Source organism: Sminthopsis crassicaudata, chromosome X, assembly GCF_048593235.1.
Source record: "Sminthopsis crassicaudata isolate SCR6 chromosome X, ASM4859323v1, whole genome shotgun sequence".
NCBI lineage: Eukaryota > Metazoa > Chordata > Mammalia > Dasyuromorphia > Dasyuridae > Sminthopsis > Sminthopsis crassicaudata.
Window position 1 is genome coordinate 12578874 of NC_133623.1, and position 144179 is coordinate 12723052.

The window sequence follows — 144179 nt, forward strand, 5'->3', positions numbered from 1 at the left end:
CCACAAGTCCTCCAACTTCTGGAACCCAAGCCATTCCCCTATATTCCACCTTTGTCATGCATAGAACAAACTCTGATATTATGCTAACCATAACAGCCTATCATTCCAACTCAAATGTTTATTTTTTTTATTCTGAACTTACACACCAAATAAAAGAGTCTTCCTATATAAAAAGCAGAGAACAAGAGGACGATAGATGAAAACAGAAATCTCCATTTATCACTACATTCATTTATGAAATTAATAATAAATTCCATGTTGTTTTCAGAACTGTCCTCTTTGTGCCTCCTTCTGCACTTCCTTTTGTTGTCTTCTGGGCATTTAAAAATGTTTAAAATTCCCACTTTTAATTTTCTCTAATGATAATTCTCCTCCTCCCAAACCTTTTCCTTGAATTAAAAAAATAGACGAGGTAGGAAATGTTCATAGTCAAGCAAAAGAGATCCATACAGTGGCCATGGCCAAAAAAATTGACTCTTCCATATCACTTCTTTTTCTGGAGGATGATAACACGCTTCATCATCAGTTCTCTGAAGATATTATTGCTCATTACACTGATCAGAGTTTGAGTCTTACAAAAATTATTTTAATATCCTTATAAATGTTGTTTCCCTAGTTGTGTGCACTTTACTCTGCATTAATTCATATTGCACAGGACTCTCTGAAATGGTCTCTTTTGTCATTTCTTGTAATGCAACAATATTCTATTAATTTGTGTACTACAAACTTTTTGGCCACAAGTTAACAAGTGCTCCTTTAGATTCTAGTTCTTTTTTTCCCCCCTTTTAATTCCTCCTTATAGGACTAGGAAGTTTGTGTTGCTTGTGACTATTCTGTCTCCAGAATTATCCTTCTTCCTATTTTTTTAAAGAGTAGCCTCACTAACTCATTATGCAGGGGTTCCTCTCAGGGGAGGTCTCACTCTAATCAGAGAAGCTTTGATCTTCTCAGACCTGGGCTGGTTCACTGCTCCTTCCTGGAAACTCCCCTCTGCCTCATCAAATATCACATTACTTTCAGGATGAGCTCAAGTGTTAACTTTGTATATATTTCCTCATTCAACACTTTTGTTTTTAGCTACCTTGTAATTATTTTACATGTGTTCTCCATTTCCTTCTTTCTCTGCCCCCACCTCTTGTCTCTGTCTCTGTAGAGAGAAGAAAGTGTAAGAAACCTAAAAGGGGGGGAGGGTACAGGTTTTGAGGACTTTAAAAGCCAAACAGAACATTTGACATTATATATTTGATCTTGGAGGTGATAGGGAGCCACTGAAGGTTACTGAGTGGGGGGGGGGTAGCATAATCAGATTTACACTTTAGAGATATATTGCAGCCAGTGATGAATTAGAAGGTGATAGCAGTAGCCTCGCCGTGTGAGTTGAAATAAGGACACAAAGCAAAGATGTTTTGAAAGTAGAAATGGGCATACTTGGCAAATGATTTGATATGTGAGACAAGTAGCAGTGTACTCGAGGACTGCCAGTGGGGCTGATTTGGAGAGTGGTAGTGCCCTCTTAGGGACAGGAATGCTCTGAAGAGGAGACAGTTTGGATAATGATGTCTGCTTCCCATATGTTTAGTTTGAGAGGTCTTTGAGGGACATCAAGGGTTTTTTTTATTTTTCTTAGTATTTGATTTTTCCAAATACATGTAAAGAGTTTTCAACACTCATATTTCTAAGACTTCGCATTTCTCTTCAAAGACTTTGTATTTATTCTCTTTCTCCATTACTTCCCTTCTCCCCGAGACAACACATAATCTGATACAGGTTATGTATGTATAGTCATTTTAAGCATATTTCCATATTTGACATGTGCAAGAAAAAATAAAACCAAAAGGGAAAAAAATGAGAAACAAAACAAACAAAAATACTCTGCTTTGATCCACATTTGGTCTCCATAGTTCTCTCTCTGGATGTGGATGGCACTTTCCATCTGAAAAGGCAACAAGTTTAAGATACTTAAGAGGCAATGTGGTGGAAGACTCAAGCTCAGAGGAGAGTTAATGGTTGGATATCTAGATCTAGGGATTATCTTCATAGAGAAAGATAATTGAATCTATAGGAGTTGATGAGATCATCAAGCAAGAGAATATAAAAGGGAGAAAGAAGAACAGAGGGCCTAGAGCAGAGTTACAAGGAAGCCATGAGTTACTGGGTATATCCTGGATGAAAATCCAACAAAAGAGATGGAGAAGGAATGGTTAGAGAGGTAACAGAAGAACCAGGATGGTTATGCATCAGGAAACCCTACAAAGAGGATGTGATCAATAGCATCAAAAGCTGCAGAGAGGCTATGAGGGATGAGGATTGGGCAACTAAGATAAAATTGTTAACTTTAGAGAGACAATTTTTATTTGAATGATGAGGTCAGAAGCCAGAATACAGAAGGTTTAGACTAGTTTAGAATAAAATAAGAGAAATGTAGACACTTGTGTAAATAGCTACCTCAAGGGGGTTAGTGTTAAAGGGATGAAAGATATAGGATGAATTAACAGGGATGATCAGAAGTGAATTTTTTGTTTACTTGTTTTTTGTTTTTACTTTTTATCTTATTTATTTATTTTTATTATAGCTTTTTTATTTACAATAGTAAATAAAGTAGGGTAATTTTTCAACACTGACCTTTCTGTTTCAACTTTTCCCATCCTTTCTCCTATCCCCTCCCCTAGATGGCAGGCAGCCCAATACATTTTATTTGTTCTATTTAAAGTTGAGGGAGCAATTTAAAGCTCCATCAATTGTTTTTTTTTCCCCCAATGTGCCTGTCTTCCACAGCCCCTGCAATATTGCCAGTTTCCTTTTTTTCCCCCATTTCTTCTATTTTCTGTGTCTGGTCTTACTTCATAGTTGTTTTAATTTGCAGTTCTTTTCTTTTTGGTGATTTTGAGTATTAGATGTGATTATTAATTGCTTTGAATTCTTTTTAAAACCATACACACACACACACACACACACACACACACATCTTTTGAAATACTTTCTCTTCTGAGTGAAATATAAGCTCCTTTACGATAGGGACTGATGATCTTTTAATCTCTGTATGGTCTATACCTAGCACAATTCCTTGATACATAGTATTGAACGATGAATGTTTATGCAATAGAATTATGTTTGTCCATTTCTCTATTGAGTGAATGGCTCTTAGTTTTATATATTTGTGTCAATTCCCTATTTCAAATGTCAAATTCTTATCTGAGGTGTTTGCATTGTGTCATTTCCTAATTCTGGCAGTATTAATTTTGTTCATGTAAAAAACTTCTGAAATTTTAAATAATCAACTATAAATATTTTATCTTTTATTTTTTTTCTGTCTTCTGTTTAGTTCTAAAGTTTTACTTCGACCACAGAGGTGAATCTTATCTTATTTTATTTTTTAATACTATGACCTTTTATATCCGTTTGAAGCTATTTGTGGTGATTGTAAAAGATGCTAGTCTAAATCTATATTCTGCCTAACTGTATGCAGGGCTTCCTTAAAGAGATAAAATTAAGTCTGTTGAATTTGAGGTTATACTAACTTTTAATCTTCATTAGTTCGCTGATTATTTTTTTCTTTAAATTTTCCTTCATAGTGACATCAAATATATATTTTATTTATTGACAAATTTTTAACTGAAGAAAAAGATATGTTTGAAAGAAAATGTCTTTTTCTAATATTTCAACAATTAAAAAGTCTAACAAATTCTGCATATATTTCTCTTGATTCTCTCCTCTCAGCCCTGCAGAGCATTGCTCTGTACCATCCATACCTATATCATCCCAAATGGGAAGAACAGCTGCCAGTGGGGAGATAGTTTTCCTTTTCCCATGGTAGGAGGCCTTCTCCCCTGTGATTGATCCAGCCCAAGGCAGAGAAAAGGATCCTTAATGCTAAGCATAAACTAATTATAAAACTTAGGCAATTTTAAAATAAAATTAATAAAATGTAGAGATTTTTCAGGAGTCTTGAGTCCCAATGTTTCTCCTCCTCCTGAACACCTCTGAAATGCTCCTTTTCCCATGAATAAAGGATAAGGGCATATTCTTTGAGCCAGCATCATCTCCTGTTTCCTTTCTGGATTGTCAGATTCAATAACAGTGATTCTTCCTCACCTTCCTTTGTCTCTGCAGCTCTTCTCCCCCTTCCTCAGAGTTCTGAAACTATAGAAATTTATTTAATACCATTACTAGTCTGTGTTGGGTCTAAGAGCCCAACCAGCCTAAGAACTTAGAAGATGGCCATTTGAGACAATCTTCTGCCTAACTTTTCCAAATGATTCCTCTCCACTTTAGTCCCGCCTCACACAGTGGAAGCAGGCTAAGCGTATGAGGTTCTAGAGAAAATGGCTTCCAAGTTGATTGTATCTTACCCTTCTCCAAATACTAGGAACATTTTGATTCTTTTTTTGGCAATTTCAAAGTGAAGAACTTCCTGTTCTGTGATCACCAAGCAAGCTTTACATGAAAAGACTGACAGGCTGACGTTTTCCAACAGGGCAAAGCACTTTGTCTCTGTGCCTCTTGGAAGCTTCAGTCTTTACCTAATATGGTTGCTAGAGGGCCAGTGACTGAAAAAAACCAATCAGGGAGTCAAGAGCTGGAGAAATGTCTGGCTGTGATGATGCTCGGGTAACTGCCTGAACTTCATGCTCCAGCCTACACACCCAGATGCCAGAGGCTTTTCTGTCATAAACAACTTTCAAACAAGAGCTTAATAATTAAACCACTAAATATTAAATAAATAGATGAATATGTATGGAAAGGATAAATATGTAAACATGACTCAATAATTTATTGCCAACATTTTGGCTTCATATCTCCCAAGGACAACTTTGGTGAAGTGGAGATATTTAGCTGAGCCGAAAAATATGTATAAAGACCTGAGATCCCAGATTTGAATTTTGACTCATTCTTTCAGTTACATCAAGCATGACATCTCCTCCCCGAGGGCTGAAGGATATCCTTAATATTCAGAGTCCCATCTTCCCATTCCATCTTTATCATATGCTACTTATATTCTATGTAAATTGCTCTCAGATCAACACAGACTGCTCTCTCTCTGTCTAAATGCCCCTGTAAGTAATTGTTTCCAAGCCTTTGCTTATACTGTTCCTATAATGCACTTCTCTACTTATCTCTTGAGTTTCTACCCATCCCTGAAATGCCACCTTCTCTTGGAAGTATTCCTTGGTTTCTTCTCAGTAGGCTATAACTTTGATCCACTTTTCTCAGAACTCACTTTGTGCTTTGTTTATACCTCCTTTGAGTGCTTCTCATGTGTTATTATTATCCATGGGTGTTTCATATCTCCTACTCAGCTGTGAGCTCCTGGAGGGAAGCTATGCTATCTTATCAGAACTTCCTATCTTCCCCAGGTGATTCCTTACTGAGAGTGGCATTAAATAAGTGGTTGCTAAATTCATTAATAGACTCTCAACTTCCAAATAACTCTTGTATTTTCCACATTTGCCTTGACTTACTTTCATTTTTGTACATGCTAAATCTGAGATAATGATGTAGATACACCAGTCTCTTTTGACGTTACCTCTTTCTTCATCATTTTAACAATATGTGTCTACATACCTAAGAAATGCATGTGACCGACTGACTGAATTTTGTTCTTGAAAGCCTTCCATCCTTTTTGAACAACAACAAAAAAAACCTTTCCTTTTAGTGTCTTAGGAGATGGTATCCTGTACTTTCTTTGACCTCAGACTCTGCCCTCTTAAAATATAGGACACTTATTGTATCACTTGCTTATGTAAAATATAGGGTACTTATTGGATCACTACGGGAGATGGTGGAATGGAGGGAGGGAGAAATATTTGGAACAAAAAGTTTTGCAAAGGTGAATCCTGAAAACTATCTTTGTATGTATTTGGGAAAATAAAAAGCTATAAAATAGAAGATACTCAATTCTGATGGACATGGCTCTTTTCAAAAGCGAGGTAATGCAGGCTAGTTCCAATGCACTTGCAAGAGAGAGCCATCTGCACCCAGAGATTGGATTGTGGGGATTGAGTGTGAATCGCAACATAGTATGTTCACTTTTTGTTGTTGTTTGCTTGCATTTTGTTTTCTTTCTCATTTTTCCGCTTTTGGATCTGATTTTTCTTGTGCAGCATGATAAGTATGAAAATATGTATAGAAGAATTGCACATGTTTAACATATTGGATTGCTTGCTGTCGGGGGGAGGCGTTGGAGGGAAGGGAGGGGGGAAATTTGAAACACAAGGTTTTGTAGGGGTAAATGCTGAAAATTATGCATGTGTTCTGAAAATAAAAAGCTTTAAAACTAAAAATATAGAGTACTTTGAATGATAGAATCATGGATTTATAGCAAGGAGGGAACTTAGAAACTATTCTCATTCTCCCACTTTGCATTAGAGCAATTTGATACCCAGAAAGATTTACTGGGTTGCCCAAAATTACACAAAACGAATATGATTGTTAACAATGAAACTACTTAGCACAGTGCCTGGCACATGGTAAACACTATGTAAATAGTGTCTATTATTATTGTGGTTGGTATTATTCTTGTTATTAAAATGATAGGGCCACCAACCAGCCAGAAGCTTAGAAAAAGTCATTACAGATTAATCGCATTTCTTTTTTGGACAGGCACTATATTGGTAGATCAGAGAAATTCAGTGGATGCATTTTCAGATAATTAATACAGTTTCTCACTTATCTCTGTGGATGGATTGGCACAATATGTTCTGGTTGAAAGTAGTTAGGTGAATTCAGAAGTGATTAAGAGATGACACCCAAAGAAGATGTTGAGGGCCAGCCAGAGGGAACTGTCCAGCAGGGTTCTTCAGTGCTCTTTTCTTGTTTGTTCCTCTTTTTTCTTTGTCCTTCCCACCACCATATGCATGGCATCCATCAGCTCTCTTCCTACACTGTGACCTATTAGCCTCTCAGGATAAAAGGACGTTTGGTAGGCTGCCAACTGGATCCTATGAAAGCCCTGATCCGAATCAAAAGTGGGCTACATATGCAGAATTTATAGTGGGGCATTTCTTATCAAATGCCTCTGCCATTAAGTGAACAAAACCCTAGGCTTTGTCCCAGCATTGATTAACGGGAGCAGTTAGAAATGGAATGGATTTTTGTGTATTTGAACAGCTCTACAATGTAACTATAGCAGCAAAAAGTTTTTGAGTGTTTTTGTGGCTGAGTGCCATGCCTGAAAACTCGGGTGTCCTGAAGGCCTTATTAACTGATAATTGATTTTTCAAAGTTATGAACCACTCTGAAAGTCCTTCAATCCACCATTTCCCAGCAACTGGTAGGAGTCAAAGACCCAGTAGACCCAACAACTTCCTGTCCTGAATATTCGAACGTTGTTGTGGAGGCAGAGCATCTCTGCCTATGCGAATAGCCTTGACCTTCACAGTGATAATAGGACTTCAAGGAAAACTAGATTTCCGTTTTGATCTCTGTCTTAAGACTTTATCATTTATTCTCATTTTGCTATAGCTCTTGGGGCAGTGAGAGATTTTTTAAAGCAAAGAAAACCCATTTATTCAAATCATAGCAAAACAGAAATCAGACAATACAGAAGGAAGGAGCTCCCATTTTGAAATCAAATTCAACGCAACTAAGAGAGATTATTCTTGATTTTACCCAAGGAGCAACTCCTCAAAACAAGTTGTATAACATACTAATGATAGGGACATGATAGAGACTTTCAACCCCTCTCCTGTCCTGTCAGAGTGTTTTCCTTCAGCAGCCTGAAATGGGATTTGCATCCTACATCTTCTCTCTGAAAGGTGGAAACCAGTATTCCCTGAAGCTACTGGATATCTGAAGAGTCCTAAAGAGAGCTTGAAACTTGAAAAGTCTCAAAAGGGACTGACAGAAAACTGAAGCTTTCTTGCCTTATATCAGTTCTGCCGGTCCCTTCATGTAGGACAAAACATTCATCTCCACCAAAAATGAGAGTCAGAGAGTCCCATAGCAATGGGCTTTGGGACAGAGGTTACATGTATATGATGGCAACTTTTTCTTTAATGGGGGAAGGAGTGCTTGCTAATATTTTGGAGAAAAAAAAAGGAAACTGAAATATTTAAAATGCATTTAAGAGAACAAAACGGTAATAATAACAGCATTTATAAAATGTTTTTTTCATCATAACATTGTCTCTTATTTTTTCTCAATTACATGTGAAAAAAACTTTAATGTTGATTTTTTAGAAATTTTGAGTTGTATTACCCAAAGAGCTATCAAAGTCTATATACCCTTTGATCCAGCAGTGTCTCTATTGGGTCTATATCCCAAAGAGATCATAAAAGAAGGAAAAGGACCCAGATGTGTAAAAATGTTTGTGGCAGCCTTTTTGGCAGTAGCAAGGAACTGAAAACTGACTGGATGCCCATCAGTTGGGGAACGGCTAAATAAGCTATGGTATATGAATGTTATGGAATAGTTGTCCTATAAGAAATGACCAGCAGGCTGATTTCTGAAAAGCCCAGAAAGAGTTACATGAACTGATGTTAAGGGAAGTGAATAGAAACAAGAGAACATTGTACACAGTAACAAAAAGATTCTGTGACGATCAACTGTGAAGGACTTTGCTCTTTTCAACAATTCAGTGATTCAAGGCACTTCCAATAGACTTGGGATGGAATGAGCCATCTGCATCCAGAGAGAGTACTGTGGAGACTCAATGTCAGAGCATAGTATTTTCACTTTTTGTTGTTTCTTTGCTTGTTTTTTTATTTTTCTCATGCTTTTTTTTCCCTTTCATCTTTTGATCTGATTTTTCTTGTGCGTATGGAAATATCTTTAGAAAAACTGCACTTGTTTGACCTATGTTGGATTGGTTGCTGTCTATGGGAGGATGTGGAGGAAGGGAAAGAAAAATTTGGAACACAAGGTTTTGCAAAGGTGAATATTGACACCTATCTTTGCATATATTTAGAAAAAATAAAAGGCTACTTAAAAATAAAATAAAAATGCAACAAGAGTGAAAAAAGTCATCAAACTTTTTTTTTGAATTCCAAATTATCTCCTTTTCTTCTTCTTACCTTTTTCCTTGAGAAGAAAAACAATTTGATATAGATTATACATGTGTAGTCATTGAAAAAATATTTCCATGTTAACCATCCCACAAAACAAAATACAGGACAAAAAGGAAAAAAAATATAAGGAAAATTAAAAATTATGCTTCAATCTGAATCAAGACTCCTTCAATTCTTCCTCTGGAAGTGGGTAGTATTTTTCACAATGAGTCCTTCAGAATTATTTTAGAGCAGTATATTGCTAAGAATATCTAAGCCACTTGCAGTTGATTATCTTTACAATTCTTTGCATTATGACAATCCTAGAGAATTCCAATAGGCTTGGGGTGGAAAATGCCATCGGCATGCAGAGGGAAAACTATAGAGACTGAATGTGAATTGAAGAATATTATTGTCACCTTAAAAAATTTTTTTTGCCTTTTTTCTTGTGTTTTTTTATTCCTTTTGTTCTGATTTTTCTTTCACAACATGATCAATATGAAAATGTATTTAAAATGATTGGGAAAAATTGGGAACTCAGAAACTTATAAAAATGAATGTTTGAAAAACATCTTCACTTGTAATTGGAAAAATAAAGTACTATTTAAAAAAAAAAAAAAAGGAAAATGAGGCCTTTATCAGAGATCCTTGCTGTGAATTTTTTTTCCAGTTTCTCACTCTCCTTATAATCTTGGCTGGGGCATACTGCCTGTAGTACTTTTAACAATATCATCTTTTAAATGAGATAATAAATAGATTAGAGGAACAGAGAATAGTCTACCTCTCAGACCTGTGGAGGAGGAAGGAATTTGTGACCAAAGGAGAACTAGAGATCATTATTGATCACAAAATAGAAGATTTTGATTACATCAAACTAAAAAGTTTCTGTACAAACAATACTAATGCAAACAAGATTAGAAGGGAAGTAACAAATTGGGAAAATATTTTTAAAGTTAAAGGTTCTGACAAAGGTCTCATTTCCAAAATATATAGAGAACTGACCCTAATTTATAAGAAATCAAACCATTCTCCAACTGATAAATGGTCAAAGGATATGAACAGACAATTCTCAGATGATGAAATTGAAACTATATCCACTCATATGAAAGAGTGTTCCAAATCACTACTGATTAGAGAAATGCAAATTAAGACAACTCTGAGATAACACTACACACCTGTCAGATTGGCTAAGATGACAGGAACAAATAATGATGAATGTTGGAGGGAATGTGGGAAAACTGGGACACTGATACATTGTTGGTGGAGTTGCGAAAGAATCCAGCCATTCTGGAGAGCAATCTGGAACTATGCCCAAAAAGTTATCAAAATGTGCATACCCTTTGACCCAGCATTGCTGCTATTGAGATTATATCCTAAGGAAATACTAAAGAGCGGAAAGGGACCTGTATGTGCCAGAATGTTTGTGGCAGCTCTTTTTGTTGTAGCTAGAAACTGGAAGTTGAATGGATGTCCATCAATTGGAGAATGGTTGGGTAAATTGTGGTATATGAAGGTTATGGAATATTATTGTTCTGTAAGAAATGACCAGCAGGAGGAATACAGAGAGGCTTGGAGAGACTTACATCAACTGATGCTGAGTGAAATGAACCAGAAGATCGCTGTACACTTCAATGTTGTATGAAGATATATTCTGATGGAAGTGGAAATCTTCAACATAAAGAAGATCCAACTCACTTCCAGCTGATCAATGATGGACAGAAATAACTACACCCAGAGAGGGAACACTGGGAAGTGAATGTAAACTGTTAGCACTACTGTCTATCTACCCAGGTTACTTATACCTTCGGAAGCTAATAATTAATGTGCAACAAGAAAATGGGATTTACACACATATATTGTATCTAGGTTTTACTGTAACACATGTAAAATGTATGGGATTGCCTGTCATCGGGGGGAGGGAGTGGAAGAAGGGGGGGATAATTTGGAAAAATAAATACAAGGGATAATATTATAAAAAAAATTCTAAAAAAAACAAAAAAAAACCAATATCATCTTTTAGATTTTTAAATAACTCATCTACAATTCTGTCACCTCTACTAGTCTTATAGTTATCAATGCTTCCTAAAGCCCACTTGATTTCATTCTCTAGGATGTCACACCATCATGGTTATCATAGTTAAAGTAAATTGTAAATTTGTATCTTGTAAATCTTGTAAATTCTTTTGTGTATTCTAGCCACCTCTTCTTAATCTCTTCCACTTCTGTTAAGTTTCTACTTTTTTGTTTTTTATTATGCCCATTTTTGCATGAAATATTCCCTTGATAGCCTTAATTTTACTTAAAAAAAAAGATCTCTTTACTTTCCCATTCTATTGCATTTTTTTCTATTTCTTCGCATTGCTTATTTAAAAACATTCTTACCTTTCCTTGCTATTCTGAGGGGAATGTGGGTATTCATGAAGCTTTAGCACCACTTGTTGTGAGAGTTTGTTATAATCCCTTTATGGTGTTGCTCATCTACTTTGGTGTCCACTTGTCACTCAGGTCTCACATGTGGTTCCAAAATGCTATAACATGCACAGTGGCCACAACCTGGTAAAGCCATCTTGTCAGATGGGCTAAACCAGATTGAGGTTAACCAAAAGGCCTTCAACCTATCAGTGAGTTAGAAGACTATATACCCCAAGCATTCCAATATCCTAGGATGAATGTGACATCTTTTTATGGTGGTATTTCTAAATATTGTGGGCCTAACATAATGCTGATCGACTCTGCCTTTGTTGGCTTCAGTGGTTGAAGCTTAGACTTGTCTGAGTGTGATGTTGAACAATTTGCCTTGAATTTTAACAAGTATCATTCTGCCATTTTTGGTATTTTACCCTCGTCTTGTTTTTCTCACCCTTTTATAAACTATGAAGGTTCCTTCATTTCTTCTAAGGGATTCTTGCTCACAGTAGTACATGTAATGATCATCTTTAATTAAATTCACCAATTCCCATCCATTTGAGTTCACTGACACTAGACGTGATGATGGTATAATCTTTTCATCTCCTGTTTGACCACATCTAGCATACCTTGATTCATAGGTCTTACATTCTCAACTCCCTACATATGATAGTTACTTAATAAAGATGTGTTCAGCTAAGTTGTTTGTTGAAGAATTGCTTGTTTTTAGTGTATGTGTTTTGGCTTAGCACCTGATCTCTTTCAGGGACAAGGCAACACAATGATTATTTTTTGTGACAATTTAGTTTTGGCAAGGTAGACATTGCCTTATCAAGCTAAGTATCTCTCTTTTGAAAATGGTCAAACTGAGGCATGTAGAAGTACAATTTGCATTGCCGCCATTGGTACAGAATGAGAGGAAGAGCCCTCAGCCTCAGATTCATTATTCAGTGCAATCTGCCCAGGGTGAGGGTAAGCAGAGCATTGATTCAAATTGCATTGCACTCCTAGTTTGCCTGTGTTTAGTCCCCAGTGGATTATTCTGAGTATCACCAATTAGGGGTAAATAGAACTAGCTCCTGAGAGAGTTAGACAGACAACAAACATGAAATTACTTCATTGTGCTTTTACGGATGTTTCACTTAATGATTCAAAATCTGTAAGGTACAAAATTACTCATAGTCAGCCTTTCAAGGATGACTCCCATTTTTTAAGAAACAAGATTTCTCTTTCATATTGGGAAAAACACTTGTTATCTATCTCCCGATTTGTTATTGACATGAAATGTCTGTCTTTGGAAAACATGTAAATCATCACATTATAAACCTTGAGAGAACCGAAATCATGGGAAGGATGACCCAGGTTTTGCAGTAGTGCTGCCCCTACATTCCTAGGATCCATTGTGTTTCTCAGCCCTGATAAGGATAAGATCAGTGGAGTGTGTTTTCTCAAGTTTCAGAAAGCTTCAGACTCCCCAAATAGAGATCCTTTCCTCCCATTATATGGAGAATATGTGAGTGTCTAGTTGTCCATATGTGTATGCGTATTTATGAAAGGAGTAGGGGAAATAAGAAAGAAAAAATAGCATGAATGTGTCCTTGAGTCGATGTCTTGAATTACAATTAAATGAAAGTCTAACAATATAATTCAATTTTGATTTATTTCAATTAGGCAAAAAAGGACCAGTGAGGGCAGTTGAGGAGAGGGAAAAACAGTGGTAGTAGTAAGGTTTCTTTTTAAAAGATGGCAATTCTCAATTCATTGATTTTTAATTTGCCCTGTCAGAAAAGCCGTTGTGTTTATAGAATTGAAGATCTTGTTAAGGAAAACTTCCTCTGACAACCTTAGCTCTGAGGGTGGGATGCCAGGGCAATGTATTGTTGTCATTGTTCAAGTTGTGCTGTTACAAAAGAGAAAATTCTTCTTTCAGACGCTGTCAGCAATGCCCGTGAAAAGATTTGTATGAATGTTTCTATAAAGAAGGGGTCTCTTCCATCAGCTCTCTGCTTGTGTTCCAAAGACATCGATATTCTGCTCCATGCTTTGGTGTATGTCCCCACCCTCCCCACTCCCCCCCACTCTGCCAACAGTCTGGCTCTTACAGTCCTCCGATTGTGCTGATGCCATCCAGCTAATCAATCATAGAGCTATTCATTAGGATCACTGCAGTGTCAAAGTGAACAGCATTCATCTAGGCACTGTGAGAGCTAAATATCAAATTATGGCAAATTAAATTCTTATTGTAATGATGTTATTAAAGTAAATGTGGTGCAATTATTTTTTTCTCACCATTAGGCTATTTTTTTAGTATGTAAGATAGTTAATATTAGCCTTGGCTGGCTTTTAGCTGGAACTGAGAGGAAAGAAAGAAATCCGAAGCTTTGTAGTTCTACTCAGTAGGCTGGTTACATTGAATAGATTCATATCTCCCCAACTATGGCTTTTATTCTGGTAAAATAAAAATGAGCTGCCCCCTCCCATATTGCATGATTTCTGACCACTTGTCACTGGTAAAAATATATGAATATAGATATATCAGGCATGTATACTAAGAAAAAATATATGAATATAGCTATATCAGGCATGTATAATAAGAAAAATATATGTATATAGCTATATCAGGCATGTATATTAAGAATCTAATAAGCGAATTCATGCTGGAAAATAGCTGATTACAAACAAAGAATATCAGTCAATGTACTAACACAATTTCCTCCCGTGTAAATATCACCCAAAAGACAAAGAAGAAGTGCATGGTGAGCATCGGGAAGGAATAATACCTCATAGACAGGAAATTATAAAAGCTAATTATATGGCATAGAGGATGTCTTCATAAAAATTTGATCAAAAAAGAATACAGGCCGGTTATGTGGCCAGATCCAAGGAGAACAAATTGAGAGTTCTGGGGCTTACTCAGTTATCATGACCCCAGACGTTAGTGTGTGCACAAGGCACACACTATATCACATGGACTTCTTGTAGGGCCGGGAAGCATGGGCTGTAAATTACAACATTGGGGGGATCAACCATCCAGTGGTGGATTTATATAATCTACCTATCCCTTTTACAAAATAGAATTAGTGTCATATTTTTATCACCAAAAGACAAAAATTCAGCAGCTCTCTATAGATTTACCTTTTGTAAAAGATCATTCATGGAGAGTAGGAAATTGAATTGTTTTACTATGAATAATTACTGATTTCTCCTGTTTTTCTATAGTCAGATGTTAGTTAAGATGACTAAATCAATATGATGACAATTTCAAAGAAAATTAAATTTACCCTTTGCAGATGTCCTAGTACTGACTTGCTTGAAGATGAAGTGGAATCTCTCCAATCAAAATCATTAAGGACTGTTTAAAACAGATTTTCACAGTAGGAGGTAAATAGCATTTTGGTAAAACTTTTGTGGGGAGTTTTCACATGAGACAGAACTGAAGAGAAAGAATAGTTAAAGATAAAACTATTAATTAACAAGCAATTTCCTATATTCATTTTTTTCTATTATTGAGTTTCTGAGTTTCTTTCTCACTGCTACTCCCTTTCTTCTGTGCCCTGTGGTAAGGTCAAAATATCCCTCCACTTATGTCATCAGATCCTGTTTCTTACCATGTTCCAGTTTCTGAAGATTATTTCAGGATAGAATTGAGTATAAAGGGATAGGTTAGACTATGGAGAAAATTTTGTTTATCAAAAATGTAGTTGGGGATGAGCCAAATTTGCAAGCACTATTTATGAAAAACTTGGCAGGAACAATTAAATTCCATTATGAAACAGTTGTCAGTACTTCCCACTGCAACAATCTCCCTTTAGTCCAGTGCTAAAGTGAATGTAAGAAATCAGTAAGTTTTATGAAAGCAGACAAAGACAGTTGATTATTTTGTTAATCATAGCTGGCACAAAATTTAGCCTCAGTTTTCCCCCACAGCATACTGACTAAATTTTGACATTTTCTTGATTCATTTCTTGAGTACTGTGATATCGGTTTAAAAATGTCTCTTCCAACTAGAATGGTCCTACTATGTGTAAAATATCCTCAGATGCCCCTTTAGAGCACAAAGGTAACCCTAGGTTCTCACGTTTTGTGCCAGAAGAATACAAGTCCTAGAGAATTCTACTATGAAAGAAAGAATTTGAGTATGGTCCTAGCAATATGCTGTGTCTGCCTTCTAGCTAATTTTACTAAGCTGGGGAGTTTTTGGCTGACTTGGTGACCTTTGACACACATATGTGACATGTATCTCAGTTCTATGTGACTCCTTTCCATTTATGTTTTGACATGATAGGGCAGCGGAAAAGATCCCAGAGGGTACTAAGAATCTCAGTATTTTTAGAACATCTGTATTCATTTAAGCTGGTGGTAGTCTCTGAGAGTGCTAAATGTAAGATCTTTGCCCAGTGGTCATATACCACCAAAGGAGTTGAACCTCATCTAATTTGCCTTTTCTCAGTATCAAATGAACCAGAAGGCACAACAACAGCACAACTAAATGCAAAGATGGATTGTACAGCCTACTTGGAGAAAAAAAAAAGTGGAGTTCTCTTACTTGGTTTCATTAGACAATCAAACACACCACTTGGTGGCTATGTGGTTATTTCACCTTTTGGTGTGCATGAGAATGCAGGCAAGGGAACTTCCAAGCACTGGAAAGATAGGCGATACCTATGGGCCAGTGTCTGTTGCTCAGGATGAAAGAGAGGAGTTCTGTAAGAAAAATGTTTAAGATCTTCCAAATCAAATATAGATATGGCGGCTTATATAGAACATGGAGCTTATATAGACTGTGAAGATGGTATCAATAAGCTTCTCTATGGGGAAGACAGTGAGAAATACATTGACAAAATGTGGTTCAGTTTTAAAAAATGATAACATTACAGAATCCTGGAGTCTGAGAATTTAAGAGCTGGAAAGGATCTCAGTGAACATACACAGAACCAGTGAATGGAATCCTCTCTGTGAGATGATTGGAATGAAGTCATATGACCTGAACTTGAGCAAGAAGCTTCCATCTTTTTAGGGAGCTTCTTCCCCTCTGGGACAGGCCAAGTTGTTAGCAAGTTTTTCTTTTGTCTAGCCTCAACTCTCCTCGTTGCAACTCCCTCCCCTCCCCAGCCCTCCCTAGTTCTGCCCTCTTGAGCCAAAGATTGCGAAGCTAATCTTTCATATATGTAAAACCGGCGTTCCTATCTGAGCACTGTTCTCTACATTTTCTCTTCTCTGGGCTAAACATGCCCCCTACTCCTCTTCTCTTCTCCTCAACCAGTACCCAATCACAAGTTTTTACCCTTTCTTCCCTTCCTTTTTTTGTCTTATGCCACTCTAAATATAAGGTGTTTGTTTTGCTTTTAACTATTTGCTCCCTTAAATTACTCTCCATCTTACTCTGCTCTCCACCTAGCCTCACCTTATTTCTTTGGAATTTAATGTATTTCCACCCCAAACTAGGTATGTGTGTGCCACCATGAAAAGAGTCCTTTAGTGTGCTTCGTTATCAGTCCTCTAGAGTCAGGATTGATCATTTCATCAGTCTGAATTCTGATCTTCTTTATTGCTGTTTTCCTTTACATAATTTTAGTCAGTATGGATACTCTTCACTTGTTTCTGCTTACTTACTTTTTTCTGAATCAACTGCTCTGAATTTTTCATATCTGCTAAATATATATATATATATATATATATATATATAATAGTGCAGTAATCTTTCATTAGTCCATGTACTACAGTTCCATGGGCATCCCCTTTGTTTCTGATTTCTTGCTGCTTGTAAAAAGGACTACTTTGAAAGATTATGTTTTGCACGACTGTTTCCTCTATTTTTGACTGACTTGGGTCAAATACTCTATAGTAGTAACATTGGGTCAAGGGCTATGGACAGATGGTCACATTTCTTCCATAGTTGCACATTATTTTCCAGAATGATTTGATCTGTTCACAAGTTCACCAGCACTGAATTATTGTGCCTGTTTTCTCATAGTCCATCCAAAATTGATTTTTAGTGTGATAAGATCATTATCTTTATCAATTTTCAGCATGTGAGATGAAACATAAGAATTATATTAAATTGTGTCTTTCTGATTAGCGTTTCAGAGTGCTTTTTCATAAAATGATTTGTGTTTTCTTCTTCTGAAAAATGTTTGTCATTGAACTACTTATATGTTAGAAAATGTCTTCTATTTTTTCTCAGTTTCATTCCCAATAATAATAATCACATTTATATGCTGCCTTACAATTATGTCATTTGATCCTCACAACACCTCTGTTTGGTAGGTGCTGTTATCATTCCCCTTCTATAGATGAGGAAACTCATGTGCAGTCTGTTAAATGATTTGCTGAGAGTCGCACAACTAAATAAATGTCTGAGACAGGACTTGAATTCATGTCTTCGTTACTCTAATCCACCACTTTCTCCACTGTGCCACCCAGCTGCCTGGGATATTGATCCCCCTCTGTCCATCATCCTACTATTTTGGACATGGAAGCAAAAAATATCAGAGCTAGAATGGACCTTAAAGAACATTTGTCCAACTTCTCTCCCCATTTTGCAGATGACAAAACTAAGACTCCTAGGACATGGGTTTCTCTCCTCCTTTACTCCAGTCTCTAATGGAATGGTAGCTCTTCTCCTTGCCAGCTATCCAGTTTTCCACATATACCTTTCATCCTGTATGCTTAATCTCCATGGAGTCAGTTATTATCTCTATGCAGATGACTTTTGAGTCTACATATCAATCCCTAATCTCTCTACTGAGCTTTTCTCTTCCATCATGAAGAGCCTCATGGACATTTTTAACAGAATTCATTGTCTTTCCCCAACACCTACCCTTGTTTCACATATCCCCACTCTCGTTAGAGGTACTACCGTCCATTATACTACCAATCCAAGTTTTCAATCCGGGGGTCCTTCTCTGCTCTTGACTGCCAGTCACCCCACCCGTCCAGTCAGTTACCAAAACTTCTTGTCACTTCTCTCCACTCACACACAGCCACCGTTCTAATGAAGACCATTATCATCTCTCACCTGGATCACTGTTATTAGCCTTCCAATTGATCATCCTACCACTAGCCTCTTCCTCCACAATCCATTTCTCCTACTGCTGCCCAAGTGTATTTCTTAAATCACTTTTTGGTGACATTTTCTTCCTCCATACTTAATAAACTCCTGTGGCTCCCCGTTGTTACCTATAGAAGCAAACAGAAACTTTGCATTTGCATCCCTATTTCTAACTGGGCCACATCCTACCTTTCTAGCTCAGTACCTAGCATATGGTAGGTACTTTCTAGACTTAGGACATTTTATTCCCCTGCCTACACTCTCTGGTCTGGCCATCCTGGCCTACTTGTTTCTAACAAAAACACTACTGTCCATCCCTTTGTACCGGTGTCTCAGATCTGGAATGTTGCACCCCTTTGCTCTGCCTCTTGGAATCCCTGGATTGCTTCCTCAGCAGATCAGGCACTACCTCCTGCATGCGGCCTTCTCTGGACTCCCAGCCCTAACTGTCTTCCCAGGCAAGGTTTAGTTGGATCTTTTTGCTAGGTATTGAGTCCACCATTCGAATGGAAGCTTCTTGAATGCAAAGTCTGTTTCTTTTTTGTCTTCCTAGCCCTAGAATCTGGCTCAGTACCTAGCATATGGTAGGTACTTAATCAGTTCTTCCTTGCTTGACTTATCTAAAGTTGAACAGCTAGTGCTTATTTTAAGGAGCTGAGCCAGCTCCTTAAAATGTTCCCAGAAGTTAAAGTTGGAACAATTTGAGAAAGTAACTTTTAGTGTTGTCATTGGGCTCAATGGCTTCATTTTGCCTCTTGCCGGACAGCATGTTCCAATTTTCTCTCTCAGGGCTTCAGACCTGCCATGTTTTACCAATCAGGAAAAGGTCACCACTGTGCAGCTTCGACTTCTGAGCTCATTAGAGCTAATGTGCACTCCACCATGTGTGCCACAATGCTCAGCTCTCTCCATTTGCTTTGGTTTACTTGACATTGTTTCAGTCCTTCCTCCTTTCAGAAAATGAAGGCATCAGGTTCTCCTTTCCCTTCAGCTCCTATTCAGTGACATTGCTTTCATTTGACCATTGAATGAATGGCTGAGGCTATGAAGTACTGAACCAAGTTTTTGTCTTGTGAAAGACTTTTTCAAAGTTTATAGCGGCCAATATGTCTTCACAGTGAAAACAGATTATGCAGATGTGATTACCTCTCCTCAAAGCCCAAATGAAAGCCACTACTTATCAGCACATGATTTCATTGGTATATGTAGCTCTCAAGCAGGGAAACCCTCTTCCCAAGTTCTCAGTAATTTCAGATTTTGAAGTCCTTTGGGACACTGAGAGGTGAAGTGATTAGCCAAGATCACACAGTTAATGTATGTCCAAGGCCGTGCATTATGATTTTTTGCCTTCAGAGTTGACTCTGTATCCGCTATTCCAGACTGCCTCTCCTTTTCTTATTGCACAGCATAAAAAAGCAAAAAAAGGAATAAATAAGCATTTCAGAAGAAAACAACTAAATAACACATGAAACCAGTCCAACAATATTTGTGGTGTTCTTCGCCCACAATCTTTCACTTTCAGGAAGAGGGGAAGCAGAGGTCTTCTTCAAGTCCAGAAATAGGCAATAAAGTTATATTGTCCGATTTCTGTTTGGTGGTTGTTTCCATTTACACTGGAATAGTAATTGTGGATATTGTTTTCCTCATTCTGTTTAGTCAAGAGCGTTTCTAAAATGCTTCTCTTGAGCCTGGCACTGGGAAGTCAAAGCCAATTTTAAAAAATCCTCTTTGCTCTTAAGGAGCTCACATTCTAACAGAGGACACAATATGCAAAAAAGTTATATTCAAGGCAACTGGAAAGTAACCAGTTGGTTACTGGGGGGAAATGGGAAAGCTGACTTGACTTTCTGTCGGTTTCTGGGTCTTCCTATGCCCCCTTGTAAACTTCATTTTCATGTCTTCTGCATAATAATGTTCTTTCCCATTCATCTTATACAGTCTGTTTTTCGATTACCAAATAGATGGGCATCTTTACTTTGTTTTTATTCAATTCTATATGAATTCATCATTTCATGTAGCTTTTGAGTGAATACATTCTCTGTGTTTCCTTGATTCTTCTAACAAAGACTATTTCGATTTTTTTTTTTCTTTTCTTTTCCAGCTTTTTGAGTTTTAGGTCAAATCATAGAATTGTTTAGAGTTGCCTTTCTCTTATTAGTGGCGATTTTGATAAGCCTTTCTTGTAGTCATTAATAGCTTGCAATTCTCTTGAGACATTTCTCTTCATATCCTTTGATCCCTTATTCATCAGGGACCAGCCTCTGGTAGTACATATTTGTGTTGAGAAGCAAAGTATCTTAGTGCTCTGGACAACTCTCCCAGACTCTAAGAGCATCGAATTTCCTGACTTCCATTGGGAGAGATTTCTTCTTACCAGCAATATCAAAGCCCAGCCTTTATTTAGCCTTAGGTAATATTTGTCTTGTTTCCTTCTATTTCTTGTATATCAGTAAAAAAAGTGACATAATAATTAAAGGGAAAGGAACTGCTTTTTGAAAGAAACTCATCCTGTTGAGGGAGAATTGTAAAACACATTTGCAATTATTTGTTGCAGATATTTATATGATTTTGTTGCCAAGCATGATGTCAGTGTGTCACCTATAAAAACTCATGTCTTTACCCATAAAAATTTGTAAACAGAGTTCTGTACCCTGTTTAACAATCTTCCAAAGAAGACATTTCATGGGCTTTTGAACCATTTGTTGAATATATAAAAATGCAGTTCACTTGGATTAGTTTGTGGGAATGACTGGCTGACATTAGGGAAGGTAGGAAAGTAGTAGCTAAATTTCAGCAAAAATTGTTGGAAGGGATTACAAAACTGAGTTATGATGTAGTACGAGCTTCTAATAGCATACTGTCCCCATTTAGCGAACCATAACTATCCTTTTCCAGCTATGGCAACCAGTACAGGCAAGTATTGAAATAAACTGAACTCTAAATTATGTACATATTTATAACTTATATATTCAGTGTAATGTGTATATATACAGATGTGTAACACACGCATATATATGTGTGGGTGGGTGTGTGCATAAAGAAGCACAGAAGTATGAATATTGGTGCACCTATATATGTTGCAAAAGTTCCAAAAGTACAGTTGAGAACTATCTAAAAATTTTAAAACTCTATAAAGCTATTGTAACTGGATAAAGCTATTAAAACTTAATTCTATACCAGCATTTTCAGCGGGGATATATGTGTGTCATATATATATATATATATATATATATATATATATATATATATATATATATACACACACATATATATGTATATATATATATATATGTATGTATATACATATATACATATATATGTGTATATACATATATGTGTGTGTATATACATATATATGTATGTATATACATATACATACATATATATGTATGTAACATTTATGCTTATATGGGTATATAGGTGTGCAGATAATATACACACATGTATGTATTAGTATATGCATTTGCATATACTTGTATATACCTATATTTCTATATGTTTCTATATATGCAGGTACATTCTGGGTACATAGTCAAAAACAGTTTGAGGACCCCAGATCTAGCCCAACATACTTGATTTGCAGATGAGAAAATTGAAATCCAAAGGTTGGATTTGCCCTATGTCGTGGCAGTGGTAAAGTAACAGTTCTAAGACTTGAGTTCTTCTACTTAATTCTAAATCAAGCACTCTACCCAATATGCTATACTGTCCATGGGCCACAGTCTACACCAATGTGACCCAAACCAGATTAAAATCTAATTGGAAAATATTTACTGAAAAATAAAACTGCTATAAAACATCAATAGTGCCGATAGATTTTTTTCATAGTTGATCTGTGGCCCAAGGGATCCTTGTGTTGAGTTTCATAGCCTCCTAGTTCTATTTTGACCCCACTGTACCATGCTATCTTGATTTGGAGTTTTATTTCACAGCCAAACTCCTGGAAAAGCTCTCTTTCACTTGTTCTAGTCTCTTCCTTCCTGCTCACATTTGACTTCTTGCAATTTGGTGACTAATATCATCACTCAACAGAAATTGTTCTCTCCAAGGTTACCAGGAACACTCTTAATTGTCAGATAGAGTGACCTTTTCTCAGTCCGCATCCTTCCCAATTTGTCTGCATCTTTTGATGTTGTGGCCTGCCTTTTGCACCTCTCTAGGTTTTTCTGGCATTTTGCTCTCCTAGTTCTCTTTTCTAGTTCTCAGGTCATTTAGCTGGAGGTTTAGGTTTGATATTGAAATAAAAAAAAAAGCAGCACGTTGTTCTATGGTTAGCAAAAGATTTACTGTGCCCTACCAGGATAAGGACATTCAATAGGGATATTCATTCAAGACACCTCAAGTTGATTCATGGGGGTGAAACTCCCATACTTAGAATGCCTATCATTTCTCACCAACCAAAAGTAAAATTCAGACAGTGCTTGGAACTCCTCTTGTATATAGGTTATTGGGAACCAATGTCAACAACGAGGACTTTTAGACCCCTAAGCTAATCAGCTCTCAAGGATGCTTTCAGCACCTTAAAAGAAAAAAAAAACCTAGCCTGTCTGCATTATGGGAAGGAATCAGGATATCATTCCCATTACATACACAGAACAGATAATTGGTCTTTTCCACTAAAAATAATTCTAGACTATATTATGGTACAAAAGTTGCTTTTACTTCTGAGGAAATGTTAAAATTGAATCATAATTTTTCTTCTATTTGGAAAGTATTTTAGTGATTATCTAGTCTAAGACCTTCATTTTACAAATTCATTTATTCAACTAGCATTTATTACATACGTGCTGGTGGATTGTGATCTTGTTGGATCACTTGTCGATTCTGTCAGAGATATTTGTTTTGCATTTTTTTGGTTCAGATGATTTCTGTTAGCCTTAGAAAGACACACTATGAAGAGCTATGTTAGAAAACAAGTTCTTAATCTTCCAAATGATCTTTGTGGTCTCAGCCTCGTGCAAATACTTCCTTTTTTCAGACCAGAAATCTTGGTTTGGGCCAAGTTCTTTAGTCCGGTGACCTTTCATATCTGGAAGAGCTGGTCCTGACTGGGGCACAGTGCTTCATCATTTTACCCCCAACATAGCTCATCAGGAAAAGAAATGCCAACAGAATACTTGAAAATCTTCCTGCAGTGGATAGGCATGTATTCTCTTGGTCACTAAAGAGATGATGATTAACAAAAAGTCATTCATCTTTCTGCTGTTTAATTTTATCCACCCCAAACAACTCATCTCTTCCCTTTTCCTCAACTCCCAATGTTTTAAATATTTGCCCACTGGAGCTTTAACCTCTACTATCATTTCCCTGTGTCGCTCTTACCCTTTCACCATCCTAGAATCATGCAGATAGTAAAAGGCATGGTGTCTATCGTGAAATAGACATTTAACATTTATTGAATTGAAAATGTCAGCTATCAAAATCTATTCCATATCAACAGTTGTTGTCAGGCCGTATAGAGCCATTTCAATCATTACTTTTAAAGGGGAGAAGAGGAGGCTGGATCCCCTGCTGTTCAATTGATGTACGGGAGCTTTCAGTATGGAAAATTGCTTTACCCATGCATACTGGCAACTGATTTTGAGGCCAGCTTTCTATGCAGTCGGTGACATTGCTGCTCTTAATTCCTTAGCTTTTGCTTTATTTCATTGTAAGTTAGTGGAAAAAGTCTCCCATTTCACAGTTTCAAGATACTTAGTAATTTTTATTAAGATTAAAGATCATTAGATGAAGTATAATTATTTAGAAATGCATTAGAAAATATTTTCTATGGTATTTACACACATGTATTGTATCTAGGTTATATTGTAACACATGTAAAATGTATGGGATTGCCTGTCATCGGGGGGAGGGAGTAGAGGCAGGGGGGGATAATTTGGAAAAATGAATACAAGGGATAATATTATAAAAAATATATAATAAAAAATTATTAAAAAAAAAAGAAAGAAAGAAAATATTTTCTCCGGGATCAACTCTTCCACTATTTGTTACCCATTGAAATATTCTATTTGGGGGTATGAGCCCCCCTACTTTGTTTCTGTTTTTAGCAGTGCCTTCTTGAAGTCAACTCAGAAATAAAAATATATTTAGATAATTTGTAGTAACTAGAAAAAAAAAAGTTGAGTTTCTCAAATGCCACAAGGCAATGTTTATTTAGGAGCAATACATTAAAACTGATTGTTGTATGTTTTATAGCAGAAAGAAGCCAACAAATTGTTCACACTTCGACAATTTTTTCTGGGTGGGATGGTTGTTGTTGGTTTCCTTTCTTTATTTACTTTTATGAGACATAGTCAATTTTTTTTCTCTCATTCCAAAGAATATATGCAGCATTGTGACTATTTGTAATGTAATGGAGCAGTTACATGGGAAAAGTGTTCAGACTTCTTAGGGAGCATGCACTTGATCTGTGACTGTGTTCAAGGTTGCTCATATGGCTCCGATCTCTGTGGCAGCTTCTGTGGCCATCCAGGCTGATCTCTCTGTTGACTAAGAGAACCCTCATTTAGGATGTTTGGTAAATATTTTCAACTTTACCATTAGATCCAAACCACCTGTAAAGATAACTAAAATGACACTTTGGCGAAGAGATAGAGCATTTGAAAGTAAGATGAATGGATTGCATTATCAAGTAACATGTGGCAATTATGTGTTTTATATAATATTGCAATCTGATGTCATGTATAGGCATGAGGAAATGTGACCTTTGAACTTGTATGGCCAGGGTCAGATGTGAATAAGATGCAGAGTGTGTTTTATTTAACATGAATGTCTCTATGCAAAACCTCTAGTAAATAAAAATGTGAGAGGACTGCTCTTGGCCTTGGCCTTGGCGACATCCATCAGGGTAGCTTACAGAGAGCCCTTCGATGTCTTGCAACTTAAGAGAGATGGGTCATCTAGGCGTGTGCACTGAAGTAGCACTGCAGACAAATAAAGAGCTCTTTGAGGATACATAATTGCTGCTTGTATGGGGCTTTCCCCCTTTTTTAGTGGTGAGAAGCTTCTAAGCATTTTCGCAATGGATATTTAGCTCAAATCTATTCTGTTTCTCCAAAGGTATTAACAGCCAAATAATGTCTACCTGGCAGGACCCAGGTTGTCTTTACACTTGTAAAGTAAATGGGATCTGCAAAAATGGGAAAATGCATAAATGTGTTTCTTTCAACTCAAACATCATGGATCATTGAAAACATTTCTTGTAGTCCCCAGAGGTTCTAAAAGTTATCTGCAGTTATCTGGCTTTGTGGAACAGCTGTGCTCCTGAAAATTGTGTGCAAATTAATTTTTTTTTTGTCAATTGAATCCAGTTTAAATGCATTATGGAAGCCTGGTATTTAAAGTAACCTTTTACTGTGATCCTTTGATCTATTATCCAATTAATTATTTTGTAAAGTAGATAATAACTCCCTAATTTATGTGTTTTATAAATGAAAATGTTTATGGCTCAGATTTTCTGTAAGCAATATCTCTGTACCATGCCTGCAAAGAAAGGAGATCAGTGGTCTGTAGTTTTGCTAACCTATGTAAGTTACTTTGCCAATGCAGTGTATGAAATTGAGGAATTTATTCCATAGACAAATGTGTATTTTGAAACAGTCTCGCCATGGATTCCTACAGTTGAAGAAGCATCAAAATGTGCTGAGTGCAAGGAGTTTGTTCTGGAATCTAAAGGAGACTTGCCTAGGCCTGTGCCTTCGTGAGGAAGACCAGAAGAGTGGGTCCTTGGGTGATGTCGGCCATTTGGGGCTTTCGCTTGGGATGCTGAGATCTAGGGACTGGGCAGAAGGGAGCTGCACTGACTAAGGAACTGTTATCTAAGGAGACGCATGTCGCAGCAGGCAGGATGAAGCCGGAGGAGGAGGTGGTCGTGGAGAAGCACATCCCTTGACTGAGGTAAACTACATGCTGCTTGGTCTCAGCGCTGGCAAAAATGGTGGCATGTGCCTTCCTCGGGGCATTCCAGGGTCTCCATACAATCTCTCTCCTTACCTGGAACTTTCTCCAGAGGCTAGAATTCTTAGTTTATGACTTTGGTGTAGACTAACAGTGCACAAAGGAATGGTAAACAGAGAATTGATGTGTTCTTGTCATTTCCCCACTCAGTTATCACCCTATTGCCAGGAAAAGGGATTTGTGCTTAAAAGAGAAAAAGAGAAAAGCCAAAGACATGGAGAACCAATTGATGTGGCCTATTTTAGTTAAACAAGTAAAACGAACTATCCCTTTGTAGGCCTGTCTGAGAGACACATTTAAAGATGTATCCCATTTACCAAATGATTTTGCTGTGTGGTACAGCTACGTTTCGAGTCTGAGGGCCTGCTGATGATGACCTGGCTGATCTGGAACAAGATCCTATTCCTAGGCTACAATTTGCTCATCTAGAAAATGAGAGTGGCCTCCAAGATTCCTTCTGGCTCCCCTTCTGTGAGCCAAGCTTCCCATGATTATTAATTATCAAGACTCCATGGAAACAGAGAAGGAATCTATAATTAGAGGACGTGGCATTCCCTTCCACCACTACCTTCCTTATCCAGAAGCAATGCCTCCTTCCTCTGAAGTCCTCCAACTTGATTGTAGCCCAGTGGGCAAGTTAAACAGTGCTCAGGTTTAAATTGTGAACAGCTACAGGAAGTGACTTCATGAGCTATTTATAGTAAGCTTCTAAGAAAGGGACACAAGAATAGGTCTCGTCTGGCACTGCCTTATGCTTGTGTCTGAAACAACAGGCCCTGAATTGACAGCTTCATCATCTTCTTGTCACTCAAATGGCTAAGGATATGATGAGCTCCGGGTGTAAGTAAATGGGAAGGTCTAGGTAGCTTTTGGGACCGGTATCAAAAGCAGTGAGCGGCTTGGACAAGTGGGCCGAAAGCACTTTGTACGTCAAAAGAGGGATGAATGGAAAAACCTGGTGGTGTCCTCCTGACAAAATCCCCAGAGACTATGTTGTGCAAAGCATCCAGAAACAAGGAAGAATATAATGAGGAGCCTGTAGATGGAGGCTCACGACTTATGTCATGTTAGAGCAAAGAGAGATGAATGCCCAATGGAAGGAAGTTAAAGGCAAACCTCAGGCTTGAACACTTACCTGTCATCCAGGTAGTAAATAAAATGACCACTCTGCAGTCCCTCACACCACAGCTATCTGGGAATAGGTCTTATCTGTCCTATTGCCGTTGGATTGGAAGGTGGCTTCATCCTCCAGCCTGGACGCTCGCAATGACCCTCATTGGCTTCTTCTTCCTCTAACTCAGCCTCTACACAGTTGCCCAAGTGATTTTTCTGAAATGCAGATCAGCTTTGTTTTCTTTCATTACATGAATTTTATGGAAGTATTTTATATAACTTCACCTGGAGTTTATTAATGGAGTTTGGGGTTAGAGATAAGGGATAAAATCTGGAACTCAAAAGTTTTCTAAACAAATATGAAAAATTGTTTTAAATGTGACTGGGGAAAATATAAAAGAAAAGAAAAAAGAAATGAAATGAAATAAAATTCAGATCAGTCCTTGAAGCCACTGGCTAACTCAGTTCTCTCCAGGAGCTCTCCATTGCCTCTAAGAAACTTCTCTTTTAGAGATACTAAGAAACTTTAAACTTTTCAAGCTCTTTGTTCCCTAGCCCTGATCCCCCTTTTTAACCTTTTTGCATATTACTCCCCAGTTGAGCCACATTTGCTTTCTTGCTTTTCTTCAACGCCCACCATCTCCCCCCTCTGGGTCATGGTGCTAGCCTGAAACACACATACTCCACTTCATACTATTAGGATGCCTCATTCCTTCCACATTCTTTTTCCAGCACCCCCTTCTGCAGTCTTTCCTGATCCTCACCTCCAGCTGCTAAGTCCCCCGCTTGACTTCATATTGGCTTTGTTTATACTTTCCGATTCTAAGATGATCTCATCTGATAGAATGTAAGCCCTCAGAGGGCAGGAATTGTTCAGTTTTGCCATTGCCCAGGTACGTCATAGCCTCACGGTAGGCACTTCAGATTTAACTGTTTGTTGATTGGTGGATAATAAGAACATATAGGAAATGCACTATACATTATTACTTCAGGTGCTTTTAGAGCCTTAGACAGACCTAGTGGTTTGCTAGCTTTCCTTACAGATATACAAACTCGGTTCACAAGCAAGTTGCTGGAAACTACTCCTAAAAAAGTGTCAGTGTAATTCAAAGGCTCTTCAGAATTTAGAGCTAGAAAGGCTATGAAAGATCATTTAGTTCAACGGCCTCCTTTTTATATAAAAAGAAAGCCCCGGCCATCACATGTGCAGTGACTTGTCCAGGATCACACAGTACAAATGTTGAGGCCATCCTGGCGCAGCCCAAGGACTTCTGAGCTGCATTGATCTTGGGCACATGGTGAGCCTAGCATGTCCCTAGTCAGTCCCCTACCTTAAAGCCCAGAAGAAATCTCCAAGCCTTCACGTGTACATTTCCCAAGTGGGTCTGAATTCCTAGCTTTATATCATGCTTTATTACACTGTGAAAAGAACACACTGGATTTGTTAGAGGAAGAGCTGGGTTCAAATCTCAGCTCTACTAGTTACTCCCTATTTAATATTGGCAATTACTTTATCTCTCTAGGGCTCAGTTTCCCCCACATGAAAATTAGAACATTCCATCTAACTCTTAATTGTCCCCTCCTCTCTGCCTAGTAGCCCAGCAGCCCAGGAACCTCGTTAGAATGTTGGACTGACATTTGCAAAGTAGAAAAGCATCAAAATCCCTAGAAGTGAAAAAATGGAGAAGACAAGGTGCTTTATTTCCACTATATAAATAGGTAGGAGCTGAAGCTTGCTTTTTCTCAATCCAGTCAGCTGAGGAACTTTCCAGTGGGTGGGGCAAGGGTCTAAATGTCACCTTCCTGGTTCAAATGTTTCCTAGACATTTCAGGATTTCTGACAAGGCTCGGCGCCTTCATTCTGTGTTGAAGAGACTTGTTAGTCAGACCCCCAGCTAGAAGCTGGTCTCCCACTTGCGTGTTCCTGCCATGTTGCCTTAGTAAGGTCAGCAGTTCTGACAGGATATGTATTTTTCACTCTGCTGTATATAGATTCACAAAGTACTGTGTCTGATCGTGGACAGAAGTCTCCTATGTTGTTCAGATTTTGACAGGTGAACCTTTTGGAACAGGCAGTTGCTGTAGGCCCAGATTGGCTCATGGTCCATACTGTCAACAGGACTGATGCTTCTGACTGAAGCCAGCCTAAGAGCAGAGCAAAATTATGGGTGCTACCTTCTTTTAAAAAAAAACACATAAATCATCCATATATGGCATGCATTTCCCAATCTGTCATCCCCAAACAACATTTACTGAAAAACCTGCAAAAGAAAAAATTGTGTTAAAATATAAAAGACTACTTTTGCTCTTTCAATTTTTCATCTCTCACTTCAAGATGTTACTTGAATTTTAAAAAAATTGATTGTTTATGTTCTCATGATGCTACCTTGGTGCCATTATTTTGTTGACCATCCTCCCCTCCTCATGGTCCTCTGGGACACTATTAAGTGATATCCCCTTCCAGGATCTCCCCTACCTCTTGGGGACCACCTTTTCCTACAACAGCCCCACCCTCACTTGCCACCTCTGCCATCCAGAGTGGAGCTGTTCTCTTACTGTGTACATTTATACCCAACTGGGGAAGAACATTTCTTTTGTGCCATCCTTCCCCCTGCAATGGGATTTTCCCTTGTGTGAAAATTCCTTGTCCTGGTTCTCTATATTCCTCTGTCTTCTATTATCACTCATTCATTGCTTAGATTTGTCTCAGTTTTTTTTGTTTGTTTGTTTTGCTTCCCTTCTGACACTTCACAAGGATATTTCCTAGCTTACTCCTACGACTATCATCTAGTGTTGAAGAAGACATTAACTGTAATCTGGAGTTGTAAGAGTAGCTAAAACTGCCTTTGACTCACTCTTAAGTCATCATATGTTTGAGCAGTGGCCAAAGGAACCTTTTTGATCTGAGTGTGTTTACCTTCTCTTCCCCATTTGGTCTAGTACCTATCTAGCACATCGTTAGCATTGAAATGCTTGCTGATTAATTGGGTGCCATCACTCCAGAGGTACATTCACAGGCCAGTAATCTAAGGAAATGAAGGTCACATCTATCACGTCCACTCTCGAATCTTGTACCCAATTGTCATCTCTTGGGAGTCTGGTGCTGGATTGAAAATCAGAGTCACCTTGAACTATCTAGAACTCAACTTCCTCATTCGTAAAATTGGAAGGTTGATGAGGTAGCTGTTCAGTCTCTCCTCCTCTCCTGTAAGTACTGTGTTTCTGGGACTCGGTTACTATTCAGGCTGAAAAGACAGACTCTTGTCTGAATATGTTCTGTGGCATGTTCTTATTTCATTAGGAGTAGCAAGCACTTTCTTGGAGGTACTGTGTGGAGGCTAATCCCCCCCACAATTTTATCTGGCAGAGTTGAATATATTTTTTTGAAAATTAGTATAATGAGAATGGGCTGTCTCAGGACTCTCCATGACAGGCCGGAGTGGGAATAGATCAGATGAGACTCTGTGTGATACTTTAAAGATATCTTTGAGACCAATATAGACAAATGAAATTGTCTTTCAAGAGATTTGTTCAAAACTTTTTCAGACTGGTAGTGAGAAACATCAGGGAAAGAACAACAAATCCACATTAGCCAGAGAAACAATCAAATTATTATTATTGGTCAGATTCAAATAGAGTGGGGCTTATTTGAACTTCTGAACACTAGTCTTGTGATCTGTCCTCTGGATAATTAAGTGATCTGTCTAGATCCAGATTCCCTACATGACCACTGTAGCACAGGGCCAAGATTACCCACTTAACTTGAGTAACCACTAAGAGGAGTGGATGGCAGGCTAGGAGCTCTTCAGTTGCAAGCAATGGCAGCAAGTCAGCTGCAGCCTGGCAAGCACCAGTCCATTACCACCACCACCCCATCCCCGCTCGGTCTTTTTGCTAGGTAGCCTCATGCAGCAAAGCTGCCAGCCTGGAGCTACCCTTAGGCTAAAACCAGCTGCTTTCTCCTCACAGAGTGGAGGCCTTTCTCAACTGAAGCTACTCTTTCCGATTTGAATAATCTTGAATATATCCCTAAGAAGTTGCCTGGTTTATCACTCCCTATTTGATTCTAGACCTGATTCCTTTTTTCCTTCTTTTTGTTATCTGACAGACTTATAAAGAATAATAGCATTTGTCATTATATATAGTAAGACAAGGACATTCGGAGCCCATACTTCAAGGCATAAATGGATTGTCATGGGGGTCAGAATTACCCCATTTTCTTTTTTTATTAAAGCTTTTTATTTTTCAAAACATATGTGTGAACATTAGCCCTTGCAAGACCCTGTGTTCCAATTCCCCCCTTCCCCCACACTCTCCCCTAGATAGCAAGTAATCCAATATCTGTTAAACCTGGTAGAAATATATGTTAAATCCAATATATGCATACAGATTTATAAAATTATCTTTCTGCATAAGAGAAATCCAATCAAACCAGTTTTTAAAAAGGAGAAGCAAAACAAAAAGCAAGCAAACAACCACAGAAAGAGTGAAAATGCTCTGTTGTGAACCACACTCAGTTCCCACAGGCCTCTCTCTGGGTGTGGATGGCTCTCTTCATCACTGAACAATTGGAACTTGGCCCCCATTTTCTATACAATCATAGTTTTTTTTAAATTTATTTGATTTTGGATTGCACAAGTTTTTCACCTTCTTATAGTATTCTACAAGTTAGAAACACAAAGGCTGATCATTAATGCACTTGCTATCCACAGTAGCTGCAATAGCAGGAAAGATCAACGCAACCTTGCAATTGAGAAAAACCAGTCTTCTGACTTCAGACTCTTACAGATCCAGCCCATTAAAATAGGCATTTAAGTAGTCCAAAGACTCCTGGAAGTGGAAACCGGTACTTGTCTCATCTCTTCTGGCATGTCACAGAGAATTTTCCATGACATATTGTTAGTTCTTTGGGGACATCCTCTCAGTTTGTCACCTGTAGGACTTTACCAGCTTTGGATTATGAAATTGTTAGGCTTTTTTTTTGCTTATTAGGACATCTATAAGGGCAGTTTTAACTGCCTTATTTTGTCATGTTTTGTATTCAAACACTGGTTGATACAAGACTATATTTTTTGCATTTTCTTCATTCAGTGAGCTTTACATCATCTTCAAGTTTCCCACCAGTTCTTTTCAAAAGCTTTAGACTATTAAAAGATTGGCAGAGTGGTCATTTGAATATTGAATCCTGGGAGTCAAGAGAATAGATTCATATTCCCATTCGGAGTGGCAATATGGCTGATTTCAGTTGCAATAGGGAGAGGAACAATTTCTTAAGTCATATAGCTCAGATGATTTGGAGGATCTCAGAAGAAAGGCAATGCCTTCACTTAGGACAAAGCATCAGTAGATGCTAAATAGTTACTTCTGTTACTGCATAATTAAAACACTTGTTCCACATCAGTTATCAAACGTTTCACTGATGGTGATGAAGATAAGTATAACTCACAATTATCCTGAACTTTAAGGACTGCAAAGCACTTTACATATTTTATCAAATTTGATCCTCATCATAACTTTGTGAGGTGGGGAATATTGTTATCCACATTTTCCAGATCAGAAAACTGAGACCAAGAAGGTTAATGGGATCAGCACATAGTGAGTATCTTTGGCGGGTTTCCAACACAGCTTTTCCTGCCACCAAAGTCAGTGTGGTGTTGACTATGCCATGCCATCACTTCCAGCATATCTTTTACAAAGAAGGAAGAGAAACCATTGATATACTCGGATTATTATGTATGGATATTAGCTAAGAGACACCCATTGGTCTTATTTCATAGCTGAAGTTTTGCTGTTCTCAGCAGTCAAATGATGACTATTTTTAGAGTGCTTAAAAAGCCAGGTATTACCTTCTTCTCCAGAACAGACTGGGATTCACAAAGCCTCTCTCAAAAAATTAATCCCCAAAAGTTTAATAGAAAAGGAGGTCACTGGCTCATCGGGTAGGATTTTGTATGTCCACATGACTTGAATTCATTTGAATATATATTTAGACAAACATCTATTAAACACCTAATCTGGGGAGCGCTGCATCAAGTAGTACAAGAGGGATCCATTACTTGGCATTCACAGCCCTTCAAGGATATCACTGTTTCCAGCCTCATGTCAGTTTTTGTTCAATCTAAACCAGATATTTTAGTCAAACTAAACTCTTCTTCATACACTAAACATACCATGTTCTTTTCTATTTTATTTTTATTCTGAGGATAAATAACCAAAAAAAGAGTGCTTCCATGTACATAGCAGAATAGAAAAAGAAGAATGTATATGAAACCTCTGAGCTCATATCATTTGGTTGTTTTTTTTAAGTGTATAATACATTGTTCTTATGGTTCTGCTCACTTTACTCTGAATCAGTCTTATTTCTCATTGTCTGAAATTCCCTCTTCTCTCATTTCTTATTATATAATAATAGTATGCCATGATATTTATATGGTACAGTTTGTGCAGCTATTCCCTTTAGTCCCTAGTTCTTCCTGTGCTATTTTTCTACTTTTAAGAATCTTTTCAGGATCAGGAATTTCATTTTGCTTGTTGATGAAGCTCCCTTTTGAACTTCCCACTCAGTTTTCACTTGGTTCCCTGTTGAGTCTAATATATGTCTTTACCATCTTATCCATATGTGTATAGTTAACCCTCATTTGTCTGTTTCAGACAAGAATGAGGTCTTTCTGGTGACCATTCCCTGCAGTTTTACCTCCATCTTTGTATACTCTTCATGTCATGTACCCTAATTATGAGAAACAGCAAGTTTCATTCCCTTCTTCTTCCTTTCTAACATATACACGTGCACGTGCACGTCCACATCCACGTGTACACATACACACACATACACACGTACACATACACACACATACACACGTACACATACACACACATACACATGTACGCGTAAACACATACATACACTTTCACTTGCACCTAGACTTGACGATCGGGGGGTGGGGTGGGATATAAACACATAGTCTGTTGAGGTTTTGTAATAAAAAATATTTATGTCTATTGATCATTGATAATATGTCTATTGATAATTGATTTTAATTATCTCATTTAATATCTAAACAATATATATATATAATAAATTAATATATATAGCATATTCCTTATATCCTTCCATTTCTTTCATCTCTTAAAATCCTCAGAACAGAACCCATCTACCCTGTACCACAATCCCCAGAAAGTCTCCCTGCTGTTTCTTATGTGACTGCCTAAGTACAATTCAAAGATATTAAGGTTCTAAAGGTACACTTGTTTCTTTTCTATTAGAATTTTAGCATTTCATCATCATGCAGCCACTTCAGGTGGCACAAATAAATAGATGTCTGTAGGTTTCTCTTGATTCTTTTGTTTGTATTTCAGAATTTCTACTGAACTTTGGTCTTGTCATCAAAAATTCTAGAAAGTCCTTGATTCTATTAAAATGTGTATATACATATATACTTATTATATATATATATGTAGTAGGTTTTATATATATATATATATATATATATATATATATATATATGTAGTAGGGCTGTAGTTTTGTGGGGCAGGTTGTTCTTGGTTATAAGGCCTTATCTTTTGACTTTTGGAAAACTGTATTCCAAGATCTTCTCTCATTTAAAGTAGAAGCTGCCAACTATTGTGTAATTCTGTTTTCTTGATAATGGAACTCCTTTATTACAGGATTTTTTTCTTTCAAGTGGAAGTTCCAGATGTTGTCTATAATATTTCTGGGATTTTTTTCTTTGGGGATTCATTTCAGGAGGTTATGAAAGGATTTTTTCTTTCTTTCTTTTTTTAAAAACAGTATTAATATAGCTGGACAATTTTGTTTTATCGTTTCTTAAAATATGGTGTATAGTCTTTGTGTTGTCTTAGTCAGGCATTTCAATGATTTTTTCCTTAGTATTGAATTTTTTCAATTAATAAAAATTCATTTCTCTCCTTTCTACCACCTCCCACACCACTGGAAAAAAATGAAAAAAGGAAGGAAAAAAACTCCTTTTAACAAATATGCAGTCAAGAAAAACAAATTCCTGCATTGGCCGTATCCAAAAATGTATGTACTGTTCTGCATCTTGAGTTGTTTACTTCTATTAAGAGGTGGATGATATTTTCATCAATTGTTTTCTGAGATTGTAGTTGGATATTATATTGATCAGAGTTCTGTCTTTTGGGGTTTTTCTTTACAATGCTGAAGACATTGTTCTCCTGCTTCTTTTGACTTCCTTTTGTATCACTTCATCCAAGTCTTTTACATTTTTCTCTAAAACTGTCCCTTTAGTCCAAGGAATTTTAACTTGGAAACTGGATTTGTTTTAACTCGTTGATAACTATAATTCAGTATAATTGTTTTCCTTTCTAATCCTGTATATTACATTTTGTGCATTTAGAACATTTTATGCAAGATTCCATGGACTTCACCAGACTGCCCTAGATTTGGTCATTCCCTACGGCACAGTAGCACTCCATTATGTTTATGTGTCATCATTTGTTTAACAATTCCCCATTGATTAGCAGCCCTTCCTTTCTGGGACTTTGCCACTACTGCCATAAATATTTTTGCACAGATGATAATTTTCTTCTGTATTAATAATATCTCTGGGCATACAAAACTTAGTGACTTATAGAGAATACTTCCAAATCACATTAGCTCTACCAAAAGTGAATTAACATTGCTTATTTTCCCATTCTAGCCTACATTTGTCATATTCCTTATTCTGGTCAATTATGCCATTCTTACAGATATGAAATGGCCTGTCAGATTTGCTTTAAATTACATTATTTAATCATTAGTGATTTAAAGAATTTTTCTTATGACTGTTGATAAGCTTGGATTTCTTCATTTGAAAATTGCCTATTCATTTCCTTTGACCACTTGTCAGTTGGGGAATGGCCCTTATGAATTTGAATCAGATTCATATATGTGTGTGTATCTCTCTTTGTACATATATACATATGTATATATATATATATATCTGATAAAAGTCTCATTTCCAAGATATAGATATAGATATAGATATAGATCTATATCTATATCTATATCTATATCTATATCTATATCTATATCTATATCTATATCTTGGAAATGAGACTATATATATATATATATATCTTGGAAATGAGACTTTTATCAGATAAACCTACTGGAGGAGATATTTTTTCAAGTTAACTGCTTTCCTTTTATTCTTACCTTTTTTGCTTTTGTTTTTGAAAACACATTAATCTTATATAATCTAAATCATCATTTTATCCTCTGTGATCTTCTCTTTCCTTTGTTTAATCCAACACTCTTCCCCAATCTATACCAGTGAACGCTATCTCCTTCTTTGCTTTTCTAATTAGTATATGATGTGATATTTTTGTATCTAAGTATCCACTTACAGCTTATATTAATATATATTGTAAAATGTTGGTTTAAAACTAATTGCTATAAGAATGCATTTGTATTTCTCTGTTAGTTTTTTGGGGGGGCTGGGTTTCGAATACTAAGTGTTTGCCTCAATATCGAGGTTCTTTAGATTTGCAAAATGTTAAGATACTAGCTTCGTTTGCTTCTTTCTGTTGTAAACCTAATCTGTTCTACTGATCAACCTCTCTGTTTTTTAACCAGTTCCAAATTCTTTTCCTGGTTAATGTTTTATACTATAGTTTGTGATCTGGTATAGCTAACTAGGCTCGCTCTTACTTTTTTCATTATATCCCTTGACATTCTTGATCATTTGTTCTACAAGATGATTTTTATTATTTTTGTGGCTCTAAAAAGTAATCTTTTTGTAGTTTGATTTGGTACAGAATAACTAACTTAATTTATGTAGTATCATTTTTTTAAATGGCCACCCATGAGCAATTCATATTCACTTTATTATTTAGGTCTCTCTTTATTTTTGTAAAGAGTATTTTATAGTTGTAATTACATAGTTCCTATGTCTGTCTTGGTAGATAGATATCGAAGTATTTTATACATCCTTTAGTTATTTTAAATGAAATTTCTATTTTGAAATCTTCCTGCTGAGTTTTTGTGGTAATATAAAGAAATGCTAATGATTTTCTGGATTCATTTTATATCCTGAAACTTTGCTGAAGTTATTATTTCAATTTTTAAAAACTGACTCTAGGGTTTATTAAGTGAAATCAAATATGACACTGACATCACTTGCCACCTTTACTCTAGAAGTTCAAGGAACATTTGGACAGAGGCTGGAGGTATTGGGCGTACATCCTGACTCCCTATGAAGGGTTGGTTGATAGTGTGTTTTCCCCAACAGTCAAGTAGACCTGTAGCACCATTCTGTCCTTCCCTTCCTCTCCTGCCTTATCTGATTCCTCACCACTATAGCCCTTTCTCTTTAAAGCAGGGGTCCTTATCCTAGAGCCTATATAGTTTTTTAAAATATATTTTGATGACTGTTGTTCAACATAATTAAATTCACTTGTAATTGTGCATATCATTTTTACATGTATTTATTTAATTGTGAATATCTTATTTTATGCATATAAAAACCCAGTGCTGAGAAGGGATTCTGAGAAGGGATGTGTAATGGCCAAAGGGATCCAGGACACAAAATGTTTGGACACTTTAAATGCTGAAATGCTGTTAATGCTTTGCGTGATGTCGTATGGGCCTCTGCTCCACCATTTTCTCTTTTTTAGAGTTACTGCTTGAAGTTCCTTCATTATTTTATACCATAATTTCAACTCCCACACATTCCCCTCATTTGCATTTCCCCAGATCTCAAATGTCAAATAAACTACTTTTCAATTCATAACCAGTGAGATTATGCTTTGCTACTCTTAGTACCATTTGGATTTTTAGAAGTGGTAAAGCTTTCATTGTGCATCTGGCTACTGGCACCCCCATGTTTTGGCCCCCTTGGGCTCCATCACCCTTTAGAAAATGCATCAGGCTCTTTTTTTTCTGAACTATACTTCAGGCCTTTCAATATTCAGCTCTAAAAACATATCAAGGTACAGATGTGCTCATTTCATTTGGAGATATATGATTGTGTGTTACTTGACACATTTAGGTAGAGTGACTCCTCTCATCTTCTGATTCATTGTGCATTTGTGTTCCAGAGGTAAACATTTTCTAGTCTAGACTCTTGGACCAAATGCAGCCAAGCTAAGTCAGGCGAATTTTAAGTTCCTCTCACTTTTTTACAAGCCTTTTTTGTGTGCTGAAGTCATTGTCCATTTCTGACTGATGGCCTGCTATACACAAGGTTTACTGAAACCTGTCCCCAAATGTATCTCAGTCCAAGTCCTAATGGCTCCACACTTTCAGCAGGCTCTTCTGAATTTGTGATTATTATAATACAATGTCCCTCTTCCCAGATAAACTCCCTTGGTTTATGTCCTATCACTTAGAAATATGGTTTCCCAGTTATGAGGGGCTGAGGAAGGAGGTGGCGTCCATATTCATGTCCCCCACATTTCTAGGCAGGCTCATTGCTCCGTGCTTTGCTTTGTGGCAGCCAGTGGAAGTCAGATTAGAGGGTGAGCAAGAGAAGGGCAATGGCCTACGCATGTATATAACCCTGCCATTGTTAGGCACTGTGATCAGTGCTTTACAAATATAGCTCATTTGAGACTCACAGCAACACTGCCATGAAGTGTAGTAGTGTAGTGTAGTGTTATCCTCACTTTATAGTTGAGGAAATGGAGGAAGACAGAAGCGTAGAGTCACACAGCTAGTACATGTTTAAAGTGAAATCTGAATTCAGGTCTTCCTGCTTCCCAACCCAACACCCTATCCACTGTGATACATGGCAGTGTGGTAGGTAAGTAAAGAAGTGTGTGTGTGTGTGTGGGGGGAGGTGTATGGGTGTACTGCAGCTGATTAATACAATTCTGTATGAACAGGGGATCTTGATTTAAAGAGTTAAAATAATTTGTGCTTTGTCCTCCCCAGACAAGACCTGATGACACACAAGAATGTTGACTTTTAAATCAGAGAAACTGGTGCCTTTTTCTCAGTTGAGAGTTGTTGATCTCCAAGGTGCCTTCCCCTTCTAAATCGGTGATTTGGCATCCTCCTGCTAGAAGTAGAGTACTTTATGCAAGATAGTGACAACCTTTTTGGGGCCACAGTTTCCTCACTTTTGAAATTAAGGGGTTTGACTTGGCAAACTCTATGGGCCCTTCTTCCTGTTATAAATCTATAATCCTCCAAATTCCTACCATCAACAGCATTTACTAAATAATTACTTTGTGTCAGTTACTATGCTAGCTATATAAAGAACAACATGGAATGAACCCTATCATCCAGGAGCCTACATTGGATTAGGAAAGACAGTAGGGACATATGTGAAGGTGAGCATTGACTCTGTATTTTAATCGGTAGAAGGAAATGAGCATATATTGTCTTAGGAAGCCACAAATTAACATTATCTCTGTTCAACTGTACTTTTACTTATTTTGTTAAACATTTCCCAGTGACATTTTCATCTGGTTGAGCAATGTTGTGGGCCCCTTTGGCCTTGAGCCCTTAGAAGACAAAGGACTTTTCGGGGTCACATACCTGGTACATATATCAAAGACACACCTACAACCTAGGTGGTCTTGTTTTGGGGGCAGGCTCTCCACCAGCTGCTCCAAACTGCCTCAGTTTAAGTAAATCCAGGATAAATATAAGCTGGTTTCGGTAGGGAGGGGATGGGAAGCAAAATGTGTAGCTTGAAGGAACACTTTGTGAAGAGGAAGTCCATTCCAGCTGTGGGATGTGGCCTGTGCCAAGACATGAAAATGGAACATAGAACCATAGGATTGGTGAGGAGCCAGCTGAGAGGCAGGTTCAGGTGGACTCTGGAAGGTGCCAGGGAGAGAACTGTGCCATCAGCCTAGAAAGGGAGGATGAAGGCTTTAAAAGGCAAACTGCAGAATTTGTATTTTATTGTTTACCTACACTTCAACAGCTGGAGAGGGGAGAGATCAGAGGCAGGGAGGCCTTTTCAGCAGGGGTCATAATAATTCATGTCAAGATGGGTGGCCAGAACTAAGGGAGTGGCTCTCTGAGTAGTGTCAAGGGAATGGATGCGAGAGGGAGAGGGAGAGGAAGAGGGGAGAGGGAGAGGAAGAGGGAGAGGGAGAGGGAGAGGGAGAGGGAGAAGGGAGAGGAAGAGAGAGAGAGAGGGGGAGAGGGAGAGGGAGAGGGAGAGGGGAGAGGGAGAGGGAGAGGGGGAGAGAGAGAGAGAGAGAGCGCTATCATACACATACATGTGTGGGCATATATGTGTAACATAGAGTATTCTGCCTGGATTCCAAACTCATCTCAGTGCCACACTCTAGGAAGGATGTTGATAAACTGAACAGCATCCGGAGGGCAACTAGCAAGGTAAAAGCCCTTTTGTTAATGCCATCGGAGCCTCAAATGAAGAAACTGGTGATGTTTACCCTGAAAAATAGATGACATAGAGGGAACCTGATAGCTGTCTTCATGTATTTGAAGGGCTGTCACATGGAAGAGGTATTAACCTTTTTCTATTTGTCTTCAGCAGCAGAAAGAACAATGGGTAGCAGCTGCCAATAGGCAAATTTCAGCTTGATATAAAGGGGAACAAAACCTTAATACTTAGAAATATCTGCCGGTGAGATCAGTTGCTTCAGGAAATAGTGGGCTTCCCCCTAATAAAAGGTCTTCATTCAAAATGTGGTCAATTTGGAAAGTGCTTAGAGGTCTCATTGAGGAGACTCCAGATCATTCTGGAGCTCAATGCAATCAATACCATCAGCATTGTCCCCAAATGGAAGCATCTGGGGTATACTTTTGTGGCTAGCCTATTTCTCTTTGATTGAAATTCTGGACAGGTCAAGCTCAGTGAAAGGATAAGCATAGGACCTAATTGGTTATATCTCATTTGATGTTGATAATAACAGGATGATGATGGAGCATTGATTTCTGTGGTTGCATTTTATCAAGATTTCTTGGATATTCTCCAGATTTTGTATCTATGAGAAAAATTACAGAGGGAGAGTCTTTAAGGGTAGGGTATTTTGTTTTACTGAGTTAAATGTGTTTTTAAAATAATTAGCAGCAGCAGGATCTCTTGTTCCCTATAATTTCTAGTTAGTTGTCTGACTATAAATATATGGTCTGCTGGGGGAGGGGGAAATGACAAAAGCCTGCCTTTTTCCCTTTTCACATATTTTCAAGGACATTCTCAATTTGTGAATAGATAATTATTGTCATGATTTTACAGAAATGAGAAAATAGTCAGTATGGGTCAATTGTTACTAAATAGTTAACTAAATTTTTGCTAAAAATTTGGAGGGAATATCATTTGGAATTTCCCCCCATTTTTTTACCCTTCCCTTTAAGATTTCTTGAAAATTGATGCCTGACTCTCCTTAAAATTGTGTTTCTTTCTGTGACCAATTTGTCTGGGTCAGATGTACTTTCCATCTTTATTTTCTTTAGCCCCATTACCACTATTTGATACAGTACTTCGGGGATTGAGATATTAGAGTCCAAATGATGAAAATAGATTGCTATAGAATTATTGGAAGATCTATTCCATTTTTCATTTGTTCATTGTCCTATTTCCAGTTCCTTTTATAAATGCTCCTGGGATGATCTGACTTTGTCTCATACCAAGGTTTCTGTCTAGTCATTTTCTCTTTTATTCTTAGTAAGACAATGTCACTTATAATCTCCTACCATCATCACCTCTGACATTTTACAAACGGATTTGGAGCAATGTAGACATTGGCTGTCATATCTTTCCATTTGGTAAGATCAGGTCTTTGCTGGTTGAAGAGGCTCCTTGATTCTCCTGGGGTTCTTAAGGTAGTCCATGTTATTATACATTAATTAAACTTCCTTAGGAAATGGGGGCAATAAGAATTTCTCCCTCTTGCTCTTTCTCCCAGTTTCAGTCAATAATCAATTTGAATGGGTCAAATGGTTGCCGTGATTGCATATAGAGTCCTTAGTGTGATTTTCCCTCTGATTAACTCAAGTTCTCAACTGCAGTCAGCAGCCAACAATTTTCATTCCATTAAGATAAGGGCATTTAATAGATTGTAAGCTCCCTGAAGAAGGGAATAGTTGTTCTCTTTTTACTTGTATCCCCAGGGTGCTATGTGCATGATGCCCAACATATAATAGGTACTTAACAAATAGTTATTGAACTCATTGAATATGGTCAGTTTTACTTTTTGTGATACTGCCTGGTCCTTAGCATGGTTGAGTACCTTTGGACTCACTACTACTACTACTACTACTACTACTACTACTACTACTACTACTACTACTACTACTACTTTTCCTCCTCCTCCTCCTCCTCCTCCTCCTCCTCCTCCTCCTCCTCCTCCTCCTCCTCCTCTGGCAATTGGGGTTAAGCGTAGACTCACTTTCTGATGAAAATATTCACGATAAAGAATTTTGGAACTCCTGAGGATTCTACTAAGTTTCAGAGCTTTACATTTTTTGTAACTTAATATTTTCGAACATAATGTCACCAGCTTCAACTAGGCCCACTTTACATTGAAGTTATTGAAGTGTGTGTGTGTGTGTGTGTGTGTGTGTGTGTGTGTATGTATGTGTGTACGCATAAACTTGTTTTTCAGAATCTGACTGGCATCCATAGGGGAAAAAAAAATTATCTTTGGCCGAATGATGTCTTTGTAAACCTCAGAAAGCTGAAGATAGAGGAGGTTTCTACACATTGCAGAATACCTAGACAAATTACGACATGTGATATGGTAAAATAGTATTGCACCAAAACAAATGACGAAATGGACAGTTTCAGGGAAAACTGGGGAGATCTGTGTGAACTGATATAGAATGAAGTGAAGAGACCTAACACACAATGAAAGCAAGCATGTAATGAGAAACAAGTTTGAAAGATCAGTACAAATACTTCGTTCCATATATTTGTAACAATCCTTGGCAGGTAGGGGCATGGGACGCCATGTGCAGATGTCTCTGTGGAACAAGTCGGTTTCTGAATACCAACTATTTCCTGTAAGTTCTTAGGGTATACATTAAAGCGCATGGTCACAGTGGTCATAGGGACAGTTAGTTTTTCAAGCACCAGCTTTGGGTCTAGTTTGTTTTGTTACAGGGGAGAGGGTCCAAAGACTTTTTAATCTTTCTATCTTCCACTGACTTCAGGGGTCTAAGAAAGGTTGAGCTTTGTATTCTGATTGACCTTGCTCACAGAATTGGAGTGAAGGATGGCAAAACATAAGGCTTAGATATGACTGCTTGCTGAACACTGAAGTGGAGGCTTAGTCTACAATGGCATAACTCATATCAAGAAAGGCAACCATAGTGCCCATTTTCCTCTGCCACCACACTTCCCTGTTTTGGAGTAGTTTTAACTTAATTCAATCCTAATGGTTCCATGTATGCAAAATGAGCATTTGGAATCCTCGGGGAGGAACCAGAAGTTATTGCCAGCCTTAGGGTGACAGAGGGCTCTGGTTATACAGTCAGGAACCTTTGTGACAGGGAAAACAAAAGAGCAAAGGACATGGACTCTAGGATGGGGGAAAAGAAGGGACTCCCAGGATGAAATTCCTAGGCAAGGGATCCAAGGAACAAGGTTTGACTCAAGCTGTTAGTTTCTAGACTGCACAGGGGTAAAGAATACACATGGTTTGGGGGAAGACTGATGTATATGTCATTCTGGAACTCATTTTCCTTAGATCTAGTGAGGTTTAGTAATTCAGAAGGGAAGGCAGAAGTAGCTGGTTCCTAGAGGAGATGTGAATACGTTACGCAAGATCGCAAGTATCCCATTGAAAAAGGTTGCTCCAGGCTGCTGTTTTGGTTCCTTGGTTGGTACTCTCCTGGTGGATGGCACTGTCATTGAGTAACAGGACAGGGTAGGCATTCCTCCAAAGGAATTAAAGGGCGCTTTGCTCATTAATGGATCAGTCTTCTGGTTGGACGTTGTAATGAAGACTTCTGGGTGGTCAGGACAGATCTTCTTATTCCTTTTGATGAATACATTTAATACATTTTATTAGTATTTGTCCTTGATAAGTTTGGTCTTGTATTTTCTTTAGATACCTAGAGTCTCATATGTTTGCATCTATCCAAAATGACTGTTTAAATGGAGGCAAGCAGATCATATTCTAGTAGAAGCCTAAATATCACATAAGGCTAAATAATGATCAAGAAATCCAATAAATAAACAAAGTAAATGATTTCACAACAAAAAATGCATTAAAAAGTCAACTACAAGGTCATGGGCAACAGGAAATGGGAGGCACCAACAAATCTTGTCCTTGAGATAGGAAACATTACTTCCCAACACTGTCAGAGACAGACCAGAGACAGCCTACCAAGTTTTATAGCTGGCTATAGCAAGAGGAATCCCAGGGCAGTAAGAAATTAATTACATGGGCCTTAAAAACCACCAGATATGATGGGGACCAATATAAGCATGAGAGCACTCAGACTGAGATTCCTCAGGGCTCTGAAAATTTCTAGCAATCTGTATTGAGATACTTAAGAGGACTCTACTATCCTGAACCTCAAAACCTGAGAGTTGGGATGGAGAGTTAACCCAGGAGGAAGGGATTCGCTTCAGAATTCAAGTGACCTAGACTGAAATCAACAGCCCATCTCAAAGCACAACAGGAAACAGAGGCTGGTCCTGGCACAAAGCTGCAATTCAGGAACAAAGGCTGAAAGGTTAAACAGAAGAGGACAACAAACCCTCTTTCAATGGGGTTGAAGAAAATTTTTCTCAGGAATGAGCTTGGTCTTCTGCTTAGAAGTTATGACAGGAGGTGCCAGGTACTCAAAGGAAAGAATGGATTTTCTACAATGACAACATGACTACTGAAAAAATAAAGAAAAAGATTTAAAAATAAAGAAATTGAAACTCTGGAGGAAAGAACTGGGAGGAAAAGAACAAAAAATGATTAGCCTTTCCCAAGTAATGGACTCCCTGAAAAACACTGATTCTGTGAGACAAGAATATTCTAAAACAATTAAAATATTCAAAAATTAAAAACAGAAAAAAAAATCTAAGATAGATGAAAATTTTTGTTAAAAATCAGATCTGGATAACCAGTTCAAGGAGAGATATTTTAAGAATCATTTTAATCCTGAAAATTGTAGTGGAACAAAATGGCACTATTTCAAAAAATCACAAGAGAGGAAATACTGAGGTGTGTTAGAACCAATAGACTAGGTGAAGAAAGAATCCTCCAGTCAACTCTGGGAAAACAATCCCAACAACAACAGGAAAATTCCAAGGGATGTCATAGCCACAATTCAGAGCTCCCATATTAAGGTCAAAATCCAGCAATTAGCAAGAAGAAAATTCAAGTACCAAACAAACACTACTCTAAAAATGGAAATTCAAAAGGGGAGAGGAAGAAGCAAAGCAAATGATTGGTAAATGTCTGAACAAATATTGTTACATGAATATAATGAAATATTATTTTTATTCATGTCAACAGTGGAATTTGTTTTGCTTGACTGTGTTGATTATTTTTACAAGAATTTTATTCCCCTCCATTTTTAATGGGGAAGTATGTTAATGAGAGTTAGCAATAATGATGAAAAAAGGTGATTGAATCATTTTAAAAATGTATATAAGAAAACATAAGGAAATTCAAAAGGAAGCACAGAAGATAGTAACATCTTGAATTTATTATATTTGAAACAAGTGGCACGAAATGTAGACTTCCTATTTAATTTGCAATGTTTTTATGAGATGCTGTACAGTATGCAAGTAATTGCATCTAGGATAAGAAGGAAAGAAGTTGTCTGGGAATAAATATTCTCTGTATCAAATTTCTTCAATAAGTTTTTTGATATGAATAAACAATTCTCAGATGAATTGCAAATTAACTATGATATGAAAGAAAGCTTTACAAATAATAATAATGAAAAAAATGCAAACTAAAACAACCCTGAAGTTTTAACTCACACCCTACAAATTGGATAAGATGCCCAAAGATGGAAATGAGCAATGTTGGAAGGGTTATAGAAAGATAGATTTTTGCGTTCACATTCTGATAATCCAGGTGTATGCTAATCAACAGGTTGTTCACATTTTGTTTCAGTGTAACTCTAGTGTGTAATTGGTGAAGATGAGAATCAGTACAACTGTTTTGGAAAACAATTTGGACTTAAGCAAATAAAGTCACTAGCTGTCTACTTTGACCCAGAGTTTCTACTGCTTAGCAAATACAGCAAAGAGATCTTTGACAAAGAAGTATCATCCCTTATTTACCAAACATTCTATAGCGACATTATTTTGTAATAACAAGGAAATGAGGAAAAGGGGTTGATGTCTATAGAGTGGGGGATAACTAACAAAATACACTACATAAATGTAATGGGATATATTAGTGTCTTATGGGAAAAAAATATGGTGACTATAGAGAAGCTTGGAAAGACTTATGAACTGATAAGGTTCAAGGTGAAGTCAAGGTGAAGAAAACAGTATATATAACTATAAAAATGTAAGTGAAAATAATAGCAATCACAAACAATTGCAGATGAATATCACAAAATTAATAGAGTAGTAAGCTTCACTCCAGAAAACAGAAACTAGAAGTCAACTGCCCAGACTCCTTTGCTGAGTTGGGACATCCTTGGATGTGGAGCATTTCATATAATGACTTTTTTTTTGGATGTGTTGTTTGATTTTTTTTATGTGATTGACTTGCTACTTTTTATCTCCTTTCTCTTTTTCTTTTACAAAATTCTTTGGTTTCTTAGATGACTGAAAGGAGTCAAGTGAATGCTTGCAGGGCAGATTAAATGCTGTAAAAAAGATATCTATAAATATATATTTTAGAAGCAATTGATATAAAATGATTTGATATACAATCTGCTTATTTATGTTATTGTGAAATGTAAATGCTCTTATTTTATGTGATGTTTAAATTCTCAATGAAAACAAACTTTTAAAAATACAAACATCTCATAGTTAGACCACAGTTTTCAGATGCATCTGGCCCCTTCGTTTCAGTCTTGCTCCAAATCTTAACTACATGAATTTTTTTTCCCAGAATGACTATTGGTTTTTCTACTGTGTTTGTGGACTCAGGGGACCATGGACAGTGAAAATCAAGCAGTCATTTTGTCCATCACCACACATTTCTTAAGTACTTATTATATGCAGTCAATGTTCAATGGTGTGCTTTTTAGGTTCTAGTAATACAAAGATCTTAAATGAAACAGCCCTTTCTTGCAAGAAATTCTATGGAATCTGTTATCTTTTATACTTTCACATTTTGGTCTATAAACTGTGGAGCTCTATTACTACTGGTAGATAGTAGAGGATAGTGGAACTAGATTCCTTCAAAATCTTGTCGTAATTATAATAATGTCTGCTTTTTTCACAAGGAATATTGCCATCCGTATTCAAAAGAACAGAAGACATTAGATAAATCATTTTGTATATTTTTAAAAGGTCCATATGTTGGGGGAATATAGAGCTTCCTGTTTCTCCTTTGCATTGAATTTTTCTTGGCAAGAAGAAAAATTCAATCAGGACCATTGAGGTTAAAAAAGGAAGTTTAAAACAACTGTCTCCTAATTGTTTCAGTGATAATAATCCACATTCTCCTTCCTCCATATCTCTTTGCGTTTGAAAAGGCATACTCTCTGACTCTATTTCTTAATGGACTCCAAACCCTATATCAAGCTTTGAGCATAAATGATAACTTAAACATTGGTACCTATAACAAATGAGGAAATGGGTGATTCTTCAAGGAAAGGTATTTCCCCTTTGTTTCCATCACAGAGTATAAGGACACATAGTGACACTGGCCATGCTGTAATATAATGTATGCACATGAATTTATTTTAAGAGAAGTCAGATATGACCATGATAAGATTAAACTTCTTTCAGGTCTCGATCTGGCGATTACAAACTGATCTCTTGCAGGGCAAATTAAGACAGACATTTTCCTATATCTTTTTGATACTGGGCAAAGGTCAGAAAATAATTTTGGAATGGTCAACTCATAATTCATAGGTCCACGTAATTACCCAAGGGGTATAAGATGCCTCTGGCAAAACAGTGGGAAGCTTTCCCTTTCAAAAGGAAATAACACCATGGGAGTAGTGACTTGAGAGGCCGCTGTCATTACTTTCATAAAACCATCTTCTCAATTTCCCCTGCAAACTACAGATACCTGTAACTCACTGAGACAGCTGGAGGCACCAGTCATCATTCCTTTTGGGCAGCTGTTGACATTTTCCTGAGCTTGGTGTATTATTGACTCCATAGCATAAACACTGTTACCTGAATTATAACTGAGATCAAATCAAAACTGTAGAGGCTGCCACATCCTACAGTTAGTTTTGCTGCTTACATTTTAGAGCACGGTGTCCTTGTTACTTTGTTAATATTAATTATCTAAAACTTTACGATTGCTTCACAGCTTTAACTCGGTACGTAACGTCATTTGTTCTCCCTGGGTTCATATTAGATGTTTCAATTTAACTTCCTTTTCTTTGGTGCCACTAGTACATGCCTACATCAGTATGATCTTATTTTGATAGCAAACATTAATTATATAAATTGATATTCACAAAAAATAAGACACTGATATGAGATTTTACGTAGTAAATTCATTCATGGGAATTTCTAGAGAAGCAGTATGGGCGTATTGAGGACACCAGTGGCACTTATTAAGGTCAGCTAATAAGAAATGTATTGTCTATCTATTGTTCTTTATCCCAGGGAGAAGAGACTTTGCCAGCATATTCACTCTGTCTCTCTGTTTCATTGTCAACCTCTTGCGTCTTCTAAATCAAAATCCTGGATTCCGGATTGAAAGGTTTAGTCAGTACTGGTGTTAGTGATAGAGCACATGTAAGTGTCGTTACAATAATTTTTCACGTGATCTCCTTGAGATGACTTGGACTAGAGATTTTTAGTTGCTGGGGATAAACATTAGTAGTGATTTGAGAACTTACTCTGCCTAAAAGTATCAGAGTGATCTCTACTTTTTCAGCTTTTAAGTGTATTGCCCTATTGACAAGCAGTAGGGTAGACCAATAGGCTTTGAAGTTCACCAGTAAGTGGATGATTTGTGCTGAAGCATGAAGAAATAATTTTATAAGTCAAAACAAATATCCAGTGATTATCCAGCAATTGATTTAATAATAATCCAAGTCAGTAATCACAAAACTCAAGTAAATAATATGCAAAACAAATAACCTATCATTAATCATTAATAATCAGTACTCTATTATTGATGACCAACAATGATCAATCAAAAGCCAATAATTAAGTGAATAACCAAAAATTAGTATGCTAATCATAACAATAGATAATCCCAAATCAGTAAACAAGAACAGATACTTAATGTATAGTCAGTTATCAATAACTAACCATCAGTAACAATAATAACCATATAAATGGTCAGTAATCTTCCCATTAGTTGAGTATAATTCTAGCTCACATATTGTAGATAGGTGAGTGACCAGATAATTACCTCATTTCTTTAGAGGGATATCTGATATTATAATCATAATAAGGACTAAGAAGGAGAAAGTGACATTATTTTAAACCTCAACATGTATCACGCTTCTTATTTCCATTCCTTCAGTCTTTAACTTTAATAATTATGGTATAGGTATTAATCAGATTCCAAGAGGTCAAGACAGACTGTTAAGCCCATAACATTTCAAAAACAATTGGGATTTACTTTTGTAGGTGTCAGTAGCTTCCCTATATCCATGGGAAGTTCTTTGCTTTTGCTTCATGGAATGTGGTTAATCCAACAGTACAATTTATTCTGCAGTTATTACCATGTTAAGATATGAGATTTTTGAGTTCAGATTTTGATAATCTGGTAGTATGCTAATCCACAATAATTTAATGCTAATCAATATATTTTTCACAATATATTTCAGTCTAACTAAAAAGAAAAATAAATAAAATCCAGGGGGTTATGGGATCTTAAATCAGAGGTTCTTATCCTGGAGTCCATGAACTTATTTTTAAAAATATTGTTGACAATTGTATTTGACCATAATTTGTGTATTTTGTAATCCTATGTGTTTTATTCTATGCATTTTAAAATATTATTTTGAGAAAAGGTCTATAGGCTTCCCCATACTGCCAAAGGTGTCCATGGTACACAAAAGTTTAAGAGCCCGTATTAAGTCCTGAAATGTGGGTCTGCTGTGGCTATGGTTTGTGAAAATTGGAACATAGTCAGAGGCAATGGAAGTAAGAGGGAAGTAAGCCAACTCAGATGCACAAAATAGCAACAACAATGTTTTAACAATCGACTATTTAAATAGGCCTTAGCAGTAGGAGTCAGATTTATAGGGAAAAAAAAAATCACCAAATTAATTAATTATGTATACTTATATATTCCAAGCAATCTCTTCACAAATATATGTTAATAATAATAGTAATATTATTTATATGTAGTTCTTTAGGATTTCAAAATGTATATGTTATTTTATTTGAGCCTCACAATAACTCTAAGAAGTGTAATTTTATAAATAAGAAAACTGAGGCTAAGAGAGCTTGTTTGTCCATAGTCTGTGTCTGTGGTAGGATTCAAACTCGAGTCGCCATGAAAGGTAGAAGAAAATGCTTCAAACAAAATCCATGGAAGTATTTTTATTCTGAGATTTTTAAATCTAAAAACAATTTTCTAATTGTCATAGTTTATGAGAATCAGGAATTTCTCCTCAGCATAAAGAATTTTTATCCTCACTTGAATTTTCAGCTGACAGCATTTTTCTTTTTCCACATAAATTGTTTTGGAAATATTCTCACAGAAAAAGTTCATTTTAGCTCAAGGTCTGTAGACAAGAGAGGTAAAAGCCTGTGGTTTAGTGTACAAAGTCCCTGGTGAGTCTCTGCTGACTATGTCTTAAAGATATAGATTCTAATTAATGAAATAGCCTCTTAGATAATAGAAACAAAAAAAAATACTAATAACATATTTTCACAGTGCCATAAAAGTTTGCAGGCCCCTGGCATAGGCATTTTTGGAGAAGGCTAAATTCTCAAAGCTGAAGCCTGTATCTATCTTTTCAAAGGCAGAAGCATTTTTTTCTTCTGTGATTTTGATTCTAAATTTAAAGAACTTTCTTCTCCCACAATGCAAAGCTTCTAAATAATCTTATTCCATTGTTTCATATAAGAATTTCATTTTCAAATATCAATATAGACTCAGAGATCCAATGAGATAAGGTGTAAAACAATACGCAAATCTTAAAGCTGTATATCAATGCTAGCTTTTATTATTTTGATTAACATTTGACCCTGCACTTTCAAATTTCACATTATGATGAGTTTTTATTCATAGCACTCAAACTCTTTCTAAGCAATCTCTGCAATTTTTATGTTCTTACAGGAAAAACATATTTTCCCAAACATTACTTTTGTGTGTGTGTGTGTGTATGTGTGTGTGTGTGTGTGTGTTTATATATATATATATATATATACACATACATACATACACACATACATATACATACACATATATATGTATTATATATATTACATATGTACTATATATACACACACACACTCACGCACGCACACACACACACACACACACACACACACTGTTTAGGACAAAAAAAAGTAAGGCTTTTTTTTCTCAAATAATAAAACTATACCTGGGTACCATTAAGGAAAGGTTAGCTAAAAGGAAAAACATTCCAGATCATTGCTTTAGCAACATGAGGGAAAAAGTAATCCAGATTGACTTGCTTCTAATAATCACTTGAACAAAGGAAAAAATAATCAAAGGTTATTGGTTTTCTATTTTTAAAGAACTCTTTTCAACATAATTAAAGGACACCCTGTTCTACTCTGAATAAAAATACTTTTCTCCATTTCTAGAGGAAACATAATAAAAAAACATAGGAGGCAATTAGAAAACCTTTTTTTCTAGATTCAGCCCTGTGATGCTGAACTGTGAGAAAAATAATGTAAGGGGGAAAAAATCCTCATAAAGGAAAAAGTTCTTTTCTGGTGGCACACAATTGGAAGATGAAAAGGGATCTCCATCAATTGGGGGAATTGTTGAATAAATCGTGATACATAGTCATGATGGAATTCTACTGTGTTGTAAGAAATGATGAACAGGATGCTTTGAGGAAAAACATGGAAAGACTTCCACGAACTGAGACAAAGTAAAATATACATTGTACACAGTAACAGCAACATTGTAAGATGATCAGCTGTGAATGACTTTGCTGTTCTCAGCAACACAGTGATCCAAGACAACTCTGAAGAACTTAAGATGAAAAATGCTGTCCATCGCCAAAGAAAGTAACTGATGATTTCTGAATACAGATTGAAGCTTACTTTTTAAACTTTATTTTTCTGGAGGGGTTTTTTTTTGATTTGTGGGTTTTTTAATCACGTGACTTATATGGAAATATTTTGCACGACTACACATTTATAATCTATAAAATTGCTTGACTTCTCATTGGAGAGAGTTGGGAGGGAGAAGGGCAAGTTTAGAATTCAAATTTTTAAAAAAGAATGATAAAATTGTTTTTAAATGTACCTGAGGAAAAATAAAATATTAAATAAATTGAAAAATGCAAATTAAATTGGTAAAAGGTCAGGTGGACTGAATATCACAGAAGATTTCCAGACCATAAGTTTAGGCTATTGACTACTACACTCAGGGAAAGGGTAGAAGTTGTCTGGTTTGAGTCATTCCTAATTGAAGTAGACAACCTATTTCAGCATATTACTATTGGGAATAATCCTTCTATGGAGGAATAGATGATGTGACCTGGAGGGTCTTTCCCGTCTTGAATTTCTCTTGCAGTATTGACAGAATGTTTCCCAGTGGCAGAGATATTAGGGGCATGGGTGATTTTTACCTCCTCAATCTGATGATGTTATCAGATTTGCCACTATAACTGATCTCTCAGATAATGTTTCTATCTTATAGTAATTACAACTAGTTACTGCTCTCTGAATATATTTCTCCTAAAAAATAAAAACAAAACAAAACAGCTTCATTCACCTTCAATGTGCATTATTTCAAAACTTCAATGGGTTCATGATCTCATCAGAATAGATACTGTTGCCATCGGTACAGTTTTGGTGCAGATCACAATCCATCTTCTCTGTCTTGTAATTCTTATGTTTTCGTTGCAATTCTTATTAACAAATCTTTGTTGGATTTTGAATATTTTAAAAGTATTGAATCATTGAAGGCATAAATCTTCCTGAGAAGAGCTAGCTAATGTTTTGAAGGCATCCTTTGAATATTTATTTTGTTTTGTGGATAACCAGTGTATCATTCATGGAGTCCATCTTTTAGTCCTCATTTTCTTTCCATGAGAGTAGTCCACTTCCTTTGATTATAGATTTTTGTAATGTTCTGTTTCTCTAAAATGCAATTGTTTTCTTGGGGGCAGATTTCTTGGGGAGTTTCTGGAGGCAGCCTTAGTTTCAGTTCAGTTCAATAATCCCAAAATGCAGCCAGGAGTTAAAGTCCAGATCCTTTATTGTTTCCTTCAAAATCCTGAATCTTTTCCTGGGCCCGGCTAGCTTTTTTAGAGGCCTGTCTTTCTCTTTGGTTCCCGAGAGCTCTTGTCCGAATGTCTCCAGCCAGCTTCAGCCTCTCATCCTCCCAATGTCTCCAGCCAGCACAAAAGTCGAAGTGAGAATGACTCTGCCTCTGCCTACAAGAGTGTAGGATTGTGGGTTTCAGAGGGCTTATGGGAGCTCCCAGAAGTCAATCCTAGTTGTGAATCTCCCAAAGTCCTCTCCTCCGAAGTCCCCTGAAGTTCTCCCAGGAAGTTCTCTCCTTGACTGAATCCTGACTCTGAATCCCCTCCCAGAGAGTGGACTTTTATATGCTCTCTAAAGGTGTGAGTCTAATGTGTGGATGAATGAGCGAACTCCTTTAAAGGTGTAAACTTCTTTAAAGGTTTGAACTCCTTTAAAGGTGTGAACTAAGTACATAAGTACCTTGTAAGAATCCTAACAGATTTTGACATGTCATATACAACTTATCTTTTTCACAAATGGGCATGTACATACACCCAAGTTAACTCAATGGGTTACTCTTGTAGCAAAATAAGAAATATGAATCCATTTACGTTAGTGCTCTGGTGTTCAGTGCAATCAGTGTAATGTGTCATCTGTAACTACATCTACAAGCAGCATCTCTACAACCTTCCTTTCATTTGGACTTTCTGTGGGATATCATCCATGTCACTAATTACTACATTGGGTAATCATCTCTCTCCCTGTTTTATGCCTTACTTGATGTTAACTATCGGATTCGTTATTTTCTCTCTGATCATATTTGTCATGGACATGACATGGGATGTATCATGTCATATGATGATATTAACATAAATGTGGGAAATCTTATTTAAGTATTTGAGGCAGAATTTTTCTTCCACTTTGTTAAATGTTTTCTTGTAATCATTGATGAAGATATACAATGGAAACTTAGATTCTTTGTACCTCTCAGTCCAGTATGTAATTTATAAAGCCGTGATAAAAACTCTGCTGCCAAGAATCATCTGCAAAACTCTTTTCAAAGTCATTCTTGATATATGACTAAACCAGTCTTACAAAGATTTTTTTAGAAATGAGAAAGTAGGAACATGAGATGCTATTCACTTATGTTTTCTTGGGGACCATTTTGTGGAAATAATGCCAGCCGTGATTTCTGTCATTCTTTTGGAATAAGCCTTTTCTCAGGGATATCTTGAAAATTGTTTCCTGACTGCTTTAAAAAACTATCACTTTAAGCACAGACTTCTTCTGTACCTATTTCACACAATTTTACTTGCCCTGGACTTTAGCAGCTACCTAGTGTAACCATTTTCTGAAAAAGAAATCCCCATAACCACATACCTGACAAGTGGTCATCTAGCCATTGCCCGAAGGTTTCCAAGGGGGGGTTCATCTCCTTCCCATGATGGCCCAGTCCATTTTTTAAAAATCTCTAATTATTAAAAATTATTTCCTTAGATCAAGAACAAATTTTCCTTTTTGTGAGTCCCTTCCATTACACATGGTTCTGCCCTCAAGGATAAACAGAACAAACTTCTTACATACACCAGCTTGTCAAACTGAAGGCAGCTATCAGGTAGCCACTGAACTTGGCTGTTCGTTTCTCTCAAATTTCAAATTCCTCTGCCCATCCTCAAGTTGTGTGTGTCCTGGATAGACTTTTTTTTCCCCCATGGTCTAGTTCCTAGTTTTAACTGCTGCAGCTTCTTCCATGGATTGCCGTGCTACTGATATACAAATTTCTACCTACACAAGTGAGCCTGAGTGATGGATCAAGTTTTTATCATTGTATTCCTTTTCTTGTTGTGGCCATCAGTGCCATTACTTTTTATCTGTCGCAACTACGAATTCTGCCTCCATTTGGAGTGCCTCATTTCCTAAGTAGAAGAAACTTGTGTTGTGTGTGGCTTATTGTAATCCTTTTTGCTTGCATATTAAGAATCAGTTGTTTTCACTGAAGTGTAGCCACTTTTAGCCTCATAAATTTGCTTGTCGAAAGTGCGACAGGTTTTGTTTTTCTCCTGACTTCTGCCAAAGGCTTTGTCTTTCCACCCACCTACCTCCCACCACAAAAAAAGATAAGACTAGCTCCTGTCAAGCTCATTGTTAGGATATTTATTACTATACAAGCTGAAGAGACTGGCCATCCTGAGATAACCACCACCTCCCAATGTCACAGAACATATATCATCCTTAGGTTAATTATACGAACCAGTCCATCATAGGTTTCCCCTGGTATGTCTGAGGCCACGCAGTGTCAGAGACTAATCGCAAATACAGAAAGGAAGCTAGAATTGTCTGCACTGGCCAATTAGTTCTCCAAAAAGACTGCCCATTAGTTTAAGCATATACCACATGGTCAATTAGTGCATGTAAATCTTCAAGGACACTTGGTTAAGGACTTTATATGTTAAAAACGTATCAGAAACTCAGCTTCTTCCACATATAGGCAGGAGGTAAATCTCATTAATTCCAAAGACGTCCCATGACACCCACGTGGATAGAGGTACTTATACTGACATGAATAAAGTTGCATAAATCAAAAGAAAACTTAAAAGCCCAGAGGACTATGCCCTTCATGTGGTAATGTCCAGTAAATACTCTTAGCAGCATTCACACACCAAGATCCAGTCACCTCTGATTCATCTAGTAAATAACTCATATTCTTCTCTAAATCTCATCAGCATTTACATGAGTTGTATGTCGGGTTTTGCTTTCGCCTTTCAGCGGTGCGAGGTTACAATTATCACATATCAGTTTATTTAGAGAACATTAGTTGTTAAATGCTGGGTTATTTTGTGACAGAACTTGGTTACCTAGACTAACACTTGAAATTAGCTTTATGACGCTTGGACATCTTGGGTATGATGCTCTTTGCCATCTCAGTTGCCCTCCTTTCAACATGCTCTTGTTTATCTATGTCTTCCCCAAGTTGTGGTGTTCAAAATTGAACGTGATACTCCCGATGTGGTCTGAGCAGGCCAGCAAGCAACAATACAGTTGCCTTCTAACTCTTAGAAGCTCTCTTTAATTCTTCCCAAACTCATATTGGTGGCCAGCACATCATACTGTTGACTCATAATAGGCTTGCAGTTTCTATACACTGCAGTTCTGGTCTCACCCATCTTATCCCAGTGAGGTCTGAGGGTGAGATTTCTCATTTATTTGCATTATGATTTCATCTTCTTGATTTGCTTCATTATTTTAGTCTTCTGCCATGTTGAGATCTAACCATTTAACCAATCTTTAAACTACCTAAGTATACTGTCATGTAGGCCACAACTCTCCATCTTTTCTGCAGAGATAACACAAGAAACTTCATCAGTGCTTAGCTAAAATATGGACAAGACATAAATAGAATGTCTTTGGATCCACCAGATTAGTGAAAAGGGAAGTGTCAAAAAGAGGAAGAAGTTTAGTCTGACGTGACCAGTTTTGTTGTTAGTTTTGATTTGTGAATCAAATAAATGCCAAAAAAAGTGAGTATTTCCACATATATAATCAAATGGAAAAATAATTCATGAAGCTATCTCTTTTTCTTCTTAAGTATATAACATGTATTTTATATAATGTTTTCTAACATGTACTAGCATACTATATATTAAACATATAAGTATGTAATAAGTTCAACATGTAACTTAAAAAGCTATTCTCTGTGAGACCTTCTGGCCTTTCTTCTGTTCTTTTAAAGAAATGTTCCAGTAACTGTCTTTTCTTTTATTTTTCTTTCTATTTTTTATTTAGTTAATTATATCTCTAGACTCCCTTCCCTCTTCACTTCCAAACTTAAAAGAAAAGAAAACCCTTATAATATGTAAGGGTTTTATATATATATTGATATAAGGATATATATATGTATTTGTGTGTGTGTGTGTGTGTGTGTGTGTGTGTGAATGGAGAAAGATAGAGAGACAGACAGAGAGAGAGAGTATAAAAGAAAATAAATTCTGAACCATGCTGTTTCTGAAAATTTTGACTCCATCACCCCTCTGTCCGGAGATGAAGTAGCATGATTCACTATTATTCCTCTGTAAATATGGTTGATCATTGCATTGATCAGAATACTTGCTTACCATGGCTCAATCATGATGAAGCCATGGTAGTTTTTTTGATAACTTATTTCCTTTTTAAAAATTCACTTAACAAAAAGCTTATTTTAGAATTTTCTCAGAAATTGGCGTCAAGTTCACTGGCTTATAGCTTTCGAACTGTTCTCTTCCCTTTTCTGAAACCCAGGACATTTCCCTCTCTCAAATCCTGTGATAGCTCTTTGGTTCTCTACTATCTTGCAGCTATCACTTATAGTGCTTTAGCAGTCATCTCTTCCAGTTCTGCCAATACCTGAATATATCATTTATCTGGGGCAAGTAACCTGAATTCATTTGGTGCAACTAGTGTTCTCTCCCTATTTTATTACCTATTTTAGTCCTAATTTGCTGTGTCTTGGCTATTGTCTGTGGCTAAGAAAACAGAAGTAAATGTTGTCATTTCCATGAACATTACTATAGTCATTGTTTATATATTTTCTTAGTCCCACATAAATTATTTTGCATTGACTTATATAAGTATTCTTACAGTTTCTTTGTATTCATTATGTTTATAATATATATATATGTATATATATATATATATAATGTAAATAATAATATAAGTATATCCAGTTGTACTGATGTACTACAATTTGTTTACATGACCTAATTAATGGGTATTTAATTTCCCAGTTCTGTGCTTCTTGAATGTTGGTGTTTATGGAGGTTTCTTTTTGTTATTGGTTTCTCTAGGTATATCCTATAGCAGTAGGCTATCTGGGCCAAAGGGTGTGGACAGTTAGCTACCTTCTTAGCATAATTTCAAATTACAGTATATGTGGAACAGTTTATAGCTCTACCAAAATTGCATTAATGTGACTTTTTCCACAGCCCCTTCTTTATTGATTATTTCCATCTTTTGTACTTTTTTCTCTTTGCTAAGTAAAAAGTAAAACCTTGAGGTTTCCTAAATTTGCATTTCTGCTGTTATTCATGATTTGGAGCAGCATTTAATGTGGTTGCTAAGGATTCACAATTCTTTTTTGAGACAGCTTTTTTTATGCTGGCTACTGGGCAGTTCAACTTGGTTTTTAGAATTCCTTGGGAGCATATTTAGGCCTCACTTCCTATGTATTTCCTTAAGACCTCTTATCACCTTTTAACTTATTAGTCACATCCAACATCCTTTCCCTTTATGTCATTCATTTCTTATTTGTTTTGTCTTGTCTTGTTTGTAACCAGTTTGTCTTAATAATGCAATGTATCCATTTGTCTTCATTACCTTTTTAAGAGCTTTCTATTTCTTCTTTTTAAGTGTTGACTTCTTTCTCTTCACTTTCTTCTTACTCATCAAGTCCTTTCTCCTCATTTCTTTTCTCCCTTGGGATTATATTCTACTTTACTTTGAGTTTATATCTTTCTCCAGCTCATGTTGGTCTCTTTCAGCTTTTCTTCATATTCTCATAAATTTTGCTTCCGTGAATGTGGTCTCTAGTCTTTAAAAAGATAAATCTCCCCCCAAAATCACCTTCTCAATTTCCTTTTTTCCCCTCATTCATTTTGAGTCTTTGTTTCTTCTCCCTTTCCTCCCATAAAATCTGGAAGTCACAATCTCAAATCTCAGTTGTGGAGGAAGGTATTGGAAGCCAATGAAGAAAAAGATGGCAGGGTGGGACTGTGAATGCAATGAATATGGGAAAACTGTCACCAAGAGAAAAAATGATTGTACTTTGTAAGACACACAGTGCTTTTGTGGAAGGATGTCCGGATTTTCTAGAGTTTTTCAGGATGAGCCTGTCTCCAAGGGAATAATAGACAAAGAGAAAAGGATTCTTCTTCCCTGAGAAGAACCTTCTCAACAAGACCTTGTTCACAATTTTATCAGTTTCTGAAGTAACTATTAAATTCCTACAATGTGAGAAACTATTCAAACATCTCACACCTGGATTTTTTAGTGTCTGCAAGTTGTCCCATTTTCTCTGTTTCTCATGTTTGTCATTCTTTATAGTACAAGGACATGAACTATTTCAAATGGACTATATCTGTGGCATTTTCATAACTTAATAATGTAGTAACTATATCAAATAAAGACATTGGAATCAGTTCGTGGGAGTTGTTAATAAACCCAGATTGGTTTCTAGTGATCACCTCTTCATTCTCTATGCTTTTATAAGCTTTTTGCTTAATAAAATAATTACTAATGCTTTTCCCCTTATGCTTAAAAGTCCTGACATTTAGAAATAATTAGCTCAGTGATCTTAGAAAAACATGAAAAAACTTGACAAAATAAGAAGTACAAAGTGAGCAGAACCAAGAAAACATTGTATACAATAATAGCAATATTGTTTTAAGAATTACTTTGACTAGATTATTTTGTCCGTTATAAATACTAAAATTAACTATAAAGGACATATGAATAAAGATGTTATGTGCAGAGATCAATAGAAATATGTAGAGAATAAATTTATATATTTATATGTATATATATATATATATGTGTGTATATAAACATACATACACATGCACATAAACACACACATCAATTTGTGTTTAATAATATTCATTTCTATGGGGGAAGGAAGAATAAAGGGGAAAAAGGAATTTAAATAATGATTTGGTTGTATATTTGAAAGGAATGGTGAATTTTGCATAGGAGATTCAAAGTTTCATGTTCAATCATCTTTTTTATTGTCCTATTATGGAAGTACTTGTTTTATTCTATAAATTAAAAATAAAAGACTCTGAGATAAAAAAAAAAAACTCCTGACATTTGCCTGCCCTAGTTTCCAGCTGTTTTTCCTTTTCCCCATGATTTCTCAGAGATTATTAATAGTGATTCTGTGATATGATACTATTCATAGGGGTTGATGCATTTTTTAAAATGAGCTTTGGTTATGTTTCTCTCCTATCTTTTCAGCCACATTGATTTTGTTCAGTTACCCCTTTTTCTGCTTCACTGGAATTACTCAGGACTTTGTAGTGAGAATTACATTTTTTGAGCTCCACTTCACTTCTTTCTTTTTGAGAGTTTCTATCTGTGGAATCATATTGATATTTCCTCCTGCTTTTTGAAATCTGAGTTCCCTAAAGTCTCTAGTCCTTGTCTGTCTTTGTGTTCCCTTCTATTACTATTATGCGTTTAAGAAGATGTGATGACTTTCCTATAAGGCTCCATTCCCTTCTCTCAAGTTTATCTCTAACAATCCTGCTTAATGAGTTATTTTGGTATTAGATTTAATCACCTCAAATGATGGGTCTCCTAAGTCTCACCAGTTAGTGCCCTGATCAAACTCATAGACTTTCCAGATTGCTGTAGGCCATGCCAGGGTTTTTACTAAGTTCTTCAAACACCCTACAATTACCCCAGAATTCCTAGTGTAGGATATCAGCAGATTAGTTCTTCATTATTGATCAAAATTAAGTCTGGAATAGCATTTCTCTTTATTGCTTCCTCTACCTTGTGAGTGATGAAATTGTCAGCAAGGCAAATGGAGAATTTCTCAGGCCCTGATGATGCTGGATAAATGAGGCCTTACTGAATTTTATTCCAGCAGGGCAAAAGTTCCTCAGTTGATGAATTTATTAACATAATTTATCATCCCCAATTCAGGGAAAATTTCCAGTTATGTCACTTTTAACCTATTTGTATTCAAGGGCTACCAATATATAGCTAAAAGAATGGAGATAACCAAATCTTTCAGTCATGTCCAATTCCACTGTGTCAGACAGACATGACCTAAGGGCAAACATACAATACAACAACAGACTTGTTGGCTATAGAACCTTTCTCACCAGAACTTTCAGATATAAAAGTTTGTAAGGGCCAATCACAGGAGCTATGATTGACAGAGACCTGGAATTATTATTGGTTGTTACTATACCATCATAGAACTAGACTATCCTGATCTCAAAGACTTATAGGTGTGGAAATCTGAGTCTCCCTCCTCACTCTAGACCAAATTAGCTTATTCACTTGCTCTTTCTATCTCAGCATCCTCATTCTCTAAAGGAGCAGACTTCTACTATCTACTTGGAGGTCAGAGGAAAGTACTCTATAAATCTTAAAGAACTCCAAAAATGTAGACTATTATGATCAGAACTATGTTGAAACTATGTACTTCAGACCTCTCACTTTACAAGTGGGGAAACTAAGGTAGTAAAAGAAGTGATTTGCCTAAAGCCACAGAGTAAAGTAGTGAATGAACTAGGACTATAGTTAAAACCTATTGCCTCCTAATCCATTCTTCTTTCCTTTCTACCCTGCTGCTCTTTGATCATGAGACTTCAAGCTAGATGTGAACTAAACTGAAACCTAGAAAGGTTAAATGACTTTGCCAAGATCACTCAGATAGCGAACAGCAAATCAAGAATTCAAACTAATGTCCACTCACCCTGAAGAAGGGACCACGAAAATCTCCTTCAACTCTGCCTCAGTGAGGGACCCTGCCTGAGGGAGACAAGATAAACAGCTTCATTCTGTTCTCTAGGTGGGGTTGATTCAGTCCAGAGCTAAAAGAATTCCAACCCTATTCGATTAAAGAAAGTCATTCAATAATAAGATTGTCTCAAATTCCAGCTCAAGCTGAAACCCAGCTTGTAGATAGAGCCAACTTGAACTCCCCCCACTAGTCCCCTTCAGCTTGTAGCCAAAGCTCCTATTATAAAAGAGCCAATCTAAAATCTTTTCTTTCCAGAGGTTCTAAAGATGCCATGCTATGCCAAGCTTGCTATGCCAAGGAGGCCTCTGCCTACTGGATAATATTCTTTTCCAGTGCTACCCTCTCTTTACCCTCACCTATTTCCCTAATGAGACTTTATGCCTCTTTGTCAGGATTTCTAACCTTACTTCCCAATCCCTATAATAAAACTCTTTTATCAATCTAGGTTTTCGGTTTGTAAATTCCTTTACAGAAAATCTCCACCAGAAGGGGGTTCCCCCAAACTCCCTACCCTTGTGCCAAATCCCAAGGGGGTGCAGGGGAGCCAAACCTCTCTATTTGGTTCCCTGAACCTTATCATTTAACTCCCTGACCACCAGAAACCCTAATCTCATTTTGGTTCCCTGAATCTAGAACTCATCGTTTGGTTCCCTGAAAGGGAACCCCAAAACCTAAACCTCATCAACCCCAAATACAATATTCTGAGTCTGAAGTCATTCTCTGACCCATCTTTTTGCCTCATCTGTACAGAATTGACATATTTGGAGCAATGTAGTGTAATGGAAGGAATGTTGGACTTAAAATCAGACAGATCTAGGTTCAGATTTCATCTTCGATGTTTGTTAGCTGTGTGACCTCTGGCAAGTCACTTACTCTGGTCCTCAGTTTCTTCAGCTCTAAAACGGGTATAATAATATTTATATCACTGTGTGTGTGTGTGTGTGTGTGTGTGTGTGTGTGTGTGTGTGTGAGGAGAGAGAGAAAGAGAGAGAGAGAGAGAGAGAGAGAGAGAGAGAGAGAGAGAGAGAGAGAGAGAGAGATGCAAGTGCCAACACTTTTCTTTTCAGAGGGTCAATTAAAATATAATCTCTGTGTTTAACAACCTGGGCAGAAGTGAGCTTGAATCTTTAAGTCATTGGCAAAAGGTGATTCACCTTCATTATAGTTCTTAAACACTTTTTAAGAGAAGGGAAAAAACAATGGCAAAGAAAGCCTTGGGATCATATGCCAAAGAGCAGACAGAAGACTCCTTGAAGTATCTCAATGTTGTGATAATTTCCATTTATCTGATTACTAATATCATTGTGAATGAAAAACCTGGATTTGGATTCAGGAAGAACTGTATTCTAACTCTTTATCAGATACTGGCTCTGTGATCATGGACAAGTTATTTAAACTCTCTAAACTTCAGTTTTCTCATCTGTAAAATGAAACAGATTATCTGTATCTCAGGTTTGTTGAAAACTCAAATGGCATATGGTGTATGCAAAGCATTTTATGCAGCTTATAATGATATATAATGCCACTAATTATTAATAGAAATCATTTTTGAATAGTTGTTAGTTTGAATTTTTTTTCTTTGAAAATGTTTTTGTCACCCTTTGATACAAAAGTACCTGGCAAATAGCACAGACCTAATAAATAAATAAACTCATATACACATATTTATATACTTACATGTATGCCACCCACACCCACAATCTAATCTTTCAATAAATTGTCTGTTGGATAATATCTTTTCATCTTAGGGATTTATATCCACTTCCCCATAGATTTTTGGATGGCTAGATGCTTTAGCATTCAATCTCATTTCAAAAATTGTTTGCTTTTCTTTCCATCTAAATATATTAATTCCTTTAAAATGAAGTACCATCATTAGGTACTTATAATTTGTCATGCTCAGAGCAATCATTTTCTAATCTCATTCACCTTTATGATACTACCCTAGCCCACTTCAGTTCTCTCTACAGAATATGTTTAAAACAGCTCCAAGGACTTTCTCTGCTTGTTTTACTTGAAAAATCTTCCTTTCTCTAAGACCTCTCCTCCATATATCTACCCCAGGAATGTATTTTCCTCCTACCAATTAAGCATAATCACTTTAAAATGTTTCTATATCTGACAGGACTATCACTTCCCACTCTTGTGGTTTGCTGATGATTAAAAGAAGGAAATATTCCTTTCCAAAGTTTAGCCCCAGTTCCTTGCTTTTACTTTTACACACACACACACACACACACACACACACACACACACACACACACACATACACACACACATGTCCATAGCTATATTTATATGTATCTATCTATCTATCTATATATGCATATATATATATTCATATCTACCAATCTCTATCTTTATATATCTCCAGATATATATAGTCATACTTTCCTTGCACAGTCCAGATAAAAATGTGATTCAGGAGACTGCTCCACTTCCATTTCCTGACCACTTTGTGAGAATGACCTTTAACTATAGCACCTTAATTTCAAAAGGTTCAATGATTTCAATAAATATTAAATCACTTCATCCCCATTTCCTTTCTTTCCGTACTACAATATTTTTCCCCTGATAAACCTTTCTGAAATTAGATCATAGCTCTTTTCTCTCTATTTCCTCAGTGATCCTTATGCAAAATAGCATGTCTAAAGGACTTGTTCCTTCCTTGTCTCAAGTAAACAGTGAGTTATCACCTAGCTTATTCTTGTTATATCAACTTTTTAAACTTGATTAAATTAGTTTCATGCCCTGGGTTTGCATTTTCAAGGGCTTGCTCAACTTTGGCAGTCCAAACAGAAATGGATATATATAAAATTTCACTTTATTGTTATATAAGAAAATCCATCATACAAAATTTTATCTTAGGTTGTATATTATTTCTCTCCATTTTTCAATACATTACATTTCAATATTTTCTCTTATTTCTCATTTTAGATCAGAATTTCTCAGTGTCCTATTCCTTGATATGTGGATTGCCACCTCCTAACAGTTTGCAAAGACTGTCTTCTTGACTCTTATGAACTAACACTTGGCAAATGCATTTCTTGGTAAGTTAAACTTGGTTTTACTTTCTTGTGGAAATCCCTTGATTCTATTGATAATATGATGATCAGACTTTCGTTTAATTATATGTGTTTTGTTTTGTTTTGTTTTTTTCTGAGGTGCCAGTGATTCTTATACTTTGTCACTAAAATCCATTTTCAGAGTTAGTGGTTTGGTTTTAGATAGCTTAGGTAACATACCATTTTATGTGTTTTGACTTGGATACAGTATTTTTATTGCATTTAAACACAATTCAGCAAATATTTAGTGTGCACTGTGTGTAAAGCATTGTGACAAGCATGGGGTTTACAAAACTTTAAAAAAGAACAACATGCTCTTTTCTCAGGGACCTTGGAGAATGCCACAGATACCCAGATAATTAAATAAGTCTGCACAGAGTAATGAGAGAGAGAGGGGGGGGAGAGGGAGAGGGAAGAGAGAGAGAGAGAGAGAGAGAGAGAGAGAGAGAGAGAGAGAGAGAGAGAGAGAGAGAGAGAGAGAGAGAGAGAGAGAAAGAGAGAGAAAACACCCTAATATTTTGGGAGAATCCGGCAAAGCCTTGTGTAAGAAGTAGACCTTAAGATGTATTTTAAAGGAAATTAGTAATTTAACAAGGCAAAATAAGGAAAAAGTGTATTCTAGGTATGATTCATGAAAAACATCAAGGTGGGAGATGAGATGTTGTATATCTGTAATAGCTAGTAAGCTAGGTTGATTATATTGGAGAATGAATAAGGGGGAGTAGTATAAAATACCCATGGTCACAAATGGAGGCTAGAGAGGGTGAGAGGAGGTAAGGTCCAGGAAAAGAATTTTTCATTTTATTATAGAAATGAGGGGTTGCTGAAAAATGTTAGTAGGGAAATGACATTAATCAGATCTGTGTATTTGTATTCTGCCTCTGCCAATTTTCTTTTTAGAGCATGCACTAATTTGTTAACATTTTCTGCCTTCTGTTCTATATCATCATTGCTCTTACTGTCTTTAAAGAGTTCTTCTCTAACAGATTTGGTTTCCCAAATTATAACTCCTTTTAATTCTTTTATTAAGATTCTCAACAACTCTGTTCAACATTTGTTCCATTGTATTTCTGGGGATGACATTTTGGTGTTTCTTTATATTTGTGATTTCTCTTTACTTTTTTATACAATACTATTTCTATGGAAGGAGAAGAAAAATAGGCATAATTTGACATGGACTTTAGAGTTTGGTAGATAAGATTTCAAAAGGTTCAGAGAAGGTTGCATAGGATCCCATAAGTAATGTGGGAGCTGTGGATAGACATGAGAACAAGAGAATGGAAATTCTCAAGAATGAAAATCTGAAGACACAACTAAAGAAGCAAATTTAGCGTCATCTGAAGAAACTAATGTAGATGCACAAGGAAATCCCTAACCAATTTAAATTTTACAAAGAAATTCAAATATCATATCAAAGGAAGGTAACTGAAAATGAGTAAAAGATCATGGCACAGTCATGTAAAAACAGTATCAAGATTGCTTAAAGTGAAAATGAGTTAAAACTGGTAAATAAAGCTAGAAACAAGGGGGAAAAGTTTATTTTTTAAGTACACTGAATGAAAAAAGTCACGTCAAAGGAAGTATAGCACCATTTAGCAAGATGAACAATAATAGTGATGAATGACAAGAGAAGAAAGATTGAGCTGCTAAGTTCCTATTTTGCTTCTTTTTTTCTCAACCGAGGAGAATAACCCATATGCTGGAAACAATAAAGCAACCATCACTAATTATGGTACCAAACAAGTAAAGATAGAATAAGAGGGCATTGTAAATTTAATTCAGATGCTCGTTACAAATACTACTATAGGTAAAAAATCCTTTAGAAGAAATGGAGTAGCCCTCCTAGTCAATCAACAAGTAAGAAAAGCAGGAGTGGGGTATAATCTCAAAAATGACAGAATGATATCTGTTTGAATATAAAGCATACTGTTCAACATCACAGTAATACAAGTCTGTGCTCTGACCACTAAAGACCAAAAATTTGCTCAATTCTGTAAGTACCTATAATATCATCTGGAAATAACATCAAAGAAAGATATTATATTTATCATAGGGGATTGGAATGATAAAGTAGGAAATTAAAAGAATTATATAATTATTATATATGCATAATAATATATAATACAATAATTTTATATATAATATATGTAATATATTATATAATAATATATTATATAATATTATATAATATAATATATATAATATAATATAATATATATAATATATATAATATATAATATATAATATATTATAATATATAATATATAATATATAATATATAATATATAATATAATATAATATATATATATAATATATTATATATTATATAATATTATATAATAATATATTATATATAATATAAACTGCAGGTTTGGTCTTGGAGTACAAAATGAGGACAGAGGCTAATAGGGTTTTGTCAAGTTAACTCACTAGTCATAAGAAACCCTTATTCTTTTTTTTTTTTTGATTAAAGCTTTTTTATTTTCAAAACATATGCATGGATAATTTTTCAACACTGACTCTTACAAAACCTTGTGTTCCAATTTTCTCTCCCTTTCCCCTACTCCTTTCCCTAGATGGCAAGTATTGCGATATATGTTAAACATGGTAAAATATATGTTAAATGGAATATATGCATACATATTTATACAGTTATCTTGCTGCACAAGAAAAATCAGATCAAAAAGGATAAAAAATGAGAAATATAATAAAATCCAAGTAAATAGCAACAATAGGAGTAAAAATGCTATGTTGTGATCTATCCTCAGTTCCCATTGTCCTCTCTCTGGGTGTAGATGGCTCTCTTCACCACAAAATCATTGGAATTGGTCTGAATCATCTCATTGTTGAAAAGAGCCATGTCTATAAGAATTGATCATTGTATAATCTTGCTATTACCATGTACAATGATCTCCTGGTTCTGTTCATTTCATTTAGCATCAGTTCATGTAAATCTCTCCAGGCTTCTCTAAAATCATCCTGTTGGTCATTTCTTATAGAACAGTAATATTCCAAAACATTCATACATCATGAAACTTATTCAGCCATTCTCCAATTGATGGGCATCCACTCAGTTTCCAATTTCTTGCCACTACAAAGAGGGCTGCCACAAACATTTTTGCACATAAGAGTCCCATTCCCTCCTTTAAGACCTCTTTGGGATATAAGCCCAATAGAAACACTGATGGATCGTAGGGTATTCAGGTTTTGATAGCCCTTTGAGCATAATTCCCAATTGCTCTCCAGAAGGGTTGGATTAGTTTATAACTCTACCAACCATGTAGTTATGTCCCAGTTTTCCCACATCCCTGCCAACATTTGTTATTATCTTTTTCCTGTCACCTTAGCCAAACTGAGAGATGTGTAGTGTTACCTCAGAGTTGTCTTAATTTGCATTTCTCTGATCAATAGTGACTTAGAGCACCTTTTCATATGACTAGAAATAGTTTCAATTTCATCATCTGAAAATTGTCTATTCATATCCTTTGACCATTTGTCAATTGGAGAATGGTTTGAATTCTTATAAATTTGAGTCAATTCGCTATGTATTTTAGAAATGGGGCCTTTATCAGAACCCTTGAAAGTAAAAATGTTTTCCAGTTTATTGCTTCCCTTCTAAACTTGTCTGCATTAGTTTTGTTTGTGTAAAACCTTTTTAATTTAACATAATCAAAACTATCTATTTTGTGTTCAATAATGAGTTCCAGTTCATCTTTGGTCGCAGATACCTTCCTTCTCCACAGATCTGAGAGGTGAACTATACTCTATTGTTCTAATTTCCATATATCACTCTATCTATCTAGATCATGAAACCATTTCAGCATTATCTTGGTGTTTGGTGCGGGTCAATGCCTAGTTTCTGCCATACTAGTTTCCAATTTTCCCAGCAGTTTTTGTCAAATAATGAGTTCTTATCCCAAAAGCGGGGGTCTTTGGGTTTGTCAAACACTAGATTACTATCATCATTGACTATTTTGTCCTATGAATCTAATCTTTTTCTTAGCCAGTACCAAATGTTTTTGGTAACTGCTGCTTTCTAATATAGTTTTAGGCCTGGCACAGCTAGGCCACCTTCCTTTGCATTTTTTTTCATTAATTTCCTAGAAATTCTTGACTTTTTGTTTTCCAGGTGAACTTTGTTATTATTTTTTCTAGATCTGTAAAATAATTTCTTGGGAGTTTGATTGGTATGGCTCCTCATTGGAGGTCTTCAAGTCAAGGCTATCTTATAGTGGGAATTTCTTTGGTGTAAGGTAGGATTCCTCAGAATTTGTAAATTCTACATTATAGCATCACATTGGGTTCTGTTTTTGTTTACTCATTTCTTCCTTGTGTATATATGTGTGTGTGTATGTATGTATATATGCATGTATATGTTTTCCCTGTAAGGTTTTCCTTTTGAGGATATTTTTCCTTTTTCCCTTTAGTTCCCTTTAGTTTAGCACTCCTTTTGCTTTATTTGGCACCTCTTGCTTTTTTTATTTTTGAAGTGATGAAAGGGAGCTGAATGGCCAGTCACCTAACAAGCTAGTCTCTGGATGTTCTTTTTGCTAGGCCTTTCACTACCCAACTAGCTTCTTTAGAGGCAATTTCTAGCAGAACCTTGGAAAGATAGTCAGCGGCCATGCCGATAGAGTTGAAGAGAATTCCCGATGATACATACCTACATGGCAATGACCCTTATATTTTCAGTACAGATGTTGAGATACTTCCAAATTGTGGAAGTTATTACTAAATATATTTAGTGCCTTTTTTAGACAATAAAAGCTTTGTTACTTTTAATATGAGCTGAGAAAAAATGCTTTAAATCTTGCAATCTGAAATAATATCTCCTGTCCTAAAGGCAATGAAGCTTTGCAAAAGAAGGGGTATGGGGGGTGGGGAGTACATTCTGTAAAAAAATAGTTTATGGTGGTGTAATTTTGTTGCAATTTTGGTTCATATATTTTTATTAAGTGTCACCTTAATATGTAAATTAAATTATTATATAACAGAGAGCTGTGTTTTCATAAAATAAGGCTAGGTTTTATATCCTAAAAGACAAAAGAGATAAAGCAGCCAGGCAGCTCTGCTTGTATTTGATGCCTGTGAAATGAGCTGTTGGATTTGCTATTACAGGCTAACAGACAGCATTGTGCTAGCACACCAGCCCCAGCCCGTTGGGCAGAGGGCTTTCATTAGGGAGGACATTGTAACCAATACTAAATAAAAGCCATTTAAAGTCTTCTGAGTAAGGGGCAGGGGGGCGGGCAGCCTTCAGTCAGACCATATAGAATCTTGCGTGTGTGTGTGTCCATAGAACAGCCTCCCCTTAATCTTCACTTGGCCTTGGTCTGACAGAGAAAAGAAAAAAAAAAAAACTCACTTACAAAATGTAACCATGCTTCCAGTACAGAAAATAACACTGTGAACCGGAAGGAGGCAGGAAACATCCAGGTTGTAGGAGCTTCTGCTAAGGCTTTAATGAAGAGATAAACATTTGTAATAAACACTTTGATTGTTCTTGTGAAGGCTTGGAGTTCACAGTCTGCTAGCCTTTATATTTGGGGTTTGTTTTTCAGCTTGATTCCTTTTGCTTTTCTATAGCATAGTCCTTTTCCTGGTTTATTCTCCCCCCCTCCATGTCCCCCATTTAAATAAATAAATATTTAAATAAAACCAGCCAGCATCTGTGGAGTCTGACCACTACTGAAACACGATTTTTTGTTATAAATTATTTTTGTTCTCTGCTTAACAAACAAGAAAAAAATAGCATTTCCACAAAAACAATAGAACTGAAAAAGATGATTACATAGGAATCCATGAATTTTTGTTATATATTGCTTTTTTTAAAAAAATCATACATTAAATTCAGCATCTTATTTTGAAAACTCTCCTGCTGTCTGGGTTTCTTTCTGAACTTCTGGTCTGTTTTTTTGTTTTGTTTGGTTTGGTTTTTTTTCCTGAACATTGTCTTTGAAATGCTTCAATGGCCATCTTTGCTTCCTTCCTTCCTTTTTTTGATAACCCTATTACTAACCCCTTCCTCCATTTTTTTTAAAAGAGAAAGAGAAACAAAGCTCTTAAATATGCATATTCATACAAAATCAGTCCACATACTGGCCATGTCAGGAAAAAGGATATTATAAAACAGTCTGCATCAATAGCTCCCCTTTATCTTCACCCTACACACACACACGCACACACACGCACACACACGCACACGCCCTACACCTTTTTCTTTCTGGTTTCAGCATCTCTGTTCCAGAGCCAAGATTCTCTATTACTCTTACATCATAATTCAGCTGCCTTTCACTATTGTTTACATTTGTATTATTGTGGTTATTGTGTCCATTGTTCCTTTGGTTCCATTATCTTCCCACTGTCCATTCATTCGAAGCTTTTTCATGCATTTCTGAATTTCTTATATTTGTCAGCTCCATGGTTATCAGTTAGCATTTGTACCAAATGATGTAGAAGAACTTCTTTCATTGGATGGAAAAGAGGTCAAAAATTCCCTAATTTAGGTCCAGGGGATGAGAAGGGGAGTAGCAGGAGAGCTTTTGCTCAGAGTGGTCTCCCTGGTTCACGTATTGTTTAATAGACTAGCCCAATCTCCAATTTATTGTAAATTTCAAATTAATGAAGAATCATTCAGTTCAACAGGAGTTGGTTAAGCATCTACAATGTGCCAGGCTGACGACACAAATAAAAGGGGGGGGAGTACTTCCAACCCTCACGGGTTTTTACATTCTACTGTGGAACAATAGTTATAGATATAAGAAATACAAAATATATGTGAAGTCATTTTCAGGGCAAGGTGATAATAGTAACAACCATGGAGACTTAGAAAGGACTCCTATAGAGGTAGTGCGTGAGCTTAAGGCATTTTTAAGGGCTGCTGCTGAGGAGAGAGAGAGAGACTCGGCCTCTGTGTAGATATGTGCCTCCATACAGCTACCTGTAGCTTGTGGCCCTTTTTCCATCCACATCTTCCTTTCCTAAGTCACTGCCAGAGTCACAAACTGAGTCATTTCAGTTGTGGTCATATCTTCAGTAGTATTTTCCCCTGTGCATCTAGCATGGTCCTTTGTGATCAAGACTTTTTGGTCAGAACTTGGCTGAGAATTTGTAAACACCTTCACTGAGCTGTTTCTAGGTGGATTATCAATTTTTTCATTATTTATGCAGTTATTGAACTCCCATAACACAGAAGCCATGGTGCCCAATGTAACTTTTCATGCTGCCTTCCTTTTCTGTGTACGACATATATAGATAGGCAAAACTCAGAACAAAGCAAAAAAGGCAAGTGTGTGGGATGAAGAGACCTACCCAGATTGACTACCCAGAGATCACTCATAGAAGCGGACCCCATCCTGATCTGTGAGCAAAATTTCACAGCAGGAGAGAGCCACTCCCTTGAAAATGTTCACAGTTTTTTACATTTCAGACAAAGAATCCTCAAAATCCCACCCTCTATATGTTGTGATTGCACATAAGTCTCTATTCCCCTATTTGGTCAGTGGAATGCAATGGATAAAGTGATGTATAGCTTCTTTGGCCATGTATACTTTTTTTGGACAATGGAACGTAGTCCAGGCCTTATCTAAAATCACGTGACTCTGGAGAGACCGAATCTGAGGCCTTAAGGCTTCAATTAATTTAGCTAACAGTCTCCGATCAATATGTACTTAATCTGTAAGTTCTTCACTTTTTCCACACACAAGGAATATAAACTTTTGAGAGGGGCACAGAAGAGCAAAGAAATCAATTAAGGAAACTGTTGAGAAGCTAATGTCAAGACAAGGTCATTACATACAGTCTAAAGAAGCCCCTGAACCACCGATGTCTAAAGAAGGCTTGGCCAATGTCACCCAGCAGCTTTGTGAGGAAAGGGGTCCCAGAGGCCCAGGATTCCTCATTTTCTGCCCATTTCTAGGACCCCACCTACCAGCTCTCAATGAGCAAGCATAGAACTCAGAGAAAAATCAAGATTTTCCTATAGTTCAGTTCCCATTTTTGTTTGGTCTCATCCCATTTAAGTCTGAAACTCTAATGATGAAGCTACTGTCATCTGCTCCAAATGTGGAGACTGAGGGAATCTTTGGACTCCAAAGGGGAGAGGAAGGTATTTGAATTCAACTGGGCCCACAGCAGTAAAGGCCCACTTAGGGATAACAAAAGGCCCACTTAAGGATAAGATAATCTAGTCAGTCCTCCTCTAGCTTGCCTCTGGGAATAGCTTGGCTTCCTAATGTTTTTCAGTAATTCAGGCCCTCTCTAGTTAATGCCCCTGTGAGGTCTTTATTCACTCCCATCAATGGCACCTTTGTTGTTAGGATCATTTGTAAAACATGGCATAATGTGAGGTACTTAGTAGGCTCTAGATACATACTTATTCCCTTCTCTACCCTCTGCCCCACTTAGTGGGAACTTAAAAATATCTCCTGAAATGGAACTGAAAGTATATGGAACTCCTGGTGTGGGAAATCCAAGATCAATGCAAATCTCAATGTGTCTCTGTCTCTGGAGTCATATCCTCCAGATGGCTGATGCTTGTTCTTTGTTCCTGAAGAGAACCATAACATGTATCATGTAAATGAACTGGATTTGATTGAAGGAGGGCCTCTCCAGAGCTATCTGGATTTAGTGGCCATCCATAGATCAGTATGACTGGAGATGGCCCTGAATTCAGTGAGAGACTTTTTAAGCTAAAGTCTTTAACAGTCTGCCTAAGGCAACACCCATTCAATGGTTAAGGCTAGGTAAGGAAGGAGCCAAAGAATGGCTTTTTTTTTAACCTAGTGAACCAAAAAGAAAAAAGAAAAAGAAGAAGAAGAATCAGTCTGGCTAAGGAAGATCCACATCCAAAAGGCTGGCAGACTGGAAAGAATGTTGCCTGGTCTTCTTTGGGATAGCCCCTATTCACCAAATATACTCTAGATAGTCCAAGGCCAGGCAACTAGTAGCTATCAGTGACTGAATTTGAAGCCAGGTCTTCCTGGTTCCAAGTCTGACACTCTGTCCATGTTTAAAAAAACCAAACAAAACAAGACAAAACAACAAATGTAAAAAGCAGTTTCTTCACAAAAAAAACAAGTGAGGTATAGTGTAAGATAAACAGTATTAAGAAGGTGATTAAAATTAATGAACTGAATCATGAAAAAATATCTAATTTGCTTTTCAAGAGCAAATTTTATCCCAGCATTTGTTTTGCCAGTATTCATTCCACGTGTCTAAAGATAAGAACAGAGATCTGCCCATTTTATACATGAAAAGCAAGAAAAATCAGAATTGGCTTTTAAATTCCGGCCCTTAACGCAAGGACAGAGGCCCAAGCAAATCTTCTTGGCTTTTTTTTTTTTTTCTTTTCTTTCTTCCAGTACAGGTCCCCCTCCTCTGGAGCTCCATTTTTCTCTCTCCATACTGTTGCTCCTTCTTCTGAGAGCTCAGTTACTCTAGGAATCTGTTTTGCTCAATCCTTTACTCCTCTCTGGCCCACTACTTATTATATTTTCGAAGTTCCGTACCATGAGAAAGAAGGCATCAATTGGGTCCTGGGCTAGATTCTTATTTCCCTGAGTTGGAATGAGCTTTCTCCTATGTACTTTGGCCCCTACACTGCTGAGAGGGTATCCAACCTAGTACTTTTAGGAGCCATTCTCTTCCTTAAGTCTCTTGCTAGCATGTCTCTATCTTCCTCATCTTCCTCTCCTCCTTTGTCCCTCTTTCCCATCTCCTTATGTACTAAGTGGAATTCCCTAAGGAAAGCATAGTTTCTTGTAGTTTTGTATTATCTTTGTGGTATCTTATGCATTAAGATAACCTTGATTAATCTGGACTTTCCTTCTCTCCCAGAGCCCAGCACAGTACTCTGTACAAAGAGCTTCATAAATATTTGTGTACTGGCTACCTGCATTCAATCTCAGGATCTTCGGTCTGACTCCTTTAAAGGCCTTCTCTAGACCATCCCATTTCTTCCCTGTCTTGGCTTGTTTCCTATTATTTGTAATAGCCTTCCTCTGCCTCTCTTCCTCACAGTTCTGACTTTTCTCAGCCCAGGCCCTACCTCCTCTCTGAATGAGAAATTGAATCTGTTGAGTTTTTTCCTCTTCTCCTCTAAAAATCACTTTGTTCTCAAGAGATATTTGGCAGCGAGAGATACGGCTGATGATGCCATAAACAGAAATGAAATGAAACTTAGAGAGACAGAGAAATCCACCCCACCTATGAGTCTCTGACTGCTTTGTACATTGAGTGATTACATTTTCACCAACATTAACATATGACACCATGTTGAAATGATTTGTAAGTCTTTTAGGATTTTATAAACAGCTCAATCTCTCAATTCTACATGATGAAAAGCCAAATAATTATTTATTATGTCTCTCCACCACTGGTATAAGGAATTTTTTAAAGATTAATTTTAACTTTGGGGTTCTCTTAAGATTAGAGGAACAGCAATGGAAAATAAAGAAATCATAAAATCGTCTTTGTCTCCTTAGGCCCATTGCATCCTAAGCTGTGCCCAAGCATTTTGTCACGGAGCTTCCTCTTATCCCAGTGCAAGAAGGGCTTTCTTCTCATTGTCAACCTAAAACAGCCATCATCATTTCATTAAATCATGTTGAACTTCTGAGAATTGCAGAAAGGAGCCATAATATGCAATATTTGTTCTGCAAACTGACTGAATATTTATAATATTTAGTCTATACCATGCTATTTATTCTAAAAAATGACATATTTGTTTTTTGTTTTCTTAGTAGAGCATAAGGCAAATTATATTAATTAGGCTATTTACATGATTTCCTAACTTAGAGCAGTGAAACTTGCCGTCAGCTACCAAATAATTGGAATTACAATTGCTGGAGATATCACAAGTTTGTTAATTATATCAGGCTTCATCAGGCTCCGATAGGTTGCTAAGTGGTCTTTTTCCCCCTTCCCCCCTTCCTTCTCCCTCTCCTTTCTCCCAGTTCCCCTCACCTTCACCTCTTTTCTATTGGTTTGTAACCTGCCCCATTTGATAACACCCATCCACATTCACAGTTGGTGTCCAATGAGAGCATCATTTCCATTGGGATCTATTTTTCTATAGATGGGATGAATATAATTTGTCTTTAGCAAAGCTTCTGGAAGAAAAGACGACTATAAGCTGATGTAAAACTCTGCCCTTACCCTCTCAACTGTACCAAACTAATGAAAATAAACAAATGGAAGAACATGAATTATGAGTTATGAGGTGGACATGAGCTGCTAGTAGAAGGTACTTCTTAAAACAGTGCCAGATTTTGCCAAGTTTCAAATTCCTTCTTAAATTTACTTTCAAGGACAAGCACTTGGAAAATGTGCTTTCAAAGGTACCATAAATTAGGATAAAAAACCACAACTCTATCCTGAGGGTTAGATTGGGTTGTGATTTAAGTTCATCTAACATTGTCTAACACATAAACTTAGAATGTGACTAAATGTAAAAACAAATGTTAAAATATTGGTGGACATCATAAACATGTACCTTTGGAGTGTCATTGACTTGCTTCTCCTGTTTGCAAATAACATGAAGCTGGAAATGATAGCATAATGTTTTGGATGTCATAGGATGAGAAATGCTCGAGAGGTTAGATTTGCTAGATTGAAGCTCATTAAATGAGCTAAGTAAAAAGTCTTCCACAAATAGCTATGGGGTTTGGTAGTCTACAAGCTCAATATCAACACCGTGACACAGGAACCCCAAAACATGACTTTAGATTGAGTAAAGATGGCACTCAGAGTGAAGAAACAGTGCTGAGTCCCTTTGTGCTTTGGCTCCAATCATAGCTCCTCCAGAATGGGCGGTTCCTTTAGGAAGGCCATCAAGCAACTTGAAAGAAGCCACATGAGAATAACAAGAATGGAAAGGAAATTGGAGACTAGATCACAAGATCTATCAAAATAACTAGTGATGAAATATGAAGGTCTTCAGGTACTTTGAAGGATGCACTTACATAAAATGCATTAAAATTGTTCTACTTGGTCTCAAAAAAAGAACTGGCAGCCCAGGAGTGAAGCAGCAGAGAGTTAGGTTGTGGCTTGCTACAAGAAGCAGCATCCTAACTGTGAGAGCTGTCTCAAGTGGAAGAAAATAGCTATCTAGGAAGAGTTGGGCGTGCCATCAGATTCTCATCAGGTTTCCCCTTAGAGTAAGCCTGCAGGCCAGCCTGGATAATTAAATTTCAGGTATTTTGCAGAGGAGATTCCAGCTGAAACACAAGTCAGACTAGATGGCTGCTAAGGTTTCATCTAGCTCTGAGGTATAGCAGTATTCTGGGAAAATAGATCTTGTGCTTGTTAATATCACTCAAAAAATACTTACAATGGGAAGCAGAAAAGTGGGGAAAATTTTACTTCCAAGGGTTCTGATAAAGGCCTTCAGTTCTAAAATATATAGAAAATGGACTCACATTTATAAGATTTTAAGCCATGGTCAAAGGATACGAACAGATAATTTTCAGATGAAGAAATTAAAACCATTTCTAGTCATATGAAAAGGTGCTCTAAATCACTATTGATCAGAGAAATGCAAACTAAGACAACACACCTCTGACATGGCTGAGATGACAGAAAAAGATGATGATGAATGTTAGAGGGGTTGTATGGAAACTGGAGCACTAATGCATTGTTGGTAGAGTTGTGAATTGATCCAACCATTCTGGAGAGCAATGTTGAACTATGTCCAAAGGGCTATCAAACTGTGCATATTCTTTAATCCAGCAAGATCTCTCCTGGGCCTGTGACCCAAAGAGATAATAAAAAAGGGAAAAAGATGCACATGTGCAAAATGTTTGTAGCAGCCCTTTGAGAATGTCTGAATAAATTATGGTATATGAAATATACCATAATTATTATATGAATTATTATGTGAAATATGGAATATTACTGTCTTATAAAAATTGATTGGCAGGATGATTTCAGAGAGGCCTGGAGAGACTTATGTGAAGTGAGCAGAACCGGGAGATCATTGTACACAGCAACAGCAAGATTATACACTTATTATTCCTGATGAATGTGGCTCTTTTCAACAGCGAAGTGATTTAGGCCCGTTTCAATAGTCTTGTGATAAAGAGAGCCATCTTCCCCCAGAGAGAGGACTGTAGGAACTGAGTGAAGATCACAACCTAGTATTTTTACTTTTTTTGTTGTTGTTTGCTTGCTTTTTTCTCATTTTTTTCCTTTTTGATTTGATTTTTCTTGTGTAGCATGATCATTGTGGAAACGTGTATAGAAGAACTGCACATGTCTAACCTATATTGGATTACTTGCTGCCTGGGGGAGGGGGCAGGGGAAAGGGAGGGAGAAAAATTTGGAACTCAAGGTTTTGGAAAAGTAAATGTTGAAAACTGTCTTTGTATTTTAAAAAACAAAAAGCTATTATTATATAAAAAAGAAATACTTAGAAAGGATAGAAGTATATCCTTCCTAAGTATTTCTTTCTTTTTTTATATATAATAATAGTCCATCATGAGCTGCCATGATAGGGGAACAAAAGGAGATCTATTCAAAGAACAATGACTCAGGGACCTAGCTAAATGTCCTAAGCAGAGATGGTATTAAATTCCAAAGGACAGATCTTAGAGTTGTTCAGAAATGAACCAGGAAGGGGCAGCTAGGTGGTGCAGTGGATAGAGCACCAGCCCTGAAGTCAGGAGGTCCTGAGTTCAAATGTGACCTCAGACACTTAATGCTTCCTAGCTGTGTGACCCTAAGCAAGTCACTTAACCCCAATGGCCTCAGGGAAAAAAATGAATCAGAAATAAACAACTCCCTTTTTGGAGGTGCCTTCAAGCTACTGGAAACTTTTTTCTTACATTAGTGTATATATATAACTTTTTTCTTACATTAGTGTATATATATATATATATATATATATATATATATATATATATATATATATATATATATATATATATATATATATATATATATATATATATATATATATATATATATATATATATATATATATATATATATATATTGGTGAAGAACCTTGGATACAATGCCTAGAAATGGGTAGTGAGGCTCCAGAAACAGAGTAGGCTGCACAGTTGATACCAAATTCAGCATTACAGCTGGTAAATATGGTGGGAGTATGGACTGATTTCTCAGAGTTTGTCTTCCCCTCTTCCCTTTCCTCTTTCATTTTTGGGCCCCCTTTTTTATTCTATCCTGACACTGCTAGATATTCTTGATTCCTGTGTTGCAGAGAAAACTGTCAGGCACTGCTTATTATGACTAACTTTCCTCAGCTAATAGGATTGGGCCCCAAATATTAACAGTCTGTTCAGTGACACTGCCGGTTGCTTTAAGAAGTATGGTAAAAATGGAGACTGGACAGTAGATATAATTCAACAGCTTCCTTGCAAATTCATCTAAGCCGTTTTCTCATATATGGCAAACTCTTCACCTTGGATGCCTGCAGAGAGAATAAAATCACACCAGCAAGATAAGCACACTCCCACAGGCCCAGGGCAAATCATCATTTTAATAAAAATTGGAAATATGACCCGGAGTCCTGGAAGTGGGCCTCAAAGCAGTCATGCTCACCGTCATCAAATGCATCATTTCCCTGTCACTAGTAAGCTTGGTGCAAAGCAGCAATTCTAAGATTGTCCAGCCTATGGTACTCTGACTACCCAGCTCCAAAGTGACCCCCCCCTTCACCCAAAGGGAGGGAGCCCCACCTAGCTGGTCTGCCTACACCTTGCTTTGCAGATTTCCTCAGCAGTGATTTGATTTTAATTTTTAGAATCTGGGAGAAAATAAGTCACAAAACAGCTCCCCAAGTCTATAACCAGCTGCAAATCATTTTCACAAGAGTGGGGCAAATTATTTTCCATTCTATCTTATTCAAATATTCGTAGTATATTTGTCACATATATACATTTAGCAACATAGTATGCCATGTAGATAATATTAAGACAGAATAGGAGAGGGGAAATTTGGAGTTAGGGAAATTGAGTTCAAACCCTACATTCACTATTTATTACCTAATTGGCATTGGACAATTCTGTATGGGGGCTCTGTGACCCTGGACGAGTCACTTCACTTCACCCTCAGTTTCTTCATCTATAAAATGAGCTGGAGAAGAAAATGGCAAAAGCCATTCTAGTATCTCTACTGAGAAAACCCCACATGGTGCAGTACCTCACATGGGATGGCCAATGGAGTGGGAGAGGAGAAAGAACCCCTCCTAATCTGCTTCCTACCAAATGCTGTAGGCATAAAAAAAGCCTCCTCCATAATTGTCTCCAAATCTAAAATTCAGAAAATCGTCCTGGATTCAGCCATTTAAAGCCCCAAGAGGTGTATCTAATTTGACTACTCAGATTATGCTTCTCCATTCTTGATTTAATCAGAGTAGCATTCATGCCTTCTACCCTAAAGGAGCATGCATCATATATGTATGTATGGAGATGTATATATATATATATATATATATTTATATATATATATATATATATTTATATATATATATATACAGACATTGAAATACACTTAACTATACGTGTATATATACAACATGCATGATTATATACATATGTCAAATATTCTCATGTAATAGAAGGTAGATGTGAATCCCCTCACCTGACTCAGTTGATATATTCCCCCAAAGCCTGTAAGCACAGAGTGTTAATTGGATAATAATCTGACCATAGGGTCAAGGAATAGACTAGAAAATGGGCCATGAGAAAGGCAGGAAGGAAGTGTGTGCCCCAGAGCCGAAAGTGGCAAAGCTTTTCCTTGGAGCCTGGGCTCACTGTGTCTAACTTGCATGGTCTCTGCATTGATCCTAGGGTATAGTGAGGCAGAAAGCAGTTTGCTAGATCCCAGCCTTCATTTCTGACAGATGCTTATTTCTCATGTGGATGCAAAGATTGCTGGAATTGGGGAATCAAAAACTTATAAATAGCAGTGTTTGTTCCCACCTGTGCGTATTGTAATTATTGGGATAATAGAAAATAACATTCCCATGTGCCCTTCTTTTCTGTCCTTCAGCACCTTCCCCAGGAATCAGCTATATTAATGAGTCCAGATTACTAGCCCATCTAGTTTCTTGTTCTTGCAAAAATGAATTTAAACAAATAGCCAAAAATAGTTTCCACTAATGATATTTTACAGAGCCACACCGTAGATCATTTCTGAGCACTCTGAACAGTGCTATGTTCCAGGATGTGCTAAATAAATATTAATTGATGTTGACGTGAAAGTTGAATTCTGTAACTTGTCAAATTATCCAACTTCTTTATCCTGTGTTTTCCTCTGCTCCATCCTGATTACAACCCTCTGATCACAAACCTTTCCTCTTCCTCCTGCCTAGAAAGTGACATTTTAAAAAGTAGTTAATCTCATTGGAGTTGTGTGGCCAATCTACTGTCAAGACCGTCCTCTCAGGCGTACCCCTCCCATTCTCATCCATCTCCCCCAAAAGACACTGCAGCATTTGCTTTGGGCGACAAGGCATTTTTCTTGGGAAGGTTGAATCACCTTAATTAGCCTGCAGAATTAATGTTAATGCAAAGCTGGAGGCCCTCCTGAGCAAAACTGGCCATTGTTACTTGGAAGGCTTAACAGCCATTAACAGGAACTTGGTGCATCCTATTATATCCACTCTCTCTGCTCTCTCCTTCACTCTCACTATATAAATCTACTAGCTGAGGGCAAGTGGCATGGTTCTGGGAAACAGGGAGAAGGGAACTTTCGAGTCTTCCACCACACTGAAATCAGGGCTCCAGCAGGGTCCTGGATAGATGAAAATGCCATTGGCTTTGGAGTACAACTTCAGATTTTAGGATTAGTTTAAAGAGTCATCTGAAAATTTAGGGGGCCATAACTCCATTTTATTAATATATTAAGTGGCCTTGCTCCTGACCTTATCAAGATCAGATTCTCCCTAGCCTTTTTCATAAGCAAAGTGCAAGACTGTAAGAATGGGATGCTTGTCTTTGTTGTTGTTGTTTTTTTCTTTGATAGTATTTTAATTGTTTCCCCCATTAACACATCAAGACACGTCTGTACATTCATTTTTATGAGATTTTGAGTTTTTTCTCCCTTCCTCTCCTCTCCCTTCCTAAAAGGCTAGGCAGTTTGACATAGGTTATGTGTGCGCTATCATATAAAACATTTACATATTAGTCACAGTTGTGAAGGAAGACACAGATCAAAAGGGAAAAGACTATGAAAAATAATAAAATGAAGTGAAAAAATACTATCAGTAAAGAACTGAATCTTTGGTAAAGTATCTATGTGTGGATAACATTTTCCTTCATGCGTGAGTCCTTTGTTCTTGTGCTGGACCATTGTGCTGCTGAGAGGAGCCAATCATTCACAGTTAGATCATCACACAGTGTTGCTGATACTGTATACAGTATTTTCCTGGTTCTCTTCTTCTCACTTTGCATCAGATCAATCCAGATTTTTCTGAAATCTGCCTGTTCATCATTTCTTATTGCACAGTAGTATTCTATTACATTCCTATATCATAACTTTTTCAACAACTCCCCAATTGATGGGCATTCCATCATTTTCTAATATTTTGCCACCATGAAAAGGAGTGCTGTTATTATTTTTGCACATGTACATCATTTTTTCTTTTTGTTGATCTCTTTGGGACACGGACGTAGTGGTAGTATTGTTAGTTCAGAGGGTACACACAATTTGATAGCCCTTTGGGCATAGTTGCCAATTGCTCTCCAGAATGGTTGGACCGGTTCATAACTCTACCAACAGTGCATGTGTCACAATTTTCCCTACTCCCCCACCTTTACTTAATCTCCTCTCCTCCTACTTTCCTGTCAGATAAGATGAATTTCTTTATTCAATTGATTGTGTATATTATTCTCTCTTTGCTGCCAATACTGATGACAGCAAAGTTTAAGCAATATCCATCACCTACCCTCCTGTCTTTCCCTCCACTGTAGTAGATTTTTCATGCCTCTTCATAATTTACCCCATTTTACCGCTCCATTCTTTCTGCACCCCATTCTTAATTATTTTTATGCTATTCTGTCAAATTTATCTTATGCCCATGCCCCGTATCTATGTATATTTCTTCTACCTCTACTTTTAATGGTTCAATTTTTAAGTATTACAAGCATTGGCTTCCCATGTAGGGATGTAAGCAGTTCAATTCCATTGAAACCTTTTTTGTCTCATAATTATCATTAACTTTGCTGTAATTATTCATTGTTTTGATGATTTCTCCTTTTACCTATTCATGATTCAACAGGTCAAATTTTCATTTAGTTTCATGTATCTTGTTTGTATTTTCAGTATTAACTATTATGTTAGACAATTCACAATTGAAGTTATGAGTAAGGTTTGTGATTTTTTATTTGATATTGTCTTCCTTACATTTTTATCCCTTACTCTTTTATACACACTGCATTTAGTTTTGCTTAAACTACTTTAGTGATTCTCTATACTATAGGGCTCTCCTCTATCATATCTGCCATTAACCTACTCTTTCCCTGGTTTTGTGAGGACTTTTCTAAAAATTATCGATTTTTTTATCCCCTTTAATCAGTTACTTTTCTGTGCCACCTAGTTTTTTTTGTTCCTTCTCTTATCCCTTTCAGTTAAATGTCTAGTTCAGAATCTTTCCTCCTTTATCCCCCCCCTTCTTCTGTTTATTAGAGTTTTTGATACTTTGTGTTTTTCTAAGATTTTCTTTTCATTTTGTTCTCTTCATTAACCCATTCTTCTCTTAGGAATTTTTATTCTGTGATTCTTATGGTATATCTCTCTATATATTCCTACTTCAGCTAGGTGGATTCTCTAAATTATTAATTTTGAACTTAAAAACATAAAAGACAAAAAAAATGTCCATGTTGTCAACACAACAGAAAAAGAAGATTCAGTATAAAACCATGATTTTCATTTCACTCTATTTACTTTTAAAAACATATTCAAATACCACTCATCATTTTCAAAGCTACCCTGATTGTCTTTGCTTCCTTCTAAGTTTTCTTTTGTTTTCTGCTGTGCACATTTTCATTCCTCTATCCCCATTAGAGAAGGCTGCCATTAGACACAAATGCCTGTGTTTATATAGAAATCCGGTCTTAATCTCTGTCCCAGATTCCAGTGCAACCTCACTGTTGGACTCTTTTCTCTTCATAATGTACAAATTGGATTTTTTTTTCTATTTATTTCAAGTTTAACATGGTAAATAAAACATTGCCCCATTTTTCTGTGTTCCATTCTCAACTTCTGATCTCTTGTGTGTATTTTTAAGTGACTTAATGATAAACATTGCTTTTTTTTCTTTTGTATAATATCAGTAACACCATTCTTCTATTCCTCCTCAATTCCTACCCCTCCAAAAAATTCTTCTCATGTGATCATTCAAGATAGTCCCACATCAATTATGTGTGAAGATGATCGTCTAATTCTGCACTATAATCTCTACTCCTCTGGGTGGGATTTATTAATATTTATCATCAGTCTTATGGAATTATTAGCGTTCATCACATTGATCATAGTTAATAAGTCTTTCATTGATAATAAATCTTTCTGATTATAGTTTAAGCCTTTCATGGTTGTTTTCATTTGCACTGGAGTCTTTGTAAAAATTGTTCTAGTGTTTCTGCTCATTTCACTCTATATCTTTCCAGACAAATCTTCCTGTATTTCATTGAATTCATCTCTCTTTTTCACAGCACAATAATGTTCTTTTATATTTACATAGCATAATTTGTTCAGTCATTCTCTAAAGTTAGATTCCTAGTTGGTTTCTAGTTTTTTGTTACAACAACAACAAAAAATGTTGCTTTAAACCTTTTGTACATCTGGAGCTTTGCTTTTTTTGTTACTCCCTTTGCAATATAATCCCAGGAGTGATATCATTGGGTCAAAGAATCTACACAGTTTACTGACTTCTTGGATAAATTTCTAAATAACTAGCTCCCCGAGATGTTTGCACTACTTTGAATCTTCAAATATAGTCTACCATGGTGCCATCTTTCCACAGCCCCTTTAACAATTGTTGTTTTCCCTTTCCGTCTTTTTTGCCAGTCTCATGGGCATGAGGTAAAATCTCAGAGTTGTTATAATTTGCAATTCTCTTACTATTTTTCTGCATTGAGTTTCCATTGGGAGAAGTAGCAGGACAAGGGAATATTGCTTGGAGTCAATAAGAAGGAGAACAAGTTCCTTGAAAGGGTTTGAATTAGTGAAATCAGTAGGTCAGAGGTTGAATTTTGAGGAGGAAATATGGAGGAAAATGTAAAGAATAATCTCCTGGCCTGGATACTGGTCACATTCTACTGCTGGATTGGAAGAGAAATAGGATCAAAGATGTTTAAGGAGAATATCAAATTTCTAAGAATCAGAAAAGATGAAGAGGTAGACTCAAGTAAGATAAAGAGAAGTTAGGAGAAAAGATAAGGTAAGCAACAACACTTAAGTAGAACAATTGGCATGATGGTGCATGGGCATTTTGGTAAAACAGAAAAAAGTAGATTGGCACAAAGCTTAAGAAGAAAAGTGGCTGAGAGTTTTTCAGACTAAGGAATGAAATTTGAGGGGAGATGTGAAGTTAGGAAGTGGTAATCAGTTGTAAAAGGTTGAGGTGAGCTATGAACACACATAAGTAGTTCCAAGAAACAAAGCTGAAAATTTCCACCATTGTAAAGAGTAGGGGAAATCGCATAATGACTTGAATCAAGTGGGTAACTTTCGGTTGCTGCCGAAAAGCCCAGTGACTGTTATCTGTGCTCCAGATGGAGACTCATCTTCCTCCTGGAAAAGAAAATGAAAAAACTACAAGAATAAATTCTCCATGCTCCAAATTGTTAGGGGAAATGAAAGATTCCTTAAGGGAAACAAAAGTGATGGAAGAAGTAAAAAGATGGAATACTTTATTTACTCTTGTCAGAATGATGGAATATGAAAGAGTGCTACTCAAGAGAGAAAGGGAAGGGAAAGGACGCCTGCATAATTTGTGTTTAAAAACATATTTAAGCTTCTCCCTGAAGAGGATCCTCTGAGAAGAGAGCAACTACTTATTCTCCCAAGAATAAAATAATAGCACCCCAGGAGTAAAACAGAGAAAATCATCCAATAGACATAAAGTGGAGGAGGAGGAAGTGGAGGAGTTGGCGATTCTCTGCTCTGGGACTGAGTCCGTATTTCTCAACCTGATAGCAATAAGATCTTCCTAAGGTGTTGTAAGAGACAATCTTTCGAGTCTTACCTAAGAAGACAACTACCCCTTTTGGGTGATTCACATGGATACAAATGATACTTCCAGAAAGACCCTAAGAAAGTATTGCTAATGATTATGAAGTTTTGGGCAGCTAACTGAAGACCCTAGGAGGGGGCAGGTTGTGCTTTCCTCATTGCTACCCATTTATGACAAACAATGAAGAAGAGAATTCATTAAGAGGAATTAATTTGGGAAATCAATAGCTGCCTAGGAAAGGTGTGTCTAAGAATGGGATTTGGATTTCTGAATCATGGCTTAAAATAATATAGAGTATCTCTAAAGACGGGTGAAAAAGACCAGCAGGTGGGAAGACAATGAAGAAGAAAGACTATGTAGTGATAAAACCCAGGGCCTCAAGTATCTGAACACAAATGTTCAAAGTTTGGATGACAAACCAAAGAAGGAAGACTACAGCTTTGTCCTTGTGGTCATCACAAATATTCACCGGGATGAAACACGTGGCTGGGCCGTGGCTCTGAATGGGTATACCTTATTCAAAAGAAACATTGTATATTGCAAAATAATCTAGGAACCAGCTAGAGTGGAGAACTATGGCAGAGAATATTTGCAGGAGAAAGGAGAAAAAAACAGAAATGAGTATTGTACAAACCACCTGGACAGAAAGAGTACAGATGAGGAGTTTGGGAAACAGTTCCTAATAGTGGCCAGAGGCACGGTATAATAGGGATTGTTGATTTCAGTTATCCAGACATCTGCTGGAATTCTCTGCTTAAATAAGAACAGCTAATAACTTCATGGATGGCCTTTGTCTAAATTTCATCCCTCAAAGGGTGAAGGAGCACATTATAGCATGACTATGATCCTCACTAATGGCAAGAAACTGATTGCCATAGTGAAAATGATGGGAAGTCTGAGGGGAAATAACTTACCCCTCCATCATGATATTTGTGATGGAGAAGAGTAAATCTGGTCATAGTCTGAAAGGAACCCCACATTTGGGGAAATCCGATTTCAAGGTTTCAGGGGAAAGATAGGTAGAATCCCCATAGATTAAAACGTTATTGCAGAAGTCAGTCTTGGGAGATTCAAATTTCAGAAAGCAAGATGGCAGAGTAAGCAGTAAATCACCGTACACTCCCTTGCTCACCTCTGGGCAACCATAAAAGGTCCCAGGTCCCAAGACAGGACCTGGAGTGGAGAAACTAGCAAGGAGACAGTTTGAAACAATATTTTAGCCCAGAAAACTGGGAGGATTAGCAGGAGGGATCCTGCTCACTCAGGTAGCCAGTAACAAGCCCTACCTTGTCAAATCAACAGGAGATCCTGAGTCCCAGCGTGGTAGAGTAGACAAACACCAACACCAGAGCCCCAAACATGCAGTAGAAAAACAAGGAGAGCCTGCAGACCTCAACTGTGGGAATTACCATGTGTTCTTTCAGCAGTTGATTATAGAGATATATCTTACCCCATAGAAAGGAGGAGGGGAAGAGATTAAGTAAAGATGGGAAGGGGAGCTGACAGGGAGAGGCAGTAGATGGAAGCAAAACAATTTGAGGAGGGAAGGGATGAAAGGAGAGGGAAGAGAAACAGGAGGGAAAAAATAGCATGGAGAGAAATACACAGTTGGTAAGCATAACTGCATATGAATGGGATGAAATCTTCTATAAAACAGAAATGGATAGCAGAGTGGATCAAAAACTGCTGTTGTTTACAAGAAACACACTTGAAGCAGACCAAAGGTGAGGGGCTGGAGAAGAATCTTTTATGCTTCAGTTAAAGTTTTACAAAAGCAGGGGTAGCAATCCTGATCTCAGGCAAAGCAAAAGAAAAATAGACTTAATTAAAAGAGATAAGAAAACTACATCTTGCTAAAAGGTACCATAGACAATGAAGCAATATCAATACTAAACATATATGCACCAAGTGATATAGCATCCAAATTCTTAAAGGAGGAAATAAGTGAATGACAGGAAGAAATAAAGAGCAAAAGTATACTAGTAGGGGACCTCAACTGCCACCTCTCAGAAAAAATAAACAAGAAAGAGACTAAGAAAGTAAATAGAATATTAGAAAAGATGACAGACCTTTTGGGAAAACTCAATGGAAACAGAAAGGAATGTATCTTTTTCTTAGTAGCACATGGCACTTACACAAATATAGACCATATAATAGGGCACAAACCCTCAAAACCAAATATAAAAAGCAGAAATTTTCAGATCATAATGCAATAAAATTATATTCAACAAAGGGCAATGGAAGAATAGATTAAAATTAATTGGAAACTAAATAATCTATTCCTAAAACATAAGTGGATCAAAGAATAAATCATAATTTCATTAAAGAGAATGACAACGATGAGGCAACATAACAAAATTTATAGGATGCAGCCAAAGCAATACTTAGGGGAAAATTTTTATCTCTAACGTGTGACATCAACAAAATGGAAAAAGAACAGATCAATGAATTAGACATACAACTAAAAAAAAAAAAAAAAAAAACTTGAAAAAGAACTCCAACCAGGGCGAATGAGACATACTCTAGAAGGAAATGCACATAGGGATACAATTCCAATGAGAAATGAAGTTGGGATTAATTGGAAGTGATTATTGCATATGTGCAGGGAACTCGGCAACACACACACACACACATCCCATCTTTTGTATATCATATATATTTAGGCAGTGGCCTACATGTTTCTTTTTTCAGATGTTAGGTTAGTTTTTCAAAATTAGAGTTATCAGAAAAAATGTAAGGTCTTATGCAGATTGAAACCAAGCCCACAACCCTTGCATGAAAATCATTCTTATTATGTTGCAATCACATTTCATTCATAACAAAAGCAGTTGAGTTTTGGTTGATTTTTTATTATTTTATCTTTGCTTAATTATTTTAGCCGAAACCATCTACTTAGATTTCCCTAGACACCATCAAGTAACAAAGACCCGAGTTCACTTCTAGCCTGTGCATAATGTACAGAAGGTGGTTATGTAATGAGTCATATAAAAATAATTTCAGGAAAGTTGAAGCAAGCTGAAGACCACAGGAAGGGTGGTTAGGGTTTATTTGATTACTTCTTAGCCATACTGAGAGAAAAGGGGAAATTTTCTAAAGAAAGGATGGGGATCTTTGCTTGGATTGAAGAGAATAATGATAAACAATGAAAGCAGAGGTGCTTATTCTTTCTCACTTTTTTCTCCATTCACTGATAAGAAGACTGACTTGTATTGGAAATGAGAAAACAAAAAATGACTAACAAAAAGTCGATCCTCAAGATAAGTAAGGTGTTAGTAAGCAGAACTGAAATGCTATAGGGAAATTCAAGTTTCCTGATCCATATGAACTCCTACTGAAATCAGCAGATATGATGACTGAGTTATTGTCAGCAACATCTGAAAAATCATCACCAATGAAAGAGATACAGTAAGATTGGAGAAGGGAAGGGAAGAGAATAGAATTTAAATACTATGAGCCAGTGAGTTAGACTGAGAGAAATTCCTGAAGAGGTCACTCAAGAGATGTAAGCGAATATGTAGCAAGGGGAGCCATGATTCATCAGGATTAACTTCATTAAGATGAACTTGATTTCCTTTTTGGAAAAGGTTACTCAACTGGTTGGTGAAGATAGTGCTATGGATACAGTTTAACTATGGTTTTGAATAGTATATGATAAAGAATTTCACATTATTCTTGTGGAAAAGATAAAGAATGGACACTGGTTGATAACACTGGTTGAATGGCCAAACTCAAAGAACAGTTGTTGGTTCACAGTCAGCATGTCAAGGGATGTGTGGTAGAATAACCTAGGGGATTCTGCTTGGCCTTGGCCCTACTTATCCTCGAGGGCTTGACTAGCCCTCCTTGTCTATCATCAAGTGTAAGAGGATAGGATCACTTTCTTCTAGGATTCCCCTTGTTTCCACTTCACATTGGAATATCCTTGTGGTCCCATTCTCCCATTGGTGAGCACTTGCTGGGGTCTTTGTTTTGGGGCTGGGTCCAGGCTGGCCATACTTCCTTATTCTCTCAGTTCTGCTTCTGACCCTCCACATATCACCACCCTTCCCCTCATTTCCTATCCTTTTTATCCTCTTGTATATATTTTAGCATTTTAGCATTAGAATGTTCATAATCCTTAAGGGCGGAGACTTTGTTTTTGTTTGCATCTCTAACACTTAGCACAGCCTTGGCACATAGTAAATACTCACTAAATGCTTGTTAATTTTCCTTTAAGTCAGAATGAGATTCAGAAGAGATAGTCACTACTTTTTGGATGAATAGCAGGTGTTTCAGATGTCCTCTTCATTCAATATCTGCTCTTGTTTGGTATTATTTCCAGTAATCCATTTTAGTAGAGTGAAAGCAGAAGGGGAAGAGAAGGGGAAAATGGGTTGTGGTTCAGTCATGTCCAACTCTCTGTGACCCCGTTTGGAGTTTTCTTGGTTGGTCATTTCCTTCTCCAGCTCATTTTACAGATGAGGAAACTGAGGCAAACAGGATGAAGTGACTTGTCCAGGGTCACCCAGCTAGGAAGTGCCTGAATTTGAACTTGAGTCTCCCAGACTCCAGGGCAAACACTCTCTCCACTGCAGTACCTGTCATTGGTTTTTATTAGTTTCCTGTTTTTATTTCCTTTTCCGGTGCCTATGACACTTTTCCTACCCATCCTTCCAATAATTTATTGTTCTGGCAGGACCCAGCTCCTACTTGCAGGGTGAAATTAGGAATTTTTCCAAGATGGATCGGAGGAGGCTCCCTTCCGTTTCCCCAATGGTCCTCCAGTGATCAGCACCCTCATGTGGTGTGATCACTGCAGGGTTTGTCCCAGTGGTGCTTCTCTTTGGGGGTCTGCTCTCCTTCCAAATCTGCTGCTAGAGTGGGTTCCATTGTGTGCCAGCGTGGGATTCTGAGACTCTGCCTGCTCTACAGCCTCCTAGAGGGGGAGCTTGTTCAAAGCAGGGACTAGCTCCCTTTATATTGACACTTACTAGATATTGGTGAAGTGCTTTGCCTTTCCATCATGCCTTCAGTCATGCAAGTGTACTCTTTGCACCCGTGCTCTGCCCTCTCTCCTCTGGCCACAGAGCACTCAACCCATCTTGCCTCAGGCACAAGGATTCCTAGTTACAGTTCTGAGGCAGGACTTTGAAACCCTAACCCCGCCTCTGGCCAGTAATGTGGTGTTCAAAATATGAACCTCCGGAGGTGTGTTCTCAGCCCTCGGAGAATTTTTTTGTTGTCCGAATACTCGTTTGAAAATGTCCAATTAAGTAGGGCGATTATCGTTTTCAAACAACTGCACAGACTCACTCCTTCCTGTAAAGAATTAGATGAAACAGATCCCAGTTTTTAAGTTTCTTTGTAGCAGCCTCAAAAATAAATTATAAAATGTGTGGAGGAATTTTTGTTGTTGTTGGAGAGAAGGGGGCGACACAACGCTTTACTTTAACCCTAGAAATGCTCATCTTGTCCACAAAAGCCCTTCAGCTAGCTCCCCATGGCACAAGCTTTGGCCGTCTTTGTTCCTTTCTCCTGGGGTCCCCCGTGATCCCTTTGCTTCCTCCATGTAGAAAATGAAGAAAGTCGCTGGTTTGACACCACAGAAGCCTGTTCAAATGTCAGCACTGATTTGTTGTTTGTTTCTCTAATACCAATTGGCCCCTAGGCCCAAGCTGGGCTTCCTCAGGCTAGCATTGCTTAGAATAGGATTCAACAATGCTACAAATTAGATGGAGAAAATGAAAGACTTTTTAATAGTAAATGTTGCTTCACATATATTACAGTTTCAAATGGATTATGCTGTGCTGCTTAAGTCTTAATAAAAGATTTTTAACACGTTTTAAATTATTGTATTTGATATTATTTCCACTGGGAAATCAAAGGCAGGAATGATACAGTTGTTTTACTGCCCACATAGCTTATTCTCATTAAGTTGAGTATGCAGTATTCTAGGCATGAAGCATCCTGGAATGAGACTTTTGGGGAGCTATGACCTTTCCTTCTCTTATCATTGGGAAGAAAATCAATGTCCCCTCTACTTTAATGCATGCTTGCTGAGAAAAAAGCTGCCACTAGGTTATTTCACAGTAATTATTTCATTATAAGAACTAAAGACCTAAATATAGGGTATTGCTAGTTTAAATAATTAAAGATTTTTTTAAGTGAGAGTTTCAAGATTAGAAGAGAAGTAGTTATCTGGGAAAAAATTTACATCCAAGGGTTCTGAGAAAGGCCTCATTTCTAAAATATATAGAGAATTGACTCAAATTTATAAGAATATAAACCATTCTTGAATTGACAAATGATTAAAAGATGTGAACAATGTTCAGATGATGAAATTAAAGTCATTTCTAGTCATATGAAAAAAATGCTTTGTCACTTGATTAGAGAAATGCAAATTAAGACACTGAGGTACTACAACACACCTGTCAGATTGGCTAAGATGATAGGAAAAGATAATGATGCATGTCGGAGGGGATGTGGGAAAACTGGGACACTGATAAATTGTTGGTGGAGTTGTGAAATGATCAAACCATTCTGGAGAGCAGTTTGGAACTATGCTTAAAAAGTTATCAAACTGTGCATACCCTTTGATCCAGTAATTTTTCTACTGGGCTTGTATCCCAAGGAGATCTTAAAGGAAGGAAAGGGACCCACGTGTGCCAAAATGTTTGTGGCAGCCCTTTTTGTAGTGGCAAGAAATTGGAAAATAAATGGATTCTGCCCATCGGTTGGAGAATGGCTGAATAAGTTATGGTATATGAATGCTATGGAATATTATTGTTCTGTAAGAAACAATCAATCAACAGGATGATTTCAGAGAGACCTGGGAAGCTGAGTGAAGTGAGCAGAACCAGGAGATCAGTGTACACAGCGACATCAAGATTATACAGCAATCAGTTCTGATGGACGTTACTCTTTTCTTTTTTAATAGTTTATTTTTAATACATATTGTTTTATGAATTATGTTGGGAGAGAAAAATCAGAGCAAAAGGGAAAAAGCATGGCAGAGATAAAAAAGCAGAAAAAAGTGAACAAAGCATGTGTTGATTTACATTCAGTCTCCGTAGTTCTTTTTCTGGATGCAGATAGCATTTTCTGTCCAAAGTCTATTGGGATTCCTTTGGATCACTGAACCACTGAGAAGAACCAAGTCTTTCACAGTTGATAATCACACATTCTTGCTGTTACTGGATACATTGTATTCCTGGTTCTTATTTTGCTCGGCATCAGTTAGTGTAAATCTTTTCAGGCCTTTCTGTAATCAGCTTCTTCATTTTTTATAGAAAAATAGTAGTCCATTACCTTTGTATACCACAACTTGTTAAGGCATTCCCCAATTGATGGGTATCCATTCTTCCCCCAATTCTTTGCTACCACAAAAAGAGCTGCTACAAACATTTTTGCACATGTGGGTCCTTTTCCCTCCTTTATGATCTTCTTGGGATACAGACCCAGTTATGGCACTGCTGGGTCAAAGTGTATGCTCAGTTTGATAGCTCTTTGGGCATAGTTCCAGATTGCTCTCCAGAATAAGTGGATCACTTCACAACTCCACCAATAATGCATTGTGTCCCAGTTTTCCCACATCCCCTCCAACATTTATTGTTGTCTTTTCCTCTCATCTTAGCCAATCTTAGAGATGTGAGGTGGCACCTCAGAGTTGTTTTAATTTGCTTTTCTCTAATCAATAGTGATTTAGAGCATTTTTCATATACTTATAAATGAGTTTAATTTTATCATCTAAAAATTGTTTATTTATATCATTTGACCATTTATCAATTGGGAAATGACTAGTATTCTTATACATTTGACACAGTTCTTTATATATTTTAGAAATTGGAGCTTTGTCAGAAATACTGCTGTAAAGATTTTTTCCCAGCTTTGTACTTCCCTTTTAATCTTGTTTCTGTTGATTTTGTTTGTGCAAAAAGTTTTTTAAATTTAATGTAATCAAAGTTGTCCATTTTGGGACATGGCTCTTTTCAACAATGAGATGATTCAGGCCAGTTCCAATAGACTTGTGATGGAGAGAGCCATCTACACCCAGAGAAAGGACTGTGGGCACTGAGTGTGGTTCACAACATGGTATTTTCACCTTTTTTGTTTTTGATTGCTTTTTTTTTTCTTTCTCATTTTTCTTCTTTTTGATCTGCTTTTTCTTGTACAGCAACATAATTGTGGAAATATGTGTAGAAAAATTGTATGTGTTTAACATATATTGGATTACTTGCCATCTAGGAGGAGGAATGGAAGGGAGGAAAGAGAAAAAAAAAAAGGAACACAGAGTTTTGCAAGGGTGAATGTTAAAAACTATGCATATATTTTGAAAATAGAAAGCTTTAAATTTAAAAAAAGGTGGAGTTTCACAATCTTACAGTTTCAGAATCACAGAATCTGAGCATGTGAGCTCTTAAAACCCATCTCCCTAGGGGGATGTGGTGAATGCTCAGTACAGTCCTGCCATCTCCTAAATGTAGCAGAAGGTCTCTCCGGCAGACCTTCTTATCACACAGACTCATTCCTCCCCAGAAGCCATGGGGATTTTAGCAAGTTCTGCTGTAGGATTTATTTCAAATAAATTTTCAGAAACATCTGGGGGACAGACACAGGAGTACCCCCTCCCTACACACACACACACACACACACATTCACACTCACATTATATAAGTGTAATATATCTATCTTGCTACCCGTAAAGATGCTTCCTCCTTTGGAAAAGCCAGACTGTTATAGCCTAGAAACTACCTGAATGCTGCTATTGCTTTGCAAAGAACCCAAACTGTCTAAAAGCACAAAGACTAATTAAATTTGCCAGCAAAATTAACACTGGGTACAGGTGGCAGCTGCTTTTTAACCAGGCAGAAATCTTCTAGACAGTGCAGACTTTTGTAGTCCAGCTGCTCAGAACCCAGATTAGTACCCAGTTCCAAAGGTATTTAATTAGAAGGGGAAACTGGCAACTTTAAGGTTTCTAGGAAAGGATCTTAAAAGCATAGACTCAGAGTTCAAAAGGTCCTCAGAGACCACCAACTCTAACTCCATTATTTTACAGCTGAGTAAACTGAGGCCACAAGAAGTTGAATGAGTTGTGGAAGGTCCTATGGCTGATAAGGGTCTGGATTTGAATCCAAGCTCTCTGCCTCCAAAGCCCACTCTCTTTGCGCTGAGCACACTGCGTAATTGGAGGCTGGGGGCCAGAAGAAGCCAGCTAGCAAAAGGGTCATGCAGCTCAGAATCCCAACAAACCAAAAGCTGCTTTGGAAGTGGGGTGGGACAGTTTCATTTTTTGATTGTAACTGTGGCAAAGAGAAATTCTCTGGGCAATTGTCATGTGACATACTGGCATCCACGTGCAGCTGGGACGATGTCAACTGCACTGGCAGAAAAGATTGTGTGACCATCCACTTTGTGCTGGGCCTTTACCCCACTAATTTATTCTCCTTGGTCCTGACCTGAATGGTTTGAATGTTAGCATCCGATATTTGCACTTTTTTCTCCTTTAAAAACATGTCGTTTTACAAATTTCTTTCTTCTTTCCATTTTCACTCCGGTGATTTGTGGAGCAGCTGCATTGATCATCAACTACTCACATTTTTCTTATACCTGCAAGGATTTTTAATCAGAGAGAGTTGGCTCATGGGAATTTTAATCCTTTTTTTATAGAAATAATTAAGTTCTTTTATTTGCAAGAAAAAATATTTGGGGGATGTGAGGAAATTATCAGATGATGGAGAAGGGAAGCATTGATTGTATATAAACAGACCTAGGATATTAAAAACCAGGGTCTTGTCCTTTGAGAGATCTAAAAGAACCTTTGAAAAATCAATATTTGGGGGATTTCTCCATTCTTGGTTACAACCACTTTTAAAATGGAAATTATTTTTAAAAGTTTAGACACACAAATGCAAATGTTTCTCCTCTGCTGACATCTTTAGGAATGCAAATTCCAGAGCTGCCCAGCAGCATTCACCAGCATGAAGCCATCCCTCCAATCTCGGGCTTTTTTTGGAACATCGTGTGCAAGGAAGTGTCAGCAATGGGTCAAATGGTAGCACCGGCATAAAATACAAACTACTCAGCTTGGCCTTTCAGGACCTTCACACTGAAGTTGTAAGCCACCTTTCCCCCATGTTGTCACATTCTCCTCCATCCTGGACTCTCCATTCCAGGCAAACTGAGCCTCTCCCTCTTCCCCTTCCATAAAGTGCTGTCTCACCTTGGTCTTCGTACAGGCTGCCCCCTGTGCCAGGCCTGCTCTGCTGTCTCCCTTTCCCCTCTCAAATTCCCCAACTCATTTCAAGACTTATCACAGGCCTCCTGTCCTACTTGAAGTCCTTCCTGACCACCCCCCCCCAAATTACTTACCGCCCTACCCCCAGATTACTTTCTCTACATTTTATATCTATTTATGTGGCCATGTATTGGATATGTCCATGTGAAGATGTAGTAAGATATAAGCTCCTGTGGGAAGGATTTGTTTTCATTTTTTCCCCTGGGATTAGCCATAGTCTACCTTGGCTGAAGTAGGCACCTAAGAAATGATGCTCATTGACTAGAGCTATTGAGCCGGAAGTCCTGGCTGATGAGAACCAGTGTAGGGACAGAGGATGCATGATAGATGCAATATAGAAACTTTATTGAGGCTTTCTGTGTCGTGATCAGGAGTGTGTGTGTGTGTGTGTGTGTGTGTGTGTGTGTGTGTGTGTGTGTGTGTGCATGCACATAGATACATACATTTGGCAAATATTCTCTTGGAATTTCACCTAAAAGAATTTGGACCTCATAGTTGTTGAAACGACCCATCATCTGACATCAAGTAGCTCCATGTTCCTACAGAAAATCTCTGATCTCTAACAACTTGCCCCCATCAAGACTGCTTCACCTTCTTCCAAAGATCTCTGGATATTTTCCTGATTATTATTATTTTTTTTACAAATCAAGACAGCAGGACAGAAAGCCTATCCAACTATATTAGTTGGGCCTTTAGGGGTAAGGAAACAGTCCAGCAGGTGGAGATCATTGTGGGGAGGCAGAGTGATACTTGCTTATATGGGGGACATAGGACACACTATTAGAGAATAGAAAAAGGTTGTGTAATTCAGTTAAGCTGACATACAGAGTATAGGGAACAGATAAGGCAGAATCTGTCAGCTGAGATTTGAGAGAGTAATTCGAGCCAGATTGTAGATGTTAAGCCTTGGAATTCAGACTTGACCTTCTGGGTAATGGGGAGCCACAGGAGGTTGTTGGTAATGGAAGTGGCTCAAACAGTGCACCAGAAAGGTTACGGTGGCAGCAGGGGGAAGGATGGATGGGGACTTGAGATACTCAAAGCAAAGGCAGCAAGTTCAGTTGGGCATTGCAGTCATCCAGGTGAGATATAATAAAAGCCTGAACTAGGGTGGTAATGACAGAAAATGGGAAGAAGGGAGAATAGGCACATGAGACACTTAGAGGCAGAATTGACTGAACGTGACAACTGATTAGGGCATAATAAGGAAGGAAGCAAAACAACAGGGAAGGAGAGCTTATATGGCTAAGAGAATTGGGGGATATTTTTAGTAACTGGCAAGAATACTGACTCTAGAGTTGGAGGATCTCACTTGAATCCTGCCTCTCACTCTTAATACCTGGATGACATTGAGCAAGTCACTTGACTTCCTTGGGTCTCGGTTTACTTAGCTGTAAAAGGAGGGGACTGGACTAGCTGACCTCTGTGGTCCTTTCTAGCTACCAGTCATCTGATGTAATCGGAGATGAATAATGTAGAGATAGGAAGCCAGTCCCATGCTCCACAGGAGAGCTTGGCCACTGTTTAACAGGGCACATGTACCCCTCACAGTAATCTATGATACTAAAAAGGAAGGCATGCGTGGTTGAAACTTGGCAGGAATTAGAAGGTGATCATATATAGTACAAGAGGTACAGTAAAAAGATATCTCTGGTTTTTAATTTGTGTTCACTGCTAAGTAGGTAGTAGATTGCTGCTCATATTTGGGAAAATCGGGGTGATATAGATTTTTAAGAGGACAATTTTCTCTTTGGATCTTGTCTACAGGACATGCTAACTGCATGGAAGGGGATCAGAGAAGCTCGTTTTTCCCAAATAAAGGCTTTCAGGCCAATGAGCATCTTAGCTCAGACCTGTGCGTGGGATCAATCTAGCCCACTGTGGGAACAGGGAGAGACCTTTTGTCTTTCAGAGACATAAGGACAGCCAGCTCAGCCAATGAAAAGAACTTTCTTCCTTTATTTACTTTCATTAAAGAATTGCCCTAAAATAGTTTTTGTTTAGTTGTTTTCAGTCATGTCTGACTCTTTGAGACCCCTTTTGTGGTTTCCTTGGCAAAGATACTATAGTGATTTGCCATTTCCTTCTCCAGCTCATTTTACAAATGAGGAAACTGAGATAAACAAGGTTAAGTGATTTGCCTAGGGCCACACAGTAAGTGTCTGTGGCTGGATTTCAGTCTGTCTTCCTGCCTCCAAAGCAGGCATTGTATCCACTGTGCCACATAGGTGCCGCTCTCTCCCCCCTGTGCCCCATAGTAGTACCCTGGATATGGTAGCCTGTGGTTCACACCCCTGCCTACTTCCCAAGATCAGAAAAAAAGCGATTTAAAAAACAATCATTTTCATGATGTGTAATGTTTAGAATTACAATCTGGCCCATTTCCCATAACTACCTTTCTTCGATTTCCTCTTACCTCAGTCCAATGGCATCTCCTTTTCCTCAGCATGTATTAACACACAACAGAGCCCAAATATTGTCTCACTTTGTTTTCCTTTCCTTATTCTTTTTCTCCCTCCTGGAGTAATTCTTTACTTTCTCTATCCCATCTGTCTTCCATTTCTTATACTACAAATCCCCATTGCCCTCCTCTCTCTGTGTTTTGCCATGTAAATCTCTCCTTGACTGCTTCCATATATCCATAATAACTGGCATTTTATTTCGCATTTCAAAGCTCGCAAGGCCCTGTACCACAGCAAGCCAGCAAGTATTGTTTGAACACCCAGTGAACAAGGGCTGGGTTCTGGGGATGCTAAGATAAAATATCCCAGGGTACAAAACAGGCCCTGACCTTGAGGTGCTTCATCCTCCAGGGACTACAATCTGCAATATGTACATGTGTATATAAATAAATACTACAGGGGTGGAGGTGAGAGAATTTCTTTCCAGTTAAGAATTCTGGGTGACAAAGGCAACTCAGAATCTTAGAGAATTGCCCCAAAGCCATCTGTGTTCTAAGTGTAATGAAGGACTTGAGCAGATCTTTCCAGTTCCAAGTGTAGTACTCTGATGGTGTGATCCTACCACCCCCTGCACATAATTACATCAGTCATCAAAGGTTTTGAACTAGCCCATTTGGTAAATATTGCCCATGTTATTATTCCTCTTTTGCAAATGAGGCTGCTGAAGACATTGAGAATGTGTATGTGACAGGCCATGGATGAATGAGCACAGTTAGTTAGCCCTGAAGGTCACATTTGAACCCAGGCCATTCTCAGCTCAATACTTCATTATACTGAGCTGTCTTTCAGTGGTAGAGTATATGAGAACTGAATGTCGCTGTTTTGTTTTGTTTTCATCCACTTTCTCGAACTGCCTCCCCGCTTCAATTTTTTAAAAGTGACATAAACATTAGAATTATGGGCAAGACAGTAAAGTGGAAATGACTTGTCAAACTCTTCAATCATTTGAGGTTTTTATTCATTTAATGAGCTACGATTTGGAATTCCCAAAGAAGATCCTTTTTCATTTCCATGTCTGTCTGCACTAGGAGCCAGATCTGGGATTGTTCTGGGGTCCATCTCTCTGGTCCCTCTTCCTCTCTGCCCTCCATTTCTCATTAATTAGGATGGCAATGCCAGCACTTCATCCCACTTAATGAAATCCAGGTTGACTCAGAGGGAAGTGGTAACGTGGTATAAAAATCCTTCCAGCTTTGCAGTGAGGTTTCCATACTACAAAAGATGATCATCACAATTGCCTCAATGTAAGTATTTGGGAGCAGGCAGAGATGGACATGTGGCTTCTGCAAGAAAAACCCAGTTTCCCACCAGTCTTTGCTTTGGGGTCTCATTTGCTTGCCTCTAAGTTGTTACCCAGTAACAAAAGGAGCACGGTCCACATTTTGAACCCTAGGGTGGCTACTGAGCCCCAGGGATCCCTGAAGCTATTTCCCGGACCAGGAAATAAATCAGATGTAGCAACTCTACCAAACTTCTGAGAATTGAAAAAGTAGTCAGGTAACACAGCCTGCATCATGTCAGCAGGCATATTGTAGCTCACAGCAAGATCAGGAGCCTGGAGAACTCTTCCTGTTGCCTCTGGAGGACTCTGCCTGTTGCCTCTGCTTATTTGGTACTGGGTTTCCTGGTCACATCTGCACAGAATGGAGCGGCCTTTCTCTTGGTGGCAGTGTGTGTTTGCTCACGCACAGCATGCTGATTGCTTTCACCAGGAAACAGAAGGAAAGGATAGAGGAGTTCTTCCTGTGTTCCACATCCTTCTTGGCAGTAATTGTCAGAGCATTTAGAACTGGCCGGTACATTTTTTCATCAACTTTCTATTTGAAAAATCCCTCTAGCTACTACTGAAAAAAATAGAAGGGGGAACGTGGGCTTTCTCTTTGATCTTTCCGTGGTACTGTCAAGAATATTTTATGCCAGAGGTTTGGGGCAGACAAGTTTGACACATGCAAGCGGGCCAGCAGATGAACCTGAAAAATAAACATTGCAAGTGGCTAAACCTTCGAGCTTAGAATGATGAGGTCATCCTGGAAGGTGCTTAGAAATCATCTCGTGGGGGCCATGCCAATCCTACAAACATTTCTTAGGTGCCTACTGTGCACAAGGCTCCGTGATGCTAGGAATACAAAGATCAGAATAGAACCATTTTTGCCCTGAAGGAATTTTCTAATATTCTCTAAGGGAAGACAATATGCAGATGAAAAGGTATGTACAGAAGTACCAGATTTGTGGTCATAAAACCTTAAATCAAGTCCTGCTTGTGTCAGTCTTCTCATCTGTAAAATAGTAATGGTAATCTTCACAGATTTCCCAGGGTTGCTTTGGTTAAACAACTGTGAGTCTCCATAAAAGCATGTGTGCTGGCTGTGGCCAAAAGTAGAGAGCAACAAACCACTTCAGACGTGCTCAGTCCCTTAGCACAAGTGAACCAACCTTACAGGGTGGAGAAAGAATTGAGATGCATGACCCAGAATTTACCATCTGTAATCCTATCTGCCCCCAAAAGCGTTTATGATTCACCTATCCCAGGCCAAGCACTGAACTAGTTGTTGGCAATGGCAAGACCAAAGAGAACCATGATCCGTGGCATCTAGGAGCCCATCTTCAACTGTAATCTTTGAGAACTAATGAAAAGTGGGGGAATTTCAGAATGCTGAACAGAAGCCAATACCTTGATTTTCAGAGAGGAGAGAGGTCCATTTCACAGACTTTGAGCTTGGCATTGACCCCCCCAGGAACGTTTTCAGAGCAATCATTAAGCCGATGATTCAGGATTCAGTACTAGCTTTGGAGGAAAACATTGCTGCCTGAATGTCTCTTGGGACCACTAGAAGAGAGAGAATTTGAAGTCCAACAGATCATCCATCTGGCCTGCTGTGGTATTAGGTGACATATTTAACAGTGGGGATCAAGAGGCTGGATTTCTTAGCTGTATACTAAATTTGGTATTTCTGTCCAGTGTGGTCAATGGCCACTTGGAACCCAAATTGTGTTACTTGAACACATTTTCCAACGATCTGGTGTTTGTAGTTAAACCTAACTTTGCTAACTATTCTACGATTGCCTGCCAAGTAAAATGAGAACTTCATTTAAAGGAATTATGAAGCCATGTCACTGTCACATCGGTATAGGCACTAAAGTGCCAAAAATCTGGCCAGAAAATGGTCTCCCACTGTTGCTGTATCTGAGAGCGAGGCTGGGGAGCAGAACAGGGATATGAAGCCAACAGGCCTTGAAGGACTGCAGGTGTTTATGGTGTGTTGGCTCACTCAGAGTACTCCACATGATGCTGCCTGAAGGCCTAGTAGAGAGGCAGGTGGCATGTGGGCCTAGCCCAGCAAGGCGCCAAGCAGGATATTGTTCTGGAAAAAAAAATATAACACTGGAACATAACAACAATTGGCTCTTGGTCTCAAATCTACCTGGGAAGGACAGGAGAGTCACTTTGCTTCGAACTAGCTTCAGTTTTATGAACTGATCGACTCATTGGTTAATCAAACTTTAATCTCGTCCTCAACTTCCAAATTAATCTTTGTAAGCAACTGAGAGATTGGGAGATTTTACTCTCCAAAACAGTCTTTTTGCTTTTTACCCAGATTCCCGTTGTCAAAAATCTCAAATGTCAGTTTCCCAAATTAGCTTGAACTTAATACAAAAACCCAATGCCTCCCCATGATCTCAAGAAGGCTGAAATGACTTCAGTTTTTCACTTCCCCAAAGGGGTGTCGATTCAGTGAGTGCCAACATTCCACTGACTATAAACGTCGCCTGGTTTTATCAGTGTGGACTTTCCACAGATGGCCCCACAGCTACCAAGTCTGGAAACTAAGGGGGGAAAAAAAAAACACTTTCTTCAGCTATGTCACCCAGGACAGGATATAGATTTCAAAGCATGTGGCTGTCCAAATGCTAAGCAGTGATATGTCCTCCAATCCTACAGCTGGGTGGGCTAACAGAATCAAGCATTGTCCTTTACGCTCTAACACTGCAGCTGAAATCCATCCTTTTTTCCCCCTTTGCTTGGTCCCAAGAGAACCGTTTTCTCCATATAATTATATACAATTGGGCACAGTCAATAGTTTCTTTCAAGAGAGACCCAAAGCTGATCTTCTTTGGCTCTTCAATGACTCCTGAACCATGAAGGAGATGGTCATGCCAGGTCAGGGTTTCTTTTACAAACAAAACTTGTGAAGAGACTGACATGGGAGCTGACAGCCTCAGAGTTGACTTGTGGATGAAGGGCCTTCATCCATGAGCCTCAGGCTGCATGCCTTGAATGCTGAGTACCAATGCAGGATGTCTTATGTGAGTCAAATGTGGAGAGGAAAGAAAAGGGCCCTCTTGTTTTTCCCAGCATCTCTTCCCTGCCTTTAATAGTCAGTGTAAGCCCTCTAGACATTCATTTCTGTTCTTTTCAGGGATGTAGGAAGGAAAAGATGGGGAATTGAAATAAAATCAGACAGAAAGATGCAAAAGCTCCTACCAGTTCCACTACTTGACTGGGTTGAATTTATACAGTATGACACAGACCAAAGTCATTTAGTCTGCTAATGTGTTGTTCTACCATTAAGAAATTTGGGGGTTACTTCCTTCTAATATAATACATAGAGCCATCAAGATAGTATAGCAAGATGTCCTTGAGTTTTTCAGACAATTGAAATGCAAGTTATTCTTTGTATTATGATAGGAAATCAGCCTACATATTCCCCCTCTCCTTCCACCACCCTTCCTCTCGCAAAAGAAAGTTTTTGAATGAGACAAAATCAAAGGCTAAAATACAGATCTACAATGAAGACCCTTCCAGCCATGCGTTTGTGTGTTTCGGCTAAGAAATCAGGAAGTAGACATGTGTTTCTTAAGGACCTGCTGTTTGCCAAGTGCTATACTAAGCTCCGGATATAGAAGCATAAAAATGAAATGAGTCACATCCACAGGGAGCTGGGGTCCTAAAGAGGGAAACTATATGTGTGCATGTGTGCATCTATGCATGTGCATATAAAGTGGAAAATGCAAAAATCTGAGTGCTGCAAGAAAGTATCTGAGAGGAGGGACACATATATATGGATATATACCTGAATATTTATCCATACATGTTGTTTCTCTGTATGTACATAGGTAGGATATATGTGAGCTAAAGCTGATGCAATTTGGAAGTGGAGAAGCACTAGTATCTTGGAAAATTAAGAAAGTCCTCTTAAAGGATACATTTTCCCATCTGCACAGATACTTGTAGGTACTTCCATCTTGCAGTTAGTGTCAAGAGGGGCTGTTGAAGGCAGAGAAAATAGGACGTCAGGACATGGTGGCACAACATAAGAGAGAGGAGGAGAGTAGGGGATCGTGGGTACAGAGTAGCTGTGATTTTATTGGTGACAAGACTAAAGACCCGGTTTACCCATTTACCTGATTTTTTTCAACCGAGCTGTTTTCAGTCATATGACACTGCAGCGTTGGAATTAGAGTTGACAATGGAATGTAGGTGACTCGTGGTAGGCTGTGGAATATCACAAATAAGGAGTTGTGAAGGAATACTGCGGGAAAGTTTGTCATGAAGGAAGTGCTTTTGTCATCATTCAGCCGACAACTGAAAAAAGATGAGGGCAGCTCCTCTACACTGCTGATCTCAATGCATTGTGGTGTGCAGGTCCATGTTAGGTGGAGCTCCTGTGGCAGGCCCATGGGAGGATGTATGGATGAGTTGCATAGATTGGGCAGCTACGTATCTGTGATGACACAAGATGAATCGTTGAAGGAGCATCTGTGGCAGTGATGTCAGTTGCTGCATCTGAATGGCTAAGAGGGAAGGAACAGGCCAATGAAGGGCCAATATCTGAATGGCTGAAGGAGCAGAGAGAGCCATAAAATACCTGACTGTAGGCCATCTATCTTTTTTTTTTTAATTTCATATAGTTTAATTAATATAAATGCATTACCCTAGCAAAGTAATCAAAGAAACTTTAAAAAAAAAACTTAAATAAGTTCTTATTAAGTAATATATAGCTGACTTATTAAGCAAGCTGAAAAACATAGCTTCCAAGTGCAACAGTGGTATAGAATCCAAATTCTTTTGTAAAATCTTATGGGTAATGGAATATTCTAATAATTATCATTTCCTAATATAAATAGAAGCACTGTAGGATAAAACCAGGCATATTCTAGTAAATAACAATCAACACTATGAAACCCCACTACACAATTTTAAATTTAATCTGTATTACTAATAATTTCTCTATAATCTTATTAATATAAGCCACAAAATGATAAATGAAACATTGATTTACTTAGGCCATCTGTCTTAACAGATACAGGAAAGAAATTAAAGAGCATGTCCTTTTGAATTCATGAGACTTTACTAAAGATGTTTTATTCCAGGGGTGAGGTGGATAATATGTTGATGCTGTTCCATATCTAGCTTGGTTGGTTTTCTTCCCCAGGAGCCTGACTTCCTATTTATTTTCTTTTCTGCTTGCTCTTTATATGGAGTAACCCTTTGGTGGTTGCCATTGGGCACAATTGTTATCATCCCAGGACATTCAGGGTAATTTGAACAAATGCTGGACTTACAGAGCCCTCTTCTTTTGGAAAAAATCCCCCACTGCTGAGGCTAAACCGTGCCATGTTTTGCTATCTTAACCTTTTTTTCCATTCGGTTCCAGAGATTTCCATTAACCTCAGTAAGGGTATAAGAGGATTCTTGACATGGAGACTGACTGGAAGGGGAGTGCTTTGCTCTCTGGATTAGAGCTCTCCCAGAAACATTGCCCAAGAAATGAAGTTTGGTCCATCTGATTCTGATTTCATATTGGTTTTGAATATAGACTCCCAGTCTTGTTTTCTTAAGATGGTGCCTTCCTTGACATCTAATACAACTGCGTACAGAAGTTACAAGTCCTTTAAACGCACAGATATTACCAAAAATGTTACAAAATCTAAATTCAAGTTGGTAATAGCAAACTTTAAAAAATCATACTTACCCAGTTAAAGGCTTAAAAGAAAAATCCCCAAGACACTTTAAGTAAGCATACAAGTGTGAAACCCTTCTATGTCTGCTGATCATTTTCTTAAATATCATTGTGTAAGAAAGCTTCCTTGGCTGCTCAAGCCACTATTTTCTACTATGTGGAAATATCTTTGAAAACTGAAAACAGTCCCCAGGAATCAGAGTGGAGTCACTGACTCTGGAGGAAGAAACCTCAGATTCACATTCTGACTCTTCTATCCCAACCTTGGCCAAGGTCTTTTTTCCCTCTTGGCTTTAGCTTCTTTGTGTCTCATGTGAAGAGATTGGATTGCATGAGCTCAAAAGTCCCTTACAACTCTAAATCTTTAATTTGGGTTCCTATTCTTCAAAGGATCTCTGAGTTGGAAGGGAACTCAGAGGCTTTCCAGTCTACCTCTTGCTTATCCAAAGACCCTTTCTACCATTTCCCTCTAAAACAGTTATTTTGCTTAAAAACCTCTGGGGAAGTCAATAAACCAGCAGAGGTAGAAAGACCAAGTGTGCAGCAGAGGAATGATTGAAGTAACCAGGGGATGGTCATTGAAGATAGCCGGTCCATAAATTATGTATATGAAGTAGCATTTGTACCATAGGTTGGGAGAGTGGTTGGCAGTGTGAAGAATCCACACTGGGCATCTATCCTATTTTTATGGTTTATACAAAGCCGCCATCCAGATATTTCAGCCTGGTTATATTGCTCTCGTCCAATCATGTCCCATAACGATCCAGGACAGCGGTGTCAAATTCAAAGAATGAAAACCACTAACCTATACTTAAGGATCCCCGTGGGCACATACTGATTTAGAAAACTACCCACTGACATTATCTGTGTTTGATTGTATTTGGATTTGTTTTGTTAAATATTTCCCCATTACATTTTAGTCTGGTTCTGGAAGCTCTGAGTGTTGTGGGCCACATGTGGTTGTGGATTATGTGTTCAGCAACCTGTAATCTAGGACAGGCTGTGATGGGTGAGCTTTTCCCTTAACACATATGGAAGGAGGACTCCATGCCCCCTCAGGCCATCTCTACGTTATCCAACCTCTTCAACCTCTCCTTTAGGTATTGTCTTTTCCCATTAAAATGGCAGCTCTTTGAGGACTGATAACTGTCTTGTTTCTTTATATTTCTCTCTTATTTACATTTGTATCCCTGGACTTAGTAGGGTGCCGGGCTTTCTCACTAGACAGACAAATATGTAAAGAAATATGACTACAGATATATGAATAGATAGTTGTAGCTTTCTCTACTGGGCTATATAGATCTCGATAGCTATGTACTATGTGTGGGAGTACACATAAGTTTATAAGTGACTACTTGTATACCACTTTAGGGTTTCTGAAGGACCTCACAGTAACTCAGATAGGTGCTGCAGGTACAGCTGCCTGCAATTAATGGAAGAGAAATGAACTACCCAGGTTTTCACAGGCAGGAAGTGTCCGAGGTAAGAGCTAAGAGCAGGGATCTCCCGACTTCGGGGCCCGGTGGCATTCTTCTTCCTTTGGCTCTCAGACGAGATCTTATTTTCAACCTTCCCAGACCCTCGTAATTCCTGTTCCTTGTCTCTGAGATTAGCTTTGCTTTATCCTGGTTGTCTGCCATTTGTCTCCCCCATTCCATTATAAACTCTTTGGGACAGGAACTGTTTCATCCTTTCTTGGTATGCCCAGCACTTAGCAATATGCCTGGTCAATTGGGTATTTAAATTGGACTGGTGATTTCACTTGGTCTGCTATGCCCCACTGCTCTGCTACTGGGTGCACATAAGTTTGTTCCCTAAAGTGTAATGAAATCTGGGACTTAAAATATGTACTAAAAATATATTGTCCTCTTGATGCGATGCAGGTTGTGGTCCCTTTAAGACTAGTCCTTTCAGATGGATTTATTCCTTTCGGATTCCCAGCCCCTCCTCGCTGATCAATTCAAGAAGCTAGGACCTTTGATTCACAAATCCTGGTCAAAGGCACCTCTTTGAATTCCAATAGGAGATCCAGGCTCTCACAATCCCCATCAGATCTGAGCCAACTTAGACTGTCCCTGCCCCCATTCTAATGATCTGCTCAGGTTTCCCAACCCCCACCAAGCAAATTCTAGCCCTCGATGAAACCCAGCTAGGAGCCAACTTGGGACTCCATCCATAGGCCCCTTTAGCTAAATCTCTCATCATAAAAGAGCCAAACTGGAGACCTCTCTTTGCAGAGGGTCTAAACATGCCAGCACCATGTCTGGCACCAAAGACTCTCTGCCCACTGGAACCCTATTTGTGGTGCCTTTTTATTTCTATCTTTATCTTTTACAAACCAGACTTTAACCTTACTTCCAAACCCCATAATAAACCTCTTTTATCAATCTAGATTTTGGGGTCTGTAAATTCCTTTACAGAGGACTCTTGCCCTGCTACTAGACCTCATTTAACTCTGTATCTTTGCGCTGAATGTAAAGGGATTGCAGGGGAGCTCCATTTGACTCCTTGTACCCTGAACCTGCCACTAGACCCCAATTAATCCTAATTTCATTTGGCTACCCCAATTCTAGACCTCATCAGTCTTATTTTTTCCCCAAGTCATTTTCTTTGACTTGGTGGTCAAAAGGAAGCACTGAGCTTAGAATCAGGAAGACTCATTTTGAAGAACAAATACAGCCTCAGATGGCAAGTCACTTTACCTGTCTCAGTTTCCTCATCTGTAAAATGAGCTGGAGAAGGAAATGATAAATCTCTTCCAAAGTCACAAAGTCAGTCACAGCTGAAAGGCCTGAACAACATCCTTTTCCTTTAGGCTTCTCTCAAACCTTTCTTTAAACCAAAGAAAACCATTTATATAGGTTTAAATGATACCTGTATGTCCCATCAGTTGAGAGAAGAAAAGTGTGCTTCTTCATCAGTGCTCCAGACAAGTCTCCCGACGTTGCTCTGAATTACTCTCAAGCATTGTCTTATAATAGCATAGTAATATTCCATAATATTCCCATATCACATTTTGGTCAGCCATTCCCAAATTGATGGGCCCCATTTGTTTACTTGTTGCTACTCCCAAAAGGCTCTTATGAATTTCTTATTACATATAGAACCTTAGTTTCTGTCAGTTTCTTGCTTGGGATATGTGTCCATAAAATTATTAGTTAAGAACATTAAGAGTTTCACATGTGTACTTTTAATTTGTTGAACACAACTCTTAGGACAGCTAGGCGGCGCCATAGTGCAGAGTCTGGCTTGGAGTCAGAAAAACATTTCCTTGAGTTCAAATCTGGTCTCAGACACACCCTAGCTGTGTGATCCTGGGTAGGTCACTTCACTCTGCTCATCTCTATCTCCATCTGTCAGATGAGCTGGAGAAGGAAGTGGCCACGTAGTTCAGTAGCTTTGGCAAGAAAATCCCAAATTTAGTCATGAAGAGTCAGACACAAATGAAAATGACTGAACTGAAACTGTAAACCCTATTTCATTTAATAATAATAATTATAACTGACACACGTGACACTTAGAGATATGTCAATTGCCTAATGTACATAATGCCATTTGACCCACATAATAATAATTCTATGAGGGTAGCTGCTACAGATAATATCATCTCTGTTTTACAAGTGTAAAAACTGAGACTCAGAGAAGTGACATTATTTGTTTAGAGTCACACAGGTAATAAGCATTAGAGGTTGGCTTTAAACCCAGATTTATTCAACTAATGATGGCTGTCTATTTACTCTCATATCGTGCCCCTGCCCTGACTGATCTGACTTTTACCAAAGAAATATTGCATTCTCGTCAGCAAAATTATCTGTTCTGTTAGAGAGTAAGTAAGACTTGCATTCAAGTGCTGGGTCTCTCACTTTATAAGCTATTTGGCTTTAAGTAATTCAGTTTTCATCTGTAAAATGAGAATTTTTAAAAAGAAAGTAAAACTCTGCTAGATATTATATAAACTTCAGAATTTCTACAATAATAATAATAATAATAATAATAATAATAATTTTTTTTCTTTTCTGAGGATCCCTGATCAATCAAGTCTCAAGGATATTGCTTCTGTGTAGACTTTGCTCATTTGTAACATGTAATAATAGCACTGGCCTCCCAGGGTTGGGAGGATTAAATGTGATCTGAATTTGTAAAGCACCTCAAGGCACAATAGAGAAACTGGCCACTATTTGAAGAGAGCTTCCCACCTACAGCTTGAATTATTCAACTTGGAACCAGCAAGGTTTAGAGACAGCACTAAAGTAGTACAATTGGTGAGATCGCCTGTGTTTCTAGGGTAGTCTCTATTTCTACCTGAGGAAAACTCTTCCAATACCCTAGGAAAAGACTCTAGCTGAGTTATTTCATGCTGGGAGGGGTGAAGATATTACCACCATGACACATCACACATGGAGACACTTAGATGAACAGCTACAAAGAGAATTTAGGAAAATCAGGAAAACACTGTATACAATGACAACACCAAAGCAGATGGAAAGGACAACAGTTACAAAACACCTGAAGACTAGTGTTTTGAAAGGAGAAATCAGCATGATCTCAAAGAAGGTATCTGAAAAGACCCAGAGGGGTGAGGGGTCCACAGTTAAAAACACTGACTGCCTAGGTAAGATTCAGATTCTTTTCACTATATTGATCAGTTTTTTCCTCCTTTTATTTATTTTTTTGCATTTAAAAATTATTTGTTGTAAGACTATGGGGGAGCAGTCTCAAGAAAGATGAAGAAGGCCAACTTAAGTGATAGAAAAACAAAATATAGCAGTAAAATCTATTTTTAAGAGAGAAAATTTCATTTCTTTTACCTTCAATAATTCGGTGATTCTACTGGAGCTCACTTTAAGGAAAGAAGAGGAAGATTTCATTGTAATAATGTAACATCTCTCCTATGGAAATCTATCAGATCTCTACTTGCGTCGATCTACACATGCCTGACTGGAGACCTAAAAAGTCTTTTATACCCAAAATAGGCTACAGCAGTGGTAGCAAATTCAAATGGAAATGGAGTCACCAAAGCATACATAAGGATCCCAAAAGGAAGCATGTTGATTTAGAAAGGCACATATTCATGTTGTATATAAACTATTCCATTTTAATTTCCCAATTACATTTTAATCTGATTTGAGGGCCTGGGAGTGGCTTATAAGTCTGACATGTTAGAGTTTGCACTCTCATAGAAGCTGAGCATTGGCGGGAATCTGAGTGCTCATCCTTCTACAATTAGCACTTTCTTCAGTGACATCCAGGTGATCATTCTTGCTTTGCTTGAATACTTCCAGCCTTACCCTCTCACGAGACAACTAGTTGCATTTTTCTGCTAGCTCTGAATGTTCCCGAAGTCTTTCTTTATTTGTAGCCAAAATTTGTAACCTACTATGATTTCTGCCCACTGATCTTCTGAGGTAGCAGAGATAGACGTCTTATCTCTCTTCCATGTGGAAACAGTTTACATTCTTGAAAGTATCCATCACGTCTTCCTCCTCCTTACCCTCCTCTGGGACAAACATAGCCAATTCTTTCAAATAGTCTTCATTTGAAAGATCCCATTCCCCTCACCACCATAGCCCCCTTCCCCGATTTGTTAATGTCTCTCCAGGCAAAATGCTCCTAAACATATTAGATCTCCAAAAGAGAATTTAGGGCACTGTGAATGTCAAGTTGTCTCTGACTTGAGCCAAGCTAACTAAACAAGGAACCCATTAGAATGTGCTTGTGAAACATTCAGACTTGGAGAACTTGACTTGAATGACTTTGAAAGGAAAACAGCTAAACTCATTCCCTCCCTAAAAGAATTTCTTTATCCCACTTAGCACAAAGAAGAGCTTATGACCCCCAAAGCATCTCTGTATTTTGGTCAGAACCCAGTTCCCCTTCCATACCTATCTGTAAATAATTTTCTGCATAGGGACCAAAGCGTGTATTTTAGAAAAAAATCTATTCTGTTTTGGAGTGGCTTTTACCACAGATATCCTAACTGGACACCTGTGAAGATTCATAATCCATTATTTATCTTGTGCATTTCTATAGTGTCTGTAACCATAGTAACTGACTCAGACTGAGATATGAGACAATAGCCAAATGTGCTTGGGAAAAAAGGACTGTAATAATGGATACCTTGAACTTTGCTGGACAGTTGATTATGTTCTAATGAAACAAATGACAAATCTGGAGGGCACAGTCCCTGGGGGCCAGAGAGTTGGGAGAGAACTCTCTTCATTGCAGAGACAAACCTGTTTCATCGGGACTGTCTTTGAGGAAACCCTTTGCAGCATTGTCTTGGGCTTGCTAAGGAAACTAAAACACTGGTGATGGAAGCTCACCAGTTGGAGGCAGAAATTTCCTATGATTCCCCCCTTTCTTGAATCTTCTAGTGAGTTTTCCCTGATCTTAGAACTGGTGGAGAATCTGACTTTGGGGGGGGGCAGATGAACCCCCAAAGAGGGGATGCATGTAGATCGGGGAAGGGCAGTGATAGTGGTCCAGAGAAAGTACATGCTAGAGCAAAAGAGCAGAAATTGCGGCCATGGGCCACCCTGGGGACCCAGTGCAAGGGCTCACTGAATGAGGCAGATCATCCAATACCAAAAGTCCCCTTTGGGCTCTAACCAGAGCCTATTGATTTCCCTTTCTGCCCGTTTCTGCCCACCCCCTTTGCCAGGTGGACAATGCCATGCCTCCGAACTCTGGTGCTTTCCTTTCCATGTTTCCCTCCAAGCAGGGTGGAATTTTTATCCTATTTTTGAAAAGGGTTCTTTACCCTTTATGCTTACTTTGCTTTTTAAACTGGCAATTGTGATCAATGCTGTTAAATGGTGTGTTGCTCATCTAGGTATGTCATTGCTTAAATGTGGTAGAGAGGGACAGTCGGTGAGTTCTGGGAACAGAAGCAGAGGAGAGGAGAGGATGTATGAGTGAGAGAGCATTTATTATGTGCCGGGTGGCCTGACTGATTAAGCTGGTATTGAGGCGTGGCCTTGGCCATTTTTCTTCCCATTGTTTCCTGAGAACCAATCTGAAAAAAAATATTCTCCTCTAGAAGAGGAGAAGCCTGGGAAGTGAATGGAAGAGAAAGTTGTGACTAAGAAGAGCAGTCATTTGGTCCACACAAGGGGACATGCAAATGAGAATGACCAACAGCCCAGTTCATGAGCGTAGTACCACAGGTCCCATGTACCTTTGCTAGACTAACCTACCTAGCTATAAAAGTTCAAGTTACAGAGAGCTCACCCCAAGTATCCTTTGGATGATCCACTTTCCCCATTTCATTTCGAAAATGTTTGCAAATTGATTGACATAAAAATGGAAGAAGAATTGCAGAAAGCTCCATGTGCCTGGAGGTTATTTTGCAGGGTGTCAAAGAATGGAGGTGTGAAAGAAAGCACACTGTAAAATATAGGGGCTAATTCATTTGGAGAAATGATAAAACATAAGATTAATTAGCGAACATAGCCTCGGTATCCCCATGAAGAAGAATGCCAATACAGTAAGAAAAAGGCACCCACTTTCCAGAAGCCAGATAATATAGATGAGCAGGTACTCCTGCACTCCTGAGGTAGCCAGCTATCTGCTGGGAACCTGCTAGGGTCCGCAGAAATTGGGAGAGTGACTTTGGAGCAGCCACACATAGAACAAAACAGCATCTGTTGATAAGTCATCAGGAAAAGGTTAAATAATACTCAGTGTACTCTCTTTGCTGAAAGAAGGACATATGTCTCTTTTTCACTCATACCAGAGAGATTAGAGTTCATAAATCAAGTTCGTTTCTTTATTAACCTTTCAGAACACTCAAATATGGAATATTCCTTCCTGGTAAATATCAGACAAACCAACACATTTCCCTAAGAAATACATGTTTTCAGGTATATTTTTTCAGGTATACATTTCAGGTATAATGGGGAGAAAGGAGATGTTTATTGATATAGTTTGTTTTGACAGATTTACCACCAGAAGCCTCCCACAAACAGAGGTGTGCAAATAAATATTTAACAACATGAAATATGAAAAATATGAAAAAAATGTATGCAAAATACACGTTTCATTTGGATGTGGGACATTAACACTATCGCTTTCTTTAGTCTAGACAATCCAGACAAGAATAAATCAATCCCTGATTTGTAAATGCTCACACTAAAAATTTAACAATCAGCTCTCTCAAACTGATACAAAATGGTTTGGGGGGGCATTCTTGGAAGTATTTTATTGGTAGGAAGATTTTGGCGTGCCAGGACAGAGAGGAACTCAGATCCCCTGCAAATAGCCCAGTAGGGCTTAGTAATGCACAAATATTTTTTTTAAAATTTTATTCATTTTTCCAAATTATCCTCCCCCTCCTTCTACTCCCTCCCCCCGATGACAGGTAATCCCATACATTTTACATGTGTTACAATATAACCTAGATACAACATATGTGTGTAAATACCATTTTCTTGTTGCACATTAATTATTAGCTTCCGAAGGTATAAGTAACCTGCGTAGATAGACAGTAGAATGCACAAATATTTTTTTTTAAAATACTACAAATCGGGGCTTGATTTATTATTTGTTGTCCAGACTTCAGAAAGTTATGGACAAACTATAAATAATATGTGCCTTGTTGGAAAGAACTATTTACATATAGGTAAAAGAAACAAATGTCTCTTCAGAATCTTGAAAGATCTTAGGAAAAAGTAAAATGAAATAGGAAATGTGGGTGATTTTGTTATTTTCAATAATCTCAAAAGACACAAATTTGGATATTTATTGAAATCTAAGAGCAAACATTTTATGTAGTGGAATGACTTTTTTGATAAGAAAAAATAAGATGCCCACTATAATGGTACAGTGCTAGAAATGCTATGAAATGATGCAGAGATAACTGAGTAGAAGTCAGAGAACAATTTTAAAAATGTGCAGTGATAGCCCATGAGTCCAGAATGCTAAAGATGAAATGTGCTGCTCGTCTCCTACCAATGAAATGATGAACCTAAAATTCAGAGGCAGACAGACATTTTGGGACCTGGTCCTTGTTGGAGTTGTTGCTTAAGTATCAAGGTTTATGATGATTGTTTTATTTTTCTCCTTTTATTTTTGTTTTTCAATCTGGAAATGAATATCATAAATGCATGTAATATATGCATATATATATATATATATATAAATTTATTTTATTGGAAGCAAGAAAGTTAACAGAAAGGAAAGTTGTGCCCTTGAACTTTGATAGTATCTTACCAAAAATTGTATTTGATCACAATTGAATTTGGGAATTTTTTTTTTGCTACCATCTCACTGGCTTTTTAAAAAATTATTGATATCTTTTGTTTTGATATCGAATACCTCTCTTCATATATCCTATTTCCTTCTCTCAGAGAAAAAAACCCTTTACAAAAAACAGTTCAGCAAAAGAAACCAAAGTTGTTGCTTTTAAAAATATAATAGTATTTTATTTTCCCCCAAATACATGACATGAAAATATGTAGCATTCATTTTTAGAGGATTTTGAATTGTCAAGTTTTCTCTTTCCTCTACTCTCTTCTGAAGGTAGACAGTTGATCTAGTTTATACATGTGCTGTCATGTAAAACATTTCCATATTAGTCATAGTGATGGAAAAAGAAAAAAAACAGCAGAAAGAATAAAGTAAATGAAGAAAATGCTTCGATCTGCATTCATACTCCATCTGTTCTTTATCTGGTTATGGAGAGCATTTTCCTTCATGAGTCCTTTGTATGTGTCTTGGATCATTGTATTACAGAGAAAGGCTAAATCAATCATAACATCATCACACACTGTTGCTGATACTGTGTGCGGTGTTTTTCTGGTTCTGTGTATTTTACTTCACATTATTTTGTAGAAGTCTTTCTTGGTTTTTCTGAAATCTACCTGTTGATCACTTCTTACTGTACAGTATTCTTCTGTTACCCCAACTTATTCGGCCATTCCCCAGTTAATGGACATTCCCCAGTTTCCAATATTTTGCCACCATGAAAAGGGCTGCTATAAATATTTTTGTACATATGGATCCTTTCCCTTTTTTTTTTTTAAAGATCTCTTTGCGATACAGACCCAGGAGTGTCATTGCTAGGTTGTCCTTTGGGCACAGTTACAAATTGATCTCCACAATGGTGGAATCAGTTCACAATTCCACCAGCAGTGCGTTAGTGTCCTGATTTTCCCACATCTTCTCCAATGCTTATCATATTCTTTTTTGTCATATTAGCCAATCTGATAGATAGGTGCTATCAGAATCGTCTTCATTTACATTTCTCTAATCAAAAGTGAGTACTTCTTCATATGCCTATAGATAGCTTTGAATTCTTCATCTGAAAATTGCCTGTTCATATGCTTTGACCATTTTATCTATTGGGGAATGACTTTTAATTTTATAAATTTGACTCAGTTCTCTATATATCTGAGAAATGAGGCCTTTATCAGAGACACTTGCTGTAAAGAGAGTTTCCCAGCCCTCTGATTTCTTTCTAATTTTGGTTACATTGGTCTTGTTTGTACAAAAGTTTTTTTTTTTAATTTAATATAATCAAAATGGTCAATTTTACATTTTATAACTCTCTATCTCCTATTTGATCAATTTTTTTTTCTCTTTCCATTGGTCTTACAGGTAGACTATTCCTTGCTCTTCTCATTTGTTTACGGTGTCCCCCTTTACGTCTAAATCATGTACTTTATCTTGGCATATGTTGTGAGATATTGCTCTAACCCTAGTTTGTATCCTGTTGTTTTCTAATTTTTCCAGGAGTTTTTGTCAAACAGTTCTTATCCCAGAAGCTGGAGTCTTTGGGTTTATCAAACACTAGATTTCTTTTTGTCATTGACTCCTGTGTCTTGTGTATCTAATGAGTTCCACTGATCCACCTCTCTATTTCTTAGCCAATACCAGATGGTTTTGATGGTTGCTGCTTTACAATGTAGTTTGAGATCTGATATTGCTAGGCTGCCTTCATTTTTATTTTTAAAAATTAATTCCCTTGATATTCTTGATACTTTGTTCTTCCAGGTGAATTTTGTTGTTATTTTTTCTAGCTCTATCACACGGGGTTTTTTGGTAATTTGATATGTCATTGAATAAGTAAATTAATTTAGGCAGAATTGTCATTTTTCTTACATTGACCTAGTCTACTCTTGAGCAATTGATATTTTCCCATTATTTAGATCTGACTGTGTGAAAGTGTTTTGTAGGTGTGTTCATATACTTCCTGGTTTATCATGGCAGGCAGACCCCTAAGTATTTTTATTTTGTTTATACTTGTTTATATTGTTTACACTTCTTTTAAATGGAATTTCTTTTTCTATCTCTTGTTGCTTGGCTTTGTTGATCATTTAAAGAAATGCTGATGATTTATGTGAGTTTATCCTATATAATAGTGCAAGTTTTCTTAAGTTTCTAATCATTTCAAGTAAAATTTTAGTTAATTCTCTAGGGTTCTCTAACTATACCATCGTATCCTTTGCAAAGTAATAGTTTTTCCTCTTTTCCTATTCTAATTCCTTGGATTTGTTTTTCTTTTCTTATTGCTAAAAGTGGCATTTCTAATACTGTATTGAATAATAGTGTTGATACGGGGCAGTCTTGCTTCACTTCTGATCTTGTTAGTAAGGCTTCCAGCTTATCCTCATTTTAGGTATTCCTTTCTGATGGTTTTAGCTAGAAGTTGCTTATTTTAAGGAACACTTGATTTATTCCTATACTTTAAGTATTTTTAATATGCTATATTTTGTCAAAAGTTTTTTTTATCATATATTGAGATAATCATATGATTTTTGTTGGTTTTCTTATTGATATGGTCAATTATGTTAATGGTTTTCCTAATATTGAACCAACCTTCCATTCCTGGTATAAATTCTACCTGTTCATAATGTAAAATCCTTGTGATATATGGCTGTAATTGCCTTTCTAATATTTTGCTCAAAATTTTTCCATAAATATTTAATAGGGTAATTGGTCTATCATTTTCTTTCTCTATTTTAGCTCTTCCCAGTTTAGGTATCAGTGCCATATTTGCATCATAAAAAGGGTAGGGTTTGGTAGGGTTTCTTCTTTACCTACTTTTTCAAATAGTTTGTATAATATTGGAATAAATTGTTCTTTCAATGTTTGGTGGAATTCATCTGGCCCTGGAAATTTTTTTCCTAGGGAGTTAGTTAATGGCTTGTTCAATGTTTTTTCCTAAGATGAGATTATTTAGGTTTCCTATTTTCTGGTCTGTTAACCAAAGTAATTTATATTTTTGTAAATATTCATTGATTTCTCTCAGATTGTCAAATTTACTGGCATATAACAGGATAAAATATTTCCTAGTGATTTCTTTAATTTCTTCCTCATTAGTGGTGATTTCACCCTTTTCATTTTTTGATACTGAATATTTGGTTTTCATTTTTATTTTAAAAAATCAGATTAACTAATAAATTATCTATCTTATTGGCATTTTCATAAAACCAGGTCCTAGATTTATTTATTAGCTCGGTAGTTGAGTGCTTTTTTTTACTTTCAAGCATATTAATCTCTCCTTGATTTTCAAGGTTTCCAATTTAGTGCTCATTTTGGGATTTTTGTTTGTTCTGCCTAAAGTTTGTTGTTGGTGTTGTTGCAGCATTCCCAATTCATCGATTTCTTCTTTTTCCATTTTGTTGATGTACGAATTTAGAGAAATAAATTTTCCCCCAAGTACTTACTGCTTTGCCTGCATCCCATAAATTTTCAGATGTTGTTTCATTGTTGTCATTCTCTTTAATGAAATTATTGATCATTTCTATGATTTGTTCTTTGACTCATTTATTCTTTAGGATTAGATTATTTCCAATGAATGTTTAGTCTATGTTCCCACTGTCCTTTGTTTAATACAATTTGTATTGCATTATGATCTGAAAAGAATATATTTAATATTTCTGCCTTTTGAAATCTGATTTTAGAGCTTTTGTGCCCTATTATATGGTCTATTTCAAACCAAAGTCTTTTAAAATCTTTTAAAGCTTTTTATTTTCAAAACATGGATAATTTGACAACATCGATCCTTTCATAGCCTTGTGTTTCATATTTTCTCCTCCTTCCTCCCATCCCCCCCAATATGGCAAGCAATCCAATATATGTTAGACATGTTAAAATATATGTTAAATCCAATATGCACAAACATATTTATATAAGTCTCTTGCTGTACAAGAAAAATCAGATCAAAAAAAGAAAGTAAATGAGTAAGGAAACAAAATGCGAGTAAACAACAAAAAAAGAGTGAAAATGTTATGTTGTGATCCACATTCATTTCCCACAGTCCCCTTTCTGAGTGTAGATGACTCTCTTCATCACAAGATCACTGGAACTGGCATCTGTCATCTCATTGTTGGAAAAAGTCACGTTCATCAGAATTGATCATCATATAAGATTGATGTTCCCATGTATAATGATCTCCTGGTTCTGCTCATTTCACTTAGCATCAGTTCATGCAAGTCTCTCCAGGCCTCCCTAAAATTATGCTGCTGATCATTTCTTTTTTTTAAATTTTTTATTATAGCTTTTTATTTACAAGCTATATGCATGGGTAATTTTTCAGCATTAACAATTGCAAAACCTTTTGTTCCAACTTTTCCCCTTCTTCCCCCACCCCTTCCCCCAGATGGCAGGTAGACCAATATATATTAAATATGTTAAAGTATAAATTAAATACAATATATGTATACATGTCCAAGCAGTTATTTTGCTTTACAAAAAGATTGGACTTTGAAATATTGTACAATTAGTTTGTGAAGGAAATAAAAAATGCAGGCAGACAAAAATAGAGGGACTGGGAATTCTATGTAGGGATTCATAGTCATCTCCCAGAGTTCTTTCGCTGGGTGTAGATGGTTCAATTCATTACTGTTCTATTGATGGCCACGTCCATAAGAATTGATCATCGTATAATATTACTGTTGAAGTATATAATGATCTCCTGGTCCTGCTCATTTCACTCAGCATCAGTTCCTGTAAGTCTCTCTAGGCCTTTCTGAAATCTTCCTGCTGGTCATTTCTTACAGAACAATAAAATTGCATAATATTCATATACCACAATTTATTCAGCCATTCTCTAATTGATGGGCATCCACTTAATTTCCAGTTTCTGGCCACTACAAAGAGGGCTGCCACAAGCATTCTTGCACATACAAGTCCCTTTCCCTTCTTTAAGATCTCTTTGGGATATAAGCCCAGTAATAACACTGCTGTATCAAACGGTATACACAGTTTAATAACTTTTTGAGCATAGTTCCAAATTGCTCTCCAGAATGGCTGGATCCATTCACAATTCCACCAACAATGTATCAGTGCCCCAGTTTTCCCACATCCCCTCTAACATTTCGCATTATCTTTTCTTGCCATTCTAGCCAATCTAGCAGATGTGTAGTGATATCTCAGAGTTGTCTTAATTTGCAGTTCTCTGATTAGTAATGACTTGGAGCATCTTTTCATATGGCTAGAAATAGTTTCAATTTCTTCATCTGAGAAATGTCTGTTCATATCCTTTGACCATTTATCAGTTGGAAAATGGCTTGATTTCTTAAATTATGGTCAATTTCCTATATATTTTGGAAATGAGGCCTTTATCAGAACCTTTGACTGTAAAAATGTTTTCCCAGTTTATTGCTTCCCTTCTAATCTTATCTGCATTAGTTTTGTTTGCACAAAAACTTTTCAATTTGATATAATCAAAATTTTCTATTTTGTGATCAATAATGATCTGTAGTTCGTCTTTGGTCATAAATTCATTCCTCTTCCACAGGTCTGAGAGGTAAACTATTCTATGTTCCTCTAATTTATTTATAATCTCATTCTTTATGCCTAGGTCATAAAGCCATTTTGACCTTATCTTGATGTATGGTGTTAAGTGTGGGTCAGTGCCTAGTTTCTGCCATATTAATTTCCAATTTTCCCAGCAATTTTTGTCAAATATTGAGTTCTTATCCCAAAAGCTGGGTCTTTGGGTTTGTCAAACACTAGATTATTAAAATTATTGACTGTTTTGTCCTTTAAACCTAACCTATTCCACTGATCAACTAGTCTATTTCTTAGCCCATGTACACTGATACATTGTTAGTGGAATTGTAAATGAATCCAACTATTCTGGAGAACAATTTAGAACTATGTTCAAAAAGTTGTCAAACTGTGCATACCCTTTGATCCAGCAGTGCTACTACTGGGCTTACATCCCAAAGAGATCTTAAAGGATGGATAGGGACCCACATGTGAAAACTCTTTGTTGCAGCCATTTTTGTGGTGGCCAGAAACTGGAAATTGAATGGATGCCCATCAGTTGGAGAAGGGCTGAATAAATTGTAGTATATGAATGTTATGGAATATTATTTTTCTGTAAGATATGACCAGCAGGATGATTTCAGAAAGGCCTGGAGAGACTTACATGAATTCATGCTGAGTGAAATGAGCAGAACCAGGAGATCATCATACATGGCTACAAGATTTTAAGATAAAAACTCAATGTTTGACAAAAATTGCTGGGAAAATTGGAAATTAGTATGGCAGAAACTAGGCCACTGTCTTTCATTCTAATTATTCATTACATTCCATAAACATAGTTTTCTATTTCTTTAATCAGTTACAAGTAATATTGAAATTTATTACTTAATAGTATAATTTGAGGTCAGGAATACCAATTTACCTACTTTTTAAAATACTTAACTTGTGAGGTTATTCTTCAAATACATTTTATTATTTTATCTATATCTATAACATAACCCTTGGGTGTTTTGATTAGTGTACTGCTAGACTTGTAAATTAATTTAGGTTGTCACTTTCACTACTTTGGCAAGGACCAGGCATGGGGCTGAATATCTTACCAGTTCTTTCTTTCTTTCTTTCTTTCTTTCTTTCTTTCTTTCTTTCTTTCTTTCTTTCTTTCTTTCTTTCTTTCTTTCTTTCTTTCTTTCTTTCTTTCTTTCTTTCTTTCTTTCTTTCTTTCTTTCTTGGAACATTTTGTAATTGTATCTATGTAGGTCTTGAGTTTGTGTTGGTAGACTGACTCTTGGATGTTACAGTTTGTAGGAACTTTGAGTGGGGCATCTGTTTCTGTTATTTGTTACTGGATTTTGTCATTACCATATAGATATTCTGCTCAATTTTGTGGGTTTACTTTATACTATGGTACATTCCTGAAACTGTTGTCTCAATTTCTCTGCATCTTGTAGATTTTCTACAAAAACAGTCACGTCACCAGCAAACAGCAATCATTATGTCTACTTTTTGACCCATTTGTTATACCTTAATTTTCTTTCTCTTATTTTGTTGCTATATCTACTATTTCTAGAATTATACTGAATAAAAGTGGGAAAGAAAAACAATCTTCTTTACTTTTGCTTGTATTGGAAAGGGGTCTTGTATTTCCCCATTGAATATAATGCTTATTTGGGGTTTTAAATAGAACTTCTTATCACTTATCAAAATCATCCTTTATCCCTGCTTCATGGAAATTTTAGCATAAAAGAGTACAACACTCTGTGAAATGCCTTTTTTTTAACTTCTAGTAATATAACCATGTGATTTAGGATGTTGCATTTAATAAAATTCATAATTGACTTGTTTTCCTGAGGTTGAATTACTCTTGCATTCTTGCTATAAATTCATCTTGATCAGAGTTTTCCCTCATTAGCACATAAGCTCCTTGAGAGTAGGGATTATTTTCATTTTTTTTGTCTTTGTAGCCCCTGTGCCAGGCATATGGCAGATATTTGATTAATGCTTATTGAATTAAAGGTTTGAGAGGTGTTCTCTTGCTTGCCTTCATAACTTATCTCACTCTTCTAAAATACATTAAGGTATTTTGTTCTTTCCTAATGAGGATTTTTAGCTGTCTGTGATGGACAGTAGGCTCATAGATTTAGAACTAGGACCTTAGAAGCCATTATGCTCAATCCCTTCCACATGAGAAAACTGAGGCTCAAGGAATAGTACAGATTTGTGCAAGGTTAAATAGGTAGTAAGTGATTTAGCTGGAATTCGAACTTTAACTGTTTGGATTTATATATTTAGTTTTTTTGTCTTTGCTGTTGTTTAGTTTTGCATATGAGGAGAATTCTGGGAAGATGGCTGAATAAGTTGGTAAATATCAGTTTTCAAATTCTATTTGAAATCTAGACGGAAATATGGGAGGAGGGAAGCAAAGAGTGAGGGAAGAAGACAAGAGAGTGATCCATGGGTGGGGGGAAGTTAAGGAATAGCAAGGAAAGTTAAGGAACAGAATTAAAGCAAAGAGTCAGCAGGGATAGAAAAGACATGTTTATGTAGGGGGTATATGTATGTGTATGTATAGATCTACATATGTACACATAAATACTTTTGCAAATGAAGGGTTTTCAAGCAAAATTATAAAGCCAAAGAAAGAAAAATTAAGTTTTAAAATGTGCCACTTTAAAAATGATGGATTTGAAAGTGTTTTACAAATCTACAAAAAAGTGTTCTTAGAAAATGTTAACTCTATCACAAGCAGAAATTAAGTCCAAGAATTCATCACATGCAAGGTGAGGGTACTGCTGATTGTTCTGATATCAGAACTGGATCTCTAGACCCATACTTTCACTCCAAGCCCCATAGCTTTGTTATTTACTCTCAATGTTCCTATAACTCAGTTTCCAAATTAGTAATGTGGAAAAAGCACTGATTCCCCACTACAAAGCCTTCAAGGCATAAAGATTATTACTACTCTCAGATGCTAGGAATTTAAATCATGTTAATTAATTTTACAAAAATGAATGTATTTCCATCATTGACAAGCATTTATTAGATATTTAGTATATACCAAGAACTGTTCTAAATGCAGGGTATACACTGGAGAAAAAACCAGTTCCTGGCTTTAAGAAGCTCACATTCTAATAGTGGAGACAAACAATTATGTTCAAGCAAAATATATAAAGGATAAAATGGGAGCAATGTCAGAGGGAGGACACTAAGATTAAGCAGGTCTGTGAAAGCTTCTTGCAGAAAGTAGGATTTGAGCTGAGACTTGAAGGAAGCCAAGGCCAGAAGTTAGACACAAGGAGGGAGGGAGAGCATTCCTGGCATGATGGACAGCCAGTGGAAAAACTTGAGCTAAATAGATGGAGTTTCTTTTAGGAGGAACCACAAGGAGGCCAGTGGCACTAGAATGATTGTATGTGGAGCGGTATAGTTAGAGAGGAGGAGAACTAAAATGTAAGAAGATTCGAAAGATACCAAGGAGCTAGGTTAGGAAGGGAGGAATTTGTATTTGTTCTTCACGATTATAGGGAAGCACTGAAATTTTTAGACTCCTGGTACCTACCTTTATTTATGTATCCCAGGAAAGCTTTTATAATAGTTTGTAATTACACAAATTGAGGCTAAATAGAAAGGTGGCATGGCCAGACCTGGGCTTTAGGAAGATCAGTTTGTTTATTGGAAAGGAGGATAGAGTAGAGTTGGAAAAGACTTGAGATTGGCAGACCTACCAGTAGATTGGTTCAGTAACTGAGGACTGAGGTGATGAGGGTCTCCAGCAGAGTGGGAGCCTGGGTTACAGGAGAAAAGGAGAGGAGTGTATTCAAGAGAGGGGATAAGTGAAATTGGGTCTGGAGTTAAGTGTGGCCCATGAGTTGCAAGCCTTGGTGATTAGAAACATGGTAGTGCTCTTGATTAAGGAATAGGAAAGTTTGGATAAAGGAGGTGATTGAGAGGAAAGATAATATGTCTAAGATTGAACTTGAGTTTAGGATGTCTGCTGGACATTCAGTTCAAGATAGGCAGTTGGAAATACAAGACAAGAAGTCAAGGAAAAGGTTAGGACTAGAGAAAGATGAGAATCACTTGCACAGAGATGATAACTGAACCATGAGAACTGGAGAGATCATCAAGTGCAATAATATAGAGGCAGAAGAAAAGAGGACCTGGGATAGCTCCTTGGAAAACACCCTTGTTTAGTGGGTATGATAGGGATAAAGATCTAGCAAAGGAGACTGCAGGTAGGAGGAGAACCAGGAGAGAGCAGGGTCATGAAAATCTCTAGGGGAGAGTACCCAGGAGAAGAGTGATCACCAGTGTCAGAGGCTGCCAACAGGTCAAGAAGGATTAAGGCTGAAAAAGGGTCATAGATTTATTCATTAAGAGAGAATTAGTAACACTGGAAAGAGTCAAATTATGAGGTTGGAAGTCATCTATAAAAAATTAAGTATAACAGTAAAGGAAGTGGAGGCAACACACTTCCTGAAGACTTTCTCAAGGAGCTTAGCCATGAAAGGGAGGAGAGAGATATGATGATAGTTAATGAGAATGGACAGATAATGGACAAGTGAGAATCTTTTAAGGCTTGAAGCGACTTGATATTATCGAGCTGAAAAGGCCACATGAAGTGCTTAGACAAGGAAAGCTGAACTACTTCCCTCACATGCTCTTGGCAATGTTGTAGAATGAGCTGGACATAAATTCAGAGGATCTCAGAGCTATAGTGATTACAAAGCCTGGGTGCATAATGGTTCTATCCATGGCAACCATCATGTGGTAATGTAAGCAGAATGACACTGAGGAAGGAGATTCATAAGCTCATATGTGACAGCTAAACGAATTTTCTCTTTTCACTCGGATATCAAATAACAAGGGTTAAATGTAGTGTCTGCTCACAGAGGAGGAATAGGAAAAAAAGCTCTTTTTTTCATTTCATGGACCAGAGCTATCACTAGGGTGGGTGAAGCAACCAGAGTTCTGGCTTAAGGTTACAATTCAGAAGGCACTGTCATCATATTAATTGCTTCATCGGTGTCAAACATGAAGCTACTAGGTGACTAGATGGGTTAATTTCTATCGCAGCCTGCCAAGATTTTCACCTCTCCCCCTCCAAACAGCTTCTGCCTTGGGATGGTGTTTATGGGTCACATCCCTATCCCTCCTAAGGGTGTATTTTGTGCTGTTTGCTCCAGACACATCAGTTCCCAATTACAGCTCATTTAATGTTTCATAGTGAATTGGGGCAGATGCCCCTTTGCCCTCTTTGCCACAGCCATGCCCAGCAACACTGGGCAGCTTGAGCCAAGAATGATCTAACTCTTGTAACAAGCTGCAGTGAACCAGACTGGCCGCGTTTGTCATCCCCCAACCCATTCATCACCCCAGTATTGTAGAATATCCATGTCCCCTGACTAAAGGGTCTCAACTGCAACAGGGAGAAAATGTGAAAGGCCATGGAATTCATCACTGTAATTAAAAGAAATCAATTTCTTCTTTCCCATCTTCTCACTAATTAGAATTATTATGCCATTGTTTGAATTGTACATTCAGTCCTTTCTGTATAATTGTGGCCTTGCCTAGGCGGAGGGAAAACATCAAAGAGGCATTGAGAATTCCGGAGGCTCTGCCTCACTTCCCATTTCCACTTCTGCCAAATAAAATTTCTATCATCATCATTATCACCTTGCATGATAGAGCTGCGTGGGACTTTACAGTTGTGGAGCTACTGAGAAAAATGGGCCCTGGCAGGGACATAAGGCCGGATGGCCAAGGAGCAATACTGAATTTGCCTGGACGTCAGTTTTCTCAAACATGGGCTTCAGCTGTCATGGTGATTTGAACATATGAGGCAGCAGCTTGGCAGATGGCGATTGGGTGGTAAGGAAAAAGAGGCAGAAGTGACAAAGAAGCACTAGGGGTAATCATGAACAACAACAAAACCAGTGGAATACCCGGAGTGGTAGAGAATGTGCTAAGTTGGACTCGGCCAGCTTAAAGGATGATGGATAAGTAGAGAGACAAATAACTGATTTTGTTGATTTGTAGCATTTGGGTAGCAGGCTGAAAGCAAATGGGATTGTTTAGTTCTTAAGATGCCATCACCTCCTTCTCCCTCCCTAATCAGTCTTCTCCTCCAGCAGCCATTCGAAGTTCTATAAAGCCAACAGGTTTGCACAGGTCTTAAATGTCTAAGACTGGATTTGAACCTCATTCCTGTCTGTAACCCTATGCTGCCTCTGACTACCAGTGATCACATGATCTGGTACCTGACCTATGACTCATTACCCCTTCATTCTTTATGTGGGAGTCCTAAAATGTTTAAGTTCAGGGCCAAATTGGAGTTCAACTGGCCTCTCCAAATAAATGATTTTTTTTTTGACAATCTCTAAGAGGCATTTCTTCCCAAAGAGCCACTTGTTCAGTTTAGTATTTATGGAACTATATATTTAAGGTAGAAACTTAAGAATCTTTCTATAGGGCACATGATGAAAAAAAGCTACCCACCTCTAGAGAGAGATCTGATGGACTCTGCGTGCAGAACGAAGCATATCGTTTTTCTTTTTTCTTTTTTCTTTTATTTCTCTTGCTTTTTTTGCAACATGGCTAATATGAAAATAGGTTTTCATGACTTTACAGGCATAATTGACATCTTATTACTTCCTTTTCTTAATATGGGGTGGGATATGAGGAATCATAAGGGAAAGAGAGAACTTAAAACTAATTTTTTAAAATGGTAAAATAAAGTATAATTATTTTTAAAATATAAAAGAAAAAGAGAAACCTCAGAAGATTACTTTGTAGGCATCCTTTCTAAGATTTTGGAAATTTTAAATGATTTAAGTTTATAAGAAAAATACCTCTAAATCATAGGACCATAGATTTGGAGGCTGAAAAAACCTTCCAGACTATCTTCCAACAATAGGTTTTTGACATATTTGACAAATGAGGAAACTGAGGCCCAGCGAGGTAAATTATCTTGTCAATGTCACATAATAAATGGCAAGCTGGGATTTGAATTCTAACCCCACATTACTCTTTGAACCTTTTTTTATCAAGCATTTCTATTTTTAGTAGATAGTCATAAATCTCCAGTGAGGTACTTTGTAGAAAAGAGGCCCAGAGAAAACTGGAAACTAGTATGGCAATAACTAGACATATATTATCATCTGACAAACTATACCAATATGAGGTCGAAATGAGATCATGATTTAGACATAAAGGGTAATACTATAAGCAAATGAGGAAAGTAAGGGATAGTTTAACTTGACAGATCTTTGGAGAAAGAAGGACTTTATATCCAAACAAGAAATAAAGATCATTATAAAATGCAAAATGGATGATTTTGATTATATTGAATTTAAAAGTTTCTGTACAAACAAAACCAATGCAACCAAGATTAAAGGGCAAGCAGAAAATGGGAAACAATTTTTATACTCAGTGTTTCTGATAAAGGCCTTATTTTCAAATATATAGATAACTTGATCAAAATTATAAGAATTCAAGTCATTCCCCAATGGGTAAATGGTAAAAGGATATGAACAGGCAGTGTTCAGATGAAGAAATTAAAGCTATCTATAGTCATATGAAAATTTTTTCTAAATCACTAGTGATTAAAGAAATGCAAATAAAAACAACTCTGAGATACCACCGCATACCTACCAGATTGGATAAGATGACAGGAAAATAAAATGGTAAATGATGGAGGGGAAAATTGGGACATGAATGCATTAATGAATGGACTGTGAAATGATCCAACTATTCTAGAGAACAATTTGGAACTGTGCCCAAAGGGCCATAATACTGTGCATACCCTTTGATCTAGCAGTGTCATTTCTAGCTCTATATCCCAAAAAGATCATTAAATAAAAGGAAAAGGGCCCACATATACAAAAATTTTGTTACAGCTCTTTTTTGTGGTGACAAGGAATTGGAAATTGAGGGGATGCCCAAAAGTTGGGTAATACATTGAATAAGTTAGGGTATGTGAATGTAATGAATATTATTGTTCTATAAAAATGATGAACTGGAAGATTTCAGAAAAATCTGGAAAGACTTATATGAACTGATGCTGAGTGAAGTGGGCAGAACCTGAACTTTGTATATAGTAACCACAAGACTGTATGATGAGCAGCTATGATTTAGCTCTTCTCATCAATACAGTGACCCAGGACAATTCCAATAGACTTGTGGTGGAAAATGCCATTCATATCTAGAGAAAGAACTATGGAGATTGAATACAGATCAAAACATACTATTTTCACTTTTTTGTTGTTTTTTTCTTTCCCATGGTTTTTTCTTTGGCTTTGATTTTCCTTACACAACATGACTGATATAGAAATATATCCAAAGTGATTTGTATACATGTATAACCTGTAACAGACTGCTTGCTGTCTTTGGGAGGGGAGAGGAATGGGAGGGAGGAAAAATTTGGAACTCGAAACCCTACAAATGTGAATGTTGAAAACTATCTTTACATGCAGTTAGAAAAAAATAAAATATCATTAAGTGGAAAAAAAAGAGAAGAGACCCTGAACTGGTCTTATTTTATCTACATGACCTTAAATGCTGTATTATTTCCCATTCCCTAAATTCCCTTTTCTATGTTCATATCATTGAGCATTCTCTTCTCAGTACCATATAGAGGAAAAGAGGATAAACACTTATTAAGTACCTACTATATGCCAGACACTGTGTTTTATGCTTTTCAGACATTATCTGATTTAATCGAAATTTAATGTATAGCATAATAGCTTCTATAAAGCACTTTATAAACCTGAGCTATGTTGATGATACAATAAGTGTCCTTCAGAGCCGAGCTCAAGTCCCTCCTCCCTCAGAGATTACTCTAGCCCAGAGAAGATCTCACCTTCCTCTAGTCTCATTGCCAATTTTTTAAACTTTTATTTAATCATAAACATTGTGGCACTTATTATGCTAATAGCAATTATAACTAGTGTTGACAAAGTACTTTAAGGTTTGTAAAGTCTTTTTATAAATATTATCTTTTTTCATCCTTAGGACAGTTACTACCTTCCTTATACACGTGAAGAAATTGAGGTTTGGGCCACAGTCACACAACTACCAAAATGTCTGCGACTAAACTTGAAAGCAGCTTTCTGACTCCACGCCCTTAGCTGCTGCCTCTGTATGGTTGGCCTGTACTCGGAATCTTGCCCAGTGGATACAGTTCTGGGCTTGAAGGTAAGTTGAACAGTTCAAATTCTGCTCTCGATGCTTGCTAGCTGTCTGACTTGGGCAAGACATTTCATCTTTGTGAAGTCTCAGCCACATCTTTACGATTTATGTACTCAAGTCAGAAAATTGCTTCATTCAGTTACACAAAGTTGTATTCTCTCATTTTTATAAGGTCCTTAGTACCTTGAGTCAAATCCTGGCACCTAATCAATATGCTGCATTGGTATGGATAGAAGGAGATCCCATATGTGGAATTCTCTGATACTGAAGAGGTCCCTCATTGCTTGCCTATGTGTATCTAGAGCTGGTCTCCTAATACATCATAAATTCCTGGAGGGAGGTGACTTTGTTTTCTCCTTCTCTGAATGTTCTTCTCCTATGACTCAGTGTCTTTGACACAGAACACACTAGAAGTATTGGTTAATACCAAGGTCCTCAACAGGAAAATCCAGCCATCACTAACTCTGCTTGACTCAAAAGACAAGTTGATCTTGAAGTTTCTCACCACAGGAAAGATAGAAATCAGATTTTTTGGTGCTTTTCTTTCTTCCGGTTTCCTTGGAGAAAACATTTTTTGAAAGAGATGATTAGGGGATGCTTCAGAATCGTAGCTGCCACATGTCTCAGGTTCCCCCAGCTACCAGTTCTCCTGTAAAGGCAAGTTATCTAGTGAGAACTCATATTTCTCATTAAGAGAATAGTTTCCACTGAGTCTGTGAGCATTGTTGAGAAAATAAGTGATGATGTGCTCAGAGCTTTTAAGCATTCCTAATTTTTTTTAAAAGGAATTGCTCATTAATAAAATATTTTAAGGTATCTGCGTTATTTACCAGGCAGGGATTCTTAAGCTTTGGGATGATCCTGGACCCCTTGACAGACAGATGGAGTCTATGAATCTCTTCTCTGAGTAATGTTTGCAAAAGCATAAAATAAAATACATATGGTTACAGAGGAAATTAATTGTATTTAAATGCAGTTGGGAAATTTTTTAAAACAAGTTCAAGACTCCAGGATAAGAGCCCCTAGTAGTAGGTATGTGTGAAATTAATAATATTTATAGAAATTAACAGATTATTGTCATTGAAGTAGGATTATAAGTAGAAAGAAAAAGGAAGTCACCTAGTAGTTTCAAGCTGCATAATTTAAAAATGACAATTTTGTTAGAAGACATTACTTAGTTTTATCAAATGTGCACAGATGTCAGTCATCTTACTCCATGGGCATTGGTAATTTCATTAGTTTGAGCTGCCTAATTACTTTTCAAACAATACTCCCTGATAAGAATTTTTTTATAAATAAATGTTGTTGATATATTTTGTTTTTACCTTGTCTGCATTTTCTCAATATTTCCCTCCCTTCTATCACTCTGAAAGGCATCCCTTTTTACAAAAAAACTAAAAAAAAGAAATTCAGCAAAACTAATACATCAAAAACAAATCTGAAATTATATGTACAGGTCCACACCCAAGGACACCCCCTAACCTCAGACATGTGTGTTCTGTCCCTCCCTCCCTCACCCCAAAGAGACAGGGTAGATGCCGTCTCTTCTTTTTTCTTTGGCTATAAGCCCTCTAATGATTCAGTGTCAGTTCTTCTTCTGCATCTCATTTGTATAACATAATTAGTGTTTTTACCTATTCCTAGTAGACATTTTGCTTTTTAGAATCATATTATACACAACTCTGCCTCAGTCTTTCTTTTGATGTAGCCAATTGCTGTTGTCAGTCTTAAACATATGGTATACATTTTCATGTAAAAAACATAAACAATTTGTCCATGTTGAATTACTTGAAATCAATCTATAATATTCCATAATATTCATATACCACAATTTATTCAGTCATTCCCCAACTGACGGGCATCCACTCAGTTTCCAATTTATGGCCACTACAAAGAGGGCTGCCACAACCATTTTGGCACATGTGGGTCTCTTTCCCTACTTAAGATCTCTTTGGGATACAGATCCAATAGAAACACTGCTGGGTCAAAGGGTATGCACAGTTTGATAACTTTTAGAGCATAGTCCCAAATTGCTCTCTAGGATGGTTGGATCCATTCACAGTTCCTTGGATTATTTCTTGCATTTTTGTGTCAAGGATTTTGTTTTGGTAACAGCTTTCATGTGGTCTAATTATTCTTTTTCTCTTCTTGATCTATTCTCCAGATCTGTTGTTTTTCTTATAAAATGTTTCACATTCTCTACTATTTTTTACATTCTTTCTTGGTCTCATAGCTTCACTGGCTCCCCCTTTCCCAATTCTAATTTTCAAAGAATTATTTTCTTCTTTAAGATTCTGTATCTTCTTTTCTAGTTGGTGAATTTATTTTTCATAATTTTGTTTTTCTAGGATGATTTTTATTTTTATTTTTACAAGTTTTTCCTCAGTCTTTCTCCCTTGATTTCTAAATTTTTTTTGAGTTCTGCTTTCTTGAGTTTCTTGAGTTCTGGGGAGATAGCCATTTAATGTTACTCTTTGTGGTAGAAGTGTCTTTTATGTTTCACTCTCTTCATCTGAAGATGACAACCAGTCTTCCTTATTCTCATAGTAAGTTTCAGTGATTGAATTCTTCTTTGCTTATTTAAAAAAAAACAAACCAAAAAAAAAAACAAAAAAAAACAAGAACTATTAGTGTAAGCATTTCTAATCCTGGGGAATGTGAGGGGGGAATAGTGCCTCTGGCTTCACTTTAACTCTCCCTTCTGACCTGGAACCCAAACCAAAAGCTCCACCCTCTTGCTAATACCCCATAGCACTCTCCCTGCGCAACCTTTTTTGCATTCATCTGGTTAGGTGATTCCTTCTTGTCCTGGGCCATTTCTCAGCAGTTCAGCTGTGCCCAGTGTTCCCAATCAGCAGAGGTTCCCTCAATATTCCCAGACTCAGAACCCGACTCCTTATACTATCTGGGATGTGAAAGTTCCTGTGGTTCCATATGAGGCGCCAGTCAAAGCCATCTAGCCCCAGGATCCCCCACTTGCTGTTTCTGTGGAGCTAGTCTGGAAGAGTTTGCACTTCATACTGGTTAAATAAACCCTGTCCTGGGGCCTTTCTTCAAGTCTTCTCAGGTTGTCCCAGAGGGACTCCTATTCTGCTCAAAGTCTTTGTTTTTCACTGCTCTGTGTTTATCCCAAGGCACAAATTTGTTCTCTTTCTGGGAGAAATCTGAAGAGCTTGAACTTTTCTAACTTATTCCATTCTTTCCAGAATCTTTCTTTGTAATTCTTAAAAATTGCACCACTAATAGCCCAGCTAGAAGGAATATATACCTATATAGATATAAGTATGTATATGTATACATATACATGTATATACATTTATATTTATAGATATAAGTATGTGTATATATACATATATGTATATACACATGTATATATGTGTGTATATATGTAGAAGGAGACAGAAGGTATGGATATATTGTGACATAAAAATAATTAAGGGATTAGAAAGAAGGATACACTGGGTATAGAAGGGAAAGGGTGAAAGAGGTAAATTATTTCACATGACAAAGTGTGAAAAAGCTATTACAATGGAGGGAAAGATCGGAGGGTGAGCAATGGGAATTGCTTGAATCTTGCTCTCATCAATATTAGCTCAAAGAGGGAATATCATACATAATCATTTAAATATAGAAATCTGTCTTACCTGACAGAAAAATAGGAGGGAAGAAGAGTAAGCAAGGGGTATGTGGGGGGGGGGACTGACAGAAGAGAGGGAAGATAGAGGCAGTCAGTAGACAAAGGCAAAACACTGTTGAGGAGGAGAAGGGTGAAAAGAGAAGCAGAACAAACTGGTGGAAATATAAGATGTAGAGAAATACACAATGAGTAATTTTTTAACAATAGTTTTTTGCGAAGGTCTGGTCTAGCTCCTCTTGTCAGGATAAGCAAAAGTCCTGGCCCCACGTGTGGACGCCAAATGTAGTGAGCTGTCGTCTCTAGAAGCTGCTGGATCGCTCTCTGGGAAGAGATCTGCTGTGTCTACTCAAATCTTTAAGACAGATTCTTCTTCCTGTAGTGAACCGTTGTCTCCAGGCAGTTGCTGTTAACTCTTGTCCTTAGAAGTGACTTCCCTTCCTGCAGAGAGCCCCGTCAGGCCTGATGTAATGCAGAGAGTCTTCCTTCTTGAATCCTGGCTCTGAATCTCCTCCAGCTCTTATCCTTCTCCAGGCCGATCTGCTGTCTGCGCCCATTGCTGTCTCTTTTTATCCTCCCAGAGAATGGGCGTGGGATAATGCAAGGGCTTCTGGGAAGAACCACCCCAGCCAATGAGCTTGCCCCCTCTATCAAGTCAACCTGAGTTCTCACCTTGTAATTGTCCAGAAAACCTGAATTCTCACCTTGTCACCATCCAGACAACCTCAGTTCTCACCTAGTATTCCCAACATCTCCCCCTTTCTTTTGATTTAGAACATAGGACAGTCATGACCTTGAAACATAAATCCATCAATATGGGAAGTATTACAGATAATTACATAAATTACATAAGCACATAGTAACATAGTAACATAACACATGCTAGAAGTATATAACATAATCATAATCATAAATTGAAAATTTATAAATGTCCATAAGTCCATTGTCCATTATTCTCATCTTGTGTGAGGAAGTCCAATGATTCCTGCTGGTTTTTAAGTTCTTTAACAGTCTTCTTATTATCCATGCTCTTTCAGTGTCAGATGTTTCTTAGATCTTCTCCTTTATTTTGAGGTCTTTCTCTTTTTCTGTCTCTCTCTGGTGGACAAGGCGAATATGACTCGTTGGCACCCATCTGATTCCTTCTCCTGCTGAAGAAATACAAGCAAACCCTCTCCCCCAGGCAGTTAACCTATCTGGTCCCTTCCATTCACCACTTTCTGGATCTCTCCACATCATCTAGCAATTACATTGGAATTGTTTGCACTGGATACAGCCATATTGGTTTAAAAGGCCTGTATTCTCCCCAAGTGTAATCCATTTTTGCAATCTGATTGCCTTTTGGCTCACTTATCAGGTAATCCCTTTCTGCCATGTGATTGCTTCTCTGCTGATTGATTAAATCAGAGTCCTGGCCTTCTAAAGGCTCTTTAGGTGTAACATCAGCTGCCATCATGCCCCAAGTCTTTTTTGCCTGGGGCCCTGGACCTGGACCCCTCATCCCATTTCCCTGAATTATTCTACACTCTGATGCCCAATGGAGTCCTCTGTTGCATTTTGGACATGGGGTTTTAGGTCTTCTTTCACCCTGTCTTCTCACTGTATCTCCATATCTACACTGAGCTCTTAGATGCCCTATTTTTCCACATTGAAAACATCGCCGATTTTCTCTAGAAGGCCCTTGCCAGGAGGGACCCTGTCTTTCCACATTCATCATTGTCCGGGTGTAAAAAGCATTTGATCCCACTGTAGCACAGCGTCTTATGATCTCCTCTAAAGGAGCATCTTTGTCTAATCCCCATATAATTCTTTTGCAAATCTCATTGGCATTTTCCTTAGCCAGATGTCTGGTCATTATTTCTGTAGCTGAATTTTCTCCAATAGTTCTTTTGACAGCAGTTTGCAAACGTCCCACAAAATCTGCAAAAGGTTCATTGGGACCTTGCTGTATTTTAGTGAAAGCCTCTCCACGATCTTTCTGTCCAGGAAGGACACCCCAAGCTTTTATTGCAGCCTTAGCAATTTGCTCATATATTGTCATGGTATAATTAATCTGTTCCGAATTCTCTCCATATTGACCTTCACCAGCTAAGTGCTCAAAAGTGAATTGTGTGTTAACTCCTATTTCCAAATTGCATCTGACTTGAATTTTACATAATTCATGAAATTCCGCAAGCCATAATAAATTTTCTCCAGGCTCCAGACATGTCCTTGCTATGGATTTCCAATCATTCGGGGTTAGGACTTCATAAGACAAACCATCTAGTAACATTTTGACATAAGCTGATGTAGCCCCATAAAGGGTACAACCTTTTTTCAAATCCTTAATTGTATTCAAATCTAAAGGTGCATATCTTCTCCTTTTTTTACCTACAGAGTCAGTATTTTCAATCACAGGATATGCATGTATAAAATCACTTATATCCTGTCCTTCTCTCTTAGCTTTAACCAATGCTTTTTCTAATCTTGTCATAGGCTTAGGCTTCTTCACAGGCAATTCAGTTTGTGTTTCTGCCTCTTCCCCTCTTTCTTCCTCCATCTCTGAAGCTGGGGTTGATGTGGGCCTGTCAATAATCTGTTCTCTAGGCAGGGTTGAAGCTTCTTCAAGAGAATCATACCATAATTCCTCATTTAAATCCTCTTGCTCTAGGGAAAGATCTTGATCTTTCCTTTTTTCCTCACACTTCCTCCTCTGTTCATTTTTAGAACTTTTCCTTCTCCTACAACTTGCTTGATAGTTTAAGGCTAATTGAACTATGTTGTAGATATAAAATACTTCTGCAGAAATTGAACGAGGCCCATTTTTTGCTTGAAATTCTTTCATTTCATATCCCACTAGCTTCCATTTATCTACATCTATCTTTTCTTCCTCTAAGAACCAAGGGGATGTGCGTCTTAATGCAGCCAAGAGTTTAGCAATCTGTACCCAGGTTACAAGTAAACTCTGCTCCTCAATTATCTTGATTATACTCTCTATAGTACCACTCCTGAATGGAGCTGAGGTTGCGTCTGGGGCTGAGGTTGAGTCGGCTGAGGTCCAGGGATTGAATATAGCTAACATCTGCCCCATTTCAGCTATAAGAGATTCCTGGTTTAGCCCTTAACAAGTTAAGTTCCTTATTTATCTATTAGCACGCTCACTTAATCTTTAACAAAGTTTCCTCGTTACTCACGGTTCTGGGTCAGAGAGACTGAGATCTAGATTGGAAGCTTTTCCACTGGAATCAGGACTGTGTCTGTCCCTGTTCGGGCGCCAAATTGCGAAGGTCTGGTCTAGCTCCTCTTGTCAGGATAAGCAAAAGTCCTGGCCCCACGTGTGGACGCCAAATGTAGTGAGCTGTCGTCTCTAGAAGCTGCTGGATCGCTCTCTGGGAAGAGATCTGCTGTGTCTACTCAAATCTTTAAGACAGATTCTTCTTCCTGTAGTGAACCGTTGTCTCCAGGCAGTTGCTGTTAACTCTTGTCCTTAGAAGTGACTTCCCTTCCTGCAGAGAGCCCCGTCAGGCCTGATGTAATGCAGAGAGTCTTCCTTCTTGAATCCTGGCTCTGAATCTCCTCCAGCTCTTATCCTTCTCCAGGCCGATCTGCTGTCTGCGCCCATTGCTGTCTCTTTTTATCCTCCCAGAGAATGGGCGTGGGATAATGCAAGGGCTTCTGGGAAGAACCACCCCAGCCAATGAGCTTGCCCCCTCTATCAAGTCAACCTGAGTTCTCACCTTGTAATTGTCCAGAAAACCTGAATTCTCACCTTGTCACCATCCAGACAACCTCAGTTCTCACCTAGTAATCCCAACAGTTTTTTATTTTCAAAATACATGCAAAGATAATTTTCAACATTCACCCTTGCAAAATGTTGTGTTTCAGATTTTCCCCTCCTTTCCCTTCCCCCTTCCTCTAGATAGCAAGTAATCTAGTATAGATTACACAAGTGCAGTTCTTCTAAACATATTTACACAATTATCATGCTGTACAAGAAAAATCAGATCAAAAAGGAAAAAAAAATGAGAAAGATTAAAAAACAACAAAAAGACCCAAAAAAGGTGAAAATACTATGTTGTGAGATCCTCATTCAGTCCCTAGTTTTCTTTCTGGATCCAGATGGCTCTCTCCATCATAAATCTATTGGAATTGGCCTGAATCACCTTGTTGTTGAAGAACCATGTCCATCACAGTTGATCATCACATAATCTTGTTGTTGCTGTGTACAGTATTCTCTTGGATCTACTCACTTCACTTAGCATTAGTTCATGCAAGTCTCTCCAGGCTTTTCTGAAATCATCCTGCTGATTGTTTCATATAGAATAATAACATTCCATTACATTCATATAACCATAATTTATTCAGCCATTCCTCCACTGATGGGCATCCATTCACACACATAGTAATTATAGCTGTGAATATGAATGGGATGACATCTCCCATAAAACATAAATGGATAATAAAGTGGATCAAAAACCAGAATCTTAAAATATGTTGTTTATAAGAAATATACCTGCAACCGGGAGACATATATAGAGCAAAAATAAGAGGCTGGAGAAGAAACTATTATCCTTAAGGTGAAGTTAAACACACACACACACACACACACACACACACACACACACACACACACACGAGTAGCAATTCTGACACAGCAAAAGCAAAAATAGAGCTAATTAAAAGAAATAAGGAAGGAAATTGTATTGCTAAAAGGTACCATAAATACTGAAGTAATTAATTCTGAACATATATGTTGGTATACCATCCAAATTATTAAAGGAGAAGTTAAGTGAGTTACAGGTTTGTGAAAAAAAATAATAGATAGAGCCCATTACAAAATGTAAAATATACCATTGTGATTATATTAAATTAAATAACTTTTGCAAAAAATAAGACCAATGATTAGAAGAAAAGCAGAATGCTGGGAAACTATCTTTACAGCAAGTATTTCTGATAAAGGCCTCATTTCTTAAATGTAATAGAGAACTGAGTCAAATGTCTAAGAAATACAAGCCATTCCCCAACTGATAAATTCAAATAAAGAAATCAGAGCTATCTATGAGTATGTGAAGAAGCGTTCTAAATAATTTTTGAGTAGGGAAATTAAAACAACTCTGAGGTACCACCTCACATCTATCAGATTGGCTAATATGACAAAAAGAGAACATAATATGAGTTAAAGAAATTTTTCATAACTTCATTTGTACTTTCTTAATTGGGGTTGGTGTGGGAATAAGGGAGAGAATCAGAAACTCAAAGTTTCAAAAACAAATGTAAAAAATCATTTACTTTTGCTTTTTTAACTGGGGAGAAATAAAAATATAAATAAATAAAAAGCAACATAATAAGTGTTGGCAAGGATGTGGAAAAATTGGGACACACATATATTGCTGGTCCAATTGTGAACTAATGAAACCATTCTGGAGAGAAATTTGGAACTCTGCCCACAGGACAGACTGGGGCTGTATCCCAAAGAGATCATACAAAGGGGAAAGGATCTACATATGAGAAAATATTTATTCCTTATCAGGGAATGCCTGAACAAGCTATACTATATAAATGTAATGGAATATTATTGTACAGTGAGAAATGATGAACAGGCAGATTTCAGAAGAACCTGGAACTTATAAAAACTGATACAAAATGAAACGAACAGAACTAGAAAAACATTGTATACAGAATCAGCAACATTATGTAATGGTTAACTATGAATAACTACTCAGCTCTTCTCAACAACACAATGATCCAAGACAGGTATAAAAGACTAATGAAGGAAAATGCTATCTGTATCCAGACCAAAAAAAAAACTAAAACAAAAACAAAAACAAAACAAAACAAAACTGATTAACTCTGAGGGTAGATTGTCATATTTTTTTAAAAAACATTTTATTCTTTCTTGTGTTTTTCTTTTGTTCTTGGTTTGTTTCTTTCCCCTTTTTATGATCTCTTTGGGATATAGCCCTAGGAGTGGTATTGATAGGTTAAAAATATTCACAGTTTGTTTCTCCTCTGACCTCCTTTTTCCTTGATTTTGCATCAGTTCATACAGGTCTTTATAAAGTTCTCTGAATCAGTCTATTTTCTCATTTCTAATGGTACAAAAATATCCTCTTAAATTCATAAATTGCCAGGAAAACTTCAGAAGAGGTCATGAGGAGTCAGATATGACTGAAAAAAATTAAACAGCAACATTCATAAAAGACTTAGCCTTTCTCCAACTGATGACCACCCACATTTTTCTAGTTCTTTGTTACTGTAAAAAGTTTTATATATTTGGTTCTTTTTCCTCTGTAATTAATCTCCTTGTAATATTTACCCAATAATGGCATTTCTGGGTCAAAAGATAAATAGAGCTTAATGACTTTGGGTATACAGTTCTACATTGCTTCCAAGTATAAGGGTGATAATTATTTGAATAAATAATTGTCATTTTTTTCCTATTCACATTTCCTATATATAGACCTTCTGAAATCTATTCATTCATCCTCTTGTTGAAGTTGTATCTTTTTTTTTTCTCCTCTGGATTTACCTATAATTACTCCATATCTGGCACATAATATCCTATTTTTATCAGGTTGGAGAGAGAAGTGGTTTGAAGAAAGTGACTAGCCTGCCATTTCCCTGGAAGTATCTAGACCAATATTAAAGTTAAGGATAGTTGTCCTGAGAAGAGCCCTTCTTAATAGATCCCGAGGCAGCTCATTTTTCTCCATTGAAAAAGAAGACCAAAACAAAAGAATCTACTGACATCCTCTTTGGATTCTCCGTGGTGAGAAAAAGAAGTAACTTGAAGGCCACTTGCTGAATTCCTACCGATTGCTCATTGGAGAAGCTTTAGATGGGTATCTATACCTTTGTCTGCTAAACTGGCAAAAGTATATGAAAGGGATAACTTTTCTGAAGAAAAAAATCGCCTATTTCTTCACTGCAGCCCTGTGAGCAACTTTCTTACATCTTTGCTTTTGAAAGTTAATTCAGTGCTGAGGGAAAGTGTCAAAATAACAGCCCTCGATGCTGAAGTTCTCTATCGATTACTCTGGAGGGGAAAGTTTCTGACAGTGTCTTTGTTATGCAAAGAACTGTACAGCTAGAAATCTCAGATTATTTCCACTGGTTCAAAACCAAGATGTTTTGATCAACAATGAGCAAAGAATATCTAATTTAATGAGCAATGTTGATATCCAATATGGTAGCAATCTTGCTCATGTGATTGTTTACTAAGCACATTCACTTTGGATTTGTTCAGAGGTCTTGATCTCAGTAGCTTGTGGAGCTCAAAATAGCTTAATTGCTCTGGTCTGTTAATGTCAACCAGTAATGTATACTTAGAACCTGGCTCATGGATTTTCCAGCCATTCCTAAGCAGTAATAAGGAAAAGGAAGATGGGAAAAGCTAATATCTGCTGAAGAATTTGTCCCCGAAACATGTGAAATTCTAGAAAAGCAATCATCCAGACTCAGTTTGAAGAACTCTGGGGAGAGGAAACTTACTGTCCATTTGTGTGGCATAATTTGAACTATTAATAAATATTTTCCAGGCATTTAAAATTTGCTTTTGGTAAGCAGATGGCTCCTTATCCTGCCCTCCAAGGACACACAAAGCAAATGGGTAACCTTTTTAAGCGAACACCCATCATGTAGTTGGAAACATCTGCCTTCAAGCTTTCTTCTGCCTTCTACAGTTTTAATATCCTGATCTCCTCCAACCAATCCTTATATAATATGATATCAAGCTTCTTTGCCATTTTTGTTTGGGTTCTTTCCACTTTATTAATGTCTTCTCTAAAATCTGACACCCTTGGGCTTATATCCCAAAGAAATACTAAAGAGGGGAAAGGGACCTGTATGTGCCAAAATGTTTGTGGCAGCCCTTTTCGTAGTGGCTAGAAACTGGAAGATGAATGGATGTCCATCCATTGGAGAATGGTTGGGTAAATTATGGTATATGAAGGTTATGGAAAATTATTGTTCTGTAAGAAATGACCAGCAAGAGGAATACAGAGAGGCTTGGAGAGACTTACATCCACTGATGCTGAGTGAAATGAATAGAACCAGAAGATCGCTGTGTACTTCAGTGCTGTATGAGGATGTATTCTGATGGAAGTGGAAATCTTCAACATAAAGAAGATCCAACTCATTTCCAGTTGATCAATGATGGACAGAAACAACTACACCCAGAGATGGAACACTGGGAAGTGAATGTAAATTGTTAGCACTACTGTCTATCTACCCAGGTTACTTACACCTTGGGAATCTAATACTTAATGTGCAACAAGAAAAGGGGATTTACACACATATATTGTATCTAGGTTATACTGTAACACATATAAAATGTATGGGATTGCCTGTCATCTAGGGGAGGGAGTAGAGGGAGGGAGGGATAATTTGGAAAAATGAATACAAGGGATAATATTATTTTAAAAAATTACTCATGCATATATACTGTGGAAAAAAATTCTAAATAAAAAAAATTAAATTAAATTAAAAAATAAAATCTGACACCCTTTATGGAAACCATTGCCATATATCTATATGTATATCTAGACATATAGATATAGTAACTGACCAGAACAGAACCAACCAAAGCAAGGATGGTGTGTTTCTGATAGCAAAGCTTCTCAAACTGTGGGGTGTGACCCCATATGGAGTTTTGTAACTGAATGTAGAGGTCATGAAATTATAATTATTATCCTTAAGAGTTTGATTTAAATGCCTATATATCTGGAGTCATGTAAATATTTCTTGTGTGAAAAAGGGTCGTGAGTGGGAAAAGTTTTAAGAGGTACAGTGGCAATGATGGCGTATAGCTTCTAGGGGAAATATAGCAGTGATTCTGAGGTCCCCTGACTTTAGCATGCTTTTGTTCTAACAATATGTCAATAATTCTAAAGTTTTCTGGCCTTAGGATAGTCCTACAAACATTGGTGACTGTCAGATAATCTGCTGGTCAGTGATAACCAAGTTCCTGAGCTATAAGTGAATAGAGCCCCTCTGAAACTTACTTTGTAGGCCACAAAATTAGCAAATAAGGAACATGAAGTTCTGGTCTCTCTAACTTTGTCCTATAAATTTATCTTCCTGCTCCTGGTCGTTTGCTAAATCCTTTTGGAACTTAGCCCGGTTCAATCTGTATTACAATCACAGTAGATTTTGCCCATTGACTGGGAGATGAGTTCAAGACTGCAAATTCTTTTGACATACTTTGTGACACCGGTCTGTGACCCTAATCTTTTGGGGTTTTCTTTTTGAACCTCAGCAGTAAGATTGATAGATTTGCTATTAGGATATGGGTTCACATCTCAAGTTTGATACTTATCCTTGCCTGTGTAATGTTGGACACATTAGTTGATTTCTTTGGGCCTCAGTTTTCTAATCACTAAAATTAGTGTATTGAACTAAATGGTTTCTGAGGCTCTTTAACCCTAAATCTGATGCTGTGATCCTAAGATTCTGCACGAGCTTTGTCTTTTTTTTGTGTACAGTTTTACAATTAACAGAAGGCAAGGGGAAAGGAACTGCTCTAAGAAACTCAGAATTTAATCCTCCTCTACTAATTACAGTGGCAGATTCACCATTGAATGCCTAAGAATATGTGATGTTTGTTCTCTAAATCTTTCCTGATTCTCTGTCTTAGGAAGTGAGCTCAGTTTGGGACCAGAATAGCTGCTCAAGTCTTGGCAGCTTTTACTCACTGAGAATGGAGAGAATCACCACCAGTCCCATGAAAATAGCTAGCTCTCTGGCCAATTTTCCCGTGGTGAATGCCTCATGGGGGAGGGAAGGGCAGTCTGCAGTGATGCCCAAGAATGGCCAAATCAAAGAAATAAGCCATTTACCCATCTCCCAGTAGGTTTGTGGTTCTCGGGCTTTCTTACTTTTTTCTCCAGTGAGGCAGCTGAGTGTCTCATTGGGGAGAGTACTGGGCCTGGGTTCACAAAGGCCTGCCTTCAGACTTGACTTTGGACCCTTGCTGCCTGTGGGATGTTGGGTAAATAACTTAGCTTTTGACCATCTCAGTTTCTCTAGCTGTAAAATTGGACAATAATAGCACCTCTCTCCCAGGGTGGGTGTCAGAATTAAATGAGAAATTTGAAAATTGCTAGCACATGGTAGGCACCTATATGCTTCTTTTCTTTCTGATTCTTTCATAGCAATGTTGTTTTTGTTTTGTTTTGTTTTTTTCTGGACAATTAAGTATCTGTGAACTACTGTTTGTTAGAGAGGCAGATGATAACAGGAATCATTCAGGAGTTTCTGACAAATCAGTTTGGAAACAGTTTTTTTA